This window comes from Cryptomeria japonica, chromosome 10, assembly GCF_030272615.1.
Source record: "Cryptomeria japonica chromosome 10, Sugi_1.0, whole genome shotgun sequence".
Taxonomy (NCBI): Eukaryota; Viridiplantae; Streptophyta; class Pinopsida; order Cupressales; family Cupressaceae; genus Cryptomeria; species Cryptomeria japonica.
In genome coordinates this window covers 109,635,205-109,779,383 of record NC_081414.1, presented here as the reverse complement: position 1 = coordinate 109,779,383, position 144,179 = coordinate 109,635,205, and the positions used below count along the sequence as shown (strand labels likewise).

Genomic DNA, 144,179 nt, shown 5'->3' with positions numbered 1-144,179 from the left:
AAAATGCTTAGGGTTTAGGGTTTATGCTAACCGACCTAATTGTTGTTGTCTATAAGGTTGATGATGTTTGTTATTGTTTGTGTTGGAAAAAGTTGTGTTTGTTTCCGCATGTAGACATACTTGCCAAAATAGGGTGTGGAATCTATAGAGTGTGATTGTAGAGGAGAGGAACTAAAAAAGATCTGCCTTAGCAAGTAGTGTTGTTAGTAGATCAGAGCTTTACCTGTTGACTTCTAACCATCTCAATAGAAGGAAAATTACTTGATCAGGTAGCTTTAACAAGATTGTTGCAAATCTTCTAACCAGGTGACTCAAGCTCATTGCGTTCTTTAAATCCTCTAGCGAGGTAACCTTAAATAGGGTTTCAACCTTTAATAAGGTTTATAGCCATCCCTTAACCAAGTGATCCCTAACAGGATTGGTTCCTAACATAACCTTATTGTAAAGTCTTTAACTGGACTAGGCTCCTAACATAGCGGACTTCAAAAGAGTTCAAAAACAAGCTTGTGGGTATTAATCCCCACCGTGGTTTTTCCCATTTGGGTTTCCATGTGAAAAATCTATTTGTCATGGGTTGTGTATTTTTCATTAGATGATTGAGTAGTTTTTTTTTATTGTATATGCATGCAGAGCTAATGGTGGTGATATTACGAACGCAACTCATGCATGTTCAAACTGGTAAAATAGCTATTTAGATTTGAAAAGTGTTGTATGTTATTTGATGTACATTTGTTTTATTGATTTATTTGTCTAAAGCATTTCTATTTAACTAGTATTTATATGGTTAAGTACAGTGGTATAGACAACTGGTTATCTATGTTCAGAGAGTGTTAAAAAATTAAAACAAGTTTTGTTTGTACTGATTCAACCCCCCCACCTCTTAGTACCAGTTAGAGTATTAGTTGTTCATCATTATTCATCAATTGGTATCAGAGAACCTCCAGGTCCTCGGTGATATAAGCTTAACTGCTTGTGGCAAAAGATCCTACTTTAATGATGAAGAGGGAAGGTCCTAAGTTTAATAGGGAAAAATTCAAAATTTGGAAGGATAGAATGAAGATTTATATCAAGAGTTTGGGTGCCCAATACTGGAACTTTGTTGAGAATGCCTATGTAATCCCTATTGGCACTTTGACCAATGATTAGAAAAGAGAGATTCAAGAAAATGGGCAAGTCATGGAAGCCCTTATTAGTAGCCTGTTTGACATTGAGTTGATTAATGTACAAGATAAGGATAGTCCTAAGGATGTTTGGGACACACTGGAAACCATTTATGATGGTGATGAGCATGTCAAGAAGGCTAAGGAAGAAATCCTTAGAGGAAAATTTGAAGACATGAGAATGGTTGAATGAGAGTCCATTCATAAATATGGCATAAGGATCAAGATTGTGGCTGGAGATATCAAGAGCACTGGTGGAACAATTGATGATGCCACCATTGTCAGTAAAGTTCTGAGATCATTGTTATTGGTCTATGCAATCAGGGTTGCCGCTATCAAGAGCTAAGGTCTATTGACAAAACCAAGGTATCTTTAGAACCTATTATTGCAAAGTTGACTGCATATGAATTGAAAAGCTATGATGGTAGTGTATAGAATACAGAGTCAGCCTTTAGAGCTTCTGCTTCTTTTGCACCAACCAAAAAAGGAAAAGAGGTCAATACCAATTATGAATCTAGGCCAAGCCGAGATATGGACAATGAGGAGATTCTGATGGAGTTTGAAGTTCTTCTTGCCAAGAGACTTCCAAAAGGCACTAGAAAATACAGAGGTAAGCTTCCTCTAATTTTTTTTCTATGTAGTAAGATAGGATATATAGCTATTAACTGTCCTAACAATGACAATAAGTATAAACCAGAAAGGTTTAGAAAGTATAAAGGAGGAAGTAGGAGAAATTGTGTTGTTGCAGTGGATGAAGGTGTTACCGATGAATAATCTAAGGATGAAGAGAATGAGGACATAGTGTTTGTAGCTGTAAAGTAAGAGGTGTTTGATCAAAAAGCCCTTGTCTCTTGCATAGACAACTCCAATGAGTGGATCATTGATAGCAGGTGTTCTCACCACATGACTGGTGACTAGAGAAAGTTTTTAACTCTGCAAGAATATGATGGAGGTGTTTTCCAGTTTGGCAATAATGCACCTTGCATGGTGAAATGAAAAGGATCCATCTCACTGAATGGAAAGAGTAGTGCGGATGAAGTCTACTGGGTAGAAGGCCTTAAGAACAACCTTTTGAGTGTTGCTCAATTGAACAACAAAGGACTTATTCTGTAGTTCAAAGGTGGGGTCTACAAAATAATTAGAAAGAGTGGTGAACTTAATCCCACTGGTAAGAAGACCAAAGGAAACATATTTTAGTTGAATACCAAGATTAGTCAGTGCCTGATGGAGAAATTTGATGGCAGTTGGATATGGTATAGGAGACTCTATCATAGGAATTTTGATAATATTGTAAAAGCTAGTGAGATCAAGGTAGTAAGAGGATTGCCTTTGCTAAACAAACCGAAGAATGCTTTATGCAAAGAATGTCAGCTTGCGAAGATGTCTTCCTCAACATTCAAAGGTAAGCCTCTTTTGGCAAAGAACTTACTTGATCTAGTGTACACCGATCTGTGTGGTCCGATGAAAATAAGAAGTGTTCAGGGAGATCGGTATTTCATGATCCTTACCAATGACTACTCAAAAATGATGTGGGTCACATTCTTGAAAGACAAGTCTGAGGCATTTGGAAAGTTCAAATCCTTTAGAGCATTGGTGGAGAAGGAAAGTGGCAGAAGAATAAAATGCCTAAGAACCAACCAGGGAGGTGAATTTACTTTTGATGAATTCAACAAGTACTGTGAAGAGAACAACATCAAGAGGCAATTGTCTGCCCCAAGTACACCATAGCAGAATGGCATAGTAGAAAGGAATAACAAGACTGTAGTTGAAGTAGAAAGAACTATGCTAATCCAAGGAAATGTAGCTCACACATTTTGGAGAGAAGCAGTGAGCACTGCAATCTATACTATGAATTAGATACTCATCGAGAAAGGTAAATAATAAACCCCCTATGAGTACTAGAATGAGAGAACTCCTAATGTGTTATTTCAAAGTGTTTGGTAGTAAGTGCTATATCAAGAGAGGTGAGCATCTGAACAAGTTTGATGCTAAATGTGATGAAGGAATATTTCTAGGATATTCCACTAAAAGAAAAGCTCTCAAATGCTACAACAATAGGACTCAGAAATTTTTTGAGAGTATCAATGTCAGGGTTGATGAATCCCCTAAGGAGCTCAAGGAAACTAGTAGCAAGGAAGTGGAAGATGAACCGGGTGTAGCCTTCTGGGAACTAATTAAGAAGGAAACAAGTTGCAAACACCAGAAAGATATCAATGTTCCTATACCAGTAGAATCTATAGTAGGTGAAGAAGAAGATGAAGTGGAAGAAGAAGAGGAAAAGCAAGCGGAACCAACTAGCATCATTCCTAGGTATGTGAAAATACATCATGATCCAAAGTAGATCATAGGAGACAAAGATGCATGGATACTCAAAAGGATAATGGTGAAAGAAAACTCTTGTATGATTTCAGAGTTTGAGCCTAAGACCACTAGAGAGGCACTTACCAATGAAGACTAGAAAAAGGAAATGGAAGAGGAGCTGGACCAGACAGAAAAGAATGCAACATGGTCCTTGGTGCCTAGACTGAAACATAAGAATGTCATAGGTACCAAATGGGTCTTCGGGAATAAGTTGAATGAAGAAGGCACAGTGGTAAGTAATAAGACAAGACTTGTATGCAAGGGATATGCTCAGGAAGAGGGAGAAGACTATGGAGAAACCTTTGCCCCAGTGGTGAGACTGGAAGGTTTCTAAATGCTACTTGCATTTTTAGCATTCAAGGGATTCAAGGTATACCAGATGGATATGAAGTCTGCATTCTTGAATGGAATCCTAGAAGAAGTGTATATTGAGCAATTAGATGGGTTTGCTTTGTGAGAAGATAGTAACATTGTGTGTAGATTACACAAGGCCCTGTATGGATTGAAACAAGCACCAAGGACATGGTATGAACAATTACACTCTCATCTTGTGAAGATAGGATTTCAAAGAACAAGTGAGGACAACAACATCTACCTGAAATCTAAAGGTGATCAGATACTAATCTGTCAAGTATTTGTAGATAACATAATCTTTGAAGGAGATGATGAAATGAGTCATGCATTTGTAGATGAAATGAAGAAAGAGTTTGAGATGTCTCTGGTTGGAGAGATAAATTTCTTCATTGCTCTACAGATTCATCAGATGAAGGAGGGTATCTTCATTACCCAGTCCAAGTATATGAAAGAGGTATTGAAGACCTTTGGCATGGAGGAGAGAAAAATTATTGGAACACCGATGGTGACCGGCTGTAAACTGACAAAGGAGGATGATACCGTGTTGGTGGATGAGAAGGAGTACCGGTCTATGATCGATAAGCTACACTATGTGGTGCAGAATAGACTGGATATTGCTGATGCAATGGGCATAGTGGCCAATTTTTCAGAAGATTCCAAGAGAGTCCTACTTGGTAGTGGTAAAGAGGATTCTTAGATATCTAAAAGGGACAGTTGATTATGGATTGTGGTATCCATATAATGGCAACTTTGATCTCAAAGTGTTTATCGATGTAGATTGGGCAAGTAATGTGGATGACCGGAAGAATACAACTGGTGGAGCATTCTTCCTTGGTGGGAGACTCGTCTCATGGAAAAGTAAGAAGTAGGGTTGTATTTCCCACTCTACAGTTAAAGCAAAATATGTGGCAGCATTTATGAATTGCACTCAAGAAATCTAGATGAAGCATGTACTAGATGGCTTCAAAGTGACTATATCTTAACTAGTGAATATTTTCTCTGATAATACTAGTGCAATCAATATTTTCAAAAAGCTAGTATTGCATGCTAGGACCAAGCATATTAAGCTCAAGTATCATTTCTTGAGAGAAAAGGTTTAGAATAAAGAGTTTGTATTAGAACATGTTTCCAGTAAGGAGCAGCTAGCAGACATATTCACTAAGCCCTTACCGAAGATTATATTTACCTATTTGAGAGGTGACTTAGGGGTTCTGCCCCTTCATGAAGTAAACTAAAGTTGTGTGCTCCAAATCAGTCAGGTACTACCATGTCAGATCTTACAAGATTAATGTTTTGAAGGATGCTACTCCATAGGGGGAGCAACATAGTGGAGATTGGAAGCTTGTGCCTCCACTTTGGCATTGTTTTCAAAGGGGGAGAAGATATCTGATGATGTATGGGGGAGAAGATATATTGTTTGGAGAGAAGATGTTAAGCATACACACTGATCAGTCCAGGTAATGGTGATCCTTTAAGTTGCATAGGTATAGTGTCAACCAGTGTATACATATTTAACTGAGCAATGATTTACTGAGTATTGCCATCAACACCAAAGGGGGAGATTGTTAGCATATGATGAAGCGGTGATAATGTATGTTGTCATTGATGTGAATAAGTGAACAGGTATGTGGTACCCAAGCACGTGAACTGGTATGAACCAGTATGAAGACTGGAAGCAGCTATAGTCAACCAAGATGGAGTGAATTAGTGTCGGGGTTCATAGTTTGACTATCGGTTGGTAGTCTCAGTTTAGCTCTAGGGTTTTTAGTTTGGCTTGTGCGATGCAATAGATGATGTCTTGTGATGACTTAGTTAAGAACAAGGATAAAGATCAATATTCCACATCAGCTATGTGCACGTGAAGGATTTCTTCAAGGATCTTGCACATGAAGATCGAATGCATTGAATGTCTACCTTGGGAATGTGTGTTTTTCTTAGAGGTATGAGAAAAGTGTGTGATGGGTTACTATTTTTCAGCTACAATGAAGATTGGACAATGCAGAATGACTTGAGATATTTCTCAGATTGTTCTATTCTATGCAAAGCATTTTAAAGATCAAGATTGGACCGCTTGTAATTGTAAACCTAAAATGCTTATGGTTTAGGGTTTATGCTAACTGGCCTAATTGTTGTTGTCTATAAGGTCGATGATGTTTGTTATTGTTTGTGTTGGAAAAAGTTGTGTTTGTGTCTGCATGTAGAGATACTTGCTAAACTAGGGTGTGGAATCTATAGAGTATGATTATAGAAGAGAGGAACTGAAAAGGATATGCCTTAGCAAGTAGTATTGTTATCAGATCGAAGCTTTACTTGTTGACTTCTAACCATCTCAATAGAAGGAAAATCCCTTGACCGAGTAGCTTTAACATGCTTATTGCAAATCCTCTAACCAGGTGACTCAAGCTCATTGAGTTCTTTAAATCCTCTAGAAAGGTAACCTTTAACAGGGTTTCAACCTTTAATAGGGTTTATATCGATCCCTTAATCAGGTGATCCCTAACATGATTGGTTCCTAACAAAACCTTATTGTAAAATCTTTAACCAGAGTAGGCTCCTAATAGAGTAGACTTCAAAAGAGTTCAAAAACAAGCTTGTGGGTGTTCATCCCCACCATGGTTTTTCCCATTTTAGGTTTCCAAGTGAAAAATTTGTGTGTCATCGGCTGTGTAATTTTTATGTGATGATTGAGTAGTTTTTTTTTCTATTGTATATGCATGCAGAGCTAATGGTTGTGATATTACTAATGCAACTCATGCATGTTCAAACTGGTAAGATATCTATCTAGATTTGAAAAATGTTGTATGTTATTTGATGTACTTTTGTTTTACCGGTTTAGTTGTCTAAAGCATTTCTATTTAATTGGTATTTCTATGGTTAAGTACAGTGGTATAAACAACCGGTTATCTATGTTCAGAGAGTGTTAAAATATTAAAGAAAGTTTTGTCTGTACTTATTCACCCCCTCCCTTAGTATTGATTAGAGTATTAGTTGTTCATCATTATTCATCAATAACAACCGAATCACTACAACTCACTCATCTATATCCTTCAAAATCTACTTCATCCATATAACTTGAGTGCAATTAGTTGTAGCTACAACATATTTAGCTTCAGCAATAGATAAAGAAATGCATGACTGCTTCTTGATGATCCATGAAACCAACTTCATCTCAAGAAAGAATGCTCCACAAGATGTGCTCTTTTGGTCATCATCACCTACCCAATCTAAATTTGTATATGCACATAAAGTAAAGTCATCATCTTTAGGGTACCATAAACCATATTCAGTTATTCCTTGGAAATACCATAATATCATTTTTATTGCACTTTCATGATTTTCTCTTGGAGTACTTTGAAATCTTGATACAATAATGACTACATTCATTATATCCGATCTAGTCTGAGTTAAATATAGCAAACCACCAATCATGGATTTATATCTTGTAGGATTTACTGGAGGGGATACATCTTTAATTGACAATTTTTCACTTGTAACCATAGGAGTACTAACCAGTTTGGAATTTTCCATACCAAATTTATTCAATAGTTCCTTTAGATACTTAGTTTGATAGATAAAGATGCCTTTGTTAGTCTGAGTAATCTATAAACTTAAAAAAAATCTTATTGCTCTAGTCATTGACATTTCAAATCCACTCTTCATATTATCAAAGAATTCCATTTACAATTTTTCATCACCTCCAAAAATGATATCATCAACAAATACTTCAATAATCAGAATATCATCATTAGTGATCTTATAATATAGGTTACTGTCAGCATTACCTTTTATAAAATCAAGCTTCAAAAGATACTTATCCAACCTTCTACACCAAGATCTAGGAGCCTGTTTTAATCCATATAGGGCTTTCCTTAATCTGCAAACCATATTTTTGTCATCTATCAGTAAAACTCCATTAGGTTGCTCAATAAAGACTTCCTCTTCAATTTATCTTCAGAAATGCACACTTAACATCCATTTGATAGACCTTGTAGTTCTTGTAGGCTGCATAAGGAAGAAATAGTCTAACAACTTCAATTATAATTACCAATGCAAAAGTTTCACCATAATCAATTCCTTCCTTCTGAGAATATCCCTTGCAGACCAATCTAGTCTTGTTTCTTACAACTTGTCCATCCTCATTCAGTTTTTTTCTAAAAACCCATTTAGATCCAATGACATTCTTATTTTTTAGGTCGAGGAACCAAAGTCCAAGTATTGTTCTTTTCTATCTGATCCAATTCATCTTTCATATATTTCATCCAAGTTTCATCCTTACAAGCTTCAATTACTAATGCTGGTTCAATCTGAGAAATAAAACATACCTCTTGATTTGCCAATCTTCTTCTTGTCATAACTCCATTGTTCTTGTCTCCAATGATCTGATTTTCAAAATGATTTAGCCTTACATACCTTGGTGTTTTTGGATTTTTAGGTTCTCTATGCTGCTCTTCAGTCACAGTTTAGTTTTTTGATGATGATGGCGTAACTAGTTTAGTATTTTGTTCTGGTACATGCACTACCGGATTGGTTATGATCATTTCCACTGTTGGTTCTCTTTCATTAGATTTAGTTTGGCCTTTGTGCTACTCATCCACTTTTACATTAGTGAAATCCATAATTCTTGGAAATCTTTTGTTATAACATCTATATGCTTTTATTTTAGTTGAATAACCAAGAAATATTCCTTCATCACATCTAGGGTCAAACTTTCCAATGGAATCATCTCTTTTGATATAACACTTACTTCCAAAGATTCTAAAATACTTAAGAGTAGGGGAATAAACAAACCATAATTCATAAGGTGGCTTACCTGTATCTCCTTTGATGTGAACTCTGTTGAATGTATAAACTCTTGTACTTATTGCTACATCCAAAATGGTTATGTCCTTTCTTTCCACAATGTCATTCTGTTGAGGTGTCTGGGGTGCAGATAAGTGTCTCCTAATGCCATTTCTCACAATAGTTATTGAATTCACCAGATGTGAATTCACCACCTTGATCTAATCTCAGACACTTGATTTTCATCCCTATCTTTGTCTCAACCATAGCTTTAAAGATCTTGAATTTCTCAAAGGCTTCATATTTCTCCCTTAGAAAAGCGACCCACACCATTCTATAATAGTCATCAATTATTAACATGAAATATCTATATCCTTCAAAGCTTCTTGTATTGGTAGGACCACATAAGTTAGTATGAATCAAATCAGGAATATCATTAGATTTATCAGGTATGCTCTTGAAAGAAGTTCTCAGTTGCTTACCCATTTAACATTCCTTACATACCAAATTTTGAGGCTTCACAATCTTAGGTAAATCTTAAACTACCTTAGTTCAACTGATATTTACAATACAATCAAAATTTACATGATACAACCTCTTATGCCATAGCCAACTTTCATCAATATGTGCAATCAAACATTTCTTTTCACCGGAGTTCAAATTAAAGATGTTACCTTTTATCTATGTATAGGTTGTAATCTCCAATCCTGATTTGCTAATGATTTTGCACTTTCCATCCTTGAATTGTAATTGAAATCCTCTATCTACCAGCTATCTTACACTCAAAAGATTATGCTTCAGACCTTCAACATAATAGACATTATCAATGTTTTGCTTACCATCCAATGAAATAGTTCCTCTTCCTTTCATCATGCATGCTTTGTTATTACAAAATCTCACTTGACCACCATCAAATTATTGCATGGTTAGAAACTTTCTTTTGTCTCCTATCATATGATGAGAACATCCATTGTCTATTACCCATTCATATTTGTCTTCAACTTTAGCTGTAAGGGCCTTTTCCTCATTTTTGATAACTAGTTTTGGATCATCTTCCTCCATAGCATAAAATAACCAGCCTCTTCCATTTCTGGATCCACTAGCTGAATCTGCTATTAGTTATTCCTCTAAGTCATTAGTTACTCCTTCCTCATCAGCATAGTAGCATTCTTTGCTTTTTTTTTCTCCTGTACTTATGCTTGATTTGATATTCAGGGTTAGGCTTAAAAGATCTTCTTTCTCTTTCTTCCAATTTTGAATTCTTTTTAGGACATCTAGATGCAAAATGACTTATCTTATTACATGCAAAACATTTGAAAGGATATTTTCCTTCATACTTCCTGTCGGACCTTTAGGTATCCTTATAGAAAATAGGGCTTCAAGTTGCTCAATCTCTTCATCTTCTTTTCTAATCTCTTCCAATTCCTTTGCATACAAAATTTTCCAATCTTGTTTATCAGTTGATGATGTAGATGCCTTAAATATAGTATCAATATGTGTAGCTCCTAGAGGATCAAATTCTTCAATCTCAACAACAAATATCTTCCAAACAAGAGTATCTTTATTAACAAAAGAATTACGAATGGTTCTTAGATCATTAATTTTTGTTACCTTCATCTTATATGCTGATGGAAAAACCCTTAATACTTTTGAAACAATCTCTTCCTCGCTCAGAGATCCACCGCAACACTGAATTCCTAATACAATTTCATTTACCCTTTCCATAGATGCATAAATTCTTTCATCTTCCTCCATCTTCAATATTTCATATCTTACCTAGTAACATTCAAGTTTTACATTTTAATAGTGGGATCACCCTCGTTCAGAGTCTCCAACTTGTCCCATATATCTTATGTTGATGATTTATCTGATAATACCATGATCTGCTAATCTGATAAGGTGCTTAAGAGGGCTTCTCTAGCTATGCAATCATTTTTAATATTCTTTTCCAAGTCTTCTAGTGCAAGATTCCCATATGATGGAGCATGAGGAGTGTAACCTTTCTAAGTTATTTCCCAAATTTCCTTTCCAATGCATCTTAAATGAGTCTCCATCTGAATTTACCATACTCCATAGTTTTTTTTGTTGGCAATTGACACTCATTTGATTCATATGTTGTCATTGATGGCAACAAGATTTTATTGAAGGAATATACCAACTTTTGGAGGCATACACCGACAGACACCAACATTGGAGCATTCAGGTTCATCATCGACACTGACACCAGCACCAACATCCAACAGTTCAGTGAAGTTGACATCAGTCTGAGATCCAAAAGGTTTTATTTTGTAATTATTGTATAAGACCGACATTAACTATCTTTTGTATTGTAAGCTGACATAAGGCATATCGTTTGTAAAAGGTATATAAATCAGTCTATTAGGTCATTTTGACAGATGAAAAGGTAGAAGAATGGTGTAATGCGAAGGATATGTATGTAAGTCATTTGTATTCCAATGTAATATCATGCAATGATTAGTAAATGGTTTGTAAAACATTCTTGGAGGAAAGGAGATACTGGTAGAAGGGTTCAGGGTTTATAAACCAGTACATAACAGAGCTTTAATCGAAACTCTTTTTGGAATTGCAGATGCATTTTGCGAGTTCACAAGTATTGTTTTATCTTAGTAGAAGCTTGTAGTCAGTGAGACTCTATTGTGTTCAACAATGTGCTCTATGAAGTGTCCCTTCCTACATGTGCAAGCCACCATGCTATGTAATATCTTTCATATGGCTAGTGAATTGATATTGTGTGTCACAAATCCCACCATGGTTTTTCCTCTTTGAGGTTTTCCACATATAAAATTTGTGTGTTATGGTGTTCATTCAAGTGGCTAGTTTGTTTACTTCATGTTATATGTTTCTTCATTTACCAATTTATATGTGTATGGTATAATAAGGTAAAAAATTTTATTAATGGTAGAACATTGATTCACCCCCCTCTCAGTGTTCTTGGATACCAACAATTGGTATTAGAGCCTAATACCTTAGAGGATTTTTAATAGCTTGAGGAAGATCCTAAAACTGGAATCATTGAATATGGCTATGGAGAATCAACTTGAGATGACACTTGAGGATTATGATATCGAAAGGATGAAGAACTTAAAACTGCAAGATAAATTGAATTCTGCTAATGAATTCATTCTTGTTCTGCAAGAAATGTTATCATCCACTCAAGCTAAGACAAAGGAACTTTTGCAAAACCAAGATGATGAAGAGAAAAATACACTTAAGGAAGAATGTCAGAAATTGAGTCAATTAAACATGCTCATGAAGAATGAAATGCAAGACCCAACTATGAGGTTATCAAAAGATATTGAGGACATAAAGAAGAAAGAAGAAAATCTTGCTATATCTCTAAAAAACAAATTTGAAGAATGTGACAGATTGACTCATGAGAATAATCTGTTGAGAACTAATTTGCTACAATCCTGGAATAATGAACAAGAGCTAGAGAGGCAAATAACGACTTTGAGAGATGATCTAACTACTGTAAGTGAGTATAAAGAAAAATTCAAGATTCGTGTTGCATAGTTGGATGATTTATTGAAAAGACAAAGGCAAAGTAAAGATTCTAGAGGACTTGGATTTGTACATGGTGAAAGCTATGGTACTACAAATGAAGATCAAACGATCAACATGCAGAACTCATCTGACCAGAGGAAACCCGTAAGGAAATCTAATGCTTATAAATTCAATGGTAGATGTTTTGTTTGTAATAAATTTGAGCATATGGCTAGACAATGTAGAAATAGAGCAAATCAAAACTACAATTCAATTCCTAGTCAATGTACAAGTTGCAAGAAATATTATTATAAGTCAGAAGATTGCAGAATGAATTTTAAATGTCATGCATGTGGAAAGTTTGGACATTTGGCTAATCAATGTAGGTCAAGGAATGACACTGGATATGTCAAATCAATTCAAAAGAAAAATGTTACATGTTATGCATGCAACAAAATAGGTCATATTGCTAAGTATTGCAGAAGCAAGACTATGCCGGTTAGCAATGATAAAGAAAATGAGAAAGAAAAGTAGAAGGTACATGAAATACAACAAGATCATACCAAGAGATGGGTTAGAAAATATGAAGAACCAAGTGGAGATGTAACTACATCGGTAACTGCACCTGTAACTCCATTAGTAGAACAAAGCATTCCTGCACTGACAAGAAATTCAACTAGTAACCAAGGCATACACCTTAGGGGTTGGAAAATTCATTGCAAATCTTGCATATTCCCCAGAAGAGATCTGGAAGAGATCTAGAGAGTGGTATTGATCATTGATGGAGGTTTATCTGGCATAAAACTATGAAACTGACATCCTATAGGGTACATCGCTAAGCATTTATGACAATGATGAATTAGGGTTTAATCACTGATAAAAAGGGAAAATGGACTCATTTTCACTCACCAATACTCGAGAAAACAAGAGTGAAGAAAAGGTGAATCACAGGCGATCAAGAGCAACCAAAGGCATTCCAAAGAATTTCCAACAGTCATCTAAGAAGTAATCAAAAACCTTGAACTGACGACTGTTTCTAGGTATTTCTTTGAATTGGCATCCGGATCATCATCTACTCCTACTTTAATCACAATTCCCAGTATTGTTGAGGTTGAGGATAGGCTTAGGCTTGTTTTTAAGGAAGTTACCCAAATTGCTATGAAGGAAGACTCTACTGGCAGATTTTTGAGGGTTCCCGATGGCGTGGTTTATGTGGAAGATGTCAGGGCCTATATTCACTGAATATTAGAGGATTTAGGCACTAAGGAAATTAAGGGAACGTATCAATCTATGATACTAGGCAGCTCCAGAACAATCAAGCCAGAATATAAAAGCATTAAGGATATAGGGTTAACTGGAATCCTATACATAACAAAATTCATGTATGAAGTGATTAGATATGTTATGAGCATGGTCCATAATGAATTCATCTGGCTAGACTAGCCCCACATGATCACCAAAGAAGCTATTCAGGTGGTCACCGACTTACCCAAAGTTGGATAGGAACTAGGAAAGAAGATCTTGAACACTGTGGTTGAGAAGCTCACCAATGCAACCCATGATGGAAGATCAATGAGGGTCAACACCATCAAAGATACAGATGTGAAATTTTCCAACATGATCATTGGCTACAACGTAACTCAATCAAGTTGATTGAACTCCGTTGCTAGTTCCTATATCCTTGTTGCACACCAAATGATAAAGAATAATGAAAAGTATGACTTGTGTAAATGGTTAAGGAGTGAATTAATGATTAATCTTGGCAAGATCAAAGGTGTTAAGAAAGGAACTTTCTAGTTTGGCAATCTTATTATTTGTTTAATGTTGTACTTCATGAATGAGCTATCGGGCTTGGGAAATAAACATTAGGCTCATGACATACCAGTAGGTATGCAGATCAAAGATGCAATCATCAGTCTTGGTAGTAAAAGGGATGAGAAGCTTTGGGGATACTTCAAAAAATTTCAAGAGAACATGAGACTAAGGTAGAGAATCTCCAAACACATTATAGAGAAATACTCCACTGATATTTGCTTCATGGTAAAAATAGATGAGACACTGATGAAAGAAGTGGAACCTAGAACTATATGGGTCACTGAATTGGGTTATGAAGTAGATGACAAAATTTTGGAGCTATATTTTAAAATATTGATTGATGCTCCTTTGGATGATAAGGCTGAACACTTTAGCACTGTAGAGGAGAAGGCTCTTGAGGTCAAAATTGGTTTCAACAAGAAAAGAAGATAGAAAAAATCTCTGCATTTGTTCAGAATGTAATTCACAGGATAGATACAAAACTATATTCTGGATCTAAACTAATAGATCAACTAGTAGCATCTAGTTCTCCTGAGGTGAAGAGGCTTGAAACTTTTATTTCTTCTATCACTTTTGACTTTGATCCAAAGGATAATCAACCTCTTACATTCAAAAGGGTACAAAGGAAGAAAGCTAACAAGCCTCTAGTAGAGGAGAAGATGATGGAACCAAGGAGGAAGCTAAATAGAAAGGTAAAAACTGCATCCACACCTCTGACAAGAAAACCTACTCAGAAGAGGCAACCTACTCCATCCGCTCCTGCAACCCCCAACAAGAAGAAAAAGAGTGATCAAGCAACTGAATCTTGTAAAATGACTTCTGCAAAGTTAATTGATGAGGTAACTTAAGATGGAATTTTGAAGAATGTGTCAAAATTTTATGAAGATTTAGATGATAATGAGAAAAATGAAATAAAAGAAGAAATTTTGTTATATTTAGACATATATAAGAAGACTTCCATAGAGATTTTGAAGGAAATTCCCTTATCATTGTACAATAAGTTAGATGAAATGAGATTAGATGCAATTAGGAGGGATAGAGAAATAAAATAAGTTGAACTTTTGAGTATGTGTGGCTCTATAAATAATGAGGGAATGAAAAGGTGTATAGATGTTGCTAATAGAACAATCTTTAGCAGTGAAACCCAACAAATAGGCCTAATGATGGGTAGAGTCAATGAGATAATAAATGAGAACAGAGATGGTTAGGATAAATTCTTCCAAAAGAATCCTGATTTTCTCACTTCTCAAGAAGAATTTGCTAAGGCAACTGCTCCCACCATTTTGGAAAAATCTAAAGGGAAAGGAATTTTGGGAAGTTCAGTTCAAATTTGGAGTGAACTAGCAGATAGTCCTAAAACTTATGAGACTGTAGAGACTAGACTAACAGAGACTACATTTGTATAGTCTAGGCAAGGCAATATAGATAATGTATAGGTTACAGATAATATTGTGGATAATACTCCACCGATAGTAACAGATACTGCACCAAGTGGTGAAGCCACCGATGCAAAAGAGGATGAGAGAAAGGATACACTTGGAGATGATAAGGAAAAGGGGACTTATCAGAAACCTGGTACCATAATGACAGTTGATTCCCTAGAAAAACTTTTGGCAATTGACACTTCTCAAGTTGAGAAGAAATCAATCACAAAGATGAGTCCCATAGAGCTAATGATGATGGCTACTCAAAAGCTAATGAAGGAAGGATCTGCAGACAAAGAAATAATAGATCAATTAATAACAGTTTTGCATAGATTGATTCCTGAATGTATGATTGAAAATGAAGCAAACCCTTCCAAAAATTTTAAGGGACTAACAAAGCATATATCTAAATACTTTCAGTCATTGCAATAGATTTCTGACAAGAAAGCACTTGAAATATTTGCTCTAGCCAAGAAAGTCGCTTTTGACTAGATTACTGAGACAGAGAAGAGGAAGGTTGAAGAAAAACTTGTACTCATTGAAAATTCTTTGAAATAGTTTACTAACATCTATAGGGTCTCTTGTAATATAGAGATTCTTACAACAAATGTAGATAAGAGGTTAAAGGAATTACATGAAAAGATTGCTAATAGTGCTAATTATTTTGATGGACTAACTTCACCTACAACTTCCATTGATGGACAAATTTTGACTTTGGAGAACCAATTTTTTGGTTTTGAAAAGGAAAGAGACAAGATCATTCAGAGAGAAAGGAGTCTTAGACGTTTGGTGAGTCCAAGATTGGATTCACTTGGTGTACATAAGAGGGAATGTATGGATATGCTTGCAAAGCCCACACTGGAAGAAGTCATTGAGAAAGACACTTGCACATTTACTAAGTGAACTTGTATCCATATCTGAAACATTCAAAATCAGCTAGGATACCTATGTACAATTGCTAGAGAAAACTTACCCAGAAATTTTGAGATTGGTCAAGCTCCATTAAAGTAATCTGTAATTATTCTTTCATTTTTTTCACTGGTCTTTGGCATTGATGCCAAAGGGCGTGTATTTTATGTGAAAAATATGTACATAATCCTAGGGGAGGATACTGATAGAGTCAATCAGCTAAGGGGGACCATGTTTCATGTTTCAGCTGAACCGACAGGGAAACCATTTTTCACATGAGTCTTGCCATCAATGCCAAAGGGGGAGATTGTTGGCAATTGACACTCATTGGATTCATATGTTGTCATTGATGGCAACAAGATTCTATTGAAGGAATATACCATCATTTGGAGGCATAGACCAGTAGATACCAACATTGAATCATTGAGGGTCATCACCAGCATCGACACTAGGACCAACACTGGCACTGACACTGACATCCAACACTTCAGTGAAGCTGACATCAGTCTGGGATCCAAAAGGTTTTATTTTGTAATTATTGTATAAGGCTGACATTGAATATCTTTTGTATTGTAAGCTGACATAAGGCATATTGTTTGTAAAGGGTATATAAGTTAGTCTGTTAGTTCATTTCGATAGATGACAAGGTAGAAGAACTGTGTAATGTGAAGGATATGTATGTAGGTCATTTCTATGTGAATGTAATTATTATCAAAATTTTACACATGCCAAATTTGGTGCCCTAATGAATCCTTGCATTCATTCATATTGAAAAGGTCCAAATCATGAGCAACTAACCAGAAATGCATTTTTTTGTCTAACTTGTTTGCTTCATGTGCAGATACAGAAAAACAATGAAGCATGTGGGTTAAAATGAGCTCCCATGAGGGTTGAGCTCAACATTCTGTAGATCACAAAGACTTTATGATCCTTTTCAAGAAATGCATGGCTTATCAAGCCTGATTGGGACTCCAGAAAGTCATGCTTTTGAATTTTGTTGTATCGGCAAGACCTACCCCAATCACCAAGATGTACCTTGATGAGCAAGCACAACATGAAAAGTTATATCAGCTATCGAAATAGCAAGTTCCAAATCATTTCAAAGACATAGTAGGAAGGTGCAGAGCACTAAAGGTTATATCGATCATCGCAATGAACCATTTCATATCATCCCAATGACCTGATAGAAAAGCTTGGGCATGAAGGTCAATTATCCCACATTGGGAGTGTAGACGAAGTGTATAGCACTTAAAGCACATATCACATGTAACTAAAGTGTCAAAGCATAAAAGCTTTTGACAAAAGGTGGCTCATCACCAACTGGACCCCACATGCATGTGCATCTCAACTTGTCCTAATTTTATGACCGGCTAGCGGGAAGAGGCTAAAGAGAAAGCAAGTTGTAAAAGATCAATGGTGATGCAAGTACATCAACGATTGTTGCTATGTCACAATGAAAAGCTGATCACTGGATATCTCATGTGACTTAGCAACTGATGATGTAGTAGATACAGGGTATAAGATTGATAACATGACAAATAAGTGGATGTCTAGTGGCTAGTGACATGGAACAGATGGACAAAATTGAGCAGATCTTGGTCGCGATGAGTCCTTAAAAGGTTTCACTGAAGGCTCAGTTTCATCAACATAAGAAGCATCGATGAAACTATGGGTTCAATGAGACTGGTAGACTATTCACCGAAGGAGTAGTTTGACCAAAAGAAGAATCTTTTGGGGTTAAAGGGCATGCAGATCAAGAGAAAATCAATGATCGTCACTATACCACAAGAGGAAGTTGCAAGCTAGGTAACGATTGTGACTTGGCAACTAATGACGTGGCAGTTAAGGTGGTCGTCCAGGTGGGCTAAGAATGAATGAGGATGCACCACATCATAGAGAGTAGATGAAGAACCAAGGTAGACCAAGTCAAGTGGTAGGTCCAAGTGGTAGGATAAGGTGGATCCATGAGAGAACCAGTGGTTGATGCATGGTGACACCATGGCATAAGAGAGACCCACTCAGAGAGAATAAATAGAAAGCAAGTCAAAAAGATCGATGATGACCAAAGATGATCTGACCGTTGTTGCTATGTCGTGATGCAAAGATGCATGATGATTATGGCCATGAATTGGCAACTAAGCATTGGGACCCAATGAGATGCAGTCTCAGTGAAACTTGGCTTTTGATGAGTCTTGCAAACAGTTTGCCAAAGAGAAGATTTCACCGAAAGACTTGCCGAACAGGGTCAAATGATTAGGTGGTCCCATTCCAGAGTGTTAATATTTTTGAGTAATGCCAAGGTGGAGCCATAAGAAAATCAGAGGCTGACACATGGCAAAGGTCTACAAATGAGCAGATGTCTATATTTTTTAAAAGTCAACTTTGAACTTGAACTTTCAACCGGTTCAAGTTGTTCAATGGTTCAAGTCGTTTAATGGTTCAAGTGGTTCAAAGGTCATTATTGTCACTCATTCCCATGGGCCTAGGAGGACAAAGAAAACTCACAAAGAGGTGGGCCCACTCTAGAGTGTTGAAAATTTTAAGTGATGACCAGGTGGATCCACGGATGATGGAGAGCATCCTGAAAAGCCAACCAAGAACCCCAAATCGACCATGGAGTCCCAATCCTAGGGCGCTCAATGACACAAAATAATATTCAATCTGCAACCTTGATGTGTTTGAGGCATCTAACAAGATTACTATCAACCAACCAATCCAATATCAAATATTTCATATCATTTATAACCCTTTAAACATTAATCAAGACCCAAACAATGCATTATGTTGTCCCAGTTAATGATAGTCTAATAGATCCATACTCTGTTATTAATAAATTTAACACCCAACAATATTTGGAAGATCTCTTTGATGAGGCTAGAGAAGACTAGATTTTTAAAACCATATCCTAATTTGAGAACAATCCAACAGTGGAGTTAAAAGTTAAACTCTCTATACTGAGACCTTTTTGACCGTTACAGAAAAAATAAGAAATGTGCATGCCCAGTCCGCCTAGGGCATCAAATATCTCAGAAAATACTCAACCAATCACATGGAAATTGAATTAATTTGAAATATAATTAAAAAATATATCAAATACCAAATTTTCAACTATTTCCAATGGTGCAATCAAAATATATTAGTGAAACTCTCCACAAACCTCAAGTTGGAGGGTTTTTTGATAGTTTTCACCAAAACTTGCATAACTTGCTTCAAAGTGATTGAAATTAAATGAAACCAAAGGGAAAACAAAGTTAAATAATTCCATTATCATATCCAATACATTTACAATGGAGACAAATTATTTTTCATAAATAAAAATGTGAATGATCAGACTATAATACCCAGAAAACAATGTGGAGTGTGTAGAAACTTCAAATGTTATTCATTTCCTTCCTCCAATCTTACACACACACCCATTGGATTCAACAAAATGATGGTTTTTATAACCTCCACACATCCATATCGAAGTTACAACTTCCCAAGACCAATTACATCCTTGGTTTGCAACTTTATAATGCAATTTGTGCCTGACAACATTTTTGACACAATTGGCAATTTTGACTTTTTGATAAATATGACCCTTAATCTTTGCTTGTGAACTTCAAATACATTTAGATGGACTCAAAAAAATTTTTTACATCCTCTTTACCCTTCCATGGCTATTTTATACAAGATTGACCTCCTTGGCCATATTAGGACCCAAATACTTAACTTGAGCAGCTTGTTACAAATGAGTGACATTGCCTTACAAAATGACTCATCATACCTTGAATTACATCCAAATGACCTTAAAGAAAATCATAGACTCAAAACCTTATGAAATTAATCATGAAATAACTAGTGACAAGGTTCTCCTGCACCATACTACGGACCTTAAAATCTTTCCAAGTCTCTTGGAAACAACCTGCAAGAAAATTTTGTATCTTGGACTAAAACTTTGTCTTTGTCTTCATCTTTATCTCTGCCTCTTCCTTTCATCACTCTCATTATCCTCATGCTACTACTACCAACTTCAAAAAGGTAATCATCCTCTCAACTACTCACATCCATGGACTATCCAATGGCTACAACTCAAGGTGTTCCTGATGCATCCGCCTCTCCTACTACACACACAGAAACTCATACTTCCTTTGCCTCACCTAGGACTATCTTTTTCCTTTCTCCCTAGTCTTTTGGCAACCACAACCAAGTTATTCCCTAACCTGTTCCAAAAACTTCTCTATAGTTAGATGGATTAACACCTACAACCAAACACAACATAAAAAAATTTCCTCACCTAGATCTTCTGCTGGGCTCTGATACCAATTTGATGCAGAGCATCATGAAAAACCAACCAAGAACCCCAAATCAACCATAGAGTCCCAATCGTAGGTTGCTCAATGACACAAAATAATATTCAATATGAAACCTTGATATGTTGAAGGCATCTAACAATATTACTATCAACCAACCAATCCAATATCAAATCTTTCATATCATTTATAACCCTTTAAACATTAATCAAGAGACAAACAATGCATTATGTTGTCCCAGTTAATGACAGCTAATAGACCCATACTCTGTTATTAATAAATTTCAAACCCGACAATATTTGGAAGATTTCTTTAGTTACATTGTAGAAAAATAGGTTTATAAAAAATTATCCAAAATTAAGAACAGTCCAACAATGGAGTTAAAATTTATTCTCTCTGTATCGATACCATTTTGACTGTTACAGAAAAAACAAGAAATGTGCATGCCCATTCCGCCTAGGGCATCAAATATCTCAGAAAATACTCAACCAATCACATTGAAACTGAATTAATTTGAAATATAATTCAAAAATATATCAAATACCAAATTTTGAACTATTTCTAATGGTGCAATCAAAAGATATTAGTGAAACCCTCCACAAACCCCAAGTTGGAGGGTTTTTTGATAGTTTTCACCAAAACTTGCATAACTTGCTTCAAAGTGATTGAAATTAAATGAAACCAATGGTAAAACAAATTTAAACCATTCCATTATCATATAAAATACATTTCCCATGGAGAGAAATGATTTTTCATAAAGAAAAACATGAATGATTAGATTGGAATACCCAGAAAACAATGTGGAGTGTGTAAAAACTTCAAATGTTATTCATTTCCTTCCTCCAATCTTACACACACGCCCATTGGATTCAACCAAATGATGGTTTTTATAACCTACACATATCCATATGGAAGTTACAACTTCCTAAGACCAATTACATCCTTGGTTTGCAACTTTATAATGCAATTTGTGCTTGACAACATTTTTGACACAATTGGCAATTTTGACATTTTGATAAATATGACCCCTAATCTTTGCTTGTGCACTTCAAATACATTTAGATGGACTCAAAAAAAAAATTTAAATCCTCTTTACCCTTCCATGACTCTTTTACACAAGATTGACCTCCTTGACCATATTAGGACCCAAATACTCAACTTGAGCAACTTGTTACAAATGAGTGGCATTGCCTTACAAAATGACTCATCATGCCTTGAATTACATCAAAATGACCTTAAAAACAATCATAGACTCAAAACCTTATGAAATTAATCATGACATAACTAGTGACAAGGTGCTCCTGCACCAACAGACAAATTTGAATGTAGCATGTGGAAAGGGTCAAATGACTAAGTGGGCCCGTTATTTACAAAGAGCGACTCAGGCGGGGTTTTAAAGGCCGAGCAAGTCTAAAAAGATCCAATGGTTATCGCTATACTGCAATAGAAAAGTGTCCAAGCATTAATCACCATGACATGGCGACAAGACAATAGTAGTTTGGGTGGTTAAAGATAAAATTTGATAGTTAATCAAGGTGGTTAGGGCAGATGGTTAGTGACTAAACAAGGTAAAAAGCAAGCAGTGTCTGATGGATCCGATGGTGGTCTCTATACCACGGCTTGAATTTTCTCAATGGATATTTGTCTGGAGTTGGAGACAAGCAATAAGTTTTCATTCAGGGCGGTTAGTGAGGTCATGTTGAGATAAAAGAGCAAAGACCCCATAGACAATCAGAAAGTGCCACATGACAGAGTGCAGATAGAGATCAAAGAGGATTGGATGATCAGGATAGTTGCTCGACTAACTTACCGTTGACCCGATGGATTTGATTTTAGAGGTTGGGAGAACTAGTTGTGTTTTGTATCTTTGAAGTGTATACTTGTAGTTGCAACAGAAAACACTCAATAAATCATTACAAGAAATGATTAGAAAATTAATCAACGAAAGATCAAACCATAGCTAATCGATCTATCATCTCCTAGTAAATGCAAGTATGAATTTTTCTCTCAGATATGGTTATGCAAATTCCAGTGACTTGACTACACTTAAATGGAGGATATAAATGATGAAGATGCATGATCTAGCAATGATTGCATGATTAAGCTACATGATTTCATGATTATTCTAGAAAATAAGCTAGAATGAAGATGCAATTAAGCTAAATTTGAACATGATAACAATGCTAAGAATGATAAACTAGAAGCTAGATGCCTATAGTAACAATGCTTGAATGCAAATGAGATGAATCAATCAGGGGCCTTTTGAACTCCAAAATGGGGTCTATTTATAGGATTTTCCAAGGCTAGGGGTGAGGTGGCAAGAATCAATGGTCAAGATTGATTTGAAGATATCAATGGTTAAATTGGAGGAGGTTGGCAAAGAGGTTGGATTAAAGGGGACAATTGGAGGTTGGTAGGAGAAGGGGTTGGATGAAAGGGAACAATGTCATCTCCATGGTGACAAGTGTCAAGAAGCTTCTAGAAGAGGTTGGATGAAAGGGAACACTTAGTGACAAGTGTCACAAAGCTTTTCTCATGAGAGGGCAAAGTATTCAAGGAAAGGGGACATGGTGGTTAGGATGTGCAAGCTAGAATGGGGTTAGGCAAACCCAGATTTAGATGGAATGGGTTAGGTTTAGGAGTGGTTAGGTTAGGTGGTTAGAAGTTAGGAGAATTTGAATTTAAACATTCAAATAATAGGAAAAGGCTAATTAATTTCAACAACTCATTAGATGATTTGTTGTAAATAATTAAATGATTTAGAAGAAATGAATTTGATGGGGGGAATTAATTAATCAAAGAGGATTATTGAAATGAACCTATTAAATAAATCCTTAGATTTATTAATAAGTAGATGAATGGGAGAATTTAATCAAATTGTTGATGAATTCAATTAAATTGGGGAGGGAAAGTAATTATATAATTTCTTATTCAATTAATTATCTTTAGACCATTTTTAGGTCTATACATTTTGCCCCTCTTTGAAGTGGGGTGTGATGATGCGTTGATTCAAAGATTAATTTCCTTTTGGTGATGATATTGATTTGATAGGATGCCCCAGCTCTTGGTTGATAGATTGTGGTATGATGATGCCCCCTCAGATTAATTGAGATTTACAAGATTGATGTTCTGATTTAGAATTGATTTGATTTCTGCAATGTTGATTGATGAAAATGCAAGATCTTTGATCTCGATGATACAATTCTGATTGATTGATAAATCTTGATTTGATATGATAAGATTGATGGAGATTTAGTCTGGTTTCAGGAAGGATACATCTTGTATAAGACTAGATCAGAATGTCTGGTTTCAGGAAGGATACATCCTGTATAAGACTAGATCCGAACATCTAGTTTTAGGAAGGATACATCCTGTATAAGACTAGATCCAAACGTCTAGTTTCAGGAAAGATACATCCTATATAAGACTAGCTCTAAATGTCTGGTTTCAGGAAGGATACATCCTATATAAGACATAATCAGATAGATTAGATGTAATTGATTAACATAATTGATAATATTGATTAGATAAAGAACTGACAGATTCTTTGATATCAAGTTGCAGGATCATTTAGATATGCTGATGGTAGTTCTATTGAGGGGATAACATAAGATTTGGGTCAGGTTGACAATATCATGAGAGAGATGAGTCATCATTCTGATTGTGTATAAACTTGTGATGATCCTTCACTGATTCCTGTGATATATTTAGCCTTGGATAAGATGAGCTTGTAGGATCTCATGCAGGAATGAAATGCAAGCTAAATGCAAATGCTATGAAATGCAAACTATGACCGAACCAGTCACTGGATTATTTCTTTTTGTCATCATTGATTTTTTTGAAATATGGGAAGTGAGTGCAAACATTGATGGTATAATTAAACCATGATGACCTGAGCACTTCTTTCCTGGATTTTGATATAGGAAGTTAACACAAACATCAAGGTATAACTGAACCAAGATGACCTGAGTGTTGTTTGCATAAAACAAGCAGTTTTAATCATTTATATATGCAAATCGGAAATGTCTTCAATGATACTCCAATGATCATGTCCCGAGACAAATTTGCACATATTAATGATTACTTTCCAAACAATAGACAAGAAAAATATCATGTTTCTTCCTTGTTCCTCTAGTCAAAGACATCCTAGAGTCACTCAGAAATCATGATAGTGAAAATCAATATAGAAAAGTTGAACAATTATGTTAAAATCATTATCCAAAATATTTTATCCAAAAGAAAAGTGTGTGATGTTCTTAGATTGACTTCATGATAGCTTGATAGTTGATAGTTTGATCTCATGTTCAATGTTGGATATGTCTCAATGTTTTCCCTTGATAAGTGTTGTCTAACTATTTGTTCTACCTTTTTGATTAAGCTCAAAATAATCTAGAATTTTGTCCCTAGCTAGGTGCAGGATTTTGCCCCAAGCCTAGAAACAAATTCATTATGACATACCCAATGATCCAAACCATGGTGAGATATTTAGCTGGGATGCCTATGTATGTACAAATGCTTATGATGGATATGGATAGCACTGATGGAGAATGAATGCAAGCAGATAGATACATGAACTAATAGATGGAGGAGCTAGCTGACAAATAGTGCATGTTTGCCAGGTTTTCATAATCTGTTTTTATTGCACTTTTTCTCATATTTGATTTTTTTCTTTTTCTTTTTCAATGTTTTTTATTTTTCTTCTTTTTCAAACATAAAATTTCTTCAGATGCATGCTATTGATAGGTTCCTCGAGATGATCCCCATCCTATGTTGATAACTGATATGCTCCTAACCCAAATATTGTTGTGATCACAAATGGACCTAACTAGTTCGGTTCAATTTTTCCTTTCTTTTCTCGCTCTACCTAATTTCTTGGATTTTCCTTTAGTACTAGTTCTCCAGCTTGAAAGACTCATGTTTTGACCCTGTGATTATAGCTTTGGCACATTATTTGTTGATATACCTTTAGATGATCAAAGGCATTTTGTCTATGTTCTTGGATCAGTTCTAACTCTTGTAGTCTAGATATTCTTTTCTCCTCATCTGGAATAAGGATTTTTAAGGTTACTCATAGATAAGGTATCTCTACTTCTATTGGTAGTATGGCTTCTGATCCATAAACAAGAGAGAAAGGTGTGGCATCTATTGGTGTGCGGATACTGGTTCGATAAGCCTAGAGAGAAGGGTTTAGTTGAATATGCCAATCTCTCCCAGCATTGTTCATTGTCTTTTTGAGGATTTTTAGAATAGTTTTGTTAGATGCTTCTACCTACCCATTTCCCTGTGGATAATATGGTGTGGAGAATCTATGCTCGATTTTGAAATTCTCACATAGCTCTTGTACATCCTAATTTTTGAATGGTCGCCCATTATCAGTGATAATGCTCATTAGTATTCCATAGCGACAAATGATGTAGTTCAAGATAAATGCAACAATTTCTTTTCCTGTGATGTTGATGAGATGTACTACCTCAATCCATTTTGTGAAATATTTTGTAGCTACAAGGATGAATTTGTGTCCATTAGATGAAGGATTTATCTTTCCTACTAGATCCAGACCCCATTGACAAAAAGGCCAAGATGTTGCTAAAGCATGAAGTTCTTGTGTTGGTGCATGAATCAAATTTGCATGGATCTGATATTATTTGTATGTTCGAGCTATCTGAAAAGAATCTCACTCCATAGTCGGCCAATAATAGCCCAAGCATATGAGTTTTTTTGAAAGGGTAAGACCACTTGATTGAGTGCCACAAATGTCATTATGGACTTCATGTATGGCCTTCTCAGATTCTTCTTGTTCGAGACATCTTAAGAGAGTACTTTCCAAACCTTGTTTAAATAGGGTATCCACAATGAGAGTAAAATGGAAGGATTGGTGAATAAAGTTTCTCTTTTGGTTTTTTGATAGGTCAAGGGGTAGTGTGTTATCTTTCAGGTATGTGTAAGTTTGGCCATAACGAGATGAATCATGCTCAACAAGGTGATATATAGTTTGGGAATCAGGACAATTATAAGCAAGGTAAAACAATTCTTCCACCAGGAATTCATAATGTTGTTGATTTTCCTGTGTCTGAAGTAGAGAAGCGAGTGCAACCATGACATCTGCTGTTTTGTTGTCATTTCTTAGAATCTGCTGAAAAGTTGATTTTACAAAGTATTTCTTGATATCATCAACCATATTTTTATAAGGCATCAATTTTTCATCCTTTGTTTGATAGTCATCATTGATTTGATTAATGATGAGCTGAGAGTCTCCAAAGACTTGAAGTTGTGTAATGTTCCATTCTATAGCCATTTTGATACCTGTTACCAAAGCTTCATATACTGTTGTATTGTTGGTGCATGGAAAGCTTAATTTGTATTCTTTTGGGATTGCATGACCTTGTGGTGTGATTAATAGAATACCTACTCCTGATTTGTGTTGTGTATATGAACCATCAAAGTATAATTGCCATGTTTTTGTAGAGACTGTTAGGATATCAACATCGAGAAACTCAATTTGTAAGGATGATCATCTTGAAGTGGTGCCTCTGCTAATTGGTCTACAATCACTTGTCCTTTGATAGCTTTTCTGTCAACATACTCAATATCAAACTCGCTCAGGATCATGATCCATTTTCCTAGTCTTCCTGTTAATGTTGCTTTGTTGAGTAAATATTTCAAAGAATCAATTTTAGCTATTAACTTGATGGAGTGAGATAGTAAATAATGTCATAATTTTTGAGAAGCAAAAACTAAAACCAAGCATGCTTTTTCTGTTGGTGAATAATTGATCTTGCATCCTAATAGTATTTTGCTGATGTAGTAGATGGCTCGTTCTTTTCCTTCATTATCATATTCTATGAGAAAAACTCCTAATGATTCTTCGGTGGTCGACACATAGAGTAATAATGGTTTTCCTAGAATTTGTGACATTAGGATGCATGGTTGTATCTTGTCGAATGCATATTCACATTGATGGTCCCATTTGAAATGAACATTTTTGTGCAATAGATGAGTAAATGGTTGACATTTATCTGCTAGTTGAGCAACAAATCTTCTAACTAATTGGAGTCTTCCTTGGAGTGATCTGAGTTGACTGATATTCTTGGGAGATGTCATTTTCATGATTTCTTTTACCTTAGATGGATCTACTTTGATACCTCTAGCTGAAATAATGTATCCCAATAGCTTGCCTGAAGTAACACCAAAAGCACATTTCTTAGGATTTAGCCATAGCTTGTATTGTTCTAACTAGTCAAAGATCTTTTCTAGTATCTCTATATGTTCTTCTCGGTTGTATGATTTAGCCAATATATCATCCACATAGTCTTCAATGAATGTATGCATCATGTCATGAAATATAGTTGTCATAGCTCTTTGATATGAAGCACCTACATTATTTAATCCAAAAGGCATGATGTTCCAGTAGAAAGTACCCCATGGACATGTGAAAGTTGTCTTTTCTTGATCTTCGAGTGTTATTTTGATCTGATTGTATCCGAAGAAACCATCCATTAAAGAAAACATGGAGTGTCCAATAGTTAAATCTATAATGATGTCAATGTTAGGCAAAGGAAAGTCATCCTTTGGACATGCGTTATTAAGATCTCTAAAGTTTGTGCATATTTTAATGCTTTTATCTGGTTTTGAAATAGGAACAATGTTGGATACCCATTGAGGATAAGCTACAGGTCTGATGCACCCTACATCCAATAATTTCTTTAGTTCTGCTTTGACTAGAAGAGAAATATGAGGATGCATTTTTCTTAACTTCTGTTTGACTGATTTGCCTCCTGGATTGACATTCAAGTGATGCATAATAAGCTCTGGATCTAACCCTGGCATGTCTGCCTATGACCACGTGAAATTGATTTGCCGCTATTTGAAGAATTCTATGCATTGTTGTATTTCTACCTCTGATAAAGATGTTGTTGGATGTAAGATCTTTGGTTGCTCTGTTGTGCCAATGTTAACTGCCTCTATTGGTTCGATCAAAATGGATGACCTTTCTTGATAGTGCTCAAGTAAAGTGTCAAATCTCCCATCTTCTCACACCTCAAGGAGGTTTTTGTTAGGTCTCGGAGACAACTAAGAGGGGGGGGGATTGAATTAGTTGTCAAATAAATTCAAACCAAAACAACTTAACCAACTTAATACTTAATACCGGTAAACCAGTTCAATATGCCAGTAGACAAATTTAACAATTAATTATTATATCGGTAAGGATTAGTGCATGAAACATAAAGACAAAGTCATGTACAACACATAACACCAATATTTGTACGTGAAAACCCTGTAAGGGGAAAAACCACGGTGGGAAACCTTACCCACTATCATATGATACTACTGCAGATAGTAAGTGTACATAAATGGGGTCTGCTCATGCAAAAAGGCCAAGCATCTAGAGCTCACTGCTCAATCACAAAATGGGAGTCACACTGACTACAGTTGGATGGTTAAATCCAATAAGAATGTACTGCACAAAATAGCATCTTCATATGCTGGATTTAGTACTGGTGTAGTTCTGATTGTCTTCACAAAAACCCTCCTTCAATCTTCAAATGATGTTTGCATGTATAGCTCTACTTATTCTCACATATACCTTCACACAATATTTTTTTGCATTCCACACTTAATCTTACAAATAAGATCTTAGATTTATACCATAACCTAAGACCAATTTTAGTAGGTCGGCTCTACAAGATATTTACAATACAAGCATTTTACAAATAAAAAAATATCCGATGCAATAATCGATTGAACATGTCAGCTTAATGCATTTACAACAATAATTAATCATCTCCAAAGCATTCCATGCTGATCTGGAAAAGATAAACCTATCGATGTATACCCTGGACCTATTTATCAGTAATAGCAAATATGCAAATGTGAATATGCCAATAACCAATTCTCCAAGACAAGATGTCAAAATGATTTTTTCAACATTACCAAGTGTTTTCCATGTCATTCCAAGTGTTAGTGATTATTATATCTTGCCGGTGTACCATATACCGGTGACTGTGCAAAAGTCACTTGCTTGCTGGTGAATGTTGTTGGATCTCCAAAGTGCTAGAGTTTTAGTAGGTGTTGACATCAATGACAACACCATACCAAAATACCAATAGTTTTCACCTTTAGATACATCCTTTATTTTTTCTTTTTCCTGATCTAATGTTGCCAAGAAATGGTTTTCAACATTAGAATTGATATTCTTTTCTTTATTTTCACTTTTGCGACTAGGAGATTTGGCACCCACTTCACTGGAAGATGCATTGCTGAAATTCCTAGTGGAAGTTGTTACAGGTTCAATTACATTTAGATATACAGATATGTCATGGTCATTTGGAAAGGTATCAATGGTGGTATGTCCTTCATTTTTCCAATCAATAAGCTCAGGGTGGATTAGAGGTAGAGGGTCTTCAGGTTGGGATGCTTTGAGGGTGTCGAGGGTCATGATAGATGTATCAATGTTTTCAATGTGTATGTCGATGTCTAGAATGGTACTCTCATCAGAATGATCTTGCGCAAGTAGCTCTTGATTGTCCTCGATTAAGTCCAAGTCAATCGAATGTGATTCTAATTCAAGTGAACTAGCTCCTGACGTTTGTCCTGCATACATGTGAGCTACATCGACTCCTACATCTTCTTCAAATAAATTTTCTTCAACTGATTCTTTAGAGTGATAGGAATCCCATTCCCATTCATTAGAATCTATCTCACTTGCAGCCTGTAACTTACAGATTTTTTCATATAATATTTCTTTTGCTTTTCTTGCTATATCTTTTCTTCTTTCATATTCAGCTTCTTCAGGATTGAGATTAAGTTCTATCAACCTTTCTATGAGGTTGCCTTGATGTGTACTAGGTTCATTCTTTTTTTGATCCAGATGTAATGCTATTGGGGCAGTGCCATTTGTCTATTTGTCTTGTTGATTTGATCTTTGCTTCTTTTGCCATTTCTGGTTGATTTGTACTTGTTGTTTAAGAGATGTTTCTTCCCTTTTGATTGCAAGTTCTTCTTGTCTGTTCTCATATTTCTCTTGTTGTTGATTAAAGATGTGTTTTTTAGTAGAGTAACTTGTCCATATCCTAAACCTATTTTGTGTATAGTCTACTAAGTATGAGATTGAATAGGTTCTGAGATACCTTCTTTTCTTTTTCCTATAGGACCTATTCTGGTGTATCCCATCCTTTGAAGAATGTTGAATCCATTTCCATATTTTCTGTAGGTATTCTGACATTGTTGACCTTTTGTTGAACTTCTTCATCTTTGTATAGCCACTATAGCACATCTATGTCTTCTATTTCCCATCATAAGGTTCAAGCACTAATGAATGCTCCATCAAATATCGGAAGATGTTTCACAATTTGTTGTTGTTTAGAGTTTGATGGTTTTCCCAAAGATTTAGGAGAGAGTGGTAATTGTGATATTGAATATTCTTCGTTCCCTTGATCTCTTAGTTGCATTTATTTTTCCATACTTGACAAAATAGAAGCAAATGATTGTTCCTTGGATTTTGCATTCGAAGATGTTGCCTCTCTATTATGTGGAACAATTACTTCTTGAGCCATTTTGAGATTGCTGTAGTATTGAAATGGATTTGAGTCTATAGAGATTGTAATTTCTTGTCTATTGTAGGGAAATTTGACACATTGATGATATGTTGATAGGACAGCTTGCAGTCATGTATCCATGGTCTCCCCAAGAGTAAATTATATGATAAGTCCAAGCCTAGAACTTGGTGTTGGTATGTTGGATATGATGATATGGTTTTGTCATTGATGTCAACACCTATTAATACTTATAAACTCTAGCACTTTGGAGCATTGGCAATGTTCACCGGCAAGAAAGTGACTTTATGCATAGTCATCGGTATCTGGTACACCGGTAGGATATATTGTTCACCTGCACTTGGAATGACATGGAAAACACTTGGTTAAGTCGAAGACATCGTTTGGACACTTTGTCGTGGAGATTTGTTTATTGGCATATTCATGTTTGCATATTTGTTGTTACTCGCAAATAGGTCTAGAATAAGCACCGATAGGCTTATCTATTCCAGATCAGCATGACACTCTTTGGAGATGATTTTGTTGTTATTGTAAATGCATTAAGCTAACATGTTGAATCGGATATTGAAACGGTTATTGATTTACTTGTAATTGTTTTATTTTAATATCTTTTAGAACCGACCTACTAAAATTGGTCTTAGGTAATGGTATATATGTAATATCTTATTTGTAAGATTGATATGCGATTGGAAAAAGAAATTGAAAGAAGGTATATGTGAGAATAAGCAGAGTTATACATGCAGACATCATTTGAAGGTGAAGCAAGGTTTTTGTGAAGGCATATCAGAACCGGTACTGAATCCAGCATATGAAGATGCTATTTTCAGTAGTACATATTTATTGGATTTAACCATCAAATTGTAGTCAGTGTGACTCCTATTTGTGTTTGAGCAGTGAGCTCTAGGTGCTTGGCCTTTCTGCATGTGCAAACCCCATTTGTATACACATACTATCTGCAGTAGTATCATCTGATTGTGGATAAGGTTTCCCACTGTGGTTTTTCCCCTTACAGGGCTTCCACATACAAATATTAGTGTTATGTGTTGTGGATGCTATTGTCTTTCTATTTCATGCATTAATCTTTACCGGTACTACAATTAACTGATAAACTCTTTATCAACATAAAGTTTAGTTTACTAGTATTAAGCATTAAGGTTGGTTAAGTTTTTTTTGGTTTGAATTTATTTGACAACTGATTCACCCCCCCCCCCCTCTCAGTTGTCTTCAGGACCTAACAATTGGTATCAAAGCTTAGTCCTCTGTTTGCAAAAGTTTAACAACTTGAGGAGATCCAATATCTACTAACTATTTTAGGAAGGACAATCCTGAACTTGATGGAACCAACTATGGCATATGGAAGATCAGAATGGAGACATATCTAAATTGCATTGGAAAGGACATCTAGTATGTTACAAAGAATGGCTATATTGCTCCTACTCAAAGTCAGCCTAATCCACCTACCTTAGGAAAAGATGAGGAAACTGATTGCAAAGCAAGAGAAGCACTTTTGAGCGCATTATTAGATCAACAAATCATGACATCATCAGATAGGTCTACTACTAAAGCTATTTGGGATCATTTAGAAACATTGAATGAAGGAGATTCCATAATCAAAATTGTAGAACTTGAAAGCTTCTAGGCCAGGTATGAAAATCTAAAAATGGAAGAAGATGAAAGGATTTTTGCTTTTATGGAAAGAGGAAATGAAATTGTTTTGGGTATTAAATGTTGTGGAGGAATGTTAAGTGAAGATGAAATTGTTTCAAAATTTTTAAGAGGATTGCCACCGGCATATAAAATGAAAGTTACTGCTATAAATAAGTTAAGAACTATGCCTAATACATCAGTAACTAGGGACACATTGATTGGAAAACTTTCAGCTTTTGAAATTGAGGAGTTTGGTCTTGTTCCTACTATAAAGATAGATTTAGCTTTTAAGGCATCAACATCATCTGCACCATCATTTGACAAATCTGATTGGAAAGCCTTTATGCAAGAGAACTTGAAGAAAGCAAGAGAGAAAATGAAGAACTTGGAGAACTTGAAGCGCTATTTGCAAGGAAAATGCCTAAAGGTCTAGTTGGAAGTAAGTATGAAGGTAAAGCACCCTTTAAATGTTTTAACTGTAATAAGTTTGGTCATATGGCTTCAAGATGCCCTAATAGACATGCTAGATTAAGAGAAGAAGCTAGAAGAACATACAAACCTAACCTTGAATATTAGAGATATAGATTTAAGAAGAATAAAGATAAATCTTGTTATCTTGCTAATGAAGGAGTCACTAATGATTCTGATGAGGATCTGGTAGACAATGGATTGGTTTTTGTTACTATAATAGAAGATCAACTGGCACCTACTATTCAATTGGTAGAGCAGGCCCTGGAAGCTAAAGTTGAAGTTAAGGATGAATGGATCATTGATTCAGGATGTTCACACCATATGACTGGTGATAAAAGTAAATTCTTGAACTTTCAGGAGTATAATGGAGGTCTGGTAAGATTTGGAGATGATAAAGCTTGTTTCATCAAAGGAAAAAGGTACTATATCTCTTGATGGTAAGCATAATACTTACAATGTTTACTATGTTGAAGGTTTAAAGCATAATCTTTTGAGTGTTGGTCAATTAGTTGAGAAAGGATTTCAGTTACAATTCAAGAATGGAAAATGCAAAATTATGAACAGAACTGGTTTGGAAATTGCAACCGGTAATCAAACTAGAGGTAATATCATTCATTTGAATAACAGTGAAAAGACATGCTTGATTGCACATATTGATGAAATTTGGTTGTGGCATAAGAGACTTTGTCATTTAAATTTTGATTGCATTGTGAAAATCAATACTACTAAGGTAGTTAGAGACTTACCTAATATTGTCAAACCTCACAATCCAGTATTTAAGGAATGTCGATTTGGAAAACAAGTTAGAGCATCTTTCAAAAGTATTCTAGAAATATCCAATAATGCTCTTGACTTAATTCACACTGATTTATGTGGTCCAACTAGAACTAAAAGATTACAAGGTGATAGATATTTCATGCTAATCATTGATGACTATTCTAGAATGTGTTGGGTTACTTTTCTCAGAGAAAAATCAAAAGCACTTGGGAAGTTCAAACTATTCAAGGTAATGGTAGAAAATGAAACCAGTAAGAAAATCAAATGTTTGAGATCAGATAAAGGAGGTGAATTCACATCTAAGGAATTTAATACATTCTATGAAGTAAATGGAATCAGAAGATAGTTATTAGCACCCTAGACACCACAATAGAATGGAGTTGTAGAAAGGAAAAGTATAACTATCTTGGATGTAGCTAGAAGTATGTTATCAAAAGAAAATCTACCACATGTATATTGGAGAGAGGCAGTAAGCACAACGGTCTATACATTCAACAAAGTTCACATCAAAGGTGAAACCGGTAAGACCCCTCATGAACTATGGTTTGGCATTACTCCTACTCTTAAATATTTCAGAATATTTGGAAGTAAATGCTATATTTGGAGAGATGAGTATATTAGCAAATTTAATCCTAGACGTGATGAAGGAATATTTCTTGGTTATTCATCTAAGAGCAAAGCATATAGATGTTTTAACAAGAGATTGCAAAAAATTGTTGAGAGTACAAATGTGAAGATTGATGAACAGTTTAGAGAAACTTCAAGGTATATAGACTCTGAACCGGCAGTAGAGATACTAACAAATGAACGTACATTGAATCCACTGGTACAAAATGAAGATCCAGTTACATCGGTATCATCTGAAAATTCCACTGTAACTAAGGAACAACAACAAACGAAGACACCCCAGTATGTAAGATTGAATCACTTTAAAAATCAGATAATTGGGAACAAGTATCAAGGAGTTATAACAAGAGGAAGACTAGAAAATGAAGAGGTATGTCTTATTTCTCAAATTGAACCATCATCAATTAATGAGGCATGTAAAGATAAACACTAGATTAAAGCTATGGAAGAGGAACTAGAACAAATTGAGAAGAACAACAAATGGTCATTAGTTCCTCGGCCTAAAGACAAAAATGTGATTGGAACAAAATGGGTATTCAGAAACAAACTTAATGAAGATGGTAAGGTAATAAGAAATAAAGCAAGATTAGTGTGTAAGGGATATTCTCAGAAAGAAATAATTGATTATAATAAAACCTTTGCACCGGTAGCTAGAATTGAGGCAGTCAGATTATTCTTGGCTTTTGCAACACACAAGAACTATAAAGTATATCAAATGGATATTGATGCTCTGCAAAAAGGATTAGAAAATCTGTTTGATGGCAACACACACAAGAGCACAAGAAACAAACATTAGTGTTAGCAACAAAAGATTATCCTAAACAGGCATATCAAGAGAGATATTAAGCATGAAATAGAAAGCATATAAACATAGAATGAAATAGCTAATCAAGATGCTCATAGTTGCTCCTCCCTTGTTCCTCTCCTCTCCAAGTCCCAAATGAGTGTAGCTCTCAGCAGCTTTTTGCACTATGGATGCTTATGGAGGATTGAGATTTAATACTAAGCTTCAAATATGAAATGAAAAGCTAAATACTATGCTAGAGTAGATAGTGATGCTATGAAAAAGCTCTATGCTAATGCCAGTATAACAACAATACTCTAAAATGCTTCTCCTTTTGCTTGAGGAGAAGGGTTCTATTTATAGAAGAAATAGGGAAATGAAGGGTTAAGATTGAGCAATCTTAACAAGGGTTAGGATTGAAAGTTGGGGATCCATGTGCACAATTGGCACCAATAAAATGGTGACAAGTTTCAACATAGGATTGGGTTGAGAGAAGAGGTTGGAGGCATTAAAGGCCTGAGAAGACCTCATGGTTATCTAGAAGGTAAGGGTCAAGTCTAAATTAAGATTACCCACTGGATTAAGAGTTAATCCAAGGATAAACCTTTGTGCAAATGTTTAAGAGATAATCATGGTCAAAGCATTAATGGCCTGATGAGACCTTTGGGTTGGGTAGAGGTTGAGTCAAAACAAATGTTTTAACCATGTGGGAGGGTTTGAGGTAACCATTAATGGTTATTGGAGACTTTGGGGATTAAGTGGTTGAAGGTTGAAAGCCTTCAATGGTTATCAAAGACTTTGAGCCATTTAGTGGTTGAAGGTTGGAAGCTTTCAAAGGTTATCCAAGACTTTGAGAGTTAATTTGTTGAACACACAAAGCATTAATTGCTTTTCAAAGACTTTGGAGTCTTTGAGAAGTGACTCCAATTTGCTTAGGAATGTGACAATATTTAGGGGATGGATTAGGCTAATTAGGAAGGGTTTAGAAGAATCTAGAAGGGGTTTAGGCATACAAGTGGATTTTGTAGGAAAATGGAAGTGGGAGAAATTTTGGTATTTTCAATTAAAATAAAATCATTTATTTCAATTAAATGGTGTAAGTTGAATTTGGATAAATATTTAAATAAATATTAATTTATTTAAATGAGAAAAAGAAGATAAAGCATTTAAAATGCTTGAAGACTTTGAGGGAAACCATTAAAGGCTTGAAGACTTTAAGGAAAACCATTAAAGTCTTAAGAAGATTATAGAAGGAAGCCATCAAGTTTGAAGACTTTAAAGCCATCAAGTTTGACTACTTTAAGGGAAACCATTAAAGGTTTCAAGTGGGTGAGGATAAATAGGATTTTAAATAAATAATTTATTTAAAATAGTTGTGCAACTTGCTTTTGTAGGAAAATGCAAGTGGTTGGAGGATAAAGGTGATTTTAAATAAATTATTTATTTAAAATAATTGTGCAACTTGCTTTTGTAGGAAAATACAAGTGGGTGGAGGATAAAGGTGATTTTAAATAAATGATTTATTTATTTAAATGTGAGAGGTGGGATTTTGGGGGATTTAAATAAATATTAATTTATTTAAATGTGAGAGGTGGGATTTAATTAAATAAATATGATTTATTTATTTAATTAATGGTCTGAATTTGGTTAAGTGAATTAAATCAAATAAATTGAATAATTTATTTAATTAATAGGAGAAGAGGGTTAAGATGAATTAATTAAATATATTAATTTAATTAATTATTAATTGATGGTTAAATAATCAAATAAATACTAAGTATTCATTTAATTAAGTGGACAGATTTATGTGACTACATTTGCCCCTCTTTGAGACGGTGCGGTTTATCGCGTCATTTCAAAGAAAGAAAAATAGGTGTGAAGAAATGCCCCATAAAATGTAAATTTAATGGGTGGTATGCCCCCTCGAGGGATGGGCCGAATTTTTTTGAAAAATCGGGCGATCTCTCGAAAAAGAATGAAAAGCGGAGGGGAGGTAGAATAGAAGAAATTAGAACTAATGATGAAAGAATGGGAGAAAATGGAGTGAATATGAAGAAACAACAAGCCAACGAGTACCCTGAGGTCATGCAAGAGATACATAACAGATGTAGTGTGGGGTTTGGATTGATGCTATACAATTGATCAAAATTGGTTGGACAATCTGGTGCAATCGGTTTAATTGCCCCAGTCAAGTCAAAGCGTGACAGTTGATGTCAGTTGGTCGCTTGGATATGATAAAGTCTGAGTAAGTGAATCAAAGTGACCTGATGGTGACTTAGACAATTGATGTAATTGCCCGATGAAGTCAAGGTATATGAAGCAAAATACTCGTTGAGACGTAGACAATTGATGTAATTGTCCATTGGATTGTGTTTGATTGGTTGATCAATTGATAGTATGTGCGTGTGATGGATGTTTGTGGGGAATCATGGAAGCCCCGTTGAGACTAGGTCATTATGATAAATGCCTGATGTAGTCTAGGATTACCATGATCGATTACCTGTTGAGACCCGAAGATACTTGATCAGAGTATCTGTTGATAGTCTAGGTCTGTGTGAGTCGATGTATCTGTGTAGATAGAGTAACTTGATTGACTTGTTGGATGACTTATGATAGGAAACACAATCCCTCCTATTTAGAGATGGATGGTGATGAACGTGGCTTGATTAGGTTGATTGGGACATGATGTAGGGTATGTGATGGTGATGATCGAGATGGGGAGGGTTGGGGGGGGGTTCAATGTTAGATAGAAGAAATGGAGGACCTATTACATTCCTATGGAAGAAGAGGAAAATAGAGTATGCATTATTAGGACTATGTATGCATGATATGCAGCTATTATGAATGTATGGATGGGTGGAATGCAACGAAATGCAATATATACAGATGAGATGAGATGACGATCCATAGTGCTCTATTTTCATCATTGAGCTTTAAAATGTTGTAAGAGAATACAAGCATCTTGACATAATGATTCAAGATGACCAGAGTATTTCTTACATGGATTTTGATATAGCAAGTTAATAAAAGCAACTTGATATAATGGATCAAGTTGACCAGAGTATTGCTTGCGGAACAGACAAGGATTATCTCCTTTCATGCATGACTTGGATCGTCCTCCTTGATCTTAGGCTGATCATATCCTGAGACAAGTGCATACCGTACTAAGAAATAAAACCTTTATCCAATTTGGATGGGGAGGAACCAAAGAATGAGCATTGTACCTGCAAACAAACAGTATATACATAAAGAATAAAGAATAAGGATCCTTGGTAATGGTTCATGTTCATATGGTCGAGGTATACGCTGTAGTCAGCAAGCCGTAATGATCTATGACTGCATTTTGCATAAGATCATGTAGCTTGGTGAACTTCCCACGTAGACACCATTAGTACATGCACCAGAACTTCATCGGAAATAATGCGCAAACGATTCAAAACAATGCTGAAAGATCCTAATACAGATAAACAAACGATTGTACTCACAAATCAACCAAGTATTTGATAGCTTAACATAATTTTCTTGTCAAAGAAAATGTCACTTTTGTCTTTGTTTTGGTAAGGAAGGATGCATCCTTGTTGAAGACAGTTTGATTGTTGATGTTGATTGTGTGGTCGATTGATAAATGGTCATTGTGTGAGTATTTTGTCAATGTTTATTTTGTATCTGATCGGATAAATATGTACAAGGTGTTGCCATGTTTTTGTGTGATTTTTGATGGGTTTTCCGATGTTTTTTGGATTTTGTGAAACAATTTTGAATGTTTTTGGTATTTTGAGAGTCATTTTTGAATGTTTTTGATATTTTCTGATGATTGCCTGAATGAAGAGCGTAATGAATCATATGAGACAATGTAGAATCCACTTCCTTCAATAGGTTAAAGGCATTGCCCCCAGTTTTAGACATGACTATGAAAAAGCGGGATGCAAGATGTATGGAGTACTATCATAATTGCAGAGGAATAACAAGCCATGGTTGAAGGATGGATGGATGTATGTATGAAGTAGATGTGATCGCCACAAGTCTGAAAGATAATGGAGCCATAGCCTTTACGAGTGGCGCCTGTTTGCCAGGTTTTCACCATCGTTCTTACCCAAGGTGCCACCGGAGTGGTTGTTCACCGTTTGGATGCATGATTTTTCTTTACTTTTTTGAATGTTTTTATATTTTCTTCAGGACATTTTTCTGAATGTTTTTTGGTATTTTCTGATAGGCAGGGGAGCCTGATGCTCTGTACAGCTTATGTGTAAAATCTTTTGAGGTGCATGCTATTGATTGGATCTGCAAGCGGTTCTCCTTCTGAAGTAGCCAACTGATATGCCCCGGACCCGAATACAGCAGTGACAACATATGGGCCCAGGCAGTTTGATTCAAACTTGCCTTGATGTTCTCTATTTGGTTGGTTGCGAGGATTTTCTCGAAGAACAAGATCACCTACCTCAAATGTACGAGATCTAACTCGGTGATTGTAACTTCTACTCATGCGCTGCTGATAGGCTTTGAGGTGATTGTATGCAGCTTGTCGCTTCTCATCAAGTAACTCTAAGTCCTGAAGGCGTGAGACTCTGTATGCTTCATCATCAATGAGATTATGCAAGGAAACTCGTAATGATGGTATCTCAACCTCAATAGGTAAGATAGCTTCAGCACCATAGACCAATGAATAAGGAGTTGCACCTGTAGGGGTTCGAATGCTAGTTCGATATGCCCATAATGCTGGATTCAATTGAACATGCCAATCACGACCGGCATCATTGACTGTCTTCTTTAGGATCCTCAATATGTTTTTATTGGATGCTTCGGCCTGACCATTGCCTTGTGGGTAATAGGGAGTGGAAAAGCGGTGTTGGATATGAAATTTCTCACAAAGCTCACGGACATCCTGATTTTTGAAAGGAAGACCGTTATCTGTGACAATGGACATGGGCACACCATACCGACAGATGATGTAATTGAGGATGAATGAGGCGATCTGCTTGCCGGTGACTTGGGTAAGTGGAACAGCTTCGATCCACTTGGTGAAATATTCGGTGGCGGTAATAATGAATTTATGGCCATTGGATGAAGATGGATGGATTTTACCCACAAGATCAAGACCCCATTGACAGAAAGGCCATGGTGTCGTGATTGGTTGCAGTTCCTGGGCCGGTGCATGTATCAGGTCGCCGTGAACTTGACATTTCTTGCATTTCCTGACAAAGTAGTAGGAATCCTTTTCCATAGATGGCCAATAGTATCCAGCTCGCATGATCTTCTTGGCTAGTGATGGACCACTTGAATGAGTCCCGCAAATTCCTTCATGTACCTCTTCCAAAGCCTTTGTTATCTCACCTTGTTCTAGACATCGAAGGAGAGTACCATCAAGACTGCGTCGGTATAGGGTTTCGGCAATAATGGTATATCGAGCAGTTTTGCGAATGAAGGTTTTACGTTGGTTATTTGATTGGTTGGGAGGAAGGGTATGATCGCGAAGATAGGTGTAGAACTCACCGTACCATGGGGATTCGGAACCAACAAGGCAACATATCATTTCAGATTCAGGGATATCATAAGCGGGGATCCAAAGTTGTTCTACCAAGAACTTGTAGCGTGTTGAATTCTGTGGAAGATCTAGTAAAGATGCGATGGTAGCCATGGCGTCAGCAGCTCGATTCTGATCTCTTGGTATCTGCTCAAAAGTGATAGTAGTAAATGATGTCTTTAGACCGTCCACCATTTGCTTGTATGGCATGAGTTTATCATCTTTGGTCTGATATTCATTAGTTGCTTGTCGAATGACCAGTTGTGAGTCGCCATATACTTGTAGTTCTTGTAATTTCCATTGTACGGCTAACCTGAGTCCTGTGATCAAGGCCTCATACTCTGCTATGTTGTTTGTGCATGGAAATGTGAGCCTGTAAGACTTTGGGATGCTATCACCTTGAGGTGTGATAAACAGAATGCCTGCCCCCGAGCCGTGCCTAGTGTATGAACCATCAAAATATAATTTCCATGGTTGTACTTCTGTGATCATGAATATCTCTTCGTCTGGAAAATTGGAAATGAGAGGATGATCACCTATGAGAGGTGCATCGGCCAACTGATCTGCAATGACCTGCCCTTTGATAGCTTTACGGTCCACATACTCAATGTCAAATTCACTTAGAATCATCACCCATTTGGCTAAGCGACCTGTCAATGCTGCTTTGCTGAGGAAATACTTGAGTGGATCAATCTTTGCAATGAGTTGCACCTTGTGTGTTAACAGATAGTGCCTCAGTTTAGTGGCTGCCAAGATTACTGCTAGGCAAGCTCGCTCAATAGGTGTGTAATTGAGTTCATAGCCCACAAGTGTGCGAGAGATGTAGTAAATAGCACACTCTTTACCTTCTGCATTATGTTGTGCTAGTAGTACACCCAATGCTGTACTTGTTGCTGAGATATAGAGCAATAATGGTCTACTTGGATCTGGTGGCATCAGCAATGGTGGATTCATGAGATAGTCTTTAAGCGCCTGAAATGCTTGCTGGCATCGGGCATCCCACTGAAAGCGGATGTTCTTGTGTAGCAGGTGTGTGAAGGGGTGACACTTATCAGCCAATTGTGCAATGAATCTGTGGATGGATTGAAGCCGTCCTTGTAGTGTCCTTAGCTGACTGATATTCCTTGGAGGTGGCATGTCCATGATTGCCTTAACCTTTGCTGGATCGACCTCAATACCTTTGCTTGAGACAATGTATCCTAGAAGCTTCCCGGAGGTCACTCCGAAGACACATTTCTTTGGGTTGAGTCAAACATGGTACTGTTCCAGTCTATCAAAGATTTTATCTAAGATGTGAAGATGTCCTTCTCTAGTAAGTGATTTTGCTAGTAAATCATCCACATAATCTTCCATTATAGTATGCATCATGTCATGGAAGATGGTGGTCATTGCTCTTTGATAGGTCGCTCCTGCATTCTTTAGACCAAAAGGCATTACATTCCAGCAGTATGTGCCCCATGGACATGTGAAGGCTGTCTTATGTTGGTCCTCTGGTGCGATCTTTATTTGATTGTATCCTGAAAAGCCATCCATGAGTGAAAGCATGGCATGTCCTGCTGTCAAATCTACTATGATGTCGATATTTGGTAGAGGGAAGTCATCCTTAGGACATGCCTTATTCAGATCTCTGAAGTCTGTACAAATGCGGATGCCCCCTTTTGGTTTGCCGACTGGCACAATGTTGGAGATCCATTCTGCATAATCAATTGGTCTAATGAAACCAACATCCAGGAGTTTCTTGAGTTCTGTTTTGACTAGCACGGCAATCTGAGGATGCATCTTACGAAGCTTCTGCTTGACAGGTTTGGCTCCTTTTGCTACTGTGAGATGATGCATGACTAAATCAGGATCAAGCCCAGGCATGTCTGCATATGACCATGCAAAGTTGATCTGACGCTGTTGGAAGAACTCTATAAATTGAGGCTGTTCCTCTGGAGTGAGAAGAGATGCCAGATGTATGATATGAGGATTTTCAGGAGTCCCCACATTGTATTCTTTGGTTTCCTCGATAAGAATCGTTGATCGTTCCTGTTGTGTACTAGCAGGGAGGATGTCAAACCCTTCATCCTCAGGCGCCTCAGAGAGGTTTTCACCGTTGGATACGCTCTTTCTTTTTACTTTTGTTGGATCAAATAGTGCCACAGTGTGGTTTTCACTGGAAGATCCATGTTTTAATGTTATATTTTTGCAGCTGAAGGGTTTGGCATCCACCCCGAAGTATGCTGCGCTATTAAGTTCAATGGCGAATCCAGCTTTGTGATCCCCGCTTGGTAGATTATCCCTTAATTCCAAAAAGTCAATGATAGCCTCATCGTTTTGGAAGAGGTCAAGACATGGGGGATTTGGTTGGTTCCATTCAATGAGTTCAGGGTGGATAATGGGCATTACTTCATCGATTAAGTTAAGTGCGGGAGATGTATCAGTGAGGGTTAAGACGGTGTGGTGAAGGTCGTTGATGGTACTCTCCCTGTCAGAATCAGGCGTAGGATGAGACGTAGGGTCTGTGGAAGATGTTTCCAGCTTAGGTACCCAAGTGGTCTTTATCTGTGCTTCTCCGTAAACAGGGATGTCTTTGCGGGGTGGAGGTGGTGATGTGTCTTCCTCATCTGAAGTGTTAAGTTGCACTGAATCGAATTCCCACTCATGTGAGTCGGTCTCTGAATCACTTTCCAGCATCCGATTGCTATACCATACTGGGATGTCTTTGGAGTTGAACACGGCAGGCGTGATTGGTTTATGTATCCTTGTAGTGATCGGTGCTGCAGGAATTGTGATGGGGTTTAATGGATTTGTCACTGGAAGTATCGGTAATGGTGACTCAGTGGCTTCTGCTGGAACTACTGGTGCCATAGATGCTGCTGCGGGTTCCAATATAGTTGCTGCTACAAATGGTGTTGCTGATAGGATTACTGGTTCGTTTGATGGGATGAGTGACATTGGTGATGGTGGAGTTGTGAGCCTTGAGGGGGCAGTGGGGATAGTGCTTGATGGTGCTTTGATTATGAAAGGTATCCTCTTTGCAGTAGGTGGGCAAAATGGTTTGCTGGGTTTTCCTTTGAATCTGAGTTTAGGAAGGATCTCTTTTTCAAAGCCAAGGCCTGTATTACCTTTGGGCTTGAATTCTGGTAGTAGAGGTTCGTGTCGTCCTTGTTTGCAGTATCCCAAAGCACTCTGACCATCATATCCCATTCTTTGCATAATGAGGAGGCCTTTGCCATATTGTTCCGTAGGAAGTGTAACTTGCGGTTTGTCAGTGGTGATGGGATCTTTATAGATCCAGTCCGCTAGATCCTCATCTTGTGTTTCTTCCTCTTGACTCTTTCCAAGGATGAAAGGCGTTAAGGCACATGCTGGCGTGATTAGTCGTTGCTGGAGTAACTGCTGTGGTTTACCATGTGTTCTAGGAGAAGTGGGCATTTGTCCCACACAAAAGAGTTGACTTAAGTTATATTCCCCGGGACCTTCCTCTGCGACTTTCATCTTAAGCTTTTCTTGCTTGGGTATAGGGGTGTTCGAACTGGCAAGAGAGGTGGGATTTACATATGATGTGGAGGAAATGGCTTCCCTATTATTAGGAACAGTAATCTCTGGTTGATGGCTGATATTATGGCAAAATGCAAAGGGATTTGCATCACCCAGGATTGTGATCTCTGCACCATTATGTGGGAACTTGATACATTGATGGTAGGTAGATGGAACGGCTTGCATGGCATGTATCCAAGGTCTTCCTAATAATAGATTATATGGCAGAGGAAGGTCCAGAACTTGACAAATTATGTGTTTTACCACAGGGCCCACTCGGATTGGTAGCACCACCGCTCCTTTGGATGAACGCTCTGCATCATCATAGGCCTTGATGGTGATCTTCTTGCGAGGATCCACTGATTCTATTGCATATCCCAATGCTGTGACCAACTGTAGTGTACAAATGTTTAGGCCTGCTCCATTATCTATCAAGACTCGCTTGATCCTGTGTTGGTTGACAAAGCCTTCAATGTGGAGTGAGGCGTTATGAGGTTGCTGGAACGAAGAGTTGTCACTTTCGGAAAAAGTGAGACAAGGTGATGACTTTAGATTTCCAACCATGGCTTGAAATTGGTCTGTGTTCAGGTTTGCAGGGACTGACGCCTCTTGGAGTGCTTGATCCAAGATTGTTTTATGAGATGGCGATAGGCGTAATAGTTCTAAAATGGATATGAGCGCAGGCGTTTTGTCTAATTGTTCCACAAGATTGTACTGCTTTGGATTGGAGGTGGTGCCTTGTGGAGCTGCCTTGATGGTGACCTTGCCACGACATGTAACAACATTGCAATTTGAGGTGGGATTTTTGAAGGTTATGGTTGCAATTTGTTCACTGGCATCATACAGGTGATTTACAGTGTAGTTATACGCAGCCTGCGTATAATCAGTGGTATCAGTGCCTCGCCGGGAAGTGGAAGGACCCCTTTGATCTTGTGATGGAAGTGGATTCTTAAACATTAAATGATCATTATTTGTCATTTTTGGATCATGTCCTTCAATCTCAATTTCTCCTCGATCAATAAGATCTTGAATGAGATCTTTCAATCGATGACAATTACTTGTCTTGTGTCCTCGTCCTTGATGGAACTCACAATGTTCAGTATCTCTCCACCATGCTGGTTTGACCTGAGGCTCATAGTTGGATAGCTTAGGTAGAGTGATCAAATTCTGAGAAAGGAGTTGTCGCAACACTGTTTCAATGGGTTCCCCTAAGGGAGTGTATGTACGTTTTTGTTTTTGTGGATGAGGTCTTGGTTCATCCTGAGATGTGATGCGACCTTGATTAGGAGGAACATTTGTGTTATTTTGAGGTGGAGGATTTTGTCCTGCAAACCGAACCACAGGTTGTGCATTTTGGACAGTCCGAGCATCCACAACCCCATCGTTGACGATATTTTTATTCTTGTTCCAGAAGTTTGGTTTGTCACTATTGAAGCGCGGGCGAGGACCATCTTTTGGTTCATTAAAGATTTTGATGAGCCCTTTCTTGATGAGTGCCCTTTCACATTTTATACCCTTGGTGATCATATCGTTAAAGGAGTCTGTATCTTTGACATCCAGGTGAAATTCCATTTCTTCGTTTAAGTTGGAAATGAAAATTTCCACTAGTTCTCGTTCAGGTAACTGAAGAGAACGTCTGCTAGACATTTGGCGCCATCGTTGCAGGAATACTGAGAATAATTCCCCTGGTTTTTGTTTGGTGTTGCATAGATCAGCCATGGTGATGTCGCATTCAATGTTATGAGAGTAATGAGATAGGAACTTCTGGATGAGTTCCTCAAATGTTCTTATGCCACCTGGTAGTCGGGAAAACCATGATGTGGTTGTTCCTCCCAAGCTTTGGGGAAAAAGGCGCATTAAGTATGTGTCTTCATATGCAACTTCAAGACAAGCAGAATGAAATTCTCGGACATGATCACGGGGATCCCCCTTTCCTCTATATTTTTCAAATTTGGGTGTTTCAAACCCGCGTGGAAAGGGTGGCATATAAAGATTCCTATCAAACGGATAGGGACAGATGTCGTTAAGTGAAAATTGATTGGTCTTAACACCACTATGAAGTTGTTGGGCGAGATTCGCGACTTGTTGCCGCAACATCTCCATTTCATTTGGAGGAGGAGGTGGTGGGTTACCTCGAGGGATGTTATATCTGATGGGATCTCTACGTCTTTCCTCCTCATGGCGACTTTCTCTTTCTGATGCTTGTCTTAATTGGGCAAGATCAAAGTCTGAGGGGAGTTTGGCTCCTTCTTGAGCAAGTCTTAAGAAGTGAGCATCCGCATTGCTCCTGAGAATTTCATCAAATAATCTATTAAAGTGAGGGTTATGCTGAACCCTTTCGATTGTTGAAGGAGTGGGACTACTTGGGTTTTCATCATTTACATTTCCTCCAAGTGCTTCTTGAAATTCATTGAGGTTGTCCTCTTCTTCCTCAATTTCTATTTCTCGTTGCCTTGATCGCGATCGGGTTTGAGCCATTTTGTTTGCAAGTTTATGTTTGAAGTTGATTGATGATGATGATGAGTTGTTTTGAGGAAAGATGGATGATTAGTGGATTGTATGATATGTAGATCTCTAGCACTCTAAAGGTAGATGTAACCAGAATTTCTTCTTTGAATTGCTTGTTTGTTTTGATGATTTTTGGATGTGATAAGGTGTAGAGAAATCTGATATGTGTTACAGATTTAACTACCTAGTAATGAGAGGATTCACTCATGAACTAGTTTTAACCTGCGTAGATGTGTCTCTTAGGATGAGCTTATCCTAGATGTAGAAACAATCTAAAAAGTGATGTGATGTGTTTGATTTCAAGCAATATCTAAAAAGAGAATTTGGGACAAGAACCTCTTAATGCTTTGAGAATTTTTGGAATGGATTGATGATGGAATAATGATGTATGAATGAGATGATGGATGTTTTTGTTTTCAACTTTCAATCTTTCAATAAAAACTTTGTGTCACAAATGGAACAAACTCTTCTTCTTCCCTTTCAGGTGTTGGTGGCACTTCTCGAGCTATGTTGTAGGTGATACAAATGTTTGGGAAGAAATTGGGATTAATCTTTCCTCCTTGATTTTTGTGATAACTCAGAGCTCTATATTGCATAAAAGCTCTGCGGTTTAATGATTCAGAATCAAACTCGTTTGTTTTACCTTGAAGATAGAGACGCATGCGATGTAGAAAGACTCTATGTGAGACAAAGATTTGTCTATTGAGATAGAAGAATTTCCTCCTTTTGATCAAAGCCTTTGAGCTTAATAGTCTCCTTTTCAAGGTGATACTCTGATGACACTTCTTCTTTCGCAAGATGTGAAGAATGGTCATAAATTTTTGACTCTTTGTTTGTTTGCACTTTGTTTTTGGTATTTTTGGTTGTGTTGACAGATGTTGGATGAATACTTTGTTTTTGGGATTGATTTTCTGATTTTTCTTTGACAAGAAAACAAAGCAAGCACACAAACACAAGATTGTAGCCTCAAAGGCACAAATGAGTATGGGTCTAGATCAACCCAATCCTTGGACTTGTTTTTGACCCTTCCTTTAGATTTATTTTAAGGTGTAATTCCAAAGCCTGAAGTCGGCTCAATTCGCACTAGGTCTGTAAAACGAACACACTTCAAACACTTTTTATCCCTAAGGTCAAATGGCCAGTTGTGATAAATTTAGCCCACATCTTGATATTTCTTCGACTTTGGTACTACATACCTTATGAATCCCGCCGTGGCAGGTAAGGATGTGATATACTAAGTCTTGCACGAGCATAACAAATAGATGATCCCTATGATGGGGGAGTCACCACTTTTATCAAGCCACAAGTGACTTTTCAAAAAGCTATGTTTCTACTCAAGGAAATATGTATGGTGAGTATCTTGGGAGCAAAACCATCTATGCTCTTGCACTAAATTATACCTCAAATATCCTCAATCAATAGAACAGGTGGGCTACTACTTAAAGGTGTTTAGTCATGTTCGATGTTTTTGGACATAAGTTCATTCTGCAGTGACTCACTTAAGAGCCTTGTAACTGGTGGTGGGGCCCATTTGTCCTTTCGGCCAGTTACACTGTAGGAACAGCTATACCCAAGGCTACAGCTTTCGCTCTCACCTGATTTCTATAGCGGCTCGAAGGATTTACCGCTCGAGGTCGTTCCCAAGAGTATCGATCCCTTGGCAGGCCTCTCTTAAAAAGATAAAATGTGAGTGTTACTAACACTTTTCTCTTGCACCTAGGACCACGAAAGCCAAGGGAGAGGATAGTGTGTGTTAGAAGTAGGACCACTCGACCAACTCTTTGCACAAGTGTGCCAAGCACGAAAAACACCTGTTCTTTTTAATCTATCATTGCAATGTGATCTAACTATTTGGAGATGTTGCTCCAACAATCATGGTGTTCTTTTTAATTTTCAAAGGCAATTGTTTGAGTAAACTAGAATTTGAAAATCCTGGTCAACTTAATGAAAAACACGTTTGCATGAAGTAAAATTGCTTTGAAAATGAGACAAGTTGATTGTGAATTTTATTTGCACCAAAAATGGAAGTGTGGATTGTGAGTTTTATCTTGATGCAAGAAATAAAATTTGCCTTGTTGATTTTAAGCACCAAACTGAAGTTTGTTTCCTAACTTGCAAAAAAAAAAAATAAAGTTGTTTTTGTATAAGTTTGTGGTTCTTTTTACCTTTAACAATGAAATTCTTTTTAAGAGCCCCAAACAAATGTGTGATTCTTTTTCAAAAGCCCAAATTTGAAATGTGAAGTTAATTTTAAACCAAAATAAAAAGTGAATTCATTTTTAAAACCAACTTCAAAAACAAGTTAGTAAAAAATATAAATCTACTCTTTAATCTAATTTAAATCTGCACAAAAGAGAAAAATAGTTAGTAAAATCTGCCTATTTGGTGGGCTTCTACAAGCCTAAATTTTATTTTTTTTGGTTTTTTGTTTTTTTTTTGGTTACAAGGTGATTTGTACAACGTTTTGTTACAATAGCGCTAGTCTGCATTTGAACAGAGGCACTATTTAACACAAACGTACTAAAAGAAAGGGAAAGACAAAGAAGGGAAAAGCACTGAAACAGGGTGAATAGTGCCAAAATAATGCCAAACGCACCAAAACAGTGTCAAAATCGCAACCTGTGTGACATTTTCAACATTCAAACATGTTATTGGTTAAAAAAAAAAAATTGATCTTTTTGGTGTTTGGATTCACGTCGGGTTCACCAAATGATGCTCTGCAAAAAGGATTAGAAAATCTGTTTGATGGCAACACACACAAGAGCACAAGAAACAAACATTAGTGTTAGCAACAAAAGATTATCCTAAACAGGCATATCAAGAGAGATATTAAGCATGAAATAGAAAGCATATAAACATAGAATGAAATAGCTAATCAAGATGCTCATAGTTGCTCCTCCCTTGTTCCTCTCCTCTCCAAGTCCCAAATGAGTGTAGCTCTCAGCAGCTTTTTGCACTATGGATGCTTATGGAGGATTGAGATTTAATACTAAGCTTCAAATATGAAATGAAAAGCTAAATACTATGCTAGAGTAGATAGTGATGCTATGAAAAAGCTCTATGCTAATGCCAGTATAACAACAATACTCTAAAATGCTTCTCCTTTTGCTTGAGGAGAAGGGTTCTATTTATAGAAGAAATAGGGAAATGAAGGGTTAAGATTGAGCAATCTTAACAAGGGTTAGGATTGAAAGTTGGGGATCCATGTGCACAATTGGCACCAATAAAATGGTGACAAGTTTCAACATAGGATTGGGTTGAGAGAAGAGGTTGGAGGCATTAAAGGCCTGAGAAGACCTCATGGTTATCTAGAAGGTAAGGGTCAAGTCTAAATTAAGATTACCCACTGGATTAAGAGTTAATCCAAGGATAAACCTTTGTGCAAATGTTTAAGAGATAATCATGGTCAAAGCATTAATGGCCTGATGAGACCTTTGGGTTGGGTAGAGGTTGAGTCAAAACAAATGTTTTAACCATGTGGGAGGGTTTGAGGTAACCATTAATGGTTATTGGAGACTTTGGGGATTAAGTGGTTGAAGGTTGAAAGCCTTCAATGGTTATCAAAGACTTTGAGCCATTTAGTGGTTGAAGGTTGGAAGCTTTCAAAGGTTATCCAAGACTTTGAGAGTTAATTTGTTGAACACACAAAGCATTAATTGCTTTTCAAAGACTTTGGAGTCTTTGAGAAGTGACTCCAATTTGCTTAGGAATGTGACAATATTTAGGGGATGGATTAGGCTAATTAGGAAGGGTTTAGAAGAATCTAGAAGGGGTTTAGGCATACAAGTGGATTTTGTAGGAAAATGCAAGTGGGAGAAATTTTGGTATTTTCAATTAAAATAAAATCATTTATTTCAATTAAATGGTGTAAGTTGAATTTGGATAAATATTTAAATAAATATTAATTTATTTAAATGAGAAAAAGAAGATAAAGCATTTAAAATGCTTGAAGACTTTGAGGGAAACCATTAAAGGCTTGAAGACTTTAAGGAAAACCATTAAAGTCTTAAGAAGATTATAGAAGGAAGCCATCAAGTTTGAAGACTTTAAAGCCATCAAGTTTGACTACTTTAAGGGAAACCATTAAAGGTTTCAAGTGGGTGAGGATAAATAGGATTTTAAATAAATAATTTATTTAAAATAGTTGTGCAACTTGCTTTTGTAGGAAAATGCAAGTGGTTGGAGGATAAAGGTGATTTTAAATAAATTATTTATTTAAAATAATTGTGCAACTTGCTTTTGTAGGAAAATACAAGTGGGTGGAGGATAAAGGTGATTTTAAATAAATGATTTATTTATTTAAATGTGAGAGGTGGGATTTTGGGGGATTTAAATAAATATTAATTTATTTAAATGTGAGAGGTGGGATTTAATTAAATAAATATGATTTATTTATTTAATTAATGGTCTGAATTTGGTTAAGTGAATTAAATCAAATAAATTGAATAATTTATTTAATTAATAGGAGAAGAGGGTTAAGATGAATTAATTAAATATATTAATTTAATTAATTATTAATTGATGGTTAAATAATCAAATAAATACTAAGTATTCATTTAATTAAGTGGACAGATTTATGTGACTACAGATATTAAATGTGCATTTTTGAATGGAGATCTTGAAGAAGAAGTTTACATTGAGCAACTTGATGGATTTTATTTGACAGATAAAAAAGATATGGTTTGCAGGTTAAGGAAAGCTTTGTATGGGTTGAAGCAAGCTCCAAGAACTTGGTATGCTAGATTGGATAAATATCTTTTGAAGATTGGTTTTTCTAAAGGTAATGTAGACAACAACTTATACTATAAAGTGAGTAATGATGACATATTGGTTATAGAAGTTTTTTTTGATGATATAATCTTTGGAGGAGAAGATGGATTATGTAAAGACTTTTCTATTAAAATGTAGCAAGAATTTGAAATGTCTATGACTGGCGAGATAAAATTCTTTTTAGGATTGCAGATTTCACAAACTAATAAAGGTATATTCTTGAGTCAATCCAAGTACTTGAAGGAGTTACTAAAGAAATTTGGGATGGAGAACTCTAAACCAATAAGCACACCTATGACTACAAATGACAAATTATCACTAAGGGATGAATCTACACCTGATAATCCGACTAGGTATAAATCTATGATAGGAGGTTTACTGTATTTGACACAAACAAGACCTGATATTATGAATGCAGTATGTATTGTTTCAAGATTTCAAAGTAATCCTAGAGAAAATCATGAATCATCAGTAAAAAGGATTTTTCGGAACTTACAAGGCACTAAAAATCTTGGCTTATGGTATCCTAGAGATGAAAAGTTTGAATTATGTGCATACACAGATGCAAATTGGGTAGGAGATGTGGATGATAGAAAAAACAGCACCGGCGAAGCATTTTTTCTTGGAAGTAGATTAATTTCTTGGTTTTGTAAGAAACAAAGTTGCACATCTTTATCAATAGCAAAATCAGAATATGTTGCAGCAGCAACTAATTGTACACAGATATTATGGCTTAAGCAAATGTTGAAGGGAATAAAGGTAAAATGCAAGGAACCTATAACTATCTGTCGTTATAACACTACAGCAATTGATATATCTAAGAATCCTATACTACATTCTAAAACTAAACATGTTTCTATCAAGTTGAATTTTCTAAAAGAGAATGTTGAAGCAAAAGAAGTAAAACTAGTTTATGTGAATACTAAAGAGCAGACTGCAGATATTTTCACCAAGCCTTTGCCTAAGGAGACTTTTGAATATCTCAGAGATCAGCTTGGGATCATACCCCCACCACTAGAGACTTAGACAGTTGATGTTTTGTCATCAATCGGCAGAATTAATAGAGAAATCTTTTACTCTGGCTTTAATGATGAGAGCTACTTGTTAGGGGGAGTAGTTGGTATACTCAATTGGTTGGTATTTTGTATTTAACCTAGCTTATGTATTGGCTTTGGCATTTGATGTCAAAGGGGGAGAGATTGATATGGAAAAACACAAGGAAAACACATGTTACTCTTAGGGGGAGAGATTGTTACTTTGGGAGAGATTGATTACTCTTTGTAACTGAATTTTGATTTCTAGTTATGATCTCTTTTGGGAGATTGTTGGTTTTTGGTATTTGGCATTTCAGTTTTGGCACTTTGATGGTTTTTCCATATTGTCTTGCCATCAATGCCAAAGGGGGAGATTGTTGGTATTTTGGATATGTTGATATGGTTTTGTCATTGATGTCAACACCTATTAACAGTTATCAACTCTGGCACTTTGGAGGATTGGCAATGTTCACCGGCAAGCAAGTGACTTTATGCACAATCACCGATATCTAGTACACCGGTAGGATATATTGTTCACTGACACTTGGAATGACACGAAAAACACTTGGTTAAGTCGAAGACATCATTTGGACATTTTGTCTTAGAGATTTTCTCATTGGTATATTCATGTTTACATATTTGTTGTTACTGGCAAATAGGTCTAGATTAAGTACCGACAGGCTTATCTATTCCATATCAACACGACACTCTTTGGAGATGATTTTGTTGTTATTGTAAATGCATTAAGCCAACATGTTGAATTGGATATTGCATCGGTTATTGATTTACTTGTAATTGTTTTATTGTAATACCTTTTAGAGCCAACCTACTAAAATTGGTGTTAGGTTATGGTATATATGTAAGATCTTATTTGTAAGATCGATATGCGATTGGGAAAAGGAATTGAAAGAAGGTATATGTGAGAATAAGTAGAGCTATACACACAGACTTCATTTGATGGTGAAGTGAAGGCATATTAAAACTGAACCGGTACTAAATCCAGTAGATGAAGATGCTATTTTCAATTGTACATCATTATTGGATTTAACCATCCAATTGTAGTCAATGTGAATCCTATTTGTGTTTGAGTAGTGAGCTCTAGGTACTTGGCCTTTCTACATGTGCAAACCCCATTTGTATACACATACTATCTGCAGTAGTATCATCTAATTGTGGGTAAGGTTTCCCACCGTGGTTTTTCCCCTTACAGGGTTTCCACATACAAATATTGGTGTTATGTGTTGTGGATGTTATTGTCTTTTTGTTTCATGTATTAATCTTTACCGGTATTGCAATTAACTAATAAACTGTCTACCGGCATAAATTTTGGTTTACCGGTATTAAGCATTAAGGTTGGTTAAGTTGTTTTTGGTTTGAATTTATTTGACAACTGATTCACCCCCCTCCCACTTAGTTGTCTTCGGGACCTAACACTTGGCATGTTGTGTATTTCTGTAAAGGTCCCACTATGATGGGTAGTATCACAATTCCCTTGGAGGAATGATCTTCTTCATCATAGGATTTTATAGTGATCCTTTTCCAGACATCAATTGCATCTTTTGAATATCCTAAGGCATGAACAAGACTCAATGAACAAATATTTAGGTCGTCTCCACCATCTATTAGAACATGTTTAACTCACGTTTTGTGAATGAGGATTTCAATATGCAAGGGAGAATTTTGGGGATGTTGCAAGGACATGTCGTCTTCTTCAGTGAATGATGAGGGGTTGTGAGGTGTCCCACAATGGTTTGGAATTGACCAATATCAAGATCTTTGGATATTGTTGTATCTACTCATGCTCGTTCAAGAATTTCTTTGTGTGCAGGTGAAAGTTTTAGCAATTCTAAGATAGATATTTGTGCAGGTGTTTTCTATAATTTCTCCACTAGATTGTATTGTTTTGTTATAGTGGATGATATGTTTGTTGTAGGACCTAGAAAAACAACTTTGGTTTTGCTTCTTGTGATAGCCTAAGCATGTTCTTGATTTTGTTTTTCTTTTACTACAATCACATTTACCACATTGTCATATGTATGAGCATAGTTTACCTTCGCTTTACACTTACCATTATTTGTTGTTGATGATTCACCTTTCTCATAGTTTAGAAGTGAAGTCTTAAAAGTTGTATGAGATTCATTTGTTGTATGTCCATCCACATTTATTACTCCATTATCAATCAAATCTTGTATGACATGTTTCAACTTTTGACAATTATCTGTGTGATGTCCCTTGTTTTGACGGAAATCACAATACTAATTATCATTCCACCAAGGTGGTTTTATTTGAGGTTCATAGTTCCTTTCTTTTGGTAAAGAAATCAATTTGTTTGTGATAATCATTTTTAATGTTGACCCCAGGGGTTCACCAATGTTTGTAAATTTTCTTCAAAAGAAAGTTTTGATAGTTTCTCTTTGGTGATTGTTTTTTTGTTGGGCTGCTGCTAGGTGATTAGATAGATTAAAAACTGGTTGCTTTGGTTTCACATTGTTGTTATCTAGTATCCCATCATTGACAACATTATGATTTCTATTCCAAAATTTTGGCTTATCATTGTGATTGTTGTTATTGTTGGTGTTAGGAGGATAGACTCCTTCTTTGTATATTTTCAATTCACCTTTCTTTATCATGGCTTCTTCCATTTTGATTCCATTATCAATCATTTTTCAGAAATTTTGATTTCCTTGAATTTTTAAGTAATAACTCATTTGATCATTTAAGTTGTCGATGAATATGTCCATTTTTTTGTATTCTGGTACTGTACAAGGATACATCAAAGCTAACCATCTCCATTGTTGTAAATATGTCATGAAAGGTTCTCCACTCTTTTGTTTGGCATTACATAGGTCTATCATTGTTACTTCATGTTGTATGTTGTGAGAGTATTGTAAAACAAACTTATCCACCAACTCTGAGAATGATCTGATTCTAGATGGAAGTTTGGAGAACCATTCCATAGCTAGTCCAGTTAAGCTTTTCGGAAATACTCTCATTAAGTATGTATCCTCATGTGCAAACTCCATACTCATTGTGCAAAATTATCATATATGATCTTGAGGGTTAGTGCTTCCATCATATTTTTCATATCTAGGAGTTTCAAAACCTATAGTAAATGATATCATGTTTATATTTTTGTCGAATGGATAAGGACATATTTCTTGAAGTGAGTATCGTCTAACATTTCCTCTTTGCATATCTTGAATTTGTGTTTTCATTGTTTGTAGTTGTTGTGTGAGAGTTGTGATAGGATTATCAACATGATTTGTTCTCGCATAACCATGATTTTGTATTCTAGGAGGATCTGGATCTCTTCTTGTTTCATCTCTACCCCTTCTTTTATCCTCATTAGATTGAATGTTATTCAGAATTTCTACTTCATCTCTTTTGGGTATGTAAGTTTCTTCATTGGTTCTGGTGTTATTAGGGATTGACGTGTCATTCATTTTGAGACCAAATATATCCTCATATTATTCATTATTAGGAGGAGGATCACTTTTCTTTTGTGTCAATTTGTCTACATCAAAATCTGGGGGGAGTGTAGCATCAGATTTGGCTAACATTAAGAAATATTTTTCTTTTTCTTCCTCCAACAATTTCTGCACAAATTTATTGAATTGAGGATCTTTTTTGATGTCTCTGATATTTTGTTCAGTTATTTCTCCTTCAACTTGTATTTCATCTTCATGTTCCATGATTATAGTTGTTTCCAATGTTTTGATTTTAGTCTCTATGATTCTTCGTCTGTCAACTCTAGCTAGAATGGGCATACACATGTGTTAGATATTGTGCTAGAATTCGATTGTCCAAAAGTTGTTTTGGGTAAGTGATCAATTGTCAAGGTAGATATGCTAGAATGATATTAGATGAAAAAATGATTCAAGTGTTTAAAAGTTTGCGAGTTTTTCGATCTTCGATTTAGGAGTGCATGTTGGCAAATGCACACTCCAATGAGAAATTGAAGGTGATTGAAGGTATTGTCATTGATGGCAACCTTGCAATCCTATGGCATCGACACTGACAGACTCTACACTGGTAGATAGTTTACTGCCAGCAACAAAGACGATTACCGACACCCCAGCCAACAAGATTTTGTTTATTGTATAATGTATTTAATTGTAATATCTTTTTGTAAGCCAACAAGGTGAATTGTAATAAGACTCATATATAAGTATGAGATCTTGAAGATCATTTGTAGCATGGAATAGGACATAGATGGATATGATGAGTGAATATTGAAGTAAGGTTTATGGTTGTTGTAAGAGATTAAACCAGTACTGAACATGGCATAGAAGATACTTTTTGTAGCAGTACATCACTTTGGATTTTTATAATCCACTTTGGTAAGTCAGTGAGACTTCCTTTTGTAATTGAGCAATGAGCTCTAGGCAGTGAGCCTTTGTGCATGTGTAGGCACCCCATACTGTAAGTAATATTCATTTATTAGCCAGTGAGTGAATATTAAGGGTCACAAATCCCATCGAGGTTTTTCCCACACTGGGTTTCCATGCCAAAAATATTGTGTTATGGTCTCCTTTCTATGTTGTGTTTATTGTTCCTATTTACTACATTAATTCTTGTTTACCAGTACACTATTTTGGAACACAATTTACTTAATAAGTTCAGAAAATCCACTTACCAGTTGGATACTGATTCACCCCCACCTCTTAGTATCTTTGGGAATCCTAACAATTGGTATCAGAGCCTGGTCCTCTACTTTCAAAAGCCTAATAGCTTAAGGAAGATTCGGACACCGGTATAGATGGAAAACTTGAGAAAGCAATTGAAAATGGCTCTTTTAGATTATGATGCAGAAAAGTTGAAGAATATGAAACTTGAAGATGATCTAAAGACTGCACAGGAAATCATTCAGGGACTTCAGGAGAATCTTACTATTGCTAGAAGCAAAAGAAGAGAACTTCATGAGAAGATACAAAATGATGATGATGGAAAAGAAACTCTTAATGATCTTGTAAGAAAGATGAAGCAAGAAAACATGACCTTGAGGAATGAGATACAAGATATGACTATGAGGTTTTGTAAAGACATTGAAGACAAAAAGTGTTGGCATTATGTCAACCGGCATGAAGACATAATGACATTGTATGTTGTCATTGATGTCAATATGTGTTTTGAAGTGAATCAGCATATGTGATATGTGAGAAGAGGGAACTGGCATATGTATGAACCGGTTTACATGCCAAAGTGAAGTAGTATATTTGTTCAAGGTGAACCGGAATGTCAAGGTGAACTAGCATGTAGTTATGGGAACCGACACATGGAAGCATTGTATGACTATCGGTTGGTAGGTAGCTTCCACTTCAGGATTTCCGGTTGGAGTACCTCAAGTCTGTGTGACTCAGTCAGTGATCTTCGTGTGATGAGTTAGCAATATAATGGAAAATAGATCATGTTGCCATGTAAGCTCTGTGCACATGAAGGATCTAGCATGAAGAAGACTATTCCTATCTACCTCAGGAATGTGCAAAGTCTGTCAAATAGTGATAACGCGTGATGGGTTATCAGCCGCCATGAAATTGGTGGAAAATGGATGATGGAGAATTTCTTGAGATTGATTCAAGACTATTGCATTTAATGCAGTATGATTCAACGGTCAGGATTGAACCACTTGAATTGCTTAACCTAACAGGTTTAGGGTTTAGGGTTTTTTCTACTGACCTATCTGTTTCTTATAAGGTCGATGGTGTGTTTCTTTCTAGGGTTGCTGGCAAAAGTTGTGAATGTGTATCCAAGGGAAGTGATATGTGATTCTTGCTAGACCAAAGGAGAGAAGAGATACCTGCAAAGTGAATGTGTAGAAGGAGAAGAGGAGCCTAAACGGATCTACATTGGCATTGAGTGTTGTTAACAGATCATTGTAATTCCTGTTTATCTCTAACCACTTCAACAGTTGTAATATCCCCTAACAGGGTAGCCTTAACTGGCTTGATACAAAATCCCCTAATAGGGTGGTCTTAATAGGCTTGATTCAAATCCCTTAACCGGGTAGCTTGAGGTTAATGAGTTCTAAGAAGCTATAGAGCTCTGGATATCATTTAGCTATTGAGTTCTTGAAATCCTCTAACAAGGTGGCCCTACCGGGTTTAACCCTTAACCAGGTATTATAGCTATCCCTTAACCGGGTGATCCCTTACAGGATCGGTTCCTAGTAGAACCTATTGTAATGTCTTTAAATAGACAAGGCTCCTAATAGAGCAGACTTCAAAAGAGTTCAAAAGCAACTTGTGGGTATTCATCCCCACCGTGGTTTTTCCTAGTTGGGTTTCCACGTGAAAAATATGTGTGTCATGTGTGATGCTTTGTTATTACCTATTGAGCATATGATGGTTCTGTGTTTTATACCTATATATAAAGCATACTGAACTAACTATTGTGACAATTAGAGGATAGTTTACCTATTCATGCATGAGGGTGAAATGGTAGTGTTGTTTTGAGTTAAATGAAAAGCTAAGTGTTCAACCAGTCAATGCTTGTTTTAGACACTCTTGGCTTTACTGGTTACAGTCTGTGTTGAATAGGTATTCTTGTTTGCCAGTCATTTGGAGTATTTGCTGTCAAACTAGTTTTGGACTATATTTGTGTTTGTACTGATTCACCCCCCCTCTCAGTACTGGTTTGGTACTAGTGGTTCATCATTGAGTTATCAAAAAGAAGAATGAAGATAACTTGGCTAGGAGAATCAATGATGCTGGAAATGAAAATCTAAGACTCAGTCATGCAAATGATATGTTGAAGACAGATCTGATTCACTTGGAACATGATAAACTGAACTCATGAGACAGAAAAATTTCTTGGAAAATGAGTTGGCCACTGCAAATCAACATAAGGAGAAATTCAATAAAAGTTCAGAAGAACTTGATGACATGCTGAAAAATCAGAAACCTAATGGAGATACTAATGGAGTTGGCTTTGAAGTTGGTGAAAGCTCTGGTACTGCAAACAATCATGATCACAGTAAACTGGTAAGACAACCTAATACGTACAAATTTAATGGGAAATACCTTAACTATAACAAGTATGGTCATAGAGAAAATTAGTGTAGATCTAGAAACTATTAGAACACTAATGCACCCACCGGTCAATTTTCTAAATGCAACAAAATTGGTCATAATTCAAAAAATTGCAGAATGAATGTAAGATGCTATGTTTGTGGAATATTTGGACACTTATCTAATCAATGCAGAACACATACCAACATAGGATATGGAAAAGATATTCGGAAAAATAATGTGACTTGTTATACTTGTAACAAGATTGGACATATTGAAAATTTTTGTAGAAGTAAGGCATCATCGACAAATAACAAAGGACCTAGTTTGAAAGGTAAAGAGAAGGTTGAAGGGGTAAAGCAAGAATTTTCAAAACAATGGATTAGAAAGATAGATCAGAATGTTGTGAGGATATTCCTTCACCGATATAATAGAGTATCACTCCACAGGCATGAGATTCTTCATCTAACTAAAAAGAAACCTTTTGGGGGTATGGCAACAAATTGAAAATCATGCTAGTTTACCCTTGGTTGATGGTAAGAAGATGAAATGCTTCTTTACCGGTAGATGTGTTAAGTTTCACTTAACCGACAGATATTTAATATGGTAGTTGAAGGAAATTAAATTATAAAGCAAGTGGTTTTCACTCGTTTTCATTCACCGAGCATTCAAACTTCCTTAGAGCATGAAAAACTGAGCGAAGGAATCCACAGTGAGAAGTGAAGCAAATCATTCAAGCATTCAAACCTAAATGCAGATTAAGGTATTTATACAATGACTTCCTCCTCTTCACCTGAATTCATTACAAATCCTACTATAATTGAAGTGGTTAAACGCCCTAGGCCCGTATTTAAAATCATTCCCAAAGTGGTGAAGCAGGATGATACCCTAGGAGCATTTTCTAAAATACCCAAAGGAGTTGCTTATGTTGAAGACCCTAGGATTTACATACATTGTCATATTGAAGAACTTGGTGCTAATGAGATTATTAACATGTATAGGACTATAATTTGTGATGAAAATGGTAATATGAAACTGGAACACAAGATAAATGAAACCCTAGGTTTTGTGGAGATACTTAGCAATCTTGATTTTCCCAAGAAAGTTATAAGGATTGTATTGAGAAGAGTTCATGGGGAGTTCTTTTGGCTAGATTCCATCCACAAGATTACAAGAGAAGCAGTCAGGGCAATGACAGGCTTACCTTCCACCAGTAGCAGGCCTGACAAAACTAAAAAGGTTCCAAACAACATTGTAATGACCCTAACCAGTGCAACACATGATAGCGGATCCTTAAGAGTCAATGATGTGAAGGATATTAATGTAAGATTCATTAGCATGATTCTAGGATACAACACTACACATGCTAACAGATTAAACTATGTTTCTAGTTTATGTATCAAAAGTACTTATCACATGGTGAACAAAAACACAAAGATTGCCATATGTGAATGGATAAAGGATAAACTAATTGATAACCTAAAGAAAATTAAGGGTGACAAGAAAGGCAAATTCAGATTTGGTAACTTACTTGCATGTCTATTGCTATACATCACCAAGGAAGTTCTCGATATAGGTAGAAAAGAATTTGGTTTTGACATACCAGTAGGAAAAAAACTTTTGGATATTCTTAATGGCATGGGAGATGACAGGGAAAAGAACATAATTGAACACTTTTATGCATTAAAGGCTACAATGAATACTAGTGAAATACCATCTCAAACCATAGTTGACAAATACCAAAAGGAGATATGTTTTGTTATAAAGAAGGATGAAATTTGGATGGAGGTAGTGGTTCCAAGAATAGTTTGGGTTACTAAGATGGGTTATGAGTAGATGAAAACATAATAGAAACATATGCAAAATCCCTACTTGAAGCTCCTAAAGAACCTACAGAAGAAGTATTTGGAAATGCTGAAACTATTGAAAGCAAAGTTCAATCACTGAAACAAATGAAGAAAACAGAACAAACAATTAGAAAAGAAACAAAATAGGAAAAAGAAATTAAGGAATACTTGTTAAACATTACTAGTATCAAGGAGAGTGACTTGGAAGGGATACAACCGGAAGCACATATTTCACTGGTTTCTATCTCCTCTGATAGTGCAATACCGACAGAATTCAAAAGGGTAGAAAGAAAAAGAAAACCCTCACCAGTACCCTCTCCTACACCCAAGAAAGCTAGAAAGAAACAATAGGCAGTAAGGCCTCTGGCAAGGAAAATGACCCCAAGAAAGAAGAAGGAAAAACAAGTTGTCCCTCCCTTAGACAATCTTTTGAATGAAATAACTGAAGATGGAAACTTGTCAAATGTTAGCAAGTTGTATAGTACTTTTACAAATGAGGAAAAGGAAAGTATAGAAAACAGTTTTATTTTATAGTTAGACATTTACAAGAAATTCTTGATAGAAGTTGTAGATGATCTACCAAGTGACTTGTATAGAAGATTAGATGCAAGAAGATTAGCAATTTTCGAACTGGATAAAAAGATAAAGGTAGAAAAATTAGTTGCAGTTCACCCAGTAAAATCAGCAAAAGAAATTGATGAGCTGATAAGTAAGGCAAACAAGACCGTATTTTCCACCGATCACTGGCATGTAGCTTTAATGGTTGGAAGAGTGAATGAGATATCTAAAGAAACAATAGACAAATGGGATATTTTCTTTGTGGAAAAGGAAAATAAAGAAGAACTTAAACAACTAAAGACTTTCAGAGTCTATCAAAAGGATAAGGATAAAGGTAAAGGAAAGGTAGGTGGTCCTCTAAGCATAAAAGTAATAGATAACTTGCCCCCACCTCCTTCTGATACTCCACCAGTTGAGACTGTTGATACACCATCGGCAACAGATAATGTTGAGAGCATGGAGACAACACATGAAGACACCAATCCTGATTCAGAGGAGTTATATACTATGAATATTGATACACAAGAGGTTAACATTGTGGTTGATAAGGAAAGCACTAAGAAGAAAGATGTGGCAACTGAGCCACCAACAAAGAACATTGTAGTAGAGATACATGATGAGGATACAGTTGGAAATGTTGAGATTGGGATTGAAAGACACACTGAACAAACAACTGATCCCCTAGATACTAGAAAGATAGATACCATTGATGTACACACTAAAAAACCTACTAAGTTAGAGCAACTGGCTACTGATAACACAAAAAAATCTATTTAGATACCGACAGTAGACAGTTCAGAGGTACATATAGAGAAACCGGTGGATAACACTGAGACACAATCAAAGAAATCAGCAGTGGAAAGCTCAGGGAAACTGACAGAGGTACACACTGAGAAACTTGAAGAGAAAAAGGTTTGGGTAAAGGTTCAAACAGAGACAGTGCCACGAGCAACAGCTGAGAAACCCAAGCCTTTGCTAGTTGAGATGCAGACTCAAAATGACCTACCAGAGGTCAACATAAGCAAAGAGGTTACTCACACTGGTGGATTGCAGATTGTTAAGGCAGTTGGATAGTCATCTGGTTCTTCCTTAACAGAATTCAGATCGACAAATGTAATAGAGGTATTACTAGATTCCATTAGGAAAATAACAGATTGCAATGCACTTGCATATAAGGCAATTGATGATACCATCCCAATTTTGAAATTGATGGCACCCAAGTGCAATGTGGAAAATAAAGATTCTTTAAGCCAATAAGACACATTGTCTAAGTATATAACCGGCAACCTACTAATAGTTGATCAAATTAATTAGGACACTTTCAGTGAGAAAATGAATAAAGAGAAAGAAAAATTATTTGAAGAGTCAATAAATAGATGTAAGGAACACATTGATACATTAATACCGGCACTAGGAAAAACAATAATGGACCTTAAGAAGTTCTACAGGGATTCATGCAAGACTAACATTTTGATAGAGGACATAGATAAAGAGATCAACAAAGCACAAAATAAAATAAATGATATTGCTGATAATCTCATAGGTTCATCAGAACCCATATCGGTAATAGAGAAGGAAATTGTAGGATTTGAAGAGGAAATTGAAAAATTTGAAAAAGATAAGGAGAGATTAAAATTCAAGGCTAAGGAACTAAAATGTAGACTAGGTCCGAAACTTGACATCCTCATCTCTTTGAGAAAAGAGATTTCAGAGGCACTTGTTCTAGGACTTAAGACACCAGAAGAGAAAATGCACATACTCACCGGTACCATCCAAAGGACAAAAGCAACATTAAAGGATAGTGAAAGGTTCACTAACAACCTAAATTTTGCACTAGCAAATCTATACCAGATTGTAACCTAGTGGCTACAAGGATCCAACTGAGAACTACACTCAGTTGACATTTTTGACAACCTTTGTCATTCATGTCAAAGGGGGAGTAGTCAAGATGAGAAAAATGATAGCAGAAGGGATCATCTGCTCAGAGCGAGCACACCATTTTGGTAAGATAGTTTTGGTAAGATTTTTGGACAACACATTTTGGATACAATTTTCACTTTTTCTAATGAGTGTTGCCATCAATGCCAAAGGGGGAGATTGTTGGTAAATGCACACTCTAATGAGAAATTGTAGGTGATTGAAGGTATTGTCATTAATGGCAACCTTGCAATCCTATGGCACTAGCATCGACAAACTCTACACCAACATATAGTTTACAGGCAGCGACAAAGATGATTACCGACACCCCAGCCGACAAGATTTTGTTTATTGCATAAGGTTTATAATTGTAATATCTTTTTGTAAGTTGACAAGGTGAATTGTAATAAGACTCATATATAAGTATGAGATCTTGAAGATCATTTTGTATGTAGCATGGAATAAGGCATAGATGGATATGATGAGCGAATATTGAAGTAAGGTGTATGGTTGTTGTAAGAGATTAAATCGGTACTGAACCTCACATAGAAGATTCTTTTTGTAGCAGTACATCACTTTGTATTTCTATAATCCACTTTTGTAAGTCAGTGAGACTTCCTTTTGTAATTGAGTAGTGAGCTCTAGGCAGTGAGCCTTCGTGCATGTGCAAGCACCACATACTGTAAGTAATATTCATTTATTGGACAATGAGTGAATATTGTGGGTCACAAATCCCACCAAGGTTTTTCCCACACCGGGTTTCCTCACCAAAAATATTGTGTTATTGTGTGCTTTCTATGTTGTGTTTATTGTTCCTATTTACTGCATTAATTCTTGTTTACCAGTGCACTATTTTGGAATGCAATTTACTTAATAAGTTCAAAAAATCCATTTACCAATTAGATACTGATTCACCCCCCCTCTCAGTATCTTTGGGAATCCTAATAGTGCAATGATGATGATTTGAAAAAAATCAAGTCCAGTAGGAACGATATATCCTATGATGTGGGACCAGATTGTCCTGACCAAACATTTCAGTTTTTTGATAAAGGATGATTGATCCTGATGAGAAATTATGTTTGAGTGATCAGTTTATCAAAGAGGGTGATAATGCACTTTGAGATGTTTAGATCTTGAACTTGTTGAGGGTGATAAATTTGAAAATCTTAAGGTGTTTATCTTCTAGAGTCTAATTTTGATGAGTGATAATTTGACCAAGCAAACCAAGAAGATAATTTAAGCACCAAATGACAGATAATAGATGTTTATGAATACTGTAAATTGATCAAGCGGAATAACAAACCTGAAAAAGTCATGCAAAGTAACAGCTCTAGACTGATAAAAAACAATAGAGACTCATACGACAATACTTCATGAACCATATGACAAAAGATACAACACCAGATGACAAATCAGAAATTTCCTTTAAAAAAGTAGAGACTCATATGACAAAACTTCATGAACCATACAACAAAACAACTTCCTCGTATGACAAATCACTTGACTCCTATGACAGAGAACAAGACAATGAAAAATATGTTTGTTTTGCCGAATTGGGATTAGTGAATTTTCATCTTTTGCTTATGTTTTCCAGTTTTAGATTTAGGGATGAATACACAGCAAACAAATGATGTGATAAGTGACTCCAAGCATGCTAAACCCTAAGGAAATTGGCTGAGAATGAAAACCTTTCCTTGTTGACTTAGGTACACACCTAATAGCTAATCAAAATACGGTCATTGAGTATCATGCAATGGATTCTCAACGCTATATTATCTGACTACAAATGCTAATGGGGGAACGATATGGCAAGTGTCTTGGGAGAGTTACTATCACTCTTGCACAAAGACTATCACCCTTTCGGAGGTGAATCGGGTAGCTTCTATTTTAATTGGCACTAGTAAGGGATCTGTTCAGTGCGTTGAGGTATAAACTCAATTAAGAGGTCTCCCAGCCTTGAAAACCAAGGTTTGATATGCCTGAAGGTAAAAAGGAGAGCTATTCCCAAGCACTGTCGTTGACTTGATTTTCATCAAATCATATTTATTTTATAGTGGTTTGGATTACTTGGTGTTAGTCATTCCCACTTAGGTCATTCGCCTCACAGCAACCATAATGGCTTTAAGAATTATTAGCTCCTCGGGAGGGCAAGCCTGCTAAAGATATGCACTAATGAAAGCAAAAGATGAGTCTAGCTTTTTTATCACCTAAGAAAGGTGAGAGCATACTTGCCTATCATCAAAAACACAAAATACATGATTGTTCATTTTTAGCCAAAAAGACAAGTGTGCCTAGAAAGATTTAAGAATACATAGAGTTTAGTTGAAATCTTCTAGGCAACCTGCAAAATAGATCCATTAGTAGTCATTGATGTATTTTGAATTATGTCTTTGACTAGCATATCTTTGACAATCGTCCTGCAGAAAAGAGTTAGGCTACCAAAATCTCACAACAAATCAGGGTTAGCATTAGCAATGATCGGATTTAAAATTTTAAAACCCTAAGATGCAATTTTTTAAAAACATAGAGATAGAGAGTCATATGACATAGATTGATAGATCATATGACAAAATTTGTGATTTCATATGAGTGCGGAAACAGACTCGTGCGACATAAAAATGAGCAGATACGAGCAAGGAATTGCTAAGACAGAGATTCATACGACATGAATTTATATTTCATGCAAAAACTAAAATGACCTTGTATGACATAGAAATCACCTGAAATGAGTCAAGTTGAGGTTTCATCCCAGCCTAAAAGGAAGTTTGTACGGGCCAAAAAGGAAGCTCCTACGACATTCTGAACCAAACCTGATAGAGATGAATGTTGATGAAGCTTACGAGGCCAAAAAGGATGATTCTGGTCCCATGGTGGGTGCCAAAATGTCATGTATCTGTGAAGTGTATACTTGCAGCTGCAACACAAAACACTCAATAAATTAGTACAAGCAATGGTTAGAAAATTAATCAATAAAAAATCAAACCATAGCTAATCAATCTATCGCCTCCTAGTAAATGCGAGTATGAATTTTTCTCTTAGATCTAGTTATGCAAATTCTAGTGACTTGACTACACTTAAATGGAGGATTTAAATGATAAAGATGCATGATCAAGCAATGATAACATGATTAAGTTACATGATTTCATGATTATTCTAAAAAATAAGCTAGAATGAAAACGCAATTAAGTTAAATTGGAACATGATAGCAATGCTAGGAATGATAAACTAGAACCTAGATGCCTATAGTAACAATGCTTGAATGCAAATGAGATGAATCAATTGGGAGCCCCTTTGAACTCTAAAATGGGGTCTATTTATAGGATTTTCCAAAGCTAGGGGTGAGGTGGCAGGAATCAATGGTCAAGATTGATTTGAAGATATCAATGGTTAAATTGGAGGAGGTTGGATTAAAGGGGAAAATTGGAGGTTGGTAGGAGAAGGGGTTGGATGAAAGGGAACAATGTCATCTCCATGGTGACAAGTGTCAAGAAGCTTCTTGACAAGGTTGGATGAAAGGAAACACTTAGTGACAAGTGTCACAAAGCTTTTCTCATGAGAGGGAAAAGTGTTCAAGGAAAGGGGACATGGTGGTTAGGATGTGCAAGCTAGGATGGGGTTAGAAAAACATGGGGTTAGATGGAATGGGTTAGGTTTAGGAGTGGTTAGAAGTTAGGACAATTTGAATTTAAACATTCAAATAATAGGAAAAGGCTAATTAATTTCAACAACTCATTAGATGATTTATTTTAATTAATTAAATGATTTAGAAGAAATGAATTTGATGGGGGGAATTAATTAATTTGAATTAATTAATCAAAGGGGATTATTGAAATGAAGCTATTAAAAAAATCCTTAAATTTATTAATAAGTAGATGAATTGGAGAATTTAATCAAATTGTTGATGAATTCAATTAAATTAGGGACAGAGATTAATTAAATAATTTCTTATTCAATCAATTATCTTCAGACCATTTTTAGGTGTATATAGGTTGTCTGCACGGTGAAAATCCCACCAATCGAAGAGTTAAATTTCTGCATGAAAGATTAATATAGATATTGATTGATTGTCCAAAATGCAAGTTTTTCATACCATTGGAAAGCTCACAAAACAAAGAGATAATATTTTTCAACCATTTATACTGGAAGTTTTAGTATGAAGAGCAGTTGCCAGAGAGTACATTTTATATTTTCAGTGGGATTTCTTTTAATACAGTCACAGCTCAGTTCATCATGCATCTTTCACATGGGGATAACTATTTTTTCACACTTAGACATGCGGATTTTTAAACAGTGGTTTCTTCTTTTCCAATGGAGCTATTCAGGGTGAGACTGGCAATTCCATATTGCAGTTTGAGAGATTCTCTCTTCATGCAGGCTTAGTGGCATTCCTTTCGAGCAATAAAGATTATTATTTTACAATGTTATGCATGATTTTTTGTGCCATTTTTGGGCAGATTTGCCCAAGGCTTTTCTCAAGCAATCATTTTAGGGTTTTTGAGGAGATTCATCAAGATATCTATATATTATTTCTCTCCTTCTTTTTCCCTTTGTTTCTTTCTTTTTGCATAAACATTTTTGCAAAAAACATTGTAGCTCAGCAGTATTTGAGTTTTGTAATAACAGACTCCTTTATTTTCAGTAATATAGCAACAAATCACCTTCTTGGTATTTCTTGTCTAGTGTTGAATGAATGATTTGATGATTTCCTATGATTTTTATCCTCTGATTTGTCTCATCTAGTCAATTTATGGTGCAAGAAAATACATCTTAGTTTTAGGTTCTTGTTTGTGTTAGTTGAATTTAATTGCTTTAAATTGTGATAACCTATTGTTTTCCTTCACACATGCACTAAATTCATACCTTTCTAGAAAATATTTAGGCATCTACATGTTCAATTGAGTTTTGAGATTTAGAGTTATTTGCTAGAAGATTTTTGTGAGTTAAGCCAATTGTAGATCTCAAATAAGATATTTGGTGCATCACCTTCATTAGAAAAGATTTTTATTACACACAAGCCTTTTATCCCTTTCTATCCCTTTTCTTATCAAGTATTTACAAGAGATTCACCAAACAGGAAGCTGACCCGATCTTTGGAGATTCAACTTCACATTGAGCAACCCACAGGCTCGAAGGTGTTTCCATGTTTCACAAGATTGCTTGTTTTCAAACTTAGAATCATGGGTGCAATCCTCAGTGACAACAGTTTTTGGCACAACCAGTGGGACATGTTTGAGCTATCACAAGTCAAAGGAAATCCATTTTTGTTGTTGTTTTGGTATTGACGGCAGTAATTCAGCCTATTGAGGTTATTTTTTCTAAGTACCTTGCAACTCTATTTTTTTGGTTCTATGTGCAGAACAGGTCTTAACAACACATGAGAAAGTATCAAACTAGATAGAGCGAGGATCTGGTTGAGAATATTGAGCTACCACCATCACAAAGAAGGTCAAGGACAATGAAAGAGACAGAGAAAGAAACAAATTTAGTAGTTGACCTTATAGAAAGTTCATCAGTTGAAGTGTTTCTAGAAACTCTTGTTAGACACAATGCACCATTGAGAGGGGGAGGGGGTGAATTAGTGGTTCTAAAATCTTTTCTTCTAGACTTTCTCTTATGGGTGACACTAGTTTGTCAATCAAGCATAAGGCAGACTTACCAATCAATGCTGAAACTAACTCAAATACACACACACAAGGAGACATCACATAACACAAGTATATATGAGGAAAACCCAATGTGGGAAAAACCTCAGTGAGCAATGTTGTTCGAGTCTACTGCTCCAATCCAACCTCATAGTAAAACATGGTTACATAGTTTAGGGCACCAACCCAAGGAGCTATGACCCCTGACTTTAGGGAACCAACCCAAGGAGCCACATCCCTTGATAGATTTATGGGCTACAACCCAAAGGAGTACCAACCCCTGGACCGAGCTACAACTCAGTGTTCACAATGCAAACTTCAAATACATAAGTTATTGTCATGTTACAAGTGAATCTTGCAACCTTAACAAATATCTGACTCTATCGGTGAAATACTCTTCCCTTCTACCGACTCACTCTTCTTCCTACACTGCACCCACTGCTTATCTACTGGATTTACATCTCACACTCTGTACATCACTGGTTTCACATTTTGATTGTGTGGTTGCTACCAGTTTTTCTTTCCAACTGGTTGAAAGCTTCAACCAGGTTCACTCTCCCTCTCTTCCTCATTGAGAACTCGATTGATCTTGTCTCTACATGCAAAAGTCTACAACTTTGCAATAACACAATACATTCTCTATTCTATAGCAACCCTTAACAATCTCATAGGCCATTTTTCTTATAGCCTAGCTTTCTCGCCAAACTCACATTCAAAACTCAGGCGGTTAGGGAATCTTCACCTTCTTCAAGATAAACCAAATCCAATCAAATCTTGCAAGATCTGATCCTTTTGACATCTAAGATGCATATCTCCACCATAGCCATGTTTCCTTGATCACACCCTTTAATCTTGGTGATTTTCTTTTTACTTCCTTAGCAAATCCTTCATTTAGTCACAAAATATTTGTCAGGTTGTTTCCTTCATCGCCTCAATCTTCTCAATCTCTTAGCTGGCTCATAGTTGTCATCCAAAACTTGAGCCTCAACCCTCTACAATCCTTCTACAACACATCCTGTGATTTGAGTGACTTTTCATTAAAGATGACCAACCCCTGCAACAACCCCTTCATTGTACATTCTACCCTTATCTAACTGTGGGTTTGCCAAATTGACTCCAAGTCAACGAACTGTCATCTTGTCACTACCAGTCGGTCAAGAGATAATCACCAACCATCCCACTTTACCGGTTCCTCACTTTGGCCAGTTTACAAAGCCCATCTAGTCTCAACTATTCTACCAGTTGCCTTGTCATATTTGTTCTCATCTGAGCTATCAGTGGAACTCTCAAATGCATCTCCAGATTGGTGAATCAAAGTAAACTCATTCCCACAAATGGGAAATCTTCTACAACATCACCTTGCATATATAACCAATGGACTCATATGCTGGTTACCACTCTTGATGACATCATGTCATTAACCTTCACAAGACTCCTACTTCTTTCAGTCAGGTTAGATTCCTCTACTTACATATATGCATCCTTTCTTCTTGATCAAGTATTTACCTTCCTCTACCAGTTTGTCAGAGTGATAAACACTTCAGACTTCCTCTGATTGTTCCTCCAAGATGACTGCAACTTCTTCCAATGGGGGTCTTGTTGTTCTCCAACCTTACAGCATACCGGTTCATTGTTCTCTTCCATGTGTTGAAGTGATTTAGATAACATTCTGCCTCTTCATCACTAGCAACCGCTCACAACACTTCTCCATCTCATCACACAAGTCAGGCACTAGCTTGTGTACAAAATGACCTCTGATATCATCTTCCTTTCCTTTACTGGTGTTCAGCAACACAAGGTGATATCCAAGATATCACATCCTGTATTCCTACATAATAGTGTTTCACATATATCTCTTCTACCGGTAAATATCTCGTATTGGTTGACATCAATGACAACACAATGAGAACAATCTCCCCCTTTGGCATTGATGTCAACACTTGTAGTATCTGACATACTACAAAATCCTTCTCCCCCTTTGACACAATGACAAAGGGCACTGTCAGAATATTATTTCTCCTTGTATCCATTTGACATTGACAGAAAACTCTCTCCCCCTTTATCTTCATTGGATGTAACACTTCCTTTGACACCACTTGTTATCTAGTCACTAGCGGTTACATTTTCTCAAGTCACAGTTATTGAGATGGGGAGCTTAACCATCAATTGACACCAGTTGGTATAATATCAATTGTTGATATGTCAGTGAATATTATTCTTCTGCCGATCAACCTACAACACCTTGCAAATTCCATCTCCTTCAGTTTGGGTAGTCAGCATTCATACCGGTTCAAGCAAACCAACTCTTCATCACAAGACTTTTCATGATGAGAACTTGAACTCCCCTTGAGTTATGCATCTCAGGTCCTCATCTCTAATTAGGTGCAGTATCAAAACTTCATTCTTCACCATAAGCTGGTTTAGCTTGCATGAGTGATCATCTAATGATCCTTCAACTCCATTATAACCAACACAACTTAAGACATTATCCTAGATCTACACAATGCCAGACAATGTTATCATCATGCCAGATAAAACAACCTGGTTAGCCCAAAAGCATGCATGCCTGTATGAACAATCATGGAGCCAACATATGACATTTAGGTCTTTTCCAATACCACCTAAGACATAAACTCAACATTCTCTACTATCAGAGTTATTGTAACTATTTACAACTTCATTGTCTTACATAACCTGCAAGTACCTATTAGCAGTCATACCGGTAACATCTTGCACATACCAGTTAGCAAAATGCCAAATGTTAACCATAACTTCTTGACACATACAGTGGTGATCCATCATTGATCTTTAGGTGTGTAGTCAAGGAGATACCTACACACACTTGTCATTACATTTTCTTCCTTTATGCAAGCAATAGCATGTTCTTCCATATTGTCTTCTTCACAAAAGGGGGTGATTGATACATTCAAAGAGCTACTCCCCCTAATATCCTGCATCTCCTTTAGGCTTTAGGAGATATCACATGTGCCTTGAATGCACAGTGCTAATCCATGGTCTTCTTCCTCCATACCTACTTGATATCATTTTTCTTCCCCTTTTCAGAATGGGAAGCAGTGTTTACCTTCTTCTGTCGATGAGACCTTTCTCTTTCTGATCCTTCACAATGACTAGAAGAGGTGCTATAGTAACACACAACATCCATCCCAACTTCATGTTTGGGGTTTGACAATCTCCTCCTATTAATGCTTCTTTGATTAGTAATAGGGACCGGTGGACCTCTTACTTCTGCCAAAACATATCTTCTTTGGTTCCATGTAGATCTCTTCCTTTCATATGCTCTGTTTTCACATTTTCACAAAGCATGGCCATTTTGTCGGCCCCCATGTAGCTATAGGTTCCTCTTCCTGCACTCAAATTCTTTATGGCCAGATCCATTGAAGTTAAGACAACTAAACCTTGCATAACCAGGAGAAGGAGCATGCATGTATCTTTTTCTAGATAGATTCTTCCTATTAGCATGTCTCTTATAAGATTCTACATTATCATTTCTAGATCTCATACTACTCTCCCTTACCTTATGGCCATAAACTTTACATGTAAAGAAATAACCGGTAAATGATTACATATGACTTAGATGTTCAAATTGCAATGTATGAGGAGATCTTGTTAGTTTTGCATCCCCGTGTTTTCTTTTTCGAGAAGAGGCCCAAGGTTGTTCATTTTGAGCAGCCCTTCTATCTGATTTATTTGGCCTCTACCAGTGGGAGGTCTCTTTTGCTTCTTCCTCTTCCTCCTACTTTCGATGAGATTTTCTTCCACCATCTTCTCCTCACCTCTGGGCTCTATGTGAGGGTACCTTCTTGGAGCATTGATCTTCATCTTTTTCTGCAAGTCCACATTGGTTGTGGTTAGGTCAACTTTCTTTTGAGGAGCACTTCTAACTAGTGAGTTCTCCCCTTTGTTTTCTTCAAGTAGCCACTAAATTTTTTTGTCTTTTTCTTCTAGCTGAGAAGTTAGATCTTCACACCAGCATACCTTGGTGTCTTTTGCCCAAGCCTCTAGCTCTGAGATGCATTTATCCGATTCTTCAAGGCATTTGACTAACCGGTTCTGTTCCACAATAGCAACATTCTTGAATAGCTTGTATTCTCTTTTAACTCTATTGAGTTCTTCAAATGTATTTACAAGTTCTCCTTCAAGGTCAACTTCTTCTTCTCCCTCATCATTAGAAGAGACTAGATGGCAAGATATTTTTGCCATGTCTTCCTCTTCATTATCATCACTGCTCAACATATCTTGTTGAGAAGAGGTGGTTGCCCAGCCACTTTCAGATTCTTGGGCCACGAGAAGTTGAACACCATCTACTTCATAGAAGTGGCTGCTAAAAGTACTGTCTTCCTCATCCAGGTAAATATGAGATGTGTCTCTCATATCATCTTCAAAAATAGGATCTATGATTGAGGGTTCATTTCCATAGAGATTCTTCAGTCTTTCCCATAAGCTCTTTGTTGTCTTACACCTGTCAACCAGTGAAGAGACATCACCAGTGAGCGCACTGAAAATAGCCTACATGACTTCTTCATTGCACAGGTTTCTTCTTTCTTCTTTCTAGATAGAAAAACTTTCATTCTACAACTCCAAATAAAACAATTTGAGCCATAAAAAATAGGAGCATATGTAGATTCTAAACAAACCATTGTGTCCATAGGCCAGATTCTACCCAAGTTGGAGAACACTCTTCTAACTAGGAACCTAGGCTCTGATACCAATTGTCAGACACAATGCACCACTGATAAGGGGAGGGGGTGAATTAGTGGTTCTCAAATCTTTTCTTCTAGACTTTCTTTTGTGGGTGACACCGGTTTGTAAATCAAGCACAAGGCAGATTTACTGGTCAGTGCTGAAACTAACTCAAATACACACACACACAAGGAGACATCACATAACCCCAATATATATGAGGAAAACCCAATGTGGGAAAAACCTCAGTGAGCAATGTTATAGGAGTCTACTGCTCCAATCCAACCTCATAGTAAAACATGGCTACACAATTTAGGGCACCAACCCAAGGAGCTATGACCTCTAACTTTAGGGCACCAACCCAAGGAGCTACAACCCCTAACACATTTATGGGCTACAAGCCAAAGGAGCACCAACCCCTACACCAAGCTACAACTCAGTGTTCACAATGAAAACTTCAAATACCTAAGTTATTGTCATGTTATAAGTGAATCTTGCAACCTTAACAAATATCTGACTCTATCGATGAAATACTTTTCCCTTCTATCGACTCACTCTTCTTCCTGCTCTGCAACTGCTACTCATCTACTAGATTTGCATCTCAGACTCTGTACATCCCTGGTTTCACATTCTAGTTGTGTGGTCACTATCAGTTCTTCTTTCCAACTAGTTGAAAGCTTCAACCAGGTTCACTCTCCCTCTCTTGCTCATTAAGCACTCAGCTGATCTTATCTCTACATGCAAAAGTCTACCACTTCACAATAACATGATATGTTCTCTATTCTGTAGCATCCCTTTACTATCTCATAGCCCATTTTCTTATAGCCCAGATTTCCTGCCAAACTCATGTTCAAAACTTAGGTGGTTAGGGTTTCTTCACCTTCTTCGAGACAAACCAAATCCAATTAGATCTTGCAAGATCTAATCATTCTGACATCTGAGATGCATATCTCTGCCATAGTTGTGTTTCCTCGATCACACCCTTTAATCCTAGTGATTTTCTTTTTACTTCCTCAGCAAATCCTTTGGTTAGTCACAAAAGATCTATTGGGTTGTTTCCTTCATCACCTCAATCTTCTCAATCTCTTAGTTGGCTAGTAGTTGTCATCTAGACCTTGAGCCTCAACCCTCTGTAACACGTCCCATGATTTGAGTGACTTTTCATTAAAGCTAACCAACCTCTGCAACAACCCCTTCATTGTATATTCTATCCTTATCCAACTATGGGTTTGCCAAGTTGACTCCAGGTCAACAAACTGCTAGTTTTTCAGTACTAGTTAGTCAAGAGATAATCACCAACCAACCCACTTTATTGGTTCCTCACTTTGACTAGTTTACAAAATCCTTCTAGTCTCAACCATTCTACCAGTTTCCTTGTCATATTTATTCTCATCTGAGCTATCGGTGGAACTCTCAAACCAATCTCCAAACTAGTGAATCTAAAGTATACTCATTCCCACAAATGGGAAATCTTTTGCAACAACACCTTGCATATATAGCCGATGGAATCATATATTGGTTACCACTCTTGATGACATCATGTCATTAATCTTCACAAGACTCCTACTTCTTTCAGTTAGGTCAGATTCCTCTACTTACATCTATGCGTCCTTTCTTCTTGATCAAGGATGTTCCTTCCTCTACCAGTTTGTCAGAGTGGCAAACACTTCAGACTTCCTATGACTATCCCTCCAAGATGACTTCAACTTGTTCTGGTGGGGGTCCTATTATTCTACAACCTTACAACATACCGGTTCATTGTTCTCTTACATGTGTTGAAGTGATTCAGATAACATTCTGCCTCTTCATCACCAACAACCGCTCACACCACTTCTCCATCTCATCACACTGTTAGGTCCCAAAGACAATTGAGAGGGGGGAGGGTGAATCAGTTATCCAATAAATTCAACCAAAATTAACTTAACCAAAACTTAATGCTCAATATTGGTAAACCAAACTTTATGCCGGTAGATAGTCTTAATAGTTAATTGTAATACCGGTAAAGATTAATGTATGAAACAGAATGACAATAACATCCATAACACATAACACAAATGTTTGTACGTGGAAACCATGTAAGGGGAAAAACCATGGTGGGAAGCCTTACCCACAATCAAATGATACTACTGTGGATAGTATGTGTTTACAATATGGATTATGCACATGCAGAAAGGCCAGTTGCCTAGAGCTCACTGCTCAATCACAAAATGAGAGTCACACTGACTACAATTGGATGGTTAAATCCAATGATAATTTACTACATAAAATAGCATCTTCATATGCTGGATTCGGTACCAGTTAAGTTCTGATTTCCTTCACAAAATCATCCTTCAACCTTCAAATGATGTCTGTGTGTATAGCTCTAATTAATTTCACATATACCTTATTGCAATCCTTTTCACATTCACAATCCCATCTCAATCTGATCTTACAAATAAGATCTTACATATATACCATACCCTAAGACCAATTTGAATAGGTCGGCTTACTAAAAGATATTACAATAAAATCAATTACAAACAAATCAATATTTGATGCATGATGTCAGCTCAATGCATTTACAATCATAATAAATCATCTCCATAACATGTCATGTTGATCTAGAATAGATAAGATTGTTGGTGCTTATCCTGGACCTATTTACCGGTAACAGCAAATATGTAAACCCGAATAAACAGTTAACCAAATAACTAAAACCAAGCAATCGAATAATGTCTTTGACATAACCAAGTAGTTTCCAAGTCATTCTAAGTGCTGGTGAACAATATAATTTGTTGGTGAACCAAATACTAGTGAATTGCATAAGTCTTTGTCTTGCCGGTGAACATAACCAAAGTCTCTAAGTGTTGATAAGTTTAACAAGTGATAACAAGTGTTGACATCAATGACAAAACCAAATCAACATATCCAAAATACCAGCAATCTCCCTCTTTGGCATTGATGGCAACACAAGATGCAAAATCCATCAAAGTGCCAAAACCAAAAACCAACAATCTCCCAAAGAGATCATTAATCCAGAAATAAAAAATACATAATATCTTTCCCAAAAGTAATAATCTCTCCCCAAGGGATAAAGTCTCTCCCCCTAAGAATAATATTTGTTATCCATGTGTTTTTCCATATCAATCTCTCCCCCTTTGACATCAAATGCCAAAGCAATACAAAACCAAATACAATTAGTTAAAAAAATATCAACTCCTTCAATATACCAACTACTCCCCCTGAGAAGTAGCTCTCCTCATCAAAGCTGAAATAAAAGATTTCTCTGTTAATTGTGTCAGTTGATGAAAAACATCAACTATCTAAGTCTCTACCGGTGGGGGTAGGACTCCAAGTTTCTCTTTGACATACTCAAATGTTTCCTTAGGCAAAGGCTTTGTAAAAATATCTGCAATCTACTCTTTAGTATTCACATAAACCAATTTCACTTCTTTAACTTCAACATTCTCTTTTAGAAAGTTCAGTTTGATAGAAACATGTTTAGTTGTAGAGTGAAGTACCGGGTTCTTTGCTATATCAATTGTTGTTGTATTGTCATAGTAAATAGTTATAGGTTCTTTTCAATTTACCTTTATGTCCTTCAACATTTGCCTGATCCATAATACCTGTGTATAGTTAGTTGCTATTGCAACATATTCTGATTTTGATGTTGATAGACTTGTACAACTCTGTTTTTTTCTCAACCATGAAATTAGTCTGCGGCTAAGAAAAAAAGCTCTGCTAGTGGTGCTTTTTCTATCATCCACATCTCCAAATCTTACTAGACCTCCATTGTAATCCTAAAAGGTTAAGAATTTACTCTTATTGTCTTTATGTTTCATGCATTAATCTTTACCGGTATTGCAATTAACTGTTAAGACTGTCTACTGGCATAAAGTTTGGTTTATTGGTATTGAGCAATAAGTTTTGGTTAAGTTAATTTTGGTTGAATTTATTGGACAACTAATTCACCCCCCCCTCTCAGTTGTCTTCGAGACCTAACAATATAATCTTTTGATGAACCAAATACCAGTGACTTGCATAAGTCTCTGTCTTGCCGGTGAACATAACCAAAGTCTCCAAGTGCTGATAAGTTTGACAAGCAATGACAAGTGTTCACATCAATGACAAAACCATATCAACATATCCAAAATACCAACACACACAAGTTAGGCACTATCTTGTGTATAGAATGACCTCTGATATCATCTTCCTTTCCTTTACCGATGTTCAGCAACACAAGGTGATATCCAAGATATTGTTGGCATATGTGCAGAGTTTGATGATATGACAATAATGTATGTTGTCATTGATGTCAATATACTGAAGTGTGAATCGATATGTCAAAGTAAGTAAACTAGCAAGTGAACCAGTATGTTGAAGTAAGTAAATGGGCAAGTGAACCGGTATATGCAAAGTTTGTATCGGGCTTTCACCTAATATGACTACCGGTTGGTAATCGTAGCTTCAGGGTTTCTAGCTAATGTATTCCAAGTCTATGCGATTCGACTAACGACATCCTATGATAAGTTAGCATTAAAATGAAAATTAGATCACGTTGCCATGTCAGCCTTGTACGCATGAAGAATTTCCTTGAGGATCTTGTATAAGAAGATTGATTCTATCTACCTCAGGAATGTGGGAAGTCTTAGCAAACAGTGGAGAGCATGTGATGGGTTATCAGCTTCCAGAAGCAGTGAAGAATGAACAATGCAGAACGTCTTGAGATTTGTTCAAGATTGTTTTACCTTATGTAATGTGTTTAAACGGTCAGGATTGGAACGACTATATTGTTAACCTAGATGCTTAGGGTTTTAGGTTTTTGCCACCAATCTAATTGTTATCTATAAGGTCGATGATGATTTTCATTTGAAGATGTTGGCAAATAAATGTATGTGAAGTGATTCTTGCCAAACTAGAGAAGTGAGTAGAGATATGTAGAGTATGATTGTAGATGTAAAGGAATTGAAGTAGATGTGCCTTGGCATTGAGTGTTGTTATCAGATTAGTGTTTTACCTATTGACTTCTAACCATTTCTACAATTGGAAAATCCCTTTACTGGGTAGCTTTCATAGGCTTTTTGTAAATCCATTAATAGGGCGACTTAAAATCATTGAGTTCCTCAAATCCTCTTTTGAGGTAACCATTAACAGGGTTTTAACCTCTAACTAGGTATTTAGCCATCCCTTAACCAGGTGATCCCTAGTAGGATCGGTTCCTAGCAAAGCCTATTGTAAAGTCTTTAACCAGACTAGGCTCCTAACAGAGCGGACTTTAGAAGAGTTCAAGAACAACTTGTGGGTATTCATCCCCATTGTGGTTTTTCCTAGTTGGGTTTCCACATGAAAAATCAGTGTGTTATATGTAATGCTTTTTCATGTGATGATTTTGTGTTTTCTGTTAAGCAGTAAAGCATGTTGATCTAATGGTCATTGCATTTATGTTGTATTACCTATTTAAGCATATGGGTGAAGTTGAAATGAGATATTAGGTTTTGAGAAGTTCTAATTGTTACCGGTTTATGTCTTTTATAGTCTTACTGTGTTTTACCGGTACTGTCTTGATTTAGGTTGATGATGTTGTTTGCTAGTTAGTGTAGTCTTTGTAGTTAAAGTTGTCAGAGAATTTTTTGTCTATACTAATTCACCCCCCCTCTCAATACCTATTAGGTATTTACTATTCATCATTATTCATCAATTGGTATTAGAGCATCCTTTAGGTCCTTAGTGCTATAAGCTTAATCGCTTGAGGAAAAGATCTTATTCTAATGATGAAGATGGAAGGTCCTAAGTTCAACAGAGATAACTTTAAGATATGGAAGGACATAATGAAGATCTACATTAAAAGCATGGGTGCTCAACATTAGAACTATGTTGAGAATACTTATGTTGTCCCCACTGGTACTCTCACTGATGATCAAAAAAGACAAATTCAGGAGAATGGGCAAGTCATGGAAGCTCTTATCAGTAGTCTATCTAATATTGCGTTTATAGATGTTTAGGATAAAGACAATCCCAAAGATGTATGGGATACTCTAGAGACTATCTATGGTGGTGATGAGCATGTGAAGCAAGCTAAGGAAGAAAGACTTAGACGAAAATTTGAAGACATGTGGATGGTTGAAGGAGAGACCATTCAACAATATGGGATAAGAATTAAAACTATTGTTGGAGACATCAAGAGTGCAGGAGGTACAATGGATAATCCCACCATTGTTAGCAAGATTTTGAGATCCTTGTTACCGGTCTATGCAATAAGGTTTGCCACTATTCAGAAGTTGAGATCTATTGATAGGACAAAGGTATCCCTAGACTCCATCATTGCTAAGTTGACCGTATATGAGCTAAATAGTTATGATAACAGTGTTCAGAAGACTGAATCAGCCTTTAGAGCATCTATTGCACTATCTAGAAAGGGAAAAGAAGCTGGTACCAGCTATGAACCTAGACAAAATAGAGATATGGATGATGAGGAGATCTTGATGGAATTTTAATCTCTTCTTGCCAAGAGACTTCCTAAGGGAACTAGAAAATACAGAGGTAAGCTCCCTTTGAAATGTTTTTCTTGCAATAGGATATGATACATTGTTTTCAATTGTCCTAATAGTGATAATAATGACAAACTGAAGAATTTTAAAAAGTTCAAAGGAGGAAATAGGAGAAACTATCTTGTTGCGGTCGATGAAGGTGTCACTGATGATGAATCAGAAGATGAAGAAAGTGAAGACATAGTGTTTATAGCCATTAAGGAAGATGTGTCAGACAAGAAGACTCTTGTTTCCCGCTTTGATAATTCTAATGAGTGGATTATTGATAGTGGATGTTCTCACCACATGACTGGTGACCGGAAAAAGTTTTTGTCACTGGAAGAGTACGATGGAGGTGTAGTTTGATTTGGTAATGATGCACCATGTATGGTAAAAGGAAAAGGGTCCATCTCTCAATGGAAAAAGAATTTCTAATAATGTGTATTGGGTAGAAGGTCTCAGACATAACCTTTTGAGTGTTGCCCAGCTGAATGATAAAGGAATCACTCTGGAAAACAAAGGTGGAGTGTGCAAAATAAAAGGAAAGAGTGGTGAACTAATGGCCATCGGTATGCAGACCAGAGGTAACTTATTTTAGTTAAATACAAATATTGGTCAATGTCTAATGGCTAAGTTTGATGACAATTGGATATGGCCTAGAAGACTCTACCATGTAAATTTTGATAATATTGTAAAGGCTAGTAAGATCAAGGCAGATATAGGATTTACTATGCTGAACAAATCGGAGAATCCTTTGTGTAGAGAATGTCAACTAGGGAAAATGTCTTCCTCAACCTTCAAAGGTAAAACTTTCACATTAGATAATTTACTTGATCTTGTCCATATTGATTTGTGTGGTCCTATGAAAACTAGGAGTGTTCAGGGAGATAGGTACTTTATGATTCTCACTAATGATTGCTCAAGAATGATGTGGGTCACATTCTTGAAAGACAAGTCTAAAGCTTTTGGAAAGTTTAAAGCCTTCAGAGCACTAGTTGAAAAGGAAAGCGGTAAGAGGATTAAATGCCCTAGAACTGACCAAGGAGGTGAGTTCACTTTTGGTGAATTCAATAAGTACTGTGAAGAGAACAACATAAAGAGGAAACTATCTACCCCCCAAACTCCACAACAGAATGGCCTGGTAGAAAGAAAAAGCGGATTGTAGTTGAAGCAGCCAGAACGATGTTGATTCAAGGGAAGGTTGCTCACACTTTTTGGAGAGAAGCGGTGAGCACTGCAGTCTACACTATGAATCGGGTACTCATCAAGAAAGGTAAGGATAAAACTCCTTATGAGTATTGGACTGGTAAGACTCCAATAGTAAGCTACTTTAGAGTATTTGGTAGCAAGTGTTATATCAAGAGAAGTGAACACCAGAGCAAATTTGGTACAAAATGTGATGAGGGAATATTCCTAGGGTATTCCACCAAGAGCAAAGCTCTCAAATGTTTTAACAATAGGACTCAAAAAATTGTTGAAAGTATCAATGTTAGAGTTGATGAAACCTCTGAGAAACCTAAGGAAACCAGCAGCAAAACAACCAAGTATAAGCAACAGTGCTCCTACACTAGTACATGATGTGGTAGATGAAGATGAAGAGGAAAAGAAAGAGGAATCAGCTAAGATCATTCCTAGGTATGTAAAGTTGCATCATGATCCAAAGAAAATCATAGGGGATAAGGATGCAGGAATACTTACAAGAAGAAAGGTCAGAGAGAATTCTTTCATGATTTCTAAATTTGAGCCCAAAACATTTAAAGAGGCACACAAAGATGAAGACTGGATTAAGGCTATGGAAGAAGAACTTGACCAGATAGAAAAGAATGGTATATGGTCTCTGGTACCTAGACCTGAGCACAAAAATGTTATTGGCACCAAATGGGTTTTTCAGAAACAAGCTGAATGAAGATGGCACAGTGGCAAGAAACAAAGCAAGATTGGTATATAAGGGATATGCTCAAGAGGAACGAGAAGACTATGGAGAAACCTTTGCTCCAATAGCTAGATTGGAAGGAGTTCGAATGCTACTTGCATATGCAGCCTTCAATGGATTCAAAGTGTATCAGATGGATGTGAAATCTACATTCCTGAATGGAATACTTGAAGAAGAAGTATATATAGAGCAACCAGATGGGTTTTCCTTATCAGAAGACAATGATATGCTGTATAGGCTACATAAAGCCTTGTATGGATTGAAGCATGAACCTAGAGCATGGTATGAATGTCTACACTCTCATCTTGTGAATATTGGATTTGAAAGAATAAGTGAAGATAGCAATATCTATCTAAAATCAGAAGGAGATAAGATTCTAACCTATGAAGTGTTTGTTGATGACATAATTTTTGGTGGAGATGACGAGATGAGCCATGCGTTTGTAGATGAAATGAAGAAGGAATTCGAGATGTCACTAATCCAAGAAATTAAGTTCTTCATTGGACTATAGATTCAACAAATGAAAGATGATATCTTTATCACTTAGTCCACATATGTTAAAGAAGTGTTGAAAACCTTTGGCATGGAAGACAACAAACCGGTTGCTACACCGATGATGACTAGTTGTAAATTGTCAAAAGAAGATAATTCAGCATTGGTGAATGAGAAGGAATATCAGTCAATGACTGGTAAGTTGCACTATGTAGTACATAGTAGACTGGACATTACACATGCAGTGGCCATTGCTGCACATTTTTAGAAAAGTCCAAGAGAATCCCACTTGGTAGCAGTCAAGCAGATTCTTAGATATTTGAAGGGAACTATAGATTATGGTTTGTGGTATCCATACAATAATTATTTCAATCTCAAAGTATTTACAGATGTTGATTGGGCTGGTAATGTGGACCACCAGAAGAGCACAACTAGTGGTGCATTCTTTCTTGGTGATAGACTAGTCTCATGGATGAGCAAGAAGTAGAGTTGTATCTCTCAGTCTACAACAGAAGTAGAATATGTAACAAAATTTATGAACTGTACTCAGAGAATTTGGATGAAGAATGTATTAAGTGGTTTCAAAGTCCCTATATCTCAACTGGTGAGTATATTTTGTGATAACATAAGTGCAATTAATATTTCCAAGAATCAGGTATTGCATGCTAGAACTAAGCACTTCAAACTCAAGTATCATTTCTTGAGGGAGAAATTTCAAAACAAAGAGGTTGTATTGGAACATGTTTCCAGTAAGGAGTAGTTAGCAAACATATTCACCAAGCCTATACCAAAGGCTACATTTACCTATTTAAGAGGTGAATTAGGGGTGTTTCCCCTTCAAGAGGTGAACTAAAGGTATGTGCTCCACATCAGTCAAGTATTGCATTGTCAAATCTTTTCAGGATTGATGTGTTGAAGGATGCTACTCCTTAGGGGGAGCAACATAGTGGAACATGGAAGCTTGTGCCTCCACTTTGGCATTGTTGTCAAAGGGGGAGAAGATGTGCAGCAGAAAAGATATCTGTAGTATTGAAGACATATATGGAAGAAGATGAAGATATATCTTTGTGTATTGCCATCAATGCAAAAGGGGGAGATTGTTGGCATGTGTAGAGTTTGATGATGTGACAATAATGTATGTTGTCATTGATTTCAATATACTGAAGTGTGAACTAGTATGTTGAAGTAAGTAAACTGGCAAGTAAACCGGTATGATGAAGTGTGAACTGGTATGTTGAAGTAAGTAAACTGGCAAGTGAACCGGTATATGCAAAGTTTGTATCAGGGTTTCACCTGATATGACTACCAGTTGGTAATCTCAGCTTCAAGGTTTCTAACTGATGTATTCCAAGTCTGTGCGATTTGACTGATGACATCTTATGATGAGTTAGAATTAAAATGAAGATTAGATCATGTTGCCATGTTAGCCTTGTGCACATGAAGAATTTCCTTGAGGATCTTGTATAAGAAGATTGATTCTATCTACCTCGGGAATGTGTGAAGTCCTAGTAAATGGTGGAGAGCACGTGATGGGTTATCAGCTTCCAAAAGTAGTGAAGAAAGGATGATGCAGAATGTCTTGAGATTTGTTCAAGATTGTTTTACCCTATGTAATGTGTTTAAATGGTCAGGATTGGAATGACTGTATTGTTAACCTAGATGCTTAGGGTTTTAGGTTTTTGCCACCAACCTAATTGTTGTCTATAAGGTCGATGATGATTTTCATTTAATGTTGTTGGCAAATGAATGTATGTGAAGTGATTCTTGCTAGACTAGACAAGTGAGTAGAGATCTGTAGAGTGTGATTTTAGATGTAAAGGAACTGAAGTGGATCTGCCTTGGCATTGAGTGTTGTTATTAGATCAGTGTATTACCTGTTGACTTCTAACCATTTCAGCAGTTGGAAAATCCCTTTACTGGGTAGCTTTAACAAAATTTTTGTAAATCCTTTAACAGGGTGACTCAAAATCATTGAGTTCTTCAAATCCTCTTGTGAGGTAACCATTAATAGGGTTTTAACCTCTAACCAGGTATTTAGTGATCTCTTAACTGAGAGATCCCTAATAGGATCGGTTCCTAGTAGAACCTGTTGTAAAGTCTTTATTTGGACTAGGCTCCTAACAGAGCAAACTTCAGAAGAGTTCAAGAACAACTTGTGGGTATTCATCCCCACTATGGTTTTTCCCAATTGGGTTTCCACATGAAAAATCAGTGTGCTATGTGTGATGCTTTTTCATGTGATGATTTAGTGTTTTTTGTTAAGCAGTAAAGCATGCTGATCTAATGGTCATTGTATTTTTGATGTATTACCTACTTAAGCATATGGGTGAAGTTGAAATGAGATATTAGGTTTTGAGAAGTTCTAAGTGTTATTGGTTTATGTCTTTTACAATCTTACTATGTTTACTGATATTGTCTTGATTTAGGTTGATGATGTTGTTTGCCAGTTAGTGCAGTCTTTGCAGTTAAAGTTGTCAGAGAAATTTTTGTCTATACTGATTCACCCCCCTCCCTCAATACCTATTAGGTATTTATTGTTCATCATTATTCATCCAATATCACATCATGTATTCCTACATAATAGTGTTGCACATACATCTCTTCTACTGATAAACATCTCATACCGATTGACATCAATGACAACACAATGCCAACAACTCTAGATTCTAATCTTCTGTCTAATTATTCTCCTCTACCTAATCCTCAACCTAATTTTGCCACTCACATAAATCCTCTTTTTGGAACTACTCCAATTCAATCATCTATTACCGAGAATCTGCCAGTAAATCCTCTAATATTTCCAATGGCCATACCAAGAGAACATGCTTTTGTACCCTTCAATGGAGGAATCCCTTTAAATTTGACCCAACATGATCCAATACTAGGAGTAGCCCTAAAAATTCTTCCTAATTTCACTAGTGAAGACCATGCCACACCCATTGAACATATTAGAGATATAGCATCTTTATGTGCGGTTCACCATATAACCCAAGAGAATGTGGCACTCAAGCTACTGGTAGCATCATTCAAAGGCAAAGCCCTTCAATGGTTCAGAGGTTTGAAAATTAATTTAGTTGCTGATTGTGATGATTTGGGTGATAAGCTAACAACGCAATTTGTAGATAAATCAGATCACCTATCATTGGTTGACCAGATGACAACTATGAAGAGGGCACCGCAAGAGAAGTTGACTGATTTCAATTACTGTTTTGAGTGAAATTGGAATAGAATTCCTAAAATGGTAAAACCTTCTCTTGAGCATGCATTTTTGCATTATTTGAGAGCTTTAAATAGTGATATTGCTCTTATGATTCAATCTATGGGTGGGGTTACATTACCAATAGCTTATGATATATCTATCAAAGTAGAAAACTACCTTATACAAGCTGGTAAAATTGCTCCATTTTGCCTGATATACAACCATCAATGCCTTTACAAGTACCCCCTTTAGCTACAATACCTGCTGTACTAGCACTAGGTTTCCAAAATTATGCTCAAAATAGTGTTGTGGAAGACCCATCAAAGCAACTACAAATGCTACAAGAAATGTTTATAAAGAATGTTGAAGAAACACAACAAATCCAGCAGACTATGCAAAATTTTGGCAATGAATTGGTGAACCTGAACAAAAATTAGAACCAAAATCAAAGGTATCAAGCTCCTTATAAATCCAATAGGCCTAACTACCAAGTTGATGCTCAGAATCAAAGGAGGAACTACAATAATAGGCAAAACTAGCAATACAATCAAAATACTACTAGCAATTCTAAAGAAATTGTTCCTACTCAGAACAGTATGGCACAAGACTAGTGTTTTCCTTGCCAACAACCTCATAGTCAAGCATCATGTCAAAATGCAATGAATGCTCAATTACAAGCCCTGATGGTACAAAATAACTTATCTTATCAAGATGTAGGTACAAATGAACAACTAGACGGTCCTGAGGTAGCTATGATGAATTGGCAAGGTGAGGAATTTTGTGGAGTTAATCATTCACAGGGACAAAATATACCTTTTTCACCTATTGCAGCTAATACAAGGTCAAAAAAGTGTGCTATTGACATTGGACAAGAAGCTACAAATCATCAACAACAAGCTATAAGTGATGGACATCAGCAAAATAAGTCTGGACAACAACTATATAAAGGGAAATAACAAGCTTGATCTACAAGTCATCAAGTAGTTAGTACACTTCCACCCATCCAGAATGTGCAAATTTTACCAAGAGGACAACCTGTAGCACCTAAAGAGTAGTAGAAGGTTCAATCTCAGTCAAATCTAGCTCATCAGGAGCTTGCTATTCCAAAAGTACAACATAAGGTTAATGGTTTTTCATTTAATATTGTTGAATCTATGGGAAAAAATACTGTTTCCATGACAATGATAGATACATTGCAAATTCCTAGACAAAAAGAATTTCTAAGAGACAAATTGGATAGTCTTTCCTTAACTAATGAGCACCAAAAAGATCAACCCAGAGTTGCATTAGCTAATGATGTCCCAGTTAAAAACAATTAGCCAATCCAAACAACAAAGCCTCCTCCATTTTTTGTAACATTGATAATTGGAAACCATCTAGTCCACAATTGCTTGATAGACTCAGGAGCCAGTAGTTCAATTATTCCCAAAGACCTTGCAGATAAACTTGGTCTAAATTATGAGCATGTTTCTAGAAGAGTTGTACAGTTAGATGGAACAACAATTAAGTCACTTGGATTGGTCAAAGATCTTGGATTGACCTTGCATGCTTGTCCTAATTTTGTAATACCTTAGGACATGTACATAGCTGACTTGCCTCCAAATTTTTCTATTTTCCTATCTAGAGATTTCACAACAAAATTAGGGGGATACCTTTCTGCTGATTGGTCACACTTGTTTTTTAGAATCTAGTATGGTACTAAGGTTGCCATTAAGTCATAACCTCAAGCTAGTTACAACTTAGAACCATATATCCCCAATCCTATAAATGCAGATCTTGTCATCAGAGACCATGAGGAGTTACCACTTATCTAGGATCCAGATACACCTATTCAGTGCATACCTGATGTGAATTTGGATGAGTGGGAAGCCCAGAATATGGTAGAAGATCCTTTCATCAACATGGATTAAATTAGTCTTGGTGTTTATATGATTCATGAGGAGGATTATGTTATTCCTAAGCTTGAAAAAAGAGGAAATTCCACTTGATCAGTAGTTAGAACAACAACAAAATCAGATTTGGCAACTTTATTTTGATGGTTCAAGAGGTAAGAATGGTTCTAGAGGTGGCGTTATGCTAGTTTCACCCGAAGGGATGAGATACTACACTACTTTTAGATTTTCTTTTAGCTATACAAACAATACAACTAAGTATGAATCATTAGCACATGGCTTAGAATGGGCTAGCCAGAAAAAAGTTAAATGTTCACAAGTTTTTGGTGATAGTGATCTAGTTGTGAACCAAGTAAGGAATATCCATGTCACAAAGAATGATGTTTTGAAAATGTACAAGCATAGAATTTGGGATTTAATTGAAAATTTTGATGCATTTAATCTGTTGTCTATTCCTAGAAGTCAAAATAAAGAAGCAAATAGGCTTGCTACTTTAGGTGCTCAATTTAAAATAGTGGATGAGGTAGGAACTATTGATAGACAAGAGTATGTTAAAGTTGTAGTAAGGCCCTCAGTTCTAGATAACACTATTAATTGGCAAGTTTTTGACTCAAATGAGAAGATTACTAATTTCCTAATTGAAGAAGTTGAGTTTTTTGTTGGAAATCATCATAAGTTCAATGATCAATGTGAAAATCAGTTTCTCCAATTGAAAACTAACAAGCTGCCCAAGGGTCTGGTAACCCTTGATTCCATTTTTAATATAGATGATCAGGTCAAGAAGGACAAAGGCAACATGTTTGTGAAAGAAGAATATTATGAACCTATTGAAATATTCAAGGACAAGCTACTGAAAATTGGCAAGGTATGTACCCCTGAAGAAAAACATGCTTTTGTAAAACTTTGTCATGAATTTAATGACATATTTTTATGGAGGTATGAAGATTTGAAAGGATTTGATCCTCATTTAGCTCAGCATACTATAGAGTTGGTAGATAATACAAACCCAGTAAAGCAAAGACAAAGGCGTCTTAATCCAAAATTAGAACATCTAATGAGGACTGAGTTAAATAAGTTGATTCAAGGAAATATCATATTTCCAATCAAGCACATATATTGGGTGTCCAATATAGTTCCTGTTAGGAAGAATAATGGTGAACTTAGACTATGTGTTGATTTTAGAGACTTAAATAGAGCATCCCTGAAAGATCATTACCCGCTGCCCTCAATGGAGAAAATTTTGCAAGTTGTCTCAGGTTTAGAGAGATTCTCATTACTTGATGGTTATTCAGGATATAACCAAATTCTGGTCAAAGAAGAAGACTGGTACAAAACAACATTTACCAGCAAGTTGGGTACAATGGCTTATAATAAAATGCCATTTGGACTTGTAGACACCTAAAAATGGTCAACGCTTGCAGGGTCATACTTTAACATTTGCGCATTGCCTCATTTTAGGTTTTTGCATCACATTAACATTTCTCCTATGTCACGCACTTAGTTTTTATCATTTGTGAGCATCGAGTCATTCTTCTATCATCTCGCCTTTGAAATTGGTCTTGTCGACAACAACCTTCAGTCATGATTTTGGTCGATCTTTGTCCTTGTCAATCTTGTCATATTGCGATCGATTCGTCATCGATCCTTGTCCTTTCCAATCATGTCAATTTGGTCAATTTGTCATTGATTTTTGTCAACCAATCTCAATCAAATCATTTATCAACACTGGTCATTTATCAATTCAAAATCATGATCGAATCGATATCAACTATCCTTTGTCAAGACCTAATTATCGTTCTTGCATTGCTAATTCATCTCTTTAGGGTTTCGTGATTTCATCATTTAACCTTGCTTATCATTTTCTTCCTTTAGGATTAATAAATTACTTATTTATCCTAAGTCTTATCATTACAATTAAATGTTTATTTAATTGGCTAATTAATTTCCTCCTATTTTTGTGAATTAATTAATAAATGACAAATTATTAATTAATTTACCTAATTCTTAATTCCTAATTTTCATCAATTTCAATTTTCTAATTTCTTAATTTATTCCTAATTTCAAATTCCTCCTATTTCTCTCCTAAATTCATGGAAATGACATGTCAAGTTGTCATAATTTGTCATCAATTATCAATCAATCAAATTTTGCATAGAAAGTGCATAATTTGTCATAATTTGTCATAATTGACACAATTGATTTGCAATTTCCATTTGAATTAGATCATGCTAATCTTGTCATCTCTCCAATTCTTCTATAAATTGGATGATTTTCTTCAATCAAATCCCTAGCCCCGAATCCCTAATCAAACTATCGAATGTATGCTTCTAGTACTCTTGAGCTTTCCATCAATGTCAATCTTGCTTTCAATTGTATGTGCACTTGTAGGTGAGATCCACAATCCAACCATTTGAAGAGGAAAGAAGAACAATGGAGCCGCATGAAGGAGCGTTCAAGTCATGTCTATGGTTTGCATAATCTTTCGTTTTTGAATGCTTTTATCTCATGTCTCTATTGAGTGTGCTTAGGATAGATTCATTGCATTCTAGCCTTTCGTGATTAGACAATGATTGATGAATATGTTTCTCTTGTTTTGTGATGATTTCCTATTTCCTACCTCACAGGACTGACCAATGCATGGGCAACATTTCAGCGTGCAATGGATATGGCATTTCAAGACCTCATCAACAAGTTTGTATGTTGTAACTATTTTTTCTAAAAAGGCTAATAAACATCTTGACCATCTTAGATAGGTATTTGAAAGATGTAGGGAATTTGGAGTTTCATTAAATCTCAAGAAGAGCATATTTGTTGTTCATGAAGGCAAGTTGTTGGGATATATTGTTTCAAAACATGGAATTTCAGTAGATCCCGAGAGGATCACAACCATACTTGCATTGCCATTACCAACACATAAAAAGGGACTCCAAATTGTCATAGGTAGGATTAACTTTATTAGAAGGTTTATTCCTAATATTGCAGCATTGATGCAGCCACTTATAGCTATGCTTAAGAAAAATATTCCTTTTCAGTGGACTAAGGAAGGTAAAAGTAGTTTTGAAGAAATTAAAGAAGCAATTGCAGCAGCCCCTACTCTCATTAATCCTGATTTTAAGAAAGATTTTATTCTATATGGTTTTGGGAGTGAGGATACTATTTTTGCAATATTGTGTCAGCAAAATGATGAAGGTTAAGAACAATGAATTGCCTTCTTTAGTCAAATTTTGCATGATTATGAGACTAGATATTCATTTGTAGAAAAGCATGTGTTAGCAGTAATAAGAAGCCTTAAGAAATTTAGGCACATGCTCTCTAACAATAAAATTCAGCTTATGGTTGCTCGTCCTACAGTGAAAGATATTTTGCTCAACAAAGACATAAAAGACAAAAGGGCGGGTTGGATCACTAAGGAAATGGAATATGGCTTTTCTATCAAGGTAACTAAGCAAGTTAGAGGCAAGGGTTTATGTGAACAGCTTGCTCGAAGTACAGAAAATAGTAAAGAAGAGGAGAAACAAGTTGAAAGAGTGTTTAATAATGAGGAACAACTTGTTGCCCCATCTTTACCACTCACTTGGAATCAGCAAATTGTACATTATTTACAAACCGGTGATTGTCTAAAAGGATTAGACAGATCAAAATGAAGGTATTTTAGGCTACAATCCATTTCTTATGCTTTAATAGATGGTATTTTGTTCAAAAGAGATTATAATAATGTTCTTTGAAGATACATTGAGACAGATTGGATTGAAAAAGTTCTAAAAGAATTTTATGAAGGACCTGCAGGAGGTCACTTTGCAACAAGAACAACAGCTCTAAAAATTATGAGAGCTAGTTATTATTGGCCTGAAATTTTTAAATATGCTCACTCACGGGTAAGAAAATTTGAGAAATGCCCATTGTTTGAAGGCAAACAGAGGCTGACAGCCTTGCCTTTGCAACCAATTGAAGTTGAGCAACCCTTTGCAAAGTGGGGACTTGATTTTATAGGACCTATTGATCCACTTTCTAGTGCAGGTCACAAATGGATTCTTACAGCAACTGATTATTTCACAAAGTGGACAGAAGTAGTTCCATTGAAAGAAGCTAATGAAACTTATGTCTTGAAATTCTATCAAGACTTAGTGTCTAGGTTTGGAGCCCCATAATCAATCATTTCTGATAACGGTTTATCTTTTTTGGTCTTAGAGTTCCAGATTGGTCAGTTAAGCATAATATATATTTGAATACTTCATCCAATTATTACCCTCAGAGAAATGGACAAGCTGAATCAACTAATAAGAACTTGATCAATATCATTAAGAAGACCATTGTTGAGAATAAGAGAACTTGGCATGAAAAGCTCAAGTTAGCTCTTTGGGCTAACATAATTACACCAAAGAGATCAATAGGTAACTCTCCTTATGTTTTAACTTATGGCAAAGAAGCTAGGTTACCTATTTCAGTTGAATTGCCAACTTTGAGTTATATAAAAGAGCTGGAGTTACTTGAAGAGCAACCAATGTAGATTAGGCTTGCTCAGCTTATGGAGTTAGAAGAAACTTGCAGGGAAGCATACAAAAAATTAGAAATTCACCATGCTCAGATGAAGAGAACCTTTGATAGAAAAGTTGTACCACACATATTTAATCAAGGCAATCTTGTTTTCAAGTGGGATGAGTTAAAGAACAAACCTGGTAGGCATAAGAAATTTGATGCTATGTGGGATGGTCTGTATGTTATCATAGAGTGTAAACAACACAATGCTTTCCAGCTTGCTAAATTAGATGGAGAGGTGTTGTCAATCCTTGTCAATGGGATTCACCTCAAATTATGCTATTGAGTAATAATAGTTTTGCATATGTACAAAATAGAATAGTTGCCTTTCTAGCAGTTTGTCAGGCTCAGCTATAAGAAGAGTTGTAGTATTTTTAATTGAATAAGTGCTTCCAACACATTGGTGCCTCTAGTTTTTAGTTCAGTGCAACTTTGTTTTAGTTTTTCATAAGTGCAGATTGCACAGTGTGTAGGCTCAGCTGTAAGCAAAGCCTTCGTAGTTTTTTTTTTCAATTTTGTTTTGAGTGTTGAGATGCAGTCCCAAATTTTTGGAAAAGCCAGAATTGACTCGATGCCCAATGGATATGCTAGGCTACTAGACTCTATTGTTTAGCAGGCAAACACCCCTGAGAGGTCACCAAAAATGTTACCAAAATTTTGCACATGCCAAATTTGGTGCCCTAATGAATCCTTGCATTCATTCATATTGAAAAGGTCCAAATCATGAGCAACTAACTAGAAATGCATTTTTTGTCTAACTTGTTTGCTTCATGTGAAGATACAGAAAAAATAATGAAGCATGTGGGTTAAAATGGGCTCCCATGAGGGTTGAGCTCAATATGCTATAGATCACACAAACTTTATGCTCCTTTTCAAGAAAGGCATGGCTTATCAAGCCTGATTGGGACTCCAAAAAACTCATGCTTTTGAATTTTTCCCTATCGACAAGACCTACCCTGATCAACAAGATGTACCCTGATGAGCAAGCATAACGCAAAAATTTATATCGACTATCAGAATAGCAGGTTCCAAATCATTCTGACGACTCGGTAGGAAGGTGTAGAGCACTAAAGGTTGTATCAACCATCAGAATGAACCATTTCATATCATCCCAATGACCCAATGGAAAAGCCAGGGCATGAAGATCAATTATCCCACATTGGCAGTGTAGACGGAGTGTATAGCATTTAAAGCACAAATCACATATAACTCAAGTGTCAAAGCTTGAAAGCTTTTGACAAAAGGTTGCTCATCGCCCAATGGACCCGCATGTGTGCACATCTCAATGCATCCTAATTTTATGACCAGCTAATGGGAAGAGACAAAAGAGCAAGGAAATTGTATAGGATCAATGGTGATGTGGGTACATCAATGGTTGTCGCTATGTCACAATGAAAAGATGATCACTGGATATCTCATGTGACTTGGTGACTGATAACATGGTAGACAAAGAGTATAAGACTGATAATGTGATGGACAGGTGGAGGTCTAGTGGTTGGTGACATGGCATGGATAGATGACATCGAGCAGATCTTGGCCATGATGAGTACTAAAAAAGTTTCACCGAAGGCTCAGTTTCATTGACATAAGAAGCATCGATGAAACTACGGGTTCAATGAGACTGGTAGAATATTCATTGAAGGAGTAGTTTGACCGAAAGAAGAGCGGATCAGCTAGGGTTAAAGGGCATGCAGATCAAGAGAAAATCGACGATCGTTGCTATACCACAAGAGGAAGTTGCAAGCTAGGTAACGGTCATGACTTGGCAATTGACATGGCAGTTAAGCTGGTCATCCAGGTGGGCTAAGAATGAATGAGGATGTGCCACATCATAGAGAGTAGATGAAGAACCAAGGTAGACCAAGTCTAGTGGTAGGTCCAAGTGGTAGGACAAGGTGGACCCGTAAGTGAACTAGTGGTTGACGCGTGGTGACACCATGGCATAAGAGAGACCTACTCAGAGAGAATAACTAGTAAGCAAGTCAGAAAGATCAATAATGACCAAAGATGATCAAACCATTGTTGTTATGTTGCGATGCAGAGATGCATGATGATTATGGCCGCAACTTGGCGACTAAGTGTTGGGACCCGATGAGATGCGGTCTTGGTGAAACATGGCTTTTGATTAGTCTTGCAGACTATTTGCCAAAGAGAAGATTTCACCAAAAGACTTGCCGAATAGGGTCAAATGACTAGGTGGGCCTATTCTAGAGTGTTAAGATTTTTGAGTGATGCCAAGGTGGAGCTATAAGCAAATCAAAGGCTGACATGTGGTGAAGGTCTACAAATGAGCGGATGTCTATATTTTTTAAAAGTCAACTTTGAACGTGAACTTTCAAATGGTTCAAGTGGTTCAATGGTTCAAGTGGTTCAAAGTTCATTATTGTTGCTCGTTCCCTTGGGCCCAGGATGACAAGGTGAACTTAGAAAGAGGTGAGCCCGCTCTAGGGTGTTGAAAATTTTAAGTGATGCCTAGGTGCATCCATAGACAAATCTGAATGTAGCACGTGGCAAGGGTCAAATGACTAAGTGGGCCCATTATTTTCAAAGAGCAACTTAGGTAGAGTTTTAAAGGCTGAGAAAGTCTTAAAAGATCCAATGGTTATCGCTATACCACAATAGAAAAGTTCCCGAGCATTAATCACCGCGACATGGCGACAAGCTACTAGCAGTTCCGGTGGTTAAAGAGAAAATTTGATAGTTAATCCAGGCAGTTAGGGAAGATGGTTAATGACTAAAAAAGGTAAAAATAAAGCAGTTCCTAACAGATCCGATGGTGGTCACTATACCATGGCTTGAAGTTGCTTGATGGATATCTATCTGGAGTTGACGACATGCAATAAGTTTTCATTCAGGGTGGTTGGTGAGGTCGTGTTGAGATAAAAGAGAAAAGACCTCAGAGTCAATTAGAAAGTGCCACGTGATAGAGTGTGGATAGAGATCAAAGAGGATCAGATGATCAAGATAGCTACTCGCTAACTTACTATTGACCTAATGGATTTGATTTTAGAGGTCGGGAGAATTGGTCGTTTGCACGATGAAAAGCCCACCAAGTAAAGAGTTAAATTTCTTCATGAAAGATTAATACAGATACTGATCAATTGTCCAAAATGCAAGTGTTGCATACCATTGGAAAGCTCACAAAACAAAGAGATCATATTTTTCAACCATTTATGCCAGAAGTTTCAGCATTATGAGTAGTTTCCAGGGAATATATTCGATATTTTCAATGAGATTTCTTTTAATACAGTCACAACTCAATTCTTCATGCATCTTTCACATGGGGATAGTTATTTTTTGCACTTAGACATGCAAATTTTTAAATAGTGGTTTCTTCTTTTCTAATGGAGCTATTCAGGATGAGACTAGAAATTCAATGTTGCAGTTTGAGAGATTCTCTCTTCATGCAGGCTTAGTGGCAGTCCTTTGGAGCAATAAAGATTATTATTTTATAATGTTATGCATGAGTTTTTGTGCCATTTTTGGGAAGATTCGCCCAAGGATTTTCTCATGCAATCATTTGAGGGTTTTTGAGGAGATTCATCAAGATATCTATATATTATTTCTCTCCTTCTTTTTCCCTCTAGTTCTTTCTTTTTGCATTAACTTTTTTGGAAAAAGCATTGTAGCTCAACAGTATTTGAGTTTTGTGACAACAGACTCCTTTATTTTCAGTAATATAGCAGCAAATCACCTTCTTGGTATTTCTTGTCTAGTTTTGAATGAATGATTTGATGATTTCCTATGATTTTTATCTTCTAATTTGTCTCATTCAGTCAATTTGTGGTGCAAGAAAATATATCTTAGTTGCAGGTTCTAGTTTGTGTTAATTAATTTTAATTGCTTGAAGTTGTGAAAACCTATTGGTTTCCTTCATACATGCATTAAATTCACACCTTTCTAGAAAATATTTATGTATCTACATGTTTAATTGAGTTGTGAGATTCAAAGTTATTTGTTGGAAGATTTTTGTGAGTTAAGCTAGTTGTAGATGTCCAATAAGATATATGTTGCATCACCTTCATTAGAATTGATTTTTATTACACACAAGCCTTGTATCCATTTCTAGCCCTTTTCTTATCAAGTATTTACAAGAGATTCACCAAACAAGAAGCCGACCTAATCTCCAGAGATTCACCTTCACTTTGAGCAACCCACAGTCTCGAAGGTGTTTTCATGTTTCATAGGATTGCTTGTTTTTAAAATTAGTATCACGGGTGCAATCCTCAATGACAACAGTAATATCATGCAATGATCAGTAGATGGTTTGTAAAGCATTCTTGGAGGAAAGGAGATACCGGTAGAAGGGTTCAGGGTTTATGAACTAGTACAGAACAAAACTTTAACTGAAACTCTTTTTGGCATTGCAGATGCATTTGGTGAGTTCACCACTACTGTTTTATCTCGACATAAGCTTGTAGTCAGTGAGACTCTTTTATGTTGAGTAGTGTGGTCTAGGTAGTGTGCCTTCTTGCATGTGCAGGCCCCCACGCTATGTAATATCTTTCATATGGCTAGTGAATTGATATTGTGGGTCACAAATCCGACCATGGTTTTTCCTTTTTGAGGTTTTCCACAAATAAAATCTATTTGTTATGGTGTTCATTCATGTGGCTGATTTATTTACTTCATGCTATATGTTTGTTCATTTACTGGTTTATATGTGTATGATATAATAAGGTAAAATCTTATATTACTGACAGAACACTGATTCATCCCCCCCTCTCATTGTTCTTGGATTCCAACATGTTCCATCAAGCCTAGGGTTGTCCTTCCAGTAAACAGTAGTTGAACTATTTGTTGCCATAGGATCTTCCTCAAGCGGCTAAGCTTCTACAAAAAGAGGACCAGGCTCTAATACTAATTGTTATGATAACTAGTAAACAACTGAGAGGGGGGGTGGATCAATTGTTAACAGATTATGTGAATTAAAGAAATTAAAACTTTATATTGGAATAACTAATAAACCATTAAAGCATAATTCAAAACTAGAGAATCAATACCATGCAACCATAACACATAACACCATGATTTGTATGTGGAAATCTCGATAAAGGGAAAAACCACGATGGGAAACCGTACCCATGGTCAAATGATACTTTTGCAGAAAGTATATGATTACAATAGGGGCCTGCACATGCAAGAAGGCACACTCCCTAGAGCACACTACTCTTTACAATGGAGTCTCACTAACTACAGAGAGGTCAACCACCTCAAAATATTTGGACAACAATCTAAAAAGAAGAACTTCCAATGATAGCATCAAATATATCAGATTATAGTTTCGGTTAAGCTCAATACCAAAGGTATTAAACCTCTTACATAAACCCAACTTGATCTCCTATGATCAACCAAATCCTCTGCACAAATGATTATTACATTACTCGCTCCTTGCCTATGATCTATAATGAGATCTTACAAATATTTATACAAGCTCTGGACCTAAACAATTAGGTTGGCCACCCAAATGATAATTCAATATATCCATTACATAATCCTAAAATAAAATTATAAAACATGTCGGCCTAAGGCCAAACAAAAATCATCCAATCAATAAAACGTCATGAAATGGCATCAAAGGATCCACCAACATGTTTCATGAAACTGTCCATAACCTAGATAGCACCAGACCTAAATTAGATCCACACACACCAAAGAAATGACACAAATCAGTCAAGGCTTGAACACAATCACCATCAGCATCCTAAATCCCTTCTAGAAGCTGCACTAACACCACTTATGCATTACATCAAAGATCTTCAATAAAGCTTTGCTGATGAAACCCTTACTCGACCTACAAAGCAGGCTTACTAGAACATAAGATAGCATCCGATCATCAAGTCAATACCAATTGACTGAAACATACTTCAGAAGCATATGAACCATTCATACAAACTTATTCCATCATCCATATCATATTGGTTGTTAGTATTTACTAAGTTGTCATTAGTTTTATGTCCAAAGTCATTCTATATACCCTAGTCGGTTATTACTACCAAAATATTCAATCGGTAAGCACAGAGCAGCTGGTTACAGAAGTTACAAGTCACAAAGTTTAGTATACATCGAGCTGTCTACCGAGTAGCAAAGATGGTATACCGAGTTAATACACACCAAGTAAAACGTGTTACCAGGTCATTGAACCTGGACACATGTGTGGAAACATGTTACAAGATTGAGGAATAGGGAACCATTATCACATTGGAAATTGCACTTATAGATTTTATATGATTTTGAGGACATCTATCCAATGAGATAATTTTGTATGGTTATTCATTAGATGAATCATGTTTGTAAGATCAAAGCATGAACAAGATCACCGTTACAAGAGATCTATTTATACAACATGAATTGAGGATCAAATATGTGTGTGTGAAGCAAGACATATGTGAAAAGAAAAATCATGGGAAAGCACTGAGTGTTATGACTATTACAATTGATAGAGATACACAGAGGTCACTGAGAAGGATTTCAGAAGAATAGTTAAGGAATAGAGTAAACAGAAAGGTTTATCGAGTTAATTTATGATTTACCGAGGTATGCTATAAGCAAGGTAATTTCATTTTGAGCACATAGAATTTGATATAACATTTTAGATGTGAAGTTGCAGCTATTTTGTAAGATTTTGATTGTAATATTTTGAGTTGTAAGAGAAACCTTTAACAGGGTAAAAGAATCTAACAAAGTCTATAAATTGTAAAGCCTTTAACCAGGTGCGGCATTTAGAATAAGTGTTGTAAAATCCTTTAGCAAGGTAGATCTAAAGATCTTGATACTCCTAACAGGGTAAGCTATCAGAAATGGCTAAACATGTAGCTCTAACTGAGCAACCTTTATTATTGTAGTAGTGAAGTTGTGGGTGTCATCCCCACCATATTTTTTCTCTCTAACCAAGAGTTTCTGCGTAACCAAAATATATGTGTTATGGAGTGAATCATGTATGATTGTTATTTATTTGTTTTAGCATTATATTATGTTACAACAGTTTTTGGTTTATGCTTAACAGTAAAGTTATTGTTGAAGAAAAGATTTGAAGTACTGATTCACCCCTCCCCTCTCAGTACATTAGCTTTCCATATTGGGCCTAACAATTGGTATCAGAGTGTTAATCTTGGAAAAGGGTTTAACTGCCTAAAGAGAAAGATCTTATCAATGGAAGGCTACAAACAAACTCGGAGAATTGTGAATCTTCAAAATTCATTGGATGATCCTAATCAAGTGATTGTAGACCTGCAGAAACAAATGCAAAGATCACTGAAAGTTAGAAGAAGATTGTCTGATGATTTGCAGGACTCTCAAGAGCTGGTGGAACAAAATGAGACATCATTTGGGAACAATATATCTAAAGAGACTGAAGAAATGATTGGAGCATTGAAAGAAAAGAACAAAGCGCTGACTGATCAACTAAAAGCAATGAAAAGAGAACATGAACATTTCAGCACACAAATGACTAAAAATCTTGATGCATTGAGGACAGCCGAGGATAACATAAGAGATACAGAAAGAGAGAAACAACAACTTGAAGCATTAGTGTCTAAAAAGAATGATGAAATCACAAGGATGACTGGAATTCAACAAAATCTATCTGATCAACTGGATTATGCACATCATGAAGCAAATCTGAAAGAAAATGAGAATCAAGTATTGAAACTTGAAATATCAAGATTAACCGATGAACTTGAAACAAAGAAGAAATCCAAAGAAACACTAAAGAAACGTTATGAAGCATCAAGGATGTTGGATCAACAACTAACTACAAGAAGACCCAACAAAGATGCAGGACTCGGTTACAAAGGAAAAGACTCTACTGAGAAGGGAATCCACACTACCGAGAGAGGAGAATAATCAAAGCAAGTTATAAACAAGAAGAACATCAAAGGAAAGAAGCCTATTTGCAACTACTATGGAAAACAAGGACATACTGCCAACATGTTCCAAATCAGAAAAGGTAAGCAACCAAATGTCACTAGGTCCAATGGTTATTGTTACAATTGCAATAAATATGGTCACACATCTAACCAATGTAGGACAAAGTCTAATAACAATTATCAGAAGGCAAAATTCAAAGGGTTTTGTAAAAACTGCAATAGATATGGACACAGTATTGAGAAGTGTTGGTTTAAGCAAAAGAACTATATGTGGTCTACACACTGAACAAATACTAGAGGCTACCAAACTCACACAGATCTTAACCAATAGTATATTGCAGTACCATGGGATTATAATACAAGGATATGGTGTGAATGTTGTGAAAGATATGGACATATAAGTGCCAACTGCTTTATAAGGTTTGGAGTGAACAACCGAAGATCATGGAGAAATATTGGTATGGCATGTTTTCATTGTCACAAAGTTGGACACTTGGCTAGAGATTGCAAAGATAAACCTAGAGGAGATATTGAAGAAATAAAAAACAAATTCCAGATGATTTGGAAAAAGAGACAAATAGAAGAGTCAGTTGTATGTACACTTCTTAAATTCTGATTAGTCCCATTGGAAGTAACTAATTCTCTTCCAAAATAATTGTACTTACACATTGATAACAGGTGGAAATATGCCATGGACTCAGTTGAGAAGATGAGAGAAAGAAGTCTGGTACATCTCTTTCCAGACATGTCAGTAGATGAGATAAGTGAACATCTAAAAAACTACCCGACTAACTTCCTAGTCAAGCAAAGAGCCTTGAAACTGATGAATGACCTTTATCTTGAAGTAGAGAAAGATACAAAAGAAAAATGGCAACAAATTTTTCAAATCAAGAGTGCTGATGAGCAAAGTGAAGTTGAAATAGTGGATATCACCAAGCAAGATCCCGCTAAAACTATACAACTTGATGAGGATGTCATGGATACCGAGGTAGAGGAACAGGAAATGATAGAAGGGAATGCTTATGCCAAACTGGTATCAAGTGAATCAGTTTTGGAACAAGTCAAGTCCTATCCTTTGGTAAGTCAACATGTTTCAACTGAGACACCTCAAGATACTGAACAAGGCAAAGAGGGTCAATAGTCTACCAAAGGAGAAGCTACTTCTCAAACCACCGGGGAACAGACTTCTCAAGCCCCTTCAAGTACTGACAATGTTACAACTGAGACCCCGAGCAAGGATTCACCGAAGGCTACATCTGAGGCTAAAGAAATTGACAAAAGTGTTGCCTCTACCAAGCAACCTACTGAGGGTGAACAAGCCTCCCAAGCCATTGTATTAGTTCAACAGGTGAAAGCCTCCTCCTCTAAAGAAAAGAAAATGAAAAAGCATAGTTTCAAGTTAGATTTGTCAAAACCAATTGTGTTGCTGAATGTAGACATATCCAAATTAAAAGGGAAAGCACTTATTGAATTCGGTGAACTATGCAAAGCCAAAGCCAAACAAGAGAAACAAATGACTATACAAAAGAAAAACAAAGTACTTCAGAAGGTCAAAGTACTATTAACAGAAATGCTACCTAAAGCTACAGTGACAAAAGATGCAGCCATCCATATTCAACTAGATGAACTCCTCAATAAGATCAAAATATCTGGAGTAGATGCATCTGAATACCTGAGCAAATTGAAGGACAAAGAGCTCACTACAAAAATGATTAAAGAGGTACAGAAAGCCATTGCTATCGGTAAAGTAAAACTTGTCAAAGTTATTGCTGAGTTGTCCCCTCAACTCAAGCACATTCTTTATTTATTTCAGAAACTCTGTACATTTTCTTTATTCATTAAAGATATCAAGAATAAAACAGAAGTGATTAAGAAAGAGATCACTGATCTCTCCAATAAATTGACCATTGAGCCAAATTCTATTTAAAATTTCTATACCAAGTTACAAACACTCATGGCTCAGCAATTGTAACTTAGGAATGAAGAGCACAAAATAAGGATGGACATTATGACTCTTCAAACATTATTCATTCCACACTTGTCCTCCATCCAAGAACGGATCAACAAGGCTACCTCCTTATCCACTCAGCCAGAGGGGAGCACTTTAGATGGTCTGATTTCACTATTAGCTAATATTACAGCTTAGAATTCACTCATGGATAGTGTCAAGGATGCACTCTCTGCCACTCTCACCGATGCAAGAACAAAGTATAAATCCATTTTTGACTAGTTGCCTCCACCGAATGGTAACTAGTTTTGATGTTTGTCAGAAAGGGAGAGTATAGTGTATACAAGAGGAGTATACTGAGTAGATCAACATATTCGAGTATACAGATAATTTTGACAGGGGAACTAGTGATCACAAAGTAGTGAATACAAAATATTGATCACATCGCATGCATAATCAGAGTTATGTATAGTATATTGATAAGGGGAGTATATCTGAGTATACTATTTTATTGACAATTGTATATATTGTCAGTTTAGTCAAATTTTGTAAGTATATAGAATTTTTGAGTTATGACTTTGAAAGAAGTTTTGTCAAACATTTCAAAACTAATGTCAAAAGGGGAGATTGTTACTATTTACTAAGTTGTCATTAGTTTTATGTCCAAAGTCATTCTATATACCCTAGTCGGTTATTACTACCAAAATATTTAGTCGGTAAGCACAGAGCTGTCGGTTATAGAAGTTACAAGTCACAAAGTTTAGTATACACTGAGCTATCTACCGAGTAACGTTCTATGACTACCGACCAGCAAAGATGGTATACCAAGTTAATACACACTAAGTAAAACGTGTTACCAAATTCATTGAACCTGGACATATATGTGGAAACGTGTTACAAGATCGAGGAACAGGGAACCATTATCACATTGGAAATTACACTTATAGATTTTATATGATTTTCAGGACATCTATCCAATGAAATAATTTTGTATGGTTATTCATTAGATGAATCATGTTTGTAAGATCAAAGCATGAACAACATCACCATTACAAGAGATTTATCTATACAACATGAATTGAGGATCAAATATGTGTGTGTGAAGCAAGACATATGTGAAAAGAAAAATCATGGGAAAGCACAAAGTGTTATGACTATTACGATTGACAGAGATACACAGAGGTCATTGAGAAGGATTTACCAAGGTATGCTATAAGCAAGGTAATTTCATTTTGAGCACATAGAATCTGCTATAACATTTCAGATGTGAAGTTGCAGATATTTTGTAAGATTTTGATTGTAATATTTTGAGTTGTAAGAGAAACCTTTAACAGGGTAAAAGACTCTAACAAAGTCTATAAATTGTAAAGCCTTTAACCAGGTGCAACATTTAGAATAAGTGTTGTAAAATCCTTTAGCAAGGTAGATCTAAAGATCTTGATACTCCTAACAGGGTAAGCTATCAGAAATAGCTAAACATGTAGCTCTAACCAAGCAACCTTTATTATTGTAGTAGTGAAGTTTTGGGTGTCATCCCCACCATAATTTTTCTCTCTAACCAAGAGTTTCTGCGTAACCAAAATATATGTGTTATGGAATGAATCATGTATGATTGTTATTTATTTGTTTTAGCATTATATTATGTTACAACAGTTTTTGGTTTATGCTTAATAGTAAAGTTATTGTTGAAGAAAAGATTTGAAGTACTGATTCACCCATCCCCTCTTAGTACATTAGCTTTCCATATTGGGCCTAACAATTGGTGACAATCAACTGATAATCTTCCCAATATAATCCTTCTCCCGGAAGCCGATAAACAACCATACAACTAGTGTTGACATTAATGATAAAATATTAATGCAACACATAATCAATTCCTTCATATTCCAACAAACATGTGTCAATCAAATATAATTACTTAAGAGAACAAGTCAGTGAAGAGAAAGTGAAGTTGAAGTATGTATTTACAAAGAAATAAATTGTTGATATTTTCACTAAGCCTTTGCCTGCAGATACATTTGTCTATTTGAGAGACAAGTTAGGGGTATCTACCCCTCTTGATGAGAACTAGATGTATTGAGTTACATCAATCTTGTGGATTTTAGAGCCTTATCTTTCTATTTGGATTGGTGAGTTGGTGCTACTCCATTGGTGGAGTAGTCTATGTCTTAGGGGAAGAGAGTTTGGTTTTTTGTTTTGGGATCATTTTCATTATTGTCAAAGGGGGAGAGAGATCATGTGAACAAATTCTTTATCTATCTTGATCTTAGAGGGAGTTTGTTGGAGATATCTTCTTTCATTGCATTGACTATTTTTCACATTCATGTGTTGCCATTAATGCCAAAGGGGGAGATTGTTGGATTTTGTTGTGATTTGTTGCTACTAAGTTATGTTGTTGTCAAGGATGTCAACATATTCCTATGATTTTCTTTGGTGATTGCAGGTTGGGAAGATCTTATGATCTAGTTTTGCAATTTTGTTTTTGTTGTGTTAGTGCTTTGCAGAGTTCAATAGGTCCTCCAGTATAATCCAATGTGATCATATATTGAGCCAAGAGTTTAGGATATTTTTTGGGATAGTCTTATGTATCTTCATTTTAGATGGATTGTGATTTGGTGCTTTGCAAGTTATCTTTCTTTGTGACAATTGTTGATTAGTTGTATTCTTGAGTTTTAGACGTTGACAAATGATATTTGATAAGTGGTGTTGGTGTAGTTGTTACTAATGATTCTAACATGATTACTGGTGTTTCCTAATTGTGTCCTATTTTTTTTTTATGATCTGCATTGATCGTTGTGTGATTTATTGGTGATTTTTATGAACCGGTGATGATTTTTCATGTTATGTGGTATTTCTGGTGGTGTAGCATGTGGCGGCTGATCTTGGTGTAATTTCTAGTGGAGTTGAGCATTTGGGAATTTGAATTAGGTCCATGTTATGTCATGTAAATCATTATATTAGTTCGGTGGTCAATCTTTGTATTGTGTGATGTAATTTTATAATTGTGAGTTGAGGGTTTATCCGACCTTGTTATCAAGGTTAATGAATTGTATAAATAGGTGATATTGTCATATAATTTAGGGATTGAGGTTGTGTCTGCATGACCGAAGAGTGGTATATGTGTGAGAAAGGATTCATCCTTTGGTATTGTAATTGAGTAGAGATTGGTGTAGCAGAGAAGACATTTGTGTTTAACTGGAACTATAATAAGGTATTTGGAGATGCTATTCTTTCAATTCATTCCTTCTGGATTGTAGTTGAAATCTTGTTGTAAGTCAGTGAGACTTTCCTGAGGGTTGTAGCCTTCTAGGTCATTATCTTTTGAGCAGTGATCTCTAGGCAGTGTGCTTGAATGCATGTGCATTCCCCATTGTAATATTTTCACATACTACTTTAGAGTATCATCTTATTGTGGGTAGATTCCCACCATGGTTTTTCCCTTAACTAGGTTTTCCATGTAAAAAATATTGGTGTTGTGTGTTGTGCTTTCAATTTGCTTATCTTTGTTATTGTTGTAGTTTATCAGATCTGTACTTGTGATTAAGTTTGTAGATCTAGTGAAGACTGATTCACCCCCCTCTAAGTCTTCCTTCATTGTTGTTGCCAACTGTGTGGGGGAAAAAGCGAGACTAGGTTAACATGCCCTAATCCTACCTTTTGACACACATTACAGAATACGAAAGAGCCTAGAGGTATCACACAATTGGCTACTTCTTCTTGTGAAAGAGAGAGCCACGGGCTACCTATTAGGATTTCTATTCCTTTGTTGTAATTGAAAGATAAAATGATGCAAGTTCAAGTCCTAATCGCAAAATGCAAGTATGAACTAATAACAAGATTGTAGAATTGAGATTAAACAATGAAAAGCTGTAAACACAAGGACAAAACAAGAATGCAGATGCGTACCCAAAGTCAAAATCTGAGTGAAAATGTTTGGGACAATGGCGCGGGTGCCACTATCCTGATTCTGTCCTGGAAACTACTCCTGAAACTGCTGTTTTGCAACCTCGAAAACTGGCCGAAATGCCAAAAATTGTTGTCTGTCAGGAGGACCAGGGTGCCCAGTGCCTCTGTCCTAGGGACCAAGGCGCCCAACGCCCCTATCCTAGTAGGACCAGGGTGCCCCATGCCCCTGTCCTGGTCTTTTACCCTGCAACTTGGTGGGAATGTCGGTCTCAGTCTGCTTCTCCCGGATCTGCAACCTGCGGTGTCGTCCGAATCCTGAAACCTACACTTATATCTGAAAAGGGTATGGTGGGCAGCTATATAGGGTTTTGCCTTAGTCAAACCCCCACTTCGGTGATTTCCACCTCCATGAATAGCCAAGTTGTATTTGTAAAAAGTATTGTGTGTGCAGATCTTGTGTGTGTGCAAGATCCTAAAATGCAAGTAAGCAAACTAGAGCAACCTAGAAAGTAAACCCTAATTGCTTGTAAATGACAATTTAAATGCTCTAAATCAAGATGCAAAGTGATCTAAAGCATGAATAAATGATATATTGAAGCTTATGCAAAGACATGAAATCATACCCAATCCCAAGGGAGGGGTACAAGCCAATCTTCAGTTAGTAATCTCCTATTGCTCTTCAATGTCTTCCAAGCCCTAAATGGATGAATGAAATTGATAAATGCTTGATAGAGGGATGTTGAATGTTGTTGAAGTCTTCAAAGATCTGCTCTTTCGCTGCATATGAGGTTCCTGAAAACAAAATTCCGATCCTTTCAAATGAAGAAAGAGAGCTCTTATGTATGAAACCCTAGGTCGTAATTTCATCTTTTGGCCGACCTAGAGATTGAATCTCCCACCAATTTCTTGGGGTTAAGCTTTATTTTATGATTGGATTGTGCTCCTAAAATTTTGAGAAAAATGTCCAGGACCATGTGCACTCCAGGCGCCATGGTCCCGACAACTTTTCACCAAATTTTCAGGGCCGTTGGATATGATGATTTTAGAGAGAATCCTGAAGTTACAGGTGATTTTGAGATGTTTTGACCCCCGAAACCAAGCCCCCAAGTTCAAAATAGGACTTAATTAGGGTTTTTGATTGAATGATGTATTGGAGGAATAAAATGAAAAGGGCACGATTTAATGAAAGGGCCCAACTTTATGATGTGGAAGATGATGAAATAGGACCTTAGACCTAATTAATTTGATTAATTAAGTGCTAAAGGAGAAATGCAATGCAAAATGTAAAATGCACCAAGGCGGGTGCTAAACTAGGTGTGAAATTGTACCACCCTAGCAAGTGCGTACAATTTACGATGCTACATTTAGCCCCCACTTTAGCGGTCATATGAGTACTACGTGCATATGCAAGCTAAAGTACAGAAAAGTAAACATTATTTGAAAAAGGATATATCCATAAGTTGTCGGACAAAGCCCCCAGCGGTATCTGCAGTACACAGTTAGGAACTGCACCCTACAAAACACACGTTAGATCACAAAATCACCTAATGCTTACTAAAGAAAGTGATGAAATTTGTGAGTAGCTATATGCCCCCCCTGTTTCGACTTGCTTATTAGGGAGGTGAAATAGGATAGCATGTTTACTTACGACAAATTGTGTAAGAGAGTATTGATGAGGGATATTCACTGAATAGGCTTCATCAGAGCACTTTTTGGAACATCTCGAGAGTAGGGGAATGAAAATATGATTCCTATGCAACAAATGGTTCGAAAATTGCATCTCCCAAACTCAAGTTATGATGAAATGACTGATAGAGGAAAATTAGGGTTTTGAAAGTAAAGGTAAAGGAATGAAAGTATATACCTTGAAAGTGACATTTGCATTTGTCACTTTGTTGATTTCTAAGTATTGTTCATTGCAGTGGAGCCCACATAGCCATCATCATGCCTTCACGACAACCAGAGCATCCCATGAGGATTGCGATCATGCGATAGGCCGTGATCGATGATGAGCCACTGGACGAGGTGAGTTGATTGAATGTTGACTTTTGATTTTTTGCATTTCTATTGACTTTGACTTTCTGTGATCATTTGCGGGCCTTGGAATCTGACCCTGGGTCCCACCCAGGGCACCATGGTCCCTATGGGGCACCATGGTCCTTTCAGGGTGCCATGGTCCCTATGGGGCGCCATGGTCCCCTCAGGGCGCCATGGTCCCTTCAAGGTGCCATGGTCCCTAACAGGGCGCCATGGTCCCAATCAGGACTTGGTGAGGGATGTCAAGGTTAGCATACGATGTTCGATAGTTTGCATGAAGGATTTTGATAATTGAGTACTGATTATACTTATGTTTTTGTGTTGTAGGGTCTCCCATACATAAGAGAGCACACCGCGGGGCAGATTCTTCACAGTCTACGAGATCAGATTCCCCGGCTGACTCAGGCAGAGAGGGATACATTGTCAATCGTGGGTTTATGGTATGCGATCCTCATACCGGCCATTCGATTCCATCTTGCGATGCTGATGGCAGTGATGGAGCGATGGGATCCTGACACATGTACATTCCATCTTCCAGTAGGAGAGATGACGGTTACACTTGAGGATGTGTACTGCATACTTCACCTTCCTATCAGAGGAGCTATTGTGACATACGTGACCGATCAGTCAGCGAAGGACCATCAGAGGGAGCAGGTATACTGCATAGGGAGAGTCATGCTGAGTGAGACGAGAGGTCGCATCATGGTCAGCTGGCTCTTACATCCTACAGGAGAGGTGCCCCTTGTGAGATGTCTTATGATTGCCATCATAGCACTAGCCGTCTGCCCTAATGGGCGAGGTACGCACATGCATGGGGGTCTCACATGGTGCATCAGAGCTATGGAGAGACATAGGAGAGTATATGCTTGGGGTCGGAGTATGCTTGCACATCTCTATCATGACCTTGAGGAGTATGTGTTTGGATAGGGTTGCAGCTTGATGACATGCACACTTCTGCAGGTGTGGATATTTGAGCACTTCACATGTACCAGGCTTGTCGGCTATCCGATGAGTACGGCTAGTGAGCGACCTAGGGTGTTTGCCTATCCACTTACCAGCGAGTGGAGATTCGGGGATCTGCTATATTGGAGAGTGATACTTGATAGATTGACAGCCGAGGTGACAGTATGGAGACCATATCTGCAGATGCACAAATGGGATGGGATGGAGAGATAGTTAGCATTCTTATAGAGGAACCGCCTACTGCGGGGATGATATTCACATATCATAGTCCCATTCTACTTTGACCGAGTACAAAGGCAGTTTGGGCTAGAGCAGTGTGTTCCAGCCAATGTACCCATCTATACTCGACACTCATGAGTCCTTCCCAGACCTAGAGCAGTAGCGAGACCGACGATAGATGACATCGAGACTATAGATATAGAGGGATCCAATCAGGATGTGGTCACTGATTACTTCGCAGAGCCTAGAGCACAGCGCAGGTATCTCTCATGGTTTGTGAGATCATACCCAGGGCCTATCTTTCCACCAGATCACTCGATAGGCCATCCAGGCTCATGGAGACATGGAGATCGAGATGAGGATCAGGGATCCAGGTCGGAGGAGCCAGAGGAGGGAGAGGGTCATGAGGAGGCAGGAGATCCTGATCCACCCATAGGAGATCAGCCTAGTGCCGAGGAGGAGGAGGAAGGAGAGGAGGATGACACAGATAGAGATGAGGAGAATGAGGATGCAGGTGAGGATGCAGACAAGGATGAGGATGATGAGGAGGAGGAGGATAGAGATGATGAGGAGGAGTCAAATGCATCTCTCCACCATTCAGGAGATGATACCATAGCCTTGGATCCTCCTCTTATTCCCCAAAAGGGGGAACATGAGGTGATACGGAGACCTGTTTCTAGTACAGGCCAACCTACACCCATCATGCACAGATTATTTGAGTGTGGGGAGCCTAGTAGTTCCCAGTCACAGATGCTACCATATCATGATCCCTACTGGCATGAGGGAGATCCAGGTATAGTAGGTTTATATTGATTGATTAATGTTTTGATGATATAGAATGGTACTAATACAAAAATATGTTCTACTGCTACAGCTAATGTGCAGGAGTGGCATTCCTTGATTCAACAAGCAGTGATAGACATTTCCACGATGGCACAGATCCCTAGTTCCTCACAGATTGCTTATAGGCCTCAGGGGAATGTGGGTCGGCATGAGGACTTGTTTTCCCCATTTCGAGTACAGGTGGACATATGGAGGGAGAGAGAGAGAGTTCTATCAGAGAACCTTCAGTGAGCACAGCGAGATCTAGCAGTAGCTCAGGCCGAGGCTACCTCCTATCGCACAATCCTTATGGATAGGGATCATAGGAGTTCCTCTCGGAGTCACTCACGGTCTATATCGTGCTACACACCTATGGGTCCACCTTCACGGCCAGATCAGGAGGGAGCGTCTAGTTGTCACTCTCCAGTCACTAGCCCTAGGGAGAGGAGATGATCTCATGATGTAGGATAGGTCACATTTTGGATGTATAGTGACCTATATTTGTATATGATCCACATATATATATATATATACATGCTTCTCTTTGTCTCAAACGCGTTATCTTTAATGCCTAAAATAATGTGTATTTTGATTAAAGTTAATATATTTGGTAGATGTACATGTATGTTCAGGATTTAATTTCCATGTGATTGATTTCTCAATGCTCCATGATTAAATTGATACATGTGTGACTTAATTAAAATATTTAATCAAGTACTACATTGATGATAGGGAAGAAATATGCCTTAAGTCTAAGAATCATATAACTAATGTGATTTAATTTTGAACTTAAACACAACATGATACGATTCCACTTAACACATAAAGACATTGTGCAATATGCTAGCATAACGGAAATGTAAATCTTTTACAATTTACATAAATGAATTCAAGACAAACTATAAAGTAAAGAAACACGCTTGTCAAGAACGAAGCAATATAGATCAAACACCATATCATTTAATTCTATTTTCTCTAACCAAGATATGCTAACATATTATCCAATTTTGAAGAACTGAAAAAGAAGCTTAGATAAAATGAAAGATAAGGAATGAGGAATTAAGCATAGTATCTACGCAAGTGCATAGCATTGATAGGTTCTTTAAGAGGCGTACCGTCTACATCCGCTATTTTGTAAGCATCTGATCCATAATCTTCAATAACGATATATGGTCCAAGCCAATTAGGACTAAATTTTCCCTTTTCTATAGGTAAGGCATTCACATTGCGCTGATTCTCATAGAGGACTAAGTCACCTACTGAGAAGGAACGTTGAATAACCTTATCTTTATAGTTTCGTTGTAGAGTTTTATGATACGCTTGAATATGCTCAATAGCATTTATATGCTGTTCATCAAGCATCTCAAGCTGTTGAAGTCATTGTTCTCTATAAGAGTCATCATCTACTATACCTTTGAGAGAAACCCTAAGTGATGGAATCTCTAACTCTAAAGGCATAATAGCGTCAGCACCATAAACAAGATTATAAGGGGTAGTTCCTGTAGCAATTTGTACACTCGTTCAGTAGGCCCAAAGAGCATAGATTATATGATTACTCCAATCCTTACCATGCTTATTCATAGTTTTGTGAAGAATTTTCTCAATTATCTTATTGGATGATTCGGCTTGACCATTTGATTGAGGATAGTATGGTGTAGAAAATTGATGTTTGATATGATACTTCTCGAGGAATTTCTTCACGTCCTTGTTCTTAAATGATGTCCCATTATCTGAGATTATAGTGGAAGATATCCCGAATCGAGAAATGATGTTTTCTAGAAGAAATTGACAAATCACTTCAGCAGTAATAGAGCGAAGGGGAATAGCTTCTACCCACTTCGTAAAGTAATCTGTTGCGGTTATAATGAAGGTGTGTCCTTAAGATGAAGGAGGAGAGATTTTACCAATGAGATCCAAACCCCATGTAGAGAAGGGCCAAGAAGCTACTTGAGAATGAAGTTCTTGGGTAGGAGCATGAATCAGATTATTGTGTTGTTGACATTGATGACATTTCTTAACAAATGAAAAAGAATCCTTCTGCATAGTTTGCCAATAGTATCCCATACGAAGCAATCTTTGAACCAAGGATTTGCCTCCAAAATGCCCCCTACAGGCACCTGAATGTGCCTCTTCAAGAGCAATGGGGATTTCCGATTTGTTAAGATAGCGAAGGAGAAGACCGTTATAACCCCTTTGGTAAAGAACATTAGAAAGAATGATATATCTAGCAGACAGCTTACGGATTCTAGCCCTAGTGTTCCTATTGGCAGAATCAGGAAAGGTACCATCGGTTAGATATCTTACAATATGTGAATACCATTCATCTGAGTCTATAAAGTCACAACATGTCACCAAGCTAGAATCGTCTACAATAGCTGGAGAAATAAGGTTGTGAATAACAAATTTAAGATCAACCACAGGGTCCTCTAAAGATACAAGAGAAGCCACACATGCCATTGCATCTGCATGTCAATTATCTTTTCGAGGAACAGGTTCCATGGTATAAGAATCGAATTTTTGTAATAAAGAGATAGCAAGGTCTTTATATTGTGATAATTTGTCTTGTTTTGCTTGATACAGTCCTGTTACTTGTCTTATAATCAATTGTGAATCTCCATAAATATGTATGTGTTTTATATTCAGAGCTAAGGCTGCTTTTATTCCCACTATAAGAGCCTCATACTCAGCAATGTTATTGGTACACAGGAAATTTAGATGATAGGATAAGGGAATGGATTTCCTTGTAGGAGAAATCAGAACAACACCTGCCCCCGATCTCGTACGACACTTAGAACCATCAAAGTATAACTCCCAAGTTTCATCTTTCTCTATAGAAAGAATGAAGTCATCAGGGAAAGACTCAGAATTAGGGAAGGAGAAAGGTGAAGGGGCCTCAACTAAGTGATCGGTCAATGCTTTCCCTTTAATTGCTCTTTGTGAAACAAATTTAAGGTCAAATTCAGTTAACATCATAACCCACTTAGCTAGGCATCCTGATAAATCAGTTTTAGAGAAAAGATGCTTCAAGGATCAAACTTTACCATGACATGGACTTCTGAATTTAAAAGATAATGTCTCAATTTCTGAGTCGCAAACACCAAGGCCAAGCATTGTCTTTCTATCGTAGAATATCGGGTCTCATAATCGAGTAAGGTACGACTTATGTAATAAACCGGACATTCCTTACCATCTTTATCATGTTGTGCCAACAATACTGCGAGAGCATGAGAGGAAGCAGCTGTATATAGAAGGAAGGGTTTAGAAGGTTCAATAGGTTGAAGAATAGGAGGACTAGCCAAATACACTTTTAAATCTTCAAATGCTTGCTGACAATCTTCATTCCATTGAAAAGTGATATACGAACCTATGAATAGCTTGAATCTTTCCTTGTAAGCTTTTAAGTTGAGACACATTTCTAGGAGGTGGCATGTTGACAATAGCATCTATTTTCTTAGTGTCCACCTCAATCCCATGATGCGAAACTATGAATCCTAATAGTTTTCCACTATCCACACCAAAAACACATTTTCGGGGATTCAAGCGCATGTGATATTTACGAATTCTTTCAAAGATTTGACGAAGGATTTTAATATGATCTATGTGAAGAATGGATTTGGCTAAAATATCATCAACATAATCCTCTAAAATCTTATGCATATAATCATGAAAGATAAGGGTCATCGCTCGTTGATAAGTTGCACTGGCATTTTTAAGTCCAAAAGGCATCATTATCCAACAAAACGTACCCCAAGGAGTGGTGAAAGCGGTTTTGAATTGATCTTGAGGGTTAATGAAAATTTGATTGTATCCTGAAAAACCATCCATGAAGGATAACAAGGCATGTCCTGCCGTAGAATCAACTATCATGTCAATGTTTGGAAGAGGGAAATCATCTTTTAAAGAAGCCTTATTTAAATCTCGAAAATCGGTACACATTCTTATTTTATTATCTGGTTTAGCCACAGCGACAATATTTGAGATCCATGGGGAATAATCAATAGGGCGAATAAATCCAGCCTCCAATAATTTTTCAATCTCAGCCTTAACAAGCAGAGCCACCTTAGGATTCATTTTTCGAATCTTTTGTTTCACGGGCTTAGCATCGGGAACTAAGACAATATTATGAGTAACAATCTTAGGATCTATACCAGGCATGTTAGAGTATGTCCAAGCAAAGATCTCAGGGAATTCATGCAATAAATCCACATATTGTTTTTGTTCCTCTTCATCCAAACATTTTCCAATTTTAATAACTTTTTCCTCCTTGCAAGGATCCATCTTAACATCAATGGTGTCACTTATAAGAAGATTACTTTGTTGAGGAGTATCCTTTAACTGAGGGAATTCTTTCACAATCTCATCATTATCAATCTCTTTTCCAAAATAGGCTTCAGTGTTCAAACAATAAGGGAGTCCCCTATTGTGATGATAACGAGGAAGAGTATCATATGCCCTTAAAAACTCAGCTAAAGCATCATCGGTAGGAAAGATATCCAAAGCACAGGCACATGAAGGATCCCCATCAATATACTCGGGGTGTTGCATTGATAGAGATGTAGAAATAGCATTAACACTAATACATGGTCTCTTAGAAGCTTTAGTGCGCTTGTAGGGATTATAACCAAGTCCAAAGATCATATCATAAAGATTATTCTCTAGAGGAACCTTTATTCCTTGTTCATGAGCACCACAGCCATTTCCATGATACCCATGCTTAGCTAGAATATGAAAACCACGACCATAATGATCAGCCATTTCAGAAAGAGAAGGTGGTTTTTCATAAGACAAAGAATCAAACTCTTCAGAATTAGAGGTGTGAGGAGAAGAAGTTTGAGAAGCGGCCATGAAATTATTGCTCATAGGTTCAGGTAAGATTGACTGATTTTTAGCTTCTTCCTTCTTTTCAACTTTAAGCTCTCTAGAAGGAACCTTATATTCACCTACAAAGGTGGGATTAAAATCAAGAGATCCCCAATCGTCTTCTGCGAGAACCTTCTCAGGATCAAAATCCTTCTTATGTGTAGATTCAAGTCGAGAAGAATCTTCTTCAGGAGCTCTAGACTCATCCAAAGAATTTTGATCATCAGAGAGCGAGGATTCATCGATAGGTATCTTGTTTAAAGAGTCATCACTAGACGAGGATGGATTAGAAGAACCCCCTTTGGAAGTAGATGTTTGTAAACAAGCTTGGAAATTAGTATCACCTATCAAGGTATATGTCTTATTGTTATAAATAAATTTAACTTGTCTATGCAATGTAGAGGGGATAGCTTGCATACTGTGAATCCAAGGTCTCCCTAATAACAAGTTGTATGTTAAATTTCCCGACATAACATGTATAGGAGTAGGCAGAGTAACAGGTCCTACTATGAGGGGTAAGGTGATAATACCTAATGAAGTCTTAGCCACATTGTCAAAGCCTCAAATGGGACGAGAGTCAGGCTCAATGAGGGATGTATCCACATTCATTTTATGCAATAGATTAATGCTACACACATTAAGGCCAGAGCCATTATCTACTAGTGTTCATCTTATAGCAGTGTCTTTCATGATAACCACAATCATCAAGGGATCATATTGATGTTGAATTTCACTAGTAGGCAACTCATCTTGGGTAAACATAATTTGAGCTTTAGGATTCATCACAGAGTTAACCAAAGATGCTATATTATTAGATGTATTCGGTGGAGGAACATTCAAATCTTTCAAGGCATCTTGTAACATTCCATGATGAGCGAAAGAAGTTTGAATCAAATCCCAGAGGGATATCTTAGCAGGGGTAGCTTTAAGTTGTTCTATGAGATCATATTCCTTACCCATAACTTGCGAAATACAGGGAGCTTGCGGAAGAATTGGTTGAGGATTAGGAAGAGAAACCGGAATAACAGGAGGAGGATTAGGCTGCCTATTATTTATGGTGTGATAAGTATGGGCAACCACATGATAACTCTCTCTAGTTAATTGCTTGGCATAACTATAAGGACTTATAGGTTTTCTTCCTTGCACAGTGATGATTGGTTTATCCAGAGTAAGAAAGGAATCATGATCATACCCTCCTTGGACAGTAAGGAGAGGTGATTTAGGAACTTGAAAGGTGGGAGAAGGATAAGCACCTTGGACTTCAAAGAGAGGCTTATTATGCTCATTTAGGTTTATCATGTTAACCAATTTAGAAGTTTTGTTCTTTTTTAAAGATTTCGATAAAGCCATAAAGTCATCAAGAGCATCATCCAACAAAGTATGATCATAGCTATCAAAAGGTTTATCTTTTGATTCAAAAGGAGATATCTCTTCATAGAGGGGATTATTGAAAACAACCATGTTACTAGATTCAGTGGAAGAGTTGATAGGAATGTACCCTTGAGAGGAACCATTCGTCTTATCTTTCTCATCACACCTAAATGGCATAGTAACAAGGTTTATGAGTCTTTGGTAAAATGAAGGTTTGGCATCTTTAGGGTTCAAAAACTCATCTAAAGCTTCATCTAATTCATCTTGGCTATACTCATAATAATCATCATAAACATGAACATCTTGCAAATAAAAGTCTGACATTTTGAAATAAAGGTTGCATAAAATTTAAACACACAATGCAAAGAAACACACTCTTTTTTTTTTTTTCTTTTTTAATGAAAATGAAATGAAAACACACTAAATCTAGATCTAGATCCAACAAATGCAATGCAAGAGGAAGAAATGATAGATTCACGTCGGGTTCACCAAAATGTGTGGGGGAAAAAGCGAGACTAGGTTAACATGCCCTAATCCTACCTTTTGACACACATTACAAAATACGAAAGAGCCTAGAGGTATCACACAATTGGCTACTTCTTTTTGTGAAAGAGAGAGCCATGGGCTACCTATTAGGATTTCTATTCCTTTGTTGTAATTGAAAAATAAAATGATGCAAGTTCAAGTCCTAATCCCAAAATGCAAGTATGAACTAATAACAAGATTGCAGAATTGAGATTAAACAATGAAAAGTTGTAAACACAAGGACAAAACAAGAATGCAGATACGTACCCAGAGTCAAAATCTGAGTGAAAATGTTTGGGACGGGGGCGCGGGCACCACTGTCCTAATTCTGTCCCGGAAACTGCTCCTGAAACTGTTGTTTTGCAACCTGGAAAACTACCGGAAATGCCAAAAATTGCTATTTGTCAGGAGGACCAGGGCACCCAGTGCCTCTGTCCCAGGGACCAGGGCGCCCCATGCCCCTGTCCTGGTCTTTTGCCCTGCAACTTGGTGGGAAGGTCGGTAGCGCCCCTGTCCTGGTAGGACCAGGGTGCCCCATGCCCCTGTCCTGGTCTTTTGCCCTGCAACTTGGTGGGAAGGTCGGTCTCAGTCTGCTTCTCCCGGATCTGCAACCTGCGGCATCATCCGAGTCCCGAAACCTGCACTTATATCTGAAAAGGGTATGGTGGGCAGCTATATAGGGTTTTGCCTTAGTCAAACCCCCACTTCGGTGATTTCCACCTCCACGAATAGCCAAGTTGTATTTGTAAAAAGTATTGTGTGTGGAAGATCCTAAAATGCAAGTAAGCAAACTAGAGCAACCTAGAAAGTAAACCCTAATTGCTTGTAAATGACAATGTAACTGCTCTAAATCAAGATGTAAAGTGATCTAAAGCATGAATAAATGATATATTGAAGCTTATGCAAAGACATGAAAACAACATGAAATCATACCCAATCCCAAGGGAGGGGTACAAGCCAATCTTCAGTCAGTAATCTCCTATTGGTCTTCAATGTCTTCCAAGCCCTAAATGGATGAATGAAATTGATAAATGCTTGATAGAGGGATGTTGAATGTTGTTGAAGACTTCAAAGATCTGCTCTTTCGCTGCATATGAGGTTCCTGAAAACAAAATTCTGATCCTTTCAAATGAAGAAAGAGAGCTCTTATGTATGAAACCCTAGGTCGTAATTTCATCTTTTGGCCGACCTAGAGATTGAATCTCCCACCAATTTCTTGGGGTTAAGCTTTATTTTATGATTGGATTATGCTCCTAAAATTTCAGGAAAAATGTCCGGGACCATGTGCACTCCGGGCGCCATGGTCCTGACAACTTTTCACCAAATTTTCAGGGCCTTCGGATATGATGATTTTAGAGAGAATCCCGAAGTTACAGGTGATTTCGAGATGTTTTGACCCCCGAAACCAAGCCCCCAAGTTCAAAATAGGACTTAATTAGGGTTTTTGATTGAATGATGTATTGGAGGAATAAAATTAAAAGGGCACGATTTAATGAAAGGGCCCAACTTTATGATGTGGAAGATGATGAAATAGGACCTTAGACCTAATTAATTTGATTAATTAAGTGCTAAAGGAGAAATGCAATGCAAAATGTAAAATGCACCAAGGCGGGTGCTAAACTAGGTGTGAAAGTGTACCACCCTAGCAAGTGCGTACAATTTACGACACTACACCAACCTAGACTTCAGATAGTTCTGCTCCTTTCATCATGGTTCTAGCTACCTCTTGTATAGTGTTGTTCATTCTTTCTACTACACCATTCTGCTACAGTATTCAGAGAGTGAATAACTATCTTCTAATGCCATGTTTCTCACAGAAATCATTGAACTCATCAGAAATAAATTCTCCAACTCTGCCATATCTTAAAAACTTAATTTTACTATCAACCTCATTCTCAACTTGTGCCTTGAAAATATTAAATTTCTCTAATGACCTAGACTTCCCTCTTAAAAATTCAAGACAAGTCATTCTAGAATAATAATCAATCAATAACATGAAATACCTCTCACCTTGCAAGCTCCTTGTTCTAGTCGAACCGTTCATAGATCTATGTGTACTAAATCTAGTGATTCGATGGACAAATACTCCTTCCCTTTGAATGTGCTCTTTGTTTGCTTTCCTACTTGACATTCCTTGCAGTTGTTGTTATCTTATTTGGTCAATCTTGGTAAATCTCTCACTGCACTCCTTGAACTGATTTGCACTAGATTATCGAAGTTGATATGACACATCCTCCAATGCCATAGCCAACTGTCATCAACCCGAGATAATAAATAGTGTATTGTAGCTCCTTCCAGCTGATACATATTTCTATTAACATATTTTTATATCAACAAAATTTACTATAAACCCTTCTTCCTAGTAACCACACGAAATGAATAATACATAGAAACTACCCTACCCATACAAAAATATTGGCATATATATAACAAAAAAAAAAGAGTATGACACATAAATAATGATTTAATATTAATTATAGTATAATAATATGATTATTTTTAAAGTGGAATAATGAACAAATATGATATCTTTGAGATACTTTACCTATATTTCTCTAAAAAAAGTTATGCAAATTTATTTTGTTTCAAAATATATTTCTATATTCTTTGTTAATACTATTGGATTTTGCCAAGATCAAGAGGTCAATGAAATGTACAAGATAGAGACACAATATAGGACAAGAATAAACTGTATTCTCATCAATAGAAAATGATCAACAAATGTTCAATAGTTGTTTACAATGTAGATGAGCCTGCTTATATAGGCAAGGCTAGGGATATGTATGAGCACACAAATATGACATGTGGCTCAATAAGAAACAAGGGTAGGTAGGAAATATGTGTGGGTAGGTAGGAGAAATAATATAATATTCCACATGAGGTGGATCACCCACTGAAGGTGGAATTATCACTCCACAATAAGTGGATATGATAGTGTAATAATAAGATCAACACCATAAAAGGTGGAATTTCTCCTACACACACTATCCCAACGTGGCACAAACACCCAAGTGTCTCATATCCAAACTACTATGAAATGCATTATCCTAAGTAAACTTAAGTAAGTGTAATAATATCCAAGATGAATAATTATTTACACCAACACCCCCCCTTAAGTGCAACTTAGGGGAATGCACTTAAGTCTACAATGCAACTAAGCAATGCAAGATGGGTCCCGGCTACGACGCCATGTTAGGTACCCATGAAAAAATGTAAATGCATGCAAACCAATGCAATGAAATCTCTCACAAAGTGGGGAAAGAGAGAAAAACCCAATGGGAAAAAACCCTCCCCCAAAAAGAGATGAAAGCTATACAAGAGAACTCTCAAAGAAGAATGTGAGGAACAAAACCCCATGTGAGGAAAAAGTCCCCCCCATATGAGAGAAGAAGAGAAGTCAAACTGTGACCCCCCCTCAATGGAGAATCTGTACCAATGATAGAAGCTCGATGTATGAAGAAACTGCTTCACGAACGTCGAACAACATTCCTCCCCTTAGGAAGAAACAAAACCAAAGGTGTATCCATGAAGTCTCCCCAATCATGAAGGGAAGATGTATGAAGAAAACTCATGATGAAAGGAATCTCTGAAAACTGCTCAAGTGTCCCCAGGTCGATGCTAAAAGATACCCCTTCCAAAGGTGGTAAACTGTGCCACACTGCTGAAAAAGGCACTCCAAGATCTAGTGGAGATGGATGTAGAACATGTCCCAAAGACTCATATGTCTCCTCAAAAAATAAAGAGACCTCCTCCAACTGTTGTACATAAGTATCCACAATCATGTCAACATCGAAAGAATGATCATGTAGAGAATGAACAAAAGGGTCAGAGTGTGCCCTCGCAACAATCGAAGAAGGATCATCTTCATCAAAGAGAAGATGTATGTCATCAATGATGTCTCCCAAATCTGCAATGTAGGATTCCACAAACAAACCTGCAATGTCTGTCAAGTAATCATCCCATGAATCTGAAGCTGGAAGACAATGAATATCCTGCTGCACTGAATCACATGAAGGCAAAACTGTCGCACTATCTGCATCATCAGGTGCAATAGGTGATGTGATATCAATATGAGAAGATGAAATACAAGACTCAAGAACGGGGTTACATGTGAGAATCCCCATGTTCAAGTGTCCAAAGTTCTCCTCAAAATCTGAATCATCACAATAAGTGTGATCATCATGTGTAGAATCATCAAATGTGAAATCATCATCAACAACAAAATGTGAGAAGGAGTATAATCGAGATGCATGATCAACCATCCCAGTTGCAATGATAGCTCTAGTCTCCATGTCTCTAATGAAAACTGAGTCAGGTGTGAACTCCACAACTCTCTTAGTTGCGCCATGTATGATTTGATAGATAGAAAGGAGATTGTTTGTCAAGTGGGGTACACACAACACATCATTGAAGGAGTTATCCCCAATGTCAATAGATCCTTTCCCAATCACATCCATGTATGTATGATTGCCCATCAAAATCTGAGGCATGGTGCAAGGCTCAAATGTAGAGAACATAGACTGCGAAGATGCCATATGATGAGAAGCCCCTGAATCTAGAAGCCATCTCTCTGAATCATGACTGATAGTAGCACATAGAGCTTTTCCTTTTCTTGTTCCAAAAGAGTGAATTTTCCCACTTGTAGAAGCCATGAATGCTTGCCCTTTTCCTTTTGAATGTGAGGAAGTGGAAGTTGATGAATCATCCTTCTTGTAGACTTTGGGCAAATCAATGTTATGCTTTTTGATGATATGTGTGAGCTCATCAATCTTCTTAGTATGGCAACGATGCTCCTCATGACCAATCTTTTTACAATAAGCACAAGTAGGTCTCTCCCTCTTTGGTGAATTATCTCTCTTGGAAGAGGATGAATCTCCTTGTTGTGGAGAAGATGGTGCTTTTTCTTTAGGCTTTGATTGCCATTTCTTCTTGTTTGAGTTGTCCTTTCCTTGATTTCCTTTGTTCCCTTGATTTGCCACTAATGCTTGAGACTTAGAAGCCTTAAGAATGCCCATGCTTATCAACTTAGTTTGTTCCATCATCAACATTTCATTGAAAGCATCAAATGTAGGCATTTTGTAGCTTGAACCCATTGTCATCCTTTGAGTTTGGAAACTAGAAACAAATGCTGCATATTCTTGTGGAAGCTTCCCTATCAATTTGAATATCAATTGAGTATCCTTTTTATCAATGCCACAATCTTTGAGTTGTGCCCTCAACTCATTTGCCAAGCATCCTTGATTAGAGTACATTTCTCAATATGAAAAATGAGATCCTTTGATACATACTTTCTTAAGGTACCAATTGCCATGATATTTTTAGTGAGCCAATCTAAGTGACCAACTGGATTAGCCTTAGGATCAGCTGGAGCAACAATAGTTCCATCAATGTAATGAGTGAGTCCTTTTTCCATAAGTTTACTCCATGCATCAGTTTTCCAAGTAGCATAATTATGTAGAGTTAAGAGAGGAAACTTAGAAGAACCCATAGCAGCAAAAAGGAAAGAACACAAGAGCACAAGAGCACAAGAGACACCCCCCAAATTCAATCAATCAAAGTACCCCCCCTAAAGTGATGATTTTGGCACTTTATACTTAGTGCGATTACAATGAGCCACTTGCAAGACAAGGCAAAGTGGACTTATGATGCAAATTTTACAACTTCTCAAATGAGATACAAAAGACTTCAATCAATAGTGCAATGAATCTAACTGAGATTCAAGCAAATATACAAGTACCAAAAGAGCCAAAAATGGCCAAGGTTTGAAAGTACAATTTATACTTACAATGACATCAATCTGATAGCATCATGTGAAAGTAGATGAAAAAATACGCACTTTCAAAAAAAAGGCACCTAAAAAGGAGGTCGTATGACCCCAAACGAAGCCTCTGAACTTGCAAAAACTGGGATTACTCAGGGACAGTCACCAAAAACTGCATTTTCTGAAAAATCCATACATCAAAATCAAAAAATTCTTTCACCACTATGGAGAGCATGAAATTCTAGCCCATTTCAAAAAAAATTGCACCAAAAAAGGAGCAAAAATGAGCAAGTTATGGCCATTTGAAGTTGAACTGCAAAATCAAAAATGCAAATGAGAGGGGGTCCAAAAATTTTCAAACCCTGCTGATGTGGCGCTGACGTCATCAAGTCAGGCGATTAAATTTGACAGCCGTATGACCGTCGCAAAAAATTTGCCCTCTGTTGACTGGGCGTTCGTACCGTACGGACGGGATGACTGTGCAAGCTGACTATGTGATCCGTACTGTACGGATGCTGATGTGGCAGGGTGGCTACGTGCTGTACGAACTAGCTGCGTGGTGCGCTGACGTGGCAGACGGTACGGTCTAAGTGGCTCTGTACATGGCGTATGGATGGTTGTTTCTGTCCACGTGTCAGGGTCGGAATGATTGAGTAGCGCCGGAGGGCTTTCGCCGGCGGGAGCACGGTAGTCGGAGGCCGGTGGGGTCTGCCTGTCGCCGGCGGGTCACGGGAGTCGGAGACCGGCGGGAAGTATGCGTCGTCGGTGGTGTCATGGAGGAGCTGGGGGAGCCGCTGGGCGGAGACCGGCGGTTGGAGGCGCCGGGAGGTGCTGCTCGGACGGGCGCGGTGCGGACGAAGGACGAGGCGAGCGGTGTGAGGTGGAGGCAGCGGCGTATGCGGCACGAGACGCAGGGACGAACAGGTACAGGTGACGGTGCGTGCGGACTGGGCTGTCAGGTACGGCCTGCACACCGACAGACCTGCAACCTGTGGGTCACGGGGGGGTCTACGGACCCCCCAAAAAATCGCTTTTTTGATTTTTTTTTTGCTTTTTTTTTTTTTTGATTTGGGCTTTTCAATTTTTTTTGATTTTTTTGATTTCTAATTTTTGAAAAAACTATTTTTCAGAAAAATAAGTAAAATTTTCCGAAAAATATAATAATACTCCGAAAATCTGTACAATATAAGCAAAATTGGGGAAAAAAATTTTCTCACCAAAATAGGCCAACTTTATAACCAAAATTCTTGGAAACGACCTTCTGGATGCAATGGCGGGGTCGGATCTGGTCTAGGACGCCTCCAAATGATGATGCTCCTCAGATCTGCCTCTTGACGTCGCAATAATGCCTCTTCAAGACGAATCAATGAAGCCCCAATGGCTCTGATACCATGTTGGATTTTGCCAAGATCAAGAGGTCAATGAAATGTACAAGATAGAGACACAATATAGGACAAGAATAAACTGTATTCTCATCAATAGAAAATGATCAACAAATGTTCAATAGTTGTTTACAATGTAGATGAGCCTGCTTATATAGGCAAGGCTAGGGATATGTATGAGCACACAAATATGACATGTGGCTCAATAAGGAACAAGGGTAGGTAGGAAATATGTGTGGGTAGGTAGGAGAAATAATATAATATTCCACATGAGGTGGATCACCCACTGAAGGTGGAATTATCACTCCACAATAAGTGGATATGATAGTGTAATAACAAGATCAACACCATAAAAGGTGGAATTTCTCCTACACATACTATCCCAATGTGGCACAAACATCCAAGTGTCTCATATCCAAACTACTATGAAATGCATTATCCTAAGTAAACTTAAGTAAGTGTAATAATATCCAAGATGAATAATTATTTACACCAACAAATACAAAACAATTTTTAAAATCGTCTATCTTTATAATATTTTATTATAATATACTAACACATCTAAAAATAGAAAATATTAATTTAAAAGTGATCATATTATTAATTAGTTCACTGAAATAAACACTTTAAAATACTATCTTTAAAAAGATAAATATACTAATAATAATTCGTGTGTTACTTGCCATAAACAATAAAAGAAAAAAATTTAAAAGTGATTATATTATTAATTAGTTCACTAAAATAAACACTTTAAAATAATATCTTTAAAAAGATATACTAATAATAATTCATTTGTGGTACTTGCCATAAACAGTTAAAGAAGAAATTTCAGTGTCTTCCTCTTAGATTATATTTGACGGTGATTCATTAAAGCTAATGTATAGATTACGAAGCTAATCAATCAGCTTCTGACTTTCATGCACAATTCACGTGGATTAGACTTGTAAAACCTCCCTTGACTCGTTAAAAAAAGTATAGATGAGTTAAAAAAGAGATCAGATTTTGTGATTGGAAGACACTTACTTTTTCCCACGTTTCCCAGGCGGTAAGTTTAAATGGCCGGTGCAACTATTCACCTCGTGACCCCGAAACTTTCGTCATTCTTCGAACACGACTTTTTTCAAACTCTGGATGAGAGTAAACCACAGCTTTAACCTGGTCTAGATCAGCGGGCTGTTGACTCTTGACTTGGAACCATTAAAATGTCATTATACAATGAATGCACCCCACTTTGCACCTTTTCATGAAGGACTAGCAGCCATATGTACAGAGCCCCTTAAGCCCTCATGCGTATAAATATGTCTATTTTAATGACGGGGCACCGTGACGAAGTAAAATAGATTTATTGAATTGGCTTTGACTGCCTAATTATATCACGTTGTGAAATTAAGGTTTGTACTTGTTTTGTCACGAATAGCATTTGAATCCATTGAACAATTGAATAGGTACGACTTTATTTGTGTTGGATGTTGCACTTCAACGGCCTAGATGACGTCACTGCAGACGTATGAAGAGCCGCTGACTTGTATATATAGGTTGAGTCCCGGCTACGCAATACACAAGTTGAAACAGAGCCTGCGTTCCAAGATTTGGCTAAAATGAGTAAAGATCGGGCTTTCTATTCTGAGGACTGCCACAAAAATGAGGTACGTAGGTAGTCCTTGTGACCAACTTTATTTTTTTTCTCTTTTCTCTTCGTTGTCTTACAAAGGGAGTCTCAATCCAGCTTGTGGCTGAATTACGACGCCTTGGCGAGGAGAACCAGAAGCTTAAGTCAATGATCCACATCATTAGGGGAAACTATCAGGGCTTGCAAACGCAACTCACGAAGAAACAGGTATAAATTTTTTGAAGATCCTTGTTGAAGTTTTATCTTGTTCTCCTCTTCTTTGATGGATCATGTAATTTGATTCAAAATCTCGAAGAAACGAATTCACATCAGAATTTTCTTCTTCTTTCTCAAGAATGGATCTATAGAATCTATATTCTATGATCCACCATTAACATTTTCTTCTTCCTTTAACTTATTATTTTCTTCATGACAGATTATAGGATATGTGCAAAATTAATTTGTTGTTTATGTGTTTCTTTCGCAGGAAGAGTATTTGAGGTCGTTTCCCAGTTCTTTAGGAAGGGATTTGACTTTGGGCACAGATGTTGCAGAGGAAACGAATAACGAAGGACATGGGCATCAGGCTACGGATCATAGCGGGGATTCTAGCGCTGCACATTCTGAAAGCTCACAAGAGAAGAAATCCAAATCGTCCATGGAAAATGATCGGCTGCCCAGTAAGAAGAGAAAAGTAAACTATGAGTTGGACCAGAGCACAAATGGTGAAAGCAATTCATATGAAGATATCTCTTTACCGAATAAGAAGCCTCACGTAGCCACCATGAATTCTGACTATCCAAAAGTGCCCCTCCCTAAGAAAATTGTAACTGTCCGCACAAGATCAGAAACAACCACGGTATAAACCCATTTCCCTTGCCCATTAAATTTATTATCTCAAGTAACTCTTTACTTTCTAAACTTGGTTTGCATTTTGAGTAATTTTGGCTTTTTTATTTTTGAATTTCATTGTGTATGAATTTTATCATCAATGTTTCTCTAACATACATAACGATCTGTTCTGTTGTTCCCAGGTAAACGATGGTTGTCAATGGCGCAAATATGGACAGAAAACAACAAGGAATAGTCTTTGGCCTAGAGCTTATTACAAATGTGCGGTTTCTTCATGTCCGGTAAAAAAACAGGTACAGAGGTGCACTGAAGATCCTGGCATTGTGAGCACAACCTATGAAGGAGATCATAATCATTTGCTGAGTCCAGTTGCTATGGCGGCCATGACCGCTACTACGAATGAGCGTGGTGAAGGTCTAACTAGAGGCAATGAGCTGCCCTTTCATCCTTCCATTGCTACCATCTCCTCAATGGGTTCTTCTCCCACCATCACTCTGGACTTCACCGACAATCCTATCCCCGCTTCTAACCCTAATCAGCTGCCTAATCCTGCATCACACCCAATACGCCCACAAGTACAAGGAGGAAGCTTTTCTCAATTCCCCAGTTCTCTATATAACAGCAATACGAATTACAGTCAATTAGGATTCGATCCAGTGGCCTCCATCAAATCAGATCCCAATTTTGCTGCAGCACTGGCTGCTGCTGTAGCCAGTTCTATACTCCAATTGGGTGCAACGTCTAAGGGATAATGTCATGTAAGGTAGAAAACCCTCTGACTCTGTATAATACATAAGTCATGTACTTTTATATGTACTCAATGTCTTTGCTTAATACCCAGCTGGAGATATCGATCATGTTTTGGAGAGAGAAAAGCCTCAAGGAATTTCGCTCTCAGAGATGTAATTCATTTCTCATGCTGGAAACTTGTACCCAATGCCGTCCATTGTTGGATTTGTATTTTTGAGATTGAATTGAAAAGCCTTGATGGATTAGTGTCAAATTGTCTACAGTTTTTCACTTCGTGAGCCACTTCTTATTCTGAAAGCCATTGAAAGGCTCTGTTATTTGATTATTAAAGGTTGATTTGTGTAAGAAAAATGAAAAATATCGAATGATAAAACGTAGAATCTCAATCAATAATTGATGTATTTAACGTCCCGTATAAGACCACTTCAGCTTTCAGTTCCTTGTAAAATTAAAAATCTTTCAAATACAGAACAATCTACACGCTACATGTATGAGAGCCAGTCAAAAGCAAACATGTGTTTAGCTATTAAACAGAAGTCATTAATGCCCTTCAAAGGCCTTCTACTTTCTTGTTGGAGGAAAATAAATGGCAGCCAAACAAATTACTTACTATCATTTAGTTACTTGTTAGATGTTATAGGACTGTATTGAGTCTGCACAGTTCCATTTTTCTAATAGCTTGTCTTAAACAAGTGATGCAATGTAGGTACAGATCCTGCTAAAAGCTACAGAGATCATATGCAAAAATTAAGATTCTTTTATGTCATATTTTATAACTGCAATAGTAAAGCAATGCAAAACGAGATTTAAAAAGGTTGGATAGAAGAAATATGTATACATAAGTTGCTGCCGTGGGAACAGCTCCTATTAACTAAATGGAACGAAGAAAGAATCCTTAAGTTGTGGAATTATTAAATGTTACACTTCGATTCCATCTAATTGTCATTGTGCAGAGTAATCAAAAGCTCATCCTTACACTCGTAAATCCTCTCCATTTGCTCAGAGGAAAGCAAGTCGCTGGGTGGGAGTCCATGAATATTTTATGTTCTTGGAAGTTGCACTTTATGAGTCTTGTCATGAACAACTGAAGGCACTCTTACATTTTCCTTTATTGCCACTCGATTGAAAAACCCTCTGATGCTTCTTATTTCCAAGCCTCAATTGTAGCTAGAAATTGCCACGAACACATCATTGCACCATGATCTTTGAAAAAAATTTGTTTGCCACCAATTTCGCCATACATTTTCCTCCCCGAAATGTCCATTATTGTCATCAGGAATTCTTTTATTTTGATAGCGTCATGGACCTATCCTCTTTCAAACATTTTAATGCCTTTAGTGGCTTTGGTAGCCTGAAGAACAACAGCCCTAAATTGTCTACCCACCTATTTTAAGCGGTCTTCTTTCAGGCATTGAGATTGTTTCTTGGTAATAGAGATCCTCTGTGCCATTTTGTTTTCCACAACTGTCCATGCTTGTTGTAAATAAGGCCTGCACCATTCTACACAAGTCACTCCATTAGATTCTTAAGAAAACAAAATTCTTCTTATCTGTTGGGACAAAAACTAGAAGAACGCTGAAATCAAACAATAATGTTAAGTAGCTAACGCTATGACATCATTGAAATCAACCCAACAGTCAGCTGAAGACAATCTTGAGGAAAGGAAAAGAAATGATAATTTATAGTTCATCATGTCAGTAATCTGTGTATGAGCTTTCAGATGGCTTACAACAATATAAGACTACTCGTACTCCTTACAGAAGAAACCTAAAAACATTCTTACTAACTGGGAGCTTAACCCCACTAGTAATTAGGTCTAATTGGTAAGTGGTCATCTTTAGATCACGTCTCTCTAGTCCTTTTAGATGAAGGTTGCTTGCCTATCTTGTTGGCATATTACATTGCAGTTTCTAACTGCCTCCTTGCATTGTAGAAATTTTCTCAAAAACAGTAATTTCATCATCGAAGTATTTTGTACTCTTTCGCATTGTATAAATTTCTTCTAAACCATAACGTCATCATCGAAGTATTTTGCCTTCCTTCCACATTTGGTATCAAACCTTCATGGAATTGGTCCTTGTGCGCTGTTCTGCTCAGCCGTTTTCTTAATTCCGTGCACGATGAGATAAATGTTGTGGCGTGTTGAGTGCTAATGCCGGCGTGAAGATATCGATGCCTGCGCAGAATTGTAGAATGGAAGGCGGATGAAAACATTGATCATTTCTCCCACACGAGCCTTTGACCTGTGCATTGCAAGGAGATTAGTTTAAGCCATCTTTACTTTCTTCATAGCCGCTCCAACACGTCATCGTAGAAGGTGATGGTGATTGGTTTTGTAATCTGTGATTGACAGTAGATACAGGGAGCATTATAAGCCGAGGAATGCACTTGAGAGCATCAGGAGAGGAACCCATAATTCCAAATTTCCTTCAATCAGGTTTACTGGAGGAGTTTAACGTTTCAGTTGGCCTCTTCCTGTGGCCCTGGGAGAACGATAGAATGATTAGGTTCTGAAGAGGATGTTGAAGAGAATGGTAGGTGTGTTCTCGTAAATCCCGTAGCACAAAGCTGTGTTCAAAGCTGCGTTGATGTTTCTATAAAGATTGTTGGTTTAGTATTATGATTTGATGCGTGGAATAATGGCCTGGTCCTAGATTATTAGACTGAAATATGCAAATAGGGAAGGCGTTTGAAGCTTCAGAAAAGGCGCTAAAATCTGAGAGCAGAGTAGTTCGAATTCCTTTCCGCTATCACATAACGAGGGATTTGGATAGAGTTTAAAGACCTATTCTTCCACACTTCTATAAAATTAATAAGAATTAGTTGGAGTTCCGTTTGTATATATTTAAATAGAGAATGAAGAGCTATTCCTCCACACACTTATAAAATTGAAAAGAATTAAGGAGGAAGAAAGAGTAGTGAATATATAAATCAAATCAAACTTCAAACGAAAAATATCATATATCTAAACATTTCAAAGAAGAAAGTCAAATTCGAAATTAGTAAGAATAATAAAACTAGTACAAAATTTTGAATGTAAAGTCCAATGGTAGCACAAAACAAGATAATCAGGGATATTAGAATATGTATAGAATTTTAATAAATATTGTATCCATGATCTTATTCTATTATTAGTTGTTGGAAGGGAATAATATTCAATTTTTTATGGATTTTTTTTTAATATCATCAAGTTAAAGATTCAACATGAGGATCAATCTAAAATAAAATATATAATAAAATTGGGATCACTCACATATGCAATTATGTTTGGCCTAAGAATGTGGCATCATTATCTAGACACATATGATTAACACATTCAAAGAATTTATCCACAACTTCTTAGAAGTCTATTTATATGATTAAACAATTTATGGGCTATTAAAAATATTATCTATGCACTATGATTAATACTAGAATAATGTATAAGTATACAAATGTCTCTAAACATAAAAAAAAGTGTTTTTCAATACCATTTGGTACAAATGTATTTGGCCATATCATCTATAAAAAAGGACTCGTGGTGGATTTCTTATAGGTAGCACTTGTCATGACCATACAACCTCCAAAAGCTACTTTGGAAGTGAAAATTTTCTTATGATGTACCAATTATCACCTTAAATATATTCAATAATATTCCATGCTCTAAGTTTAAACTTATCAATAACTATTAAAAATTGAAAGAAACATAATTAAACTTCATTTTTCAACATTTTATTAGTTATAGTGTCAATTTGATAAAAAATAATACATATAAATATTTCATTATTATTTTTAAATATAAAGATAAAATATACTAAAAAATACAAATTTAACTAGTTTAGATCATTTCAAAATTTAAAATGTATATATTTTGTTTTAATGATTCAAGTTAAAAAATCTTAATTAATGTTGGTCGTTTCTAGTGTGACATAGTTTTGTACTTTTACCTCACTTATTTTGAAGTTATGAGCTCTTAAGAGAATTTTATTTAGTTTCTCAAGGTTTTATGAAATGACAATGGAAACCCTACTCTTTTATATATCTTCTAGAAGCTATAACTAGTGTATAATAAGTTCTTGTATAAGACAATGGGGGATAGCCTTGATGGTATGTTCTCAAAAGTACTAATCATTATAATATACATCAAAGATGTGTAGAAGTGTATCCATCAACCACTCATGGATATTGAGCACAAATTTTTTGAGTCAATCCAACAAATATTACTAAAACCTAGGAAAGCATAATATTTGTTGCAACATCTATAAGTTGGGATTAAGAAGCTAGATGTATGGAGGGATTTTCTAAAAATCTGAAAGGAAGAAGGATGGATAAAAATATTCTTTGTCAAAATAAATACAAATACATGTATATAAATGTTCACTTTATTGGATTGAAAATGAATCCATCTAGGTTATAATGGGGTTCAATGTAGAGGGTGAGGTACCTTCCAAAATGGTCATAAATAATGAAAAATTCATTGAGCTGACTAGTGCCACATATGATGGAAGAAACTTGGATGTCACAAAAATAACATACCATGAAGTGTGGTATACTACCATGTGAAAAGATTATAAAAGTACTACACAAACTAGGAAGATTGTACAACTACTACATCCATCAATATAGAACTCTACATGATTGTCAAGGAGAAAGACATAGATCTATGTGATGTCTTATGGGAATTTGTATTGAAGAACATGAAATACATGAAGAAAACCAACTCCCAATTTTAATATGGAACTCGAATTATTTATCTAACATTTTACTTTATGATAGTGTTGCTAGCATTTGTTAAAAACTTAAGAAAATAACAAATTAGTGGTAGCTCAAGTAAATAAGAGTGTGCAACATTTTAAATATTCCACCTCAAGAGTATGTTGAGACTTCCTCAAATCCTTGAAATAATAAATGAAAATATGAGAATGGATATATATGATACAATCTAATAAAGTATAAAAGATATTATGTTTCCCATGGATAAAGACTGTGATGCAAACAATATAACCTAAGTTTTCATGGATACCACAAATTTCATATGAAGTTGATGATGACCTAGTAGATTCACATTTCATGGACAACTTTAGTAAGAAGAAGGTAGAAGAGCACCTAAAGGAAAATGAAGTGAAAATTGCATGAAAAGTGGGGTATTCCAATATCCTCACCACTAAAGTATGGCACTTCCACACTACACATTAGAATATTATAAATGTTGAATGTGGGATCTCATGGATTGCAAATAATAAATTCCAAATAGAAAGAAGAAAAAGGGGTTGTAGAGAAAATAAAAAGGAAATTTCCAACAACAATACGTAAGGATACAACACAAGAGAATCCCACAACCTAGGAAACTACTAAAGCTGTTATAAAATTGAATCCCCATTATATCTTATTTCATACTAATTTTTAAGTGGTGATTTTATAATATTATTATAAATTTATCTTGGGTCCTTTATTAAGAACATTTGAATATGAGAGAACCCAGTTTATATTTATGTTGTAATTAATACATGTATTAAATATGTTTAATGTTATTGCCAATTAGATTATCAAATTATAAATTAGATTATTTAAGGATAATATACTCTCACATATGGTAAATAATCTTTTGGTTGAATCAAAAATTTGATTTATATGCCAAGAGCTTTATAGATGAGTTACTCAAATATTTTTTTTGTAACAAAAGACTTATATTTCTTTATATTCTATCATGTTTATCGTTCATATGATGTTAATTATTCTTTTTTAGTTTTATTTTAATATAATATTTAGTACAATTATTTATCGTATATTCTCTCACCTTGTCCAATATGGATCTTCATGATTAGAAATTTAGTAAGAATTATTCTATAGGTTAATCAAACCAAATCTTACATAATTTTAAAATTTATGATTTATTTGATTCTCATGTATGGGTCATTCCATTATGCTTGAACTATTGCACTTATGGCCTAATATAGATATAAATTATAATGTTTGCATATGTAGCATTATCCCTATAAATTGATGCTAAGAAATAGGAAAAACTATAAACAATAAGTCAGAGTAAATATAAAATCATACTTAGACCTAGACTTACATCTTATGTAAATATCAAATCTTATCACTAATGAAACTTAATGTCAAACACCTTATTCTAAGATGTTCTCAAGTAGTATTTTAGTCTAGGATTTCATCGCTATTTTAATTGAGTGAGTGGTAGCTAGAAATGAATTATTTTAGGAAATTGGACCCTGGAAAAGTTTGTGAACCCACTTGTATAGTTGCATAAATATCAGCTCAAATGGAACTACATGTTTTGTACATTGTTCCTTTTGTATCTTTATTTTATGTATACAAGGTATGTAGATAGTTTGGGGAATGAAGGATGTTCCAAATAGTTAAGTGTAGAAAATATTGTCAGATCCCATAAATCTGTTCTCAAGATAAAATCTAAACTTAATGAGTAATTTATAGTTTTGATTAAAAAAAGGTAACAAAAACTAATTTACATATATCAAATATAGAGTTTTATAAGGAGGTACAATAAGAATAAACCTACAAAAGGAAAGATGGACAGTGAAAAAGATAAGAGTTGGAAAGTAGGTGCCACAAATACCACAATCACTTGAAAAATAAGCAAAGAAAGAGGATCTTATGGATGTCGTACCTATATAACTAATGCACCAAATACAAAATAGATGCTACAACAAATATTTTGAATCTATAGTCAATTTATATATTAAAAAGTTAATTATTGATGATCTAATAATTAAATATATTGAGGCTTCATTAAACAAATTAGATAGCATAATGGATGACTTTCTAAATAAAATAACCTCATTCATAGATATAAAATAGCAAGCATAATAGGGATTGAGGAGGAAATGAGGAGATGAACATTATAAGAAGTAGAAAAAACTCTTTCTAATAAGAAAAAAGAGTTCAGGACAATTACAAGAAAAAGATCTCAGATCCAAGAAAACGGTAGATACATAAATTCCAAAGATCAAAGAAGATAAGATCATGATGAAGTAAGAAAATATTGTGTTGAAAAAATAATCTTGTGTGGCAATAATAGATAAGGATAAAAAGGACAAAGAAGAAAAAAAAATTAGAAATTTGTATGAAGAAGAAGAGAAGCAAATGGTACAAGATCTATAATGAGAACCATCTACATTAAAAAATTGGGCTTCAATATTGACCTCCACCTCACCTATGAAACATATAAAATACCTCTTGGTCAACAAAAATAAATAAAATTATCTAATGGTTTGAGCTTATTGGTTGAATAATTGAGTTCTCAATTTTTGTAGACCCAATTTGAAATCCAAAAGGGACATCTATTATGGAATTTTAAGTTGTGACTCTTGATCTTTCGTATTTGGCTTATAGTTGTGAAGGTGATTTCTATATAACTATATTTATAAGTTGTGACTCATGGTCATCCATAGGTGGTTTCTAGTGTGATTGCTCTAAAGAAACTAGAATTGGTCTAATTGTTGTTAAGTGCATTTCTAAGTTCTGACTAATGGTCTTTCGTAGTTGGATTTTATTGGAATCAAGGAACAGTAAGAGGGGAGGGTGAATCAATGTTCAACAATTTTTAACATTCTTAATTTGTCTTTTAAGCCACTTAATTCAAATGAATAAAAGTAGACTGCAGAAACACAAAGCAAATAACCACAACACTATAACACCAAGATTTTTATGTGGAACCCCGGTTAAGGGGAAAACCACTATGGGATTAAGATCCATAATATTAATATACCTTGTTAGAAGTATAATAATATTACATGACGGGAATTTACATGCATTCAAGCACACTACCTAGAGCTCACTGCTCCAATTACAATAAGGGCTACAACCCCAAAAGTCTCACTATCTTATAGATGATTATAGATAATAATTGGAATGTTTGAACTAATAAACAACATCTAAAAATTCCAAAAATAGATTTGGTTAAGCATACAATACTTTATCTTACTCTGCTCTACTACACGACTCTATTATGATATTCTTCTATGTTCCGGAGCTCAAATCTTTCAGCTGCGCACTTGAAATTGCGTACAATCACACATACACACTTCACCTACATCTACCAATATAAAAAATGATCAAATCAATTAGTTTTATATATTCACAACATCAATTTAGGTTTCCTTCCCGTCGGCTCAAAAATGCATCACACACAAATGAAACGTGTTACCCAAATCGGCTCAATCCGGTCCAAACCAACCATGTGGACCAAAAACATTTATCCACACGCTTCCCACATGTTGGCTTAACATACTCGAACACACAAACAATCACCAAAATTACTCTGCATGATCTGCACAATGAATATCCACACGTTACTACCGATGAACACTGTTATACCAGAAAACTGTATACTAGACCTTCCAACTCACTCAACACTCAACATCAAAGGCCATAAGCTTGGAATAAAGTATATTACATTTCTACAATGCTTCTTCGAGATCTGCTACACCAAATACTCAACACAACTGATCTTCCAACAAAAATATTGTACATCACCAAATGCAGTGTTCTATCTCATAAAACCTCACTATACCTTAGACTCTCTTCCGGTATGAATGAATCATGAACTGTGGATTGGATACCTGACTCAAGTTACCATCAATGACAACATCTGAACAACAATGTAGTGTCTCTTGCCAATAGTTTCTAGTGTGGTTTCTCTAAAGGACCTAGAATTGGTCTAATTGTTATGCTCACAAAACCTTGTATATGTAAATGATTATCAATATTAAAAAATCTAATACCTATAGTATAGCTATTACAGTTTTCATTGTCTATAGCAAAAATAGATTTATTAAGTGTATCCCCCATATAAAATTTTTGTCCAAGAACATTCCATATTACAACTAGGGAAGAGATACTGATGGAACATGTTGAATCATGGGAAAATAGATATTGTAACTAAAGATGGTGCAAAGGAGAGTCAGGTGGATTAGTTAGTAAACATGAAAATCAAATATGGAAGCATATGAAATCAAAGACATAACTTGAATCACATAAAAACATGAATGATATGCATATACCTCACAATATTTTTACCTTCTCCTTCGGATGGAGCTTAGATGGAGTTGAAGTGTGCCCTATGTGCCTCCAACTTGATGTTGATTTTCTCCTTGCTTACTTGATGTGGATTGCTCTCCAAATATTATGCACAAATGGATAAAAATGGATCTTGAGGAATGATATGGATGAGATGATTAAGTGTGGATGAGAGATGATTTTGGCATGGTAAGGATGCTAAGATGATTTTCTAGGCTCAAATTAACAACATAAACTTACTAAACTTGGCAATGATGAATGAAGGAATGGAGTCCTCAATTTATAGGAAGAGGAGAGGAAGAATGGATGGCTAGGATGGACCTAAGATGAAGGGCTGGTATTTCTTGTGAGCTCACACAAGGCCCAAGAGAGGGTGTGGAGACCAAGAGATATGCCTTAAAGGTATTTCTTGTCTCCACACTCCTCAAGGTGCATTGGGAAGACTTCCCAATGTGCCTTGAGAAGAGAAAGGGATGGAACATTCCTTGAAGAATGGGGAGGAAGAATTTAAAATTCTTCGAAAAGGGATGATCATGGGGATTTGAGGAATAAGAAGGAATTAAAAATTTCTTGGGGGATGAGATGCCTAGAGGAATGTGATATTTTGAAAATCTCACATTCACCTAGGAAAAGAGCATTTAAGGATAGTGGTTGGATGGAAGGGACAACGAGTTGACTTTGTGGCTAATCATGATGATTAGCCACTAGCAACTAATTAGGAGGGGGATTAGAGGAAAGGTTAGGTGGGATAGCATTTGTAAAAGGATTTGACTAGGAGAGAGAATGAGTGGGGGGAATTAAAAATTAAAAGAATAAGGTTAAGTGAGTTTCTAGAAGAATTTATTAGGTTAATGATGGATTAGGAAGATTATTAGTAGGAATCATGTAGGTTAACTAATTAATTGAAATTAATTAGCTAAGGGGAGGATTTGAGAAGATTTAATTTTTAGAAGAATAAAAGGAGGGGTTGATTTATTAAATAAATCAATCACATACTATAGTGACAATATTAATTATAATTAATTAATATTGAGGAGAATTAGAATTTGCATAATTAATTAATAAATTAATTATGTGAGGAGTTAAAAATAATAATTTTTAACTGTCAACATTTTGCCCCTCTTTTACGCAGCGACAAATTTGGCGATGTGTAAAAGATAGAAGAAGAGTAAGATACCCTAGCGTAAAGCGTGGGAGGTGTATGCCCCCTCGAGAATTTTTTCGAAAAAAAGATGAAAAATTCTCGAAAATAAACGAAGAAGAATTTGGGTGGAAGAGATAAGTGAGGAAGAAAAATGAAGTAGACGTGGAAAATTTGGAAGGAAGAATAGAAGATGCGAGATAGCGGAGGAAATGGGCCCTTATGAGGGCCCATATAAGCCAAAATGGGCCCAATGAGGAGTCATTGTTACACACAAGCCTTGGAGCCACTCAAAGCGAAGAAGAAGAGAAGGAGAGATGGACCGCATTCCAGTTCATGATCATCATGTCGAGAGAATCTGACGATGCGACTAACCGACTAGCTAGTGACCACCTGTGAGTAGGACTATCCCTCTTTTGGAATTTTTTATTTTGGGTAAAAATTTGGGTTAGAAATAGGGGTCTATTTTAGATGAGGTGCATGCATTGATTGTTGTTTCAGCATGCATGCCCCTAGGTTAGTGTGAGCGCTAGTGATTAGCGTGGGCGCTCGCAGTAGGGTTGGGTAGAATAGGGGTTTTGGGGGGAATGGGGGCAATCGACACGGTTGCTCGCGCTTCAGCATGAGCGGTCACCCTTCGACGTAGGTGCCCAAGGGGTTATGTGGGCACTTGTGGTGAAGTGCGGGTGCTCACGTTGATGAGTCTGGGAAGGGGCTTGAACAGGGTAGGACTCTCTGTTGGCATGAGCGCCTGTCGATTGGCGCAAGCATCACAGTTTTGGTGCGAGTGCTGTGTAGATCAATGCATGCACCTAGGAAGGGGGGAAATGAAGTTTTGGCTTAGAATTTTGGGATAGTGGGGAGGGTATGGATGGTTCCGGAGGTTAGAAGAGGATTCTTGGGCATGGAAGTAATGATTTGGTCTGATGGATGCAGGTGGAGATGGGGTCATTGGCTTCAAGAGAGCATTGACCTGCTATGATGAGCCTATACCATGAGTTAGGTTGCGATGAGCTAGACATGCTAGCCACTCTGGGGTTACATTATGTAGGCAGATGGCTGAGGATACGAGTGCATATTGCTATGATGATGACATTAGTGGAGAGGTGGGATAGTCGGTACAACACCTTTCATTTGCCGATTGGATAGGCCACAATTACTCTGTTGGATGCTTGGAGGATCTTGAAGATCCCTGTGTGTGGTGTTATCCTTGAGTATCAGTTAGATGCAATTGATTTTTACCTACCGGAGGTGTGCGAGTATGAGACTCCACCAATGTTGGATAGAAGCAGGATGCATTTGGGCCAGGTGAAGGGTGCTCGGCAGATTTCTCGACTGGTTTTGGTTATTTGTGGGTTCTTGAGTGGGCAGATCATTCCTGATTTGGGCGGTCATGGATTCCCTCTGGGGTGGAGCATATGTTTTTACTTCATGGTTCATGATGGTGTACAGTATGTGTAGGGCGCAGCAATGCTAGCCCAGCTATATCATGATATGCATCTGGTGGTCTACAAAGAGTATGCCAGTTTATCTACAGGGGTCACACTTCTACACATTTGAGCGTGGGAGCATATTACAGTGACTCGGCCATTGGGGGTATAGGACAGTGGTTCCGATAGCCATTTGTGGACAAATACAGTGGATTGTTGCATTATACATAGACAACGTTTGTATGGTTTTGGAGGAGGATTTTGGATGAGCTGGTACAGTTCACATGGAGGCCATTTTTGGGATGTGAGAGGTGGAGGGATGACTAGTAGTTGCACTAGGTGGGAGTGGAGATGTGGATTTTTGGGAGATCTATATATATCATGGAGTACTATGCTCCATTCAGGGTGGCCCGACAGCTTGGACAGACACAGGATATAGTGGGGGATATTCCAGTGTATCCTCAAATTACACAAGGGGTGAGGTATTAGGGCCCTTCAGTGAGTCCCTTGGAAGGCCGGACTAGCTTCCAGACAACATTTCACTTGGTATGGGATGAGCGGATGGGGGCAGGGGAGGATCTAGGCACGACAGGTGGATACAGGAGCTAGTGGGAGGGGCACTTGCTAGTGTGACTTACCATTCTTGGGGTGTTGGAGGATGAGGAGCTACAGCCAGGGGTTGACCAGGTGGTGGGTGGGGAGGATGATGGCCCGGGAGAGAGAGTTGTGGTTGGCACAGGGTATGGTGTGGGTGGACAACATAGGAGAGTCTGGGTGGTATGGAGGAGAGGTCCAGAGGAGGGACAGGGAGAGGGAGGGGATGCCCCAGTGGGAGAGGCTGAGGAGGCCGCAGTTGGCAAGGGAGGGGACGTTGTACCTATGGATATTCCTGAGGCATAGGCAGAGGAGAGGGGAGGAGTGACACAGGTTGATTTTGACCATTTACAGTAGGAGCGGGATCATTATCGAGCGAGGCTTCATTCTATTGAGGATGAGCTATAGGTAGAAACAGATCAGAGGGAGAGCATGGGGGTAGAGATGGAGCGGTTAACATAGGAGATAACCGATTTGACAAAGAGTCTCCATATGCCAGGACAGAGGTAGATGCCTTGACGGGGGAGAGGGAGGAGTCAGCGAGGATGTTGGAGGAGGACCGGATAGGGATAGGTATTGCGAGGCTGTAGGATGTTATTCATTGGTAGGATGCTGAGCTAGCAGGGCTTGAGGCCAGGGTACAGAGGGCAGAGGCGGATGTGACACGGCTGCGGGGGGAGAGGGATGCATCCCACTAGGCATTGATTCTTGTAGGGCTAGCACAAATATTTACTAATAGTATGTAGCAGCAGGACAAGGAAGAGAGGGTAGCTAGAGAGGTAGAGTACTATAGGGGGTTGTACCACGGAGTAGTGCCTATTGCACAACGAGCAACCTCGTACACTAGGAGTGTGCGGTCTCACAAAACCAATAGTGAGCGGTTGTCTCAAAGTCAGCAGACAGGGGGATCAATGGGCTTTCGGCCACCGGTAGGGTGGGAGGTAGGAGGATCAGGTGGAGGAGGTACAACAGAGGGGGGTGGAGAGATAGGAAGGGAGAGCTAGCTCCTTGTTTTTTCGTGTATCATATTTTGACCCTTTGAGGCGATCATTGTATTATGACAAACACATTTACCTCTTTATATATATATATACATGATTTGATGATGATGGATGATGTGTACTTTTTATTATGATGGACTCTCTTTGTTTTTCTTGTGATGTAATATATGGATGCAATTATGGATATGTTGTGCTGACCTATTTGTGATGTAGAGTGGATGCTTATACATGTATGTTCATGATGTGTTGCTGACATGTTTTTGGATGTAGGATGAGTGACTTATTCTTTTTGATGTGCATATATGCAAATGTGTGATGGATTCATAGATGCAAAATGATTTATGATGCAATCTGAATGTAATGTTACATGGATGGATAAGTATCTTTTATTTATGTGATGCAACCTAAGTGCAACCTATGTGATAAATGTTTTGTGGAAAATGACTATCTAAATGAAATAAGTAAGGCAATCTATATGATGTGAATAAATAATAAAGAGGGAATATGCCAATAATAACACAATGATCTTAGAAAGAAAAATAGAAGGATATGGAATTAACAGGAAAATGGAGGAAATTGAGGACTCCATGGGATTATTGAGTATAGGATTTTATGGCATGATGGTGAAATTTTGTGCACAAAAAATGTGGAGAGCCAACCTAGTTTGATATTGCCTTGGGTGACTTGCACCACTGATTATAGGAATTAGGATGCCATGAGAAACCCAAGGCATGGACTGACTCTTCAGATAAATGGGAATTCTTTACACACATCTATGCAAGTGTTGAGAAACACTAATATAAAGTTATGGCTACATGCAAGGAAACCCTCAAACACACCAATGCCTCTTGTACACGAGAAGGTAACTATTGATAAACACTAATACCAAGTCACCAGTTTATACAAGAGAGATCCAAAACATGCCATGGTAAAAAATATGCCCCAGTATGCCCCTATTGTAACATACCTAGATATGGAAAATCCAGGCAGTCATAGATAGTTGCAATTGTAGGGAAAAAGATGCAAGTCTAAATGAAAAATCCAAAAAAATCTAACAAGTCTAAAGGTGCCAATCATGACCAACTTCATTGACTATCTTTTTGAGGATTTTGGTTAGGGTTTTATTAGAACCCTCAGCTTGACCATTGCCTTGGGGGTAATATGGGGTGGAGAAGGGATGTTGGATGTGGAATTTTTGGTAGAGTTCTTTGACATCCTGGTTTTTAAATTGTCTTCCATTATCTATAATAATAACTTTTGGAATGCCATATCGACAGATTAGGTAGTTCAGGATGAATTTGGATATCTTTTTACCAGTGGTAAAAGTAAGAGGGATAGACACTACCCACTTGGTGAAATACTTGGTGGCAGTGATAATGAATTTATGTTCATTGGAGGATGAGGGTTGGATTTTCCGAATGAGATCGAGCCCCCACTGTGAGAAGGGCCATGGCATAATGAATGGTTGTAATTCTTGTGACGGTGCATGAATCTTGTCGCCATGTTGCTGGCAAGGGATGCATTTCTTTACATAGTTATATGCATCTACTTCCATTTTAGGCCAATAATATCATGTTCTCATAAGCTTTTAGCCAAGGTGATCCCACTTGAGTGTGCCCCATAGATGCCCTCATGTACTTCACATAATGCCCATTCCACCTCTTGTTTATCTAAACACCTTAGGAAGGAACCATCAAAATGCCTTCTGAATAGGGTGTCTCCAAGGATGGTTTAATGAGCACATCGGCAAATGAATTTTTGTTGGATTATGGTGAGATGTGGGGGATTGGTGTTGTCTTTTAGGAAAGCAAAGGTTTCTTGGTACCAAGGGGACTTGGGACCAACGAGTACACACACCATTTCCAATTTTGGTAGGTTGTATGCTGGTATAAATAGTTGCTCAACCAAGAACTCACACTTCTGACTGTGTGCTGGCATCTAAAGGAGGGAGCCAATGGTGTCCATTGCATTTGCAGACCTATTGTTTGTTCATGCAACTTGATCAAACTTGATTGTCATGAAGTGTTGCTTAAGATCTTCAACCATGCTACGGTAGGGAAGGAGTTTAGCATCTTTTGTCTGGTACTCAACATTGACTTGTTTTATGACAATTTGGGAATCACCATAGACTTGTAATTCCTTTATTTCCAAGTGGATAGCCAAGCGCAAACCTATGATGAGTGCCCCATATTTGTGATGTTGTTGGTACATTCAAAGGTTATCTTGTATGACTTTGGTATGCCATCTCCTTGAGGTGTGATTAATAATATTCTTGCCCCCAATCCATTTTGGGGGCACGAGCCATCAAAGTATAATCACCATGAGGAGGATGTGGTAACTATCATAATGAACTCATCTGATAATTCTGTGAGAATAGGATGGTCACCTGGGACTGGAGTATCTTCCAACTGGTCTGCAATGACTTGTCCCTTGATTGCCTTTATGTTCACATATTCAATGTCAAAATCACTTAAGAGCATGACCCATTTAGCAGTTTTGCCAGTGAGAGCAACTTTTGACAAGAGATATTTAAGTGGATCAATCTTAGCAATTAGTTTTGTTTTGTTGTTCAACATATAGTGTCGGAGCTTCTATGTGCTAAATACCAATGCCAAGCATGCTCTTTCAATGGGGGTATAATTGAGTTCATACCCTACTAGTGTCTGACTGATGTAGTAAATGGCATGTTCCTTCCCTTGATCATCTATTTGATCTAGCAATGCCCCCAATGCCACTATAGTAGCACATATGTACAAAATAAAGGGTTTTTGAGGAGTAGGAGGCATCAACACTGGAGGTGATGCTAGATATTCTTTTAGTTTCTCAAATGCTTTTTGACATAAGCAGTCCCATTTGAATTTTGTGTCTTTGCGCAATAGGTGTGAAAATGGATGGCACTTATCTGCTAGTTGTGAAATAAAACGTCTAACCGATTGGAGTTTTCCTTGGAGACTATGTAGTTGTCTAAGAGTTTTTGGTGGAGGCATTTCCATGATAGATTTTACCTTTGCAGGATCAACCTCGATGCCTTTGTGGGAAATAATGAATCCTAATAATTTTCC

At 36.8% G+C, this 144,179-nt stretch overlaps 1 protein-coding gene across 1 annotated transcript; it reads left to right on the top strand.

The window, feature by feature from the left end:
* Window positions 1-126,260: 126,260 nt before the first annotated feature.
* LOC131072588 (probable WRKY transcription factor 47) lies at window positions 126,261-128,207 on the top strand. Its single transcript, XM_058008786.2, has 4 exons — window positions 126,261-126,350; window positions 126,431-126,541; window positions 126,801-127,172; window positions 127,348-128,207. Exons 1-4 carry the CDS (start codon window positions 126,303-126,305, stop codon window positions 127,915-127,917), a joined length of 1,101 nt encoding a protein of 366 aa, XP_057864769.1. The 5' UTR covers window positions 126,261-126,302; the 3' UTR covers window positions 127,918-128,207.
* The last annotated feature ends 15,972 nt before the right edge of the window (window positions 128,208-144,179 follow it).

Excerpts from the sequence above, each read along its gene's own strand:
- LOC131072588 (XM_058008786.2), top strand. The coding sequence starts at position 126,303 with ATGAGTAAAGATCGGGCTTTCTATTCTGAGGACTGCCACAAAAATGAG. Across the intron at positions 126,542-126,800 it reads CGCAACTCACGAAGAAACAG|GAAGAGTATTTGAGGTCGTT; the intron begins GTATAAATTTTT and ends TTTCTTTCGCAG. Across the intron at positions 127,173-127,347 it reads CAAGATCAGAAACAACCACG|GTAAACGATGGTTGTCAATG; the intron begins GTATAAACCCAT and ends TGTTGTTCCCAG.